The 105,334-nt window shown below is 43.8% G+C and overlaps 2 protein-coding genes across 3 annotated transcripts; one reads left to right on the top strand and one right to left on the bottom strand.

The window, feature by feature from the left end:
- Positions 1-4,156: 4,156 nt before the first annotated feature.
- On the bottom strand, positions 4,157-81,653 carry asmt2 (acetylserotonin O-methyltransferase 2). The gene is made up of 9 exons (XM_042325037.1): positions 81,333-81,653; positions 55,106-55,197; positions 54,732-54,906; positions 43,883-44,012; positions 43,574-43,642; positions 33,477-33,595; positions 30,857-30,994; positions 30,659-30,781; positions 4,157-4,786 (listed from the first exon to the last, which is right to left on the bottom strand). The coding sequence occupies exons 2-9, from the start codon at positions 55,184-55,186 to the stop codon at positions 4,575-4,577; spliced, it is 1,047 nt and encodes a 348-aa protein (XP_042180971.1). The 5' UTR covers positions 55,187-55,197; positions 81,333-81,653; the 3' UTR covers positions 4,157-4,574.
- A 930-nt stretch (positions 81,654-82,583) lies between these two features.
- LOC112241387 (protein Jade-1) lies at positions 82,584-93,618 on the top strand. 2 transcript variants are annotated; one of them, XM_024409496.1, is made up of 8 exons: positions 82,584-82,673; positions 83,544-83,629; positions 86,323-86,387; positions 86,509-86,666; positions 87,487-87,671; positions 91,184-91,395; positions 91,592-91,759; positions 92,962-93,618. In XM_024409496.1, the coding sequence occupies exons 2-8, from the start codon at positions 83,581-83,583 to the stop codon at positions 93,550-93,552; spliced, it is 1,428 nt and encodes a 475-aa protein (XP_024265264.1). In that variant the 5' UTR covers positions 82,584-82,673; positions 83,544-83,580; the 3' UTR covers positions 93,553-93,618. The 2 variants fall into 2 exon arrangements, with proteins under 2 accessions (XP_024265264.1, XP_042180972.1); XM_042325038.1 differs by lacking the exons at positions 82,584-82,673; positions 83,544-83,629 and adding an exon at positions 85,933-86,049.
- Positions 93,619-105,334: the final 11,716 nt, after the last annotated feature.

Below are 105,334 nucleotides of genomic sequence, written 5' to 3' on the forward strand. Positions count from 1 at the left end.
CTACATTGACCTATAGGCTATCTCTGAGTTATAGACCTACTGCTACATTGACCTATAGGCTATCTCTGAGTTATAGACCTACTGCTACATTGACATATAGGCTATCTCTGAGTTATAGACCTACTGCTACATTGACCTATAGGCTATCTCTGAGTTATAGACCTACTGCTGCATTGACCTATAGGCTATCTCTGAGTTATAGACCTACTGCTACATTGACCTATAGGCTATCTCTGAGTTACAGACCTACTGCTACATTGACCTACAGGCTATCTCTGAGTTATAGACCTACTGCTACATTGACCTATAGTTATCATCATATCATTGGTTAGGTTACCTGGAGAAGTGCTCGGGTGGTTCTTCTCAAGACCATCTCCAGGTATCGTCAACAAGCGGAATGCCACCGGACTCTGGCTCCTCGCTATCGGGTCGGGCAGAGGGTATTGTTGTCCACTCGGGACCCTCCGGGTAGAATCCCGTACACTCCCCCCGTTGCATTGGTCCTTTCCCCATTTCTAGAGTCCATAGTCCCACTGCTGTCCGTCTGTTGTTGCCCCGTACCCTCCATGTTTACCCCACTTTTCATGTGTCCAGGATTAAGCCCTTGTCTCACAGTCCTCTGTCTTCGGTTTCTAGGCCCATATTCTCTCTCTCTCCCAGTTTTGACCCTTGCCTGTTTTCTGGACTCTGTACCTGCCTGCTGACCAGTCTGCCTGCCCTGACCTCGAGCCTGCCTGCCACTCTGTACCTCCTGAACTCTGATCTGGTCTTGACCTTCTGCCTGTCCACCACTATTCTCTTGCCTACCCCTTTTGGAACTAATAAATATCAAACGCTCAAACCATCTGCCTCCCGTGTCTGCATCTGGGTCTGGCCCTGAGCCCTTATACAAGGAGTAAGCCCATTCCAGGACCTGAGGCCAGGCCGAATCAGGAACGAACATCTGGTTAGCCGAGCCCCCCCAATTCAGCGTCTAATGTAAAATCTGTGAAGTTCTATGGGATAATTTAACAGAGCTGTTACTATTATTGTAAAGTGTCTTAATTACACTTTGAAAATATTGACCAAAACCAAAAAATCAAAGTCTCAAAAAGAAAATAATATATAACTAGTATATATATAGTTATTTTCTAGAAACATAGCTACAGTCCACTTAGCTAGCTAGCTTGCTACTTTATCAAATCAGATAGATAGCGAGCAAGAACATTTGTTTTCCACTCACATCTAAAGCTGCCTGATACAGTTTGCTAGTAAAGTAGGATGGTTAAGTCAGAAGCCAGCTAGCAATGCCACGTTCATGCTTTGGAGTAAAGTACTTCAGTAGTACTTTAAAGTATTTTTACCTAAGAGAAAATCCCTGGTCATCTCTACTGCAGCTGATCTGGCAGACTCACTAAACACAAGTGTTTTGTTTGTAAATTGTGTAGAAGTCTATCTCTGGCAATCTGTATTTGCTTAATATAAGGAATTTGAAATTATTCATCAAATCAAATGTATTTATAAAGCCCTTCTTACATCAGCTGATATCTCAAAGTGCTGTACAGAAACCCAGCCTAAAACCCCAAACAGCAAGCAATGCAGGTGTAGAAGCATGGTGGCTAGGAAAAACTCCCTAGAAAGGCCAGAACCTAGGAAGATACCTAGAGAGGAACCAGGCTATGAGGGGTAGCCAGTCCTCTTCTGGCTGTGCCGGGTGGAGATTATAACAGAACATGGCCAAGATGTTCAAATGTTCATAAATGACCAGCATGGTCCAATAATAATAAGGCAGAACAGTTGAAACTGGAGCAGCAGCACGGCCAGGTGGACTGGGGACAGCAAGGAGTCATCATGTCAGGTAGTCCTGGGGCATGGTCCTAGGGCTCAGGTCCTCCGAGAGAGAGAAAGAAAGAGAGAAAGAGAGAATTAGAGAGAGCACACTTAAATTCACACAGGACACCGAATAGGACAGGAGAAGTACTCCAGATATAACAAACTGACCCTAGCCCCCCGACACATAAACTACTGCAGCATAAATACTGGAGGCTGAGACAGGAGGGGTCAGGAGACACTGTGGCCCCATCTGAGGACACCCCCTCAACCCACTCAGGTGACGCACCCCTCCCAGGGACGGTATGAGAGAGCCCCAGTAAGCCAGTGACTCAGCCCCTGTAATAGGGTTAGAGGCAGAGAATCCCAGTGGAAAGAGGGGAACTGGCCAGGCAGAGACAGCAAGGGTGGTTCGTTGCTCCAGAGCCTTTCCGTACACCTTCCCACTCCTGGGCCAGACTACACTCAATCATATGACCCACTGAAGAGATGAGTCTTCAGTAAAGACTTAAAGGTTGAGACCGAGTCTGCGTCTCTCACATGGGTAGGCAGACCATTCCATGAAAATGGAGCTCTATCGGAGAAAGCCCAGCCTCCAGCTGTTTGCTTAGAAATTCTAGGGACAATTAGGAGGCCTGCGTCTTGTGACCGTAGCGTACATGTAGGTATATACGGCAGGACCAAATCAGAGAGATAGGTAGGAGCAAGCCCATGTAATGCTTTGTAGGTTAGCAGTAAAACCTTGAAATCAGCCCTTGCTTTGACAGGAAGCCAGTGTAGAGAGGCTAGCACTGGAGTAATATGATCAAATTTTTGGGTTCTAGTCAGGATTCTAGCAGCCGTCTTTAGCACTAACTGAAGTGTATTTAGTGCTTTATCCGGGTAGCCGGAAAGTAGAGCATTGCAGTAGTCTAACCTAGAAGTGACAAAAGCATGGATACATTTTTCTGCATCATTTTTGGACAGAAAGTTTCTGATTTTTGCAATGTTACGTAGATGGAAAAAAGCTGTCCTTGAAATGGTCTTGATATGTTCTTCAAAAGAGAGATCAGAGTCCAGAGTAATGCCGAGGTCCTTATCAGTTTTATTTGAGACGACTGTACAACCATTAAGATTAATTGTCAGATTCAACAGAAGATCTCTTTGTTTCTTGCGACCTAGAACAAGCATCTCTGTTTTGTCCGAGTTTAAAAGTAGAAAGTTTGCAGCCATCCACTTCCTTATGTCTGAAACACATGCTTCTAGCGAGGGCAATTTTGGGGCTTCACCATGTTTCATTGAAATGTACAGCTGTGTGTCATCCGCATAGCAGTGAAAGTTAACATTATGTTTTCGAATGACATCCCCAAGAGGTAAAATATATAGTGAAAACAATAGTGGTCCTAAAACGGAACCTTGAGGAACACCGAAATTTACAGTTGATTTGTCAGAGGACAAACCATTCACAGAGACAAACTGATGTCTTTCCGACAGATAAGATCTAAACCAGGCCAGAACTTGTCCGTGTAGACCAATTTGGGTTTCCAATCTCTCCAAAAGAATGTGGTGATCGATGGTATCAAAAGCAGCACTAATGTCTAGGTCTGATGCCATTAAAAGGTAATTTACCACCTTCACAAGTGCAGTCGCAGTGCTATGATGGGGTCTAAAACCAGACTGAAGCATTTCGTATACATTGTTACAATACAATCCGCCGCATCCGTCTATAGCAGCCTTCCACATCTGCTGTAGCATCTATACAAATACATCTGCTGTGAAAGGAGGCCGAGCTGACTAGGTTAGGGTTATACGTCTATAGCAGCCTTCCACATCTGCTGTGGAAGGAGGCCGAGCTACAGCTGTGTTGGTCAGAGAATGAGACATCACGGAAATCGGTCTTCTCACGAATATGGCTGTAGCGCCCGAACGGTTTGGCCATCAAACTATTTTCATGAACACGAGACTCTCACTACGACCCCCACAAGTGTCACCGGTTTTAAAAAATCAATGGAAGTATGGAGGTAGTTTTGTGCCTACACAAAAAAAAGGGGTTAGATATGGGTCCCAAAAAATATATTTTTTAACTTGCAAAAACTCCTTCTCTTCTCCCTGAACATTGAACAGTAACCTACTTAAATAATTGTTCCTCAGGAATCGATGCACAGATGTGACACTAGATAGAGCAGGAGAGCTGTTAAGAGAGTAACAGCAGAGACTGGCCACAGGCCACACACTGGTTGAATCAACTCACAAAATGACGTTGAACCAACGTGGAATAGACATTCTGACATCTGTGTCTAGTGTGTGGATCAGACCTCTGGTACCAGTGTACTCACTGTATCCTGTAGAAACATAACTGTACGATGGGTTGTTGCTGAGGAAACTCCTTTAATAGGAAATTACTAACAGGTTACTAACAGGTCTAACATTACAGTTATGCCCACATTTTTCCTCGTCTTTGAAGTGAGAATAACATCACTATCACATCTCAGATAATATACAGACTATATGCACGGAAAAACAAAATATTTGCATTTGAGGGAGAAGACATGACCCTGAAAAAAAGAGTAAAAACAATAACACTGTGATGTCATCTTAGCTAGCCAATAACAGAGTCACCAGGAGACTATCGGGTCGGCTGCATCTGAAGGGTGAGGTTCATGCAGACAGACTGCTAACATGGAGGCTTCACACAAGATAGATACTTCCTAAGATATCCAGTCTGAACCATAGAGATTTCATTGTCTAAACCATAGATACTTCATGGTCTAAACAGCCTGACAGGTTCATTTGATGGCCAGGATGGCATCGTAGGATTTCCCTGTCCGACAGACCTGAACGTTGTGGAAACCAGCGAAGGAGAGCATGTTAGAGTACTGAGAGGGAGGATGCTCCTTCCCCTCTGTCTGGACCAACATGTTGAGGGAGAAGATCTGAGCCATGACCGGACCTCGACGGTTCTCAAACAGTAGAGCCTCCACTAACAGAACTCCACCACCTATAGAGAGAGAGAGAGAGAGAGACAGAGAGAGAGAGAGAGACAGAGAGAGAGACAGAGAGAGATGAGAAAGAGACAAAGAGACAGAGAGAGAGACAGAGAGAGACATAGAGAGACAGAGAGAGACAGACAGAGAGAGAGAGACAGAGAGAGACAGAGAGAGGTCAGGATCAGGATCAGATGAGCTCATGCATTTTTCAGCATTTTCTTTAAAAAAGATAGATTAGGAGTTAGATAAACTTGGATTTTTTGTCAGGAACACATACTGGATTCTACCCTCTACAACATAACCCCTACTTCAAATCAAAACTTAAAACCTACAACTTGATTTTGGACGGAATTATGGAATCACCTGGAAGGTTCACTACTACCAAGATTTATTACTCTATACAGCAAATTCTCTGGAAAACAACAGAAACCTGAAAACACCATCCAACCTGGAACTGAGTGAGTAATGTTTAGTCTGAAACTATATTTTATTTCCAAAAGCCAAGAAGAAAAATACACAACATTACTTTATAAGGACTGAATTCTAACATAATTCTGCCAAGCTTGATACAGCTTCAACTAGCACTGACGTGTCAAGTGAGAGGTGTCAAAGCCCATTAGCCCAACAATGGCAGGAGAGTCACACAGTCTACCCCAACCAAATGGATAGGCCTTAGAAGCTCCCTCCCGCTGTTCAGAGGTAATTAAAATGCAGTACCCTGTGCATGTAAAGAATGATAAGGCAAGAAAAGATGACAAAATGAAGCTCCTTATGGAAAATCAAGAGACACTTTTTGCTGACTATTACAAAAATGGGAACATCAGCAACCTTCCACACAAATGGCACAGTGCTATATTAGCACACTACCCCTTTGTTAAGAGAGGGGGGGTTAACGAGGGGTGGAACCTCAGAATACTTGATAACGAGGACTCTGAGTCAGGTAATATAAATATCTATAAGTCCGGAACAGTAATGGTACAGGGTAACACCAAACAGTTCCAGCTGGACTTTCACCTAATCAAAAAATTAGCCCAGCAGCAGAAGCTCTCCCTTGATAAAGATACCCCCACCCCGAGCGGGTCAGACCAGACCTCTTCATTATGTAACCCCACAGACGAGCAACCCCCAGCGGAGAGTCAACCTCCCAGCACAGATTACCACTCCCTCATTGAAATGAAGGACAAATTCACCCAGCTGGAGGTAAGACAGGTGGAGCTGGAACAGCAGGTGATTACACTTCCGTCAGCACAGACCCAGACAACAGTCCAGCACAACAACACCCCCTTAACCAGACCCGGAGAGCTGGAGGTGGACAGAGACATATCTGCACTCTGGACTGTGGTGAGACAACTTCAACAGGAGAAAGAGCAGAATCAGGAGAAGAACAGAGCATTAGAGGAGAGGATCAGACTGCTGGTGGAGGAGAGGTTGAGGGGGATGGAGGAGAGGGTGAGGGGAACGGAGGAGAGGTTGAGGGGGACGGCGTGTGACAGAGAACAACCCACTAGAGAGGTGGCCACCCCCACAGAGAAGCCAGCAGAACAGCCCACCTCAGCACCTGACAAAAGTCTCGACACCACAGCAGAACAGTCCACACCAGACCCTGACCATAGAGTCGACATCACAGCAGAACAGACAAATGAAGAACCACAAGCCCAGCGGCTCTCACCCCCTCTGAGCACCCCCCCTGTCAGCCACCCTGATAGCCCTTCTGACAACCCCCTCACACCCACTGAGGACAAACACAAGACACAGATTGTACTACTTATGGACTCAAATGGGAAATATATAGAAGAAAAAAACCTTTTTCCCAAACACAGTGTGTCTAAACTCTGGTGTCCAAACACCCAGCGCGCCCTCGACCTTCTGTCTGAGGACCAACTTGGCTCACCCAGCCACATAATAATACACACAGGCACAAACGACCTGAGAGCACAGCAGGAAAGGGTGGCCACAGCACTGAAGGGAGTGATTGAAAAGGCTTCTTCTACTTTCCCCAACGCACAAGTGATTAACTCCACCCTGCTACCATGAAAAGACTTCCACCCTGCCACAATACAGCAGGTAAACGCAAGTATTTCCCGTGACTGTGCCTCAAAACCAAATGTTTTCCTGGCACACCACTCCACCCTGGACTTGAACAGCCTCTATGACCAGGTCCACCTCTACAAGGCAGCAGTGCCCACCTTTGCCCGGACTCTAAAGGACATCGCTCTCAAACGTATCCCCAACACTTCACACAGGAGCAACAGATCAATAGACACCCCACCCAGACCAGCGAGACACCCTCCCAGACCTGCAGGACCCCCCCCTGGACCTACACATAGAGGACCCACGCCAAGAGGAATTACATCCAGACCACAGTACACCCAGACACATCCACACCACCACCCCAACCAATCAACACCCCCCACGTCTACCATGCCCACACGCCATTTAGGCCCCCTCAGATCAGACCTATGCCACTCCTGCCCACCCCATGCACCCCACCCCCGCAAAGAGGGCCTCAACATGGAAACCACACATACGCCCAGGTAGTGAGCGGGCAAACAGTCCCAACCCCCACTCTCACACTCGCCCAAGCCAATGGCATGTACCAGATGCTCAGCAGGCTCTGCTCACACTTACTGGCCTGAGGCCAAACCACGACCAACAACATTGGACACTCTATGGAACAAAAAGCATTCACTATATCATCCTGGAATATCCAAGGCCTGAGGTGAGTTGCCTTTGGCCTAAAGAGCAGAAACCCGGACTTCACCAAAGAAATCGGTAATACAGACATTGTCATCCTACAAGAAACCTGGTATAGAGGAGACGGACCCACTGGTTGCCCTCTCGGTTACAGAGAGCTGGTAGTCCCATCCACCAAACTACCAGGTGTGAAACAGGGAAGGGACTCAGTGGGTATGCTAATTTGGTATAGAGCAGACCTAACTCAGTCCATTAAATTATTCAAAACAGGAACATTCTACATTTGGCTAGAAATTCAAAAGGAAATTATCCTCTTTTCCCTGTATATATCAATGATGTTGCTCTTGCTGCGGGCGATTCCCTGATCCACCTCTACGCAGACGACACCATTCTATATACTTCCGGCCCGTCCTTGGACACTGTGCTATCTAACCTCCAAACGAGCTTCAATGCCATACAACACTCCTTCCGTGGCCTCCAACTGCTCTTAAACGCTAGTAAAACCAAATGCATGCTTTTCAACCGTTCGCTGCCTGCACCCGCACGCCTGACCAGCATCACCACCCTGGATGGTTCCGACCTTGAATATGTGGACATCTATAAGTACCTAGGTGTCTGGCTAGACTGTAAACTCTCCTTCCAGACTCATATCAAACATCTCTAATCGAAAATCAAATCAAGAATCGGCTTTCTATTCCGCAACAAAGCCTCCTTCACTCACGCCGCCAAGCTTACCCTAGTAAAACTGACTATCCTACCGATCCTCGACTTCGGCGATGTCATCTACAAAATTGCTTCCAACACTCTACTCAGCAAACTGGATGCAGTTTATCACAGTGCCATCCGTTTTGTCACTAAAGCACCTTATACCACCCACCACTGCGACTTGTATGCTCTAGTCGGCTGGCCCTCGCTACATATTCGTCGCCAGACCCACTGGCTCCAGGTCATCTACAAGTCCATGCTAGGTAAAGCTCCGCCTTATCTTAGTTCACTGGTCACGATGGCAACACCCATCCGTAGCACGCGCTCCAGCAGGTGTATCTCACTGATCATCCCTAAAGCCAACACCTCATTTGGTCGCCTTTCGTTCCAGTTCTCTGCTGCCTGTGACTGGAACGAATTGCAAAAATCGCTGAAGTTGGAGACTTTAATCTCCCTCACCAACTTCAAACATCTGCTATCTGAGCAGTTAACCGATCGCTGCAGCTGTACATAGTCTATCGGTAAATAGCCCACCCATTTTTACCTACCTCATCCCCATACTGTTTATATTTATGTACTTTTCTGCTCTTTTGCACACCAATATCTCTACCTGTACATGACCATCTGATCATTTATCACTCCAGTGTTATTAATCTGCAAAATTGTAATTATTCGCCTACCTCCTCATGCCTTTTGCACACTATGTTTATAGACTCCCCTTTTTTTTCTACTGTGTTATTGACTTGTTAATTGTTTACTCCATGTGTAACTCTGTGTTGTCTGTTCACACTGCTATGCTTTATCTTGGCCAGGTCGCAGTTGCAAATGAGAACTTGTTCACAACTAGCCTACCTGGTTAAATAAAGGTGAAATAAAAAATAAAAAATGAAAATATCCCCCCACTAGAATCCCCATATTTTAATGAAGACAGCTTCTCCATCCTGGAGGGGGAAATCAATCATTTCCAGGCCCAGGGACATGTACTAGTCTGTGGCGACCTAAATGCCAGAACTGGACAAGAACCTGACACCCTCAGCACACAGGGGGACAAACACCTGCCTGGAGGTGACAGCATTCCCTCCCACATATGCCCCCCTAGGCACAACTATGACAACATAACCAACAAAAACGGGTCACAACTCCTGCAGCTCTGTCGCACGCTGGGTATGTACATAGTCAACGGTAGGCTTCGAGGGGAATCCTATGGTAGGTACACCTATAGCTCATCTCTTGGCAGTAGTACTGTAGACTACTTTATCACTGACCTCAACCCAGAGTCTCTCAGAGCATTTACAGTCAGCCCACTGACACCCCTATCAGACCACAGCAAAATCACAGTCTACTTAAACAGAGCAATACTCAATCATGAGGCATCAGAGCCAAAGGAACTGAGTAACATTAAGAAATGCTATAGATGGAAGGAATGCAGTTTGGAAACCTACCAAAAAACAATTAGGCAACAACAAATTCAATCCCTTTTAGACAATTTCCTGGGTAAAACGTTCCACTTTAATAGTGAAGGTGTAAACTTGGCAGTAGAAAATCTTAACAGTATATATTACAGTATACAGTATATTTGACCTCTCAGCTTCCCTATCAAATCTAAAAATCTCAAATAGAAAACCGAAGAAAATTAACAATAATGACAAATGGTTTGATGAAGAATGCAAAAATCTAAGAAAGAAATTGAGAAACCTGTCCAACCAAAAACATAGAGACCCGGAAAACCTGAGTCTACGCCTTCACTATGGTGAATCACTAAAACAATACAGAAATACACTACGGAAAAAGAAGGAACAGCATGTCAGAAATCAGCTCAATGCAATTGAAGAATCCATAGACTCTAACCACTTCTGGGAAAATTGGAAAACACTAAACAAACAACAACACGAAGAATTATCTATCCAAAATGGAGATGTATGGGTAAACCACTTCTCCAATCTTTTTGGCTCTATAACAAAAAATAAAGAGCAAAAACATATACTTGATCAAATACAGATCTTAGAATCAACTATTAAAGACTACCAGAACCCACTGGATTCTCCAATTACATTGAATGAGTTACAGGATGAAATAAAAACCCTCCAACCCAAAAAGGCCTGTGGTGTTGATGGTATCCTCAATGAAATGCTCAAATATACAGACAACAAATTCCAATTGGCTATACTAAAACTCTTTAACATCATCCTTAGCTCTGACATCTTCCCCAATATTTGGAACCAAGGACTGATCACCCCAATCCACAAAAGTGGAGACAAATTTGACCCCAATAACTACCGTGGAATATCTGTCAACAGTAACCTTGGGAAAATCCTCTGCATTATCACACAAGCTTAGCCTTGCTATTGAGAAAGGCCGCCGTAGGCAGACATGGCTCTCAAGAGAAGACAGGCTGTGTGCTCACTGCCCACAAAATGAGGTGGAAACTGAGCTGCACTTCCTAACCTCCTGCCCAATGTATGACCATATTAGAGAGACATATTTCCCTCAGATTACACAGATCCACAAAGAATTCGAAAACAAATCCAATTTTGATAAACTCCCATATCTACTGGGTGAAATTCCACAGTGTGCCATCACAGCAGCAAGATTTGTGACCTGTTGCCACGAGAAAAGGGCAACCAGTGAAGAACAAACACCATTGTAAATACAACCCATATTTATGCTTATTTATTTTATCTTGTGTCCTTTAACCATTTGTACATTGTTAAAACACTGTATATATATAATATGACATTTGTAATGTCTTTATTGTTTTGAAACTTTTGTATGTGTAATGTTTACTGTTAATTTTTATTGTTTCTCACTTTATATATCTACTTTATATATTATCTACCTCACTTGCTTTGGCAATGTTAACACATGTTTCCCATGCCAATAAAGCCCTTGAATTGAATTGAATTGAATTGACAGAGAGACAGACAGACAGAGAGAGACAGAGACAGAGAGACAGAGACACAGAGAGAGAGAGAGAGAGAGAGACAGAGAAAAGAGAGAGAGAGACAGACAGAGACAGAGACAGAGAGAGAGAGAGAGACAGAGACAGAGACAGAGAAAGAGACAGAGAGAGAGAGACAGAGACAGAGACAGAGAGAGAGAGAGAGAGAGATAGTGAAGGTGTAAACTTGGCAGTAGAAAATCTTAACAGTATATTTGACCTCTCAGCTTCCCTATCAAATCTAAAAATCTCAAATAGAAAACCGAAGAAAATTAACAATAATGACAAATGGTTTGATGAATAATGCAAAAATCTAAAAAAGAAATGGAGAAACCTGTCCAACCAAAAACATAGAGACCCGGAAAACCTGAGTCTACGCCTTCACTATGGTGAATCACTAAAACAATACAGAAATACACTACGGAAAAAGAAGGAACAGCGTGTCAGAAATCAGCTCAATGTAATTCAAGAATCCATAGACTCTAACCACTTCTGGGAAAATTGGAAAACACTAAAAAAACAACAACACAAAGAATTATCTATCCAAAATGGAGATGTATGGGTAAACCACTTCTCCAATCTTTTTGGCTCTATAACAAAGAATAAAGAGCAAAAACATGTACATGATCAAATACAGATCTTAGAATCAACTATTAAAGACTACCAGAACCCACTGGATTCTCCAATTACATTGAATGAGTTACAGGACAAAATAAAAACCCTCCAACCCAAAAAGGCCTGTGGTGTTGATGGTATCCTCAATGAAATGATCAAATATTCAGACAACAAATTCCAATTGGCTATACTAAAACTCTTTAACATCATCCTTAGCTCTGGCATCTTCCCCAATATTTGGAACCAAGGACTGATCACCCCAATACACAAAAGTGGAGACAAATTTGACCCCAATAACTACCGTGGAATATGCGTCAACAGTAACCTTGGGAAAATCCTCTGCATTATCATTAACAGCAGACTCGTACATTTCCTCAATGAAAACAATGTACTGAGCAAATGTCAAATTGGCTTTTTTCCAAATTACTGTACAACAGACCATGTATTCACCCTGCGCACCCTAATTGACAACCAAACAAACCAAAACAAAGGCAAAGTCTTCTCATGCTTTGTTGATTTCAAAAAAGCCTTCGACTCAATTTGGCATGAGGGTCTGCTATACAAACTGATGGAAAGTGGTGTTGGGGGTAAAACATACGACATTATAAAATCCATGTACACAAACAACAAGTGTGCGGTTAAAATTGGCAAAAAACACACACATTTCTTCACACAGGGTCGTGGGGTGAGACAGGGATGCAGCTTAAGACCCACCCTCTTCAACATATATATCAACGAATTGGCGCGGGCACTAGAAAAGTCTGCAGCACCCGGCCTCACCCTACTAGAAACCGAAGTCAAATGTCTGCTGTTTGCTGATGATCTGGTGCTTCTGTCACCAACCAAGGAGGGCCTACAGCAGCACCTAGATCTTATGCACAGATTCCGTCAGACCTGGGCCCTGACAGTAAATCTCAGTAAGACCAAAATAATGGTGTTCCAAAAAAGGTCCAGTCACCAGGACCACAAATACAAATTCCATCTCGACACTGTTGCCCTAGAGGACACAAAACACTATACATACCTTGGCCTAAACATCAGTGCCACAGGTAACTTCCACAAAGCTGTGAACGATCTGAGAGACAAGGCAAGAAGGGCATTCTATGCCATCAAAAGGAACAGAAATTTCAACATACCAATTAGGATTTGGCTAAAAATACTTGAATCACTCATAGAGCCCATTGCCCTTTATGGTTGTGAGGTCTGGGGTCCGCTCACCAACCAAGACTTCACAAAATGGGACAAACACCAAATTGAGACTGCACGCAGAATTCTGCAAAAATATCCTCCGTGTACAACGTAGAACACCAAATAATGCATGCAGAGCAGAATTAGGCCGATACCCACTAATTATCAAAATCCAGAAAAGAGACGTTAAATTCTATAACCACCTAAAAGGAAGCAATTCCCAAACCTTCCATAACAAAGCCATCACCTACAGAGAGATGAACCTGGTGAAGAGTCACCTAAGCAAGCTGGTCCTGGGGCTCTGTTCACAAACACAAACACACCCTACAGAGCCCCAGGACAACAGCACAATTAGACCCAACCAAATCATGAGAAAACAAAAAGATAATTACTTGACACATTGGAAAGAATTAACAAAAAAACTGAGCAAACTAGAATGCTATTTGGCCCTACACAGAGAGTACACAGTGGCAGAATACCTGACCACTGTGACTGACCCAAAATTAAGGAAAGCTTTGACTATGTACAGACTCAGTGAGCATAGCCTTGCTATTGAGAAAGGCCGCCGTAGGCAGACATGGCTCTCAAGAGAAGACAGGCTATGTGCTCACTGCCCACAAAATGAGGTGGAAACTGAGCTGCACTTCCTAACCTCCTGCCCAATGTATGACTATATTAGAGAGACATATTTCCCTCAGATTACACAGATCCACAAAGAATTCGAAAACAAATCCAATTTTGAAAAACTCCCATATCTACTAGGTGAAATTCCACAGTGTGCCATCACAGCAGCAAGATTTTTGACCTGTTGCCACGAGAAAAGGGCAACCAGTGAAGAACAAACACCATTGTAAATACAACCCATATTTATGTTTTTTTATTTTTTCTTGTGTCCTTTAACCATTTGTACATTGTTAAAACACTGTATATATATAATATGACATTTGTAATGTCTTTATTGATTTGAAACTTCTGTATGTGTAATGTTTACTGTTAATTTTTATTGTTTATTTCACTTTATATATTCACTTTATATATTATCTACCTCACTTGCTTTGGCAATGTTAACACATGTTTCCCGTGCCAATAAAGCCCTTGAATTATATTGAAATTGAATTGAGAGAGAGAGAGACAGAGAGAGACAGAGAGAGAGAGACAGAGACAGAGAGAGAGAGAGAGAGAGAGATTGATTAACATTGCTACCGGTTGTGCATTTTTTGGTTTTGATTGTTGTGCGCCCTGTCAACAACTTGTGGTGCCTCCCCCCTCTCATGCACAATTGGGAGCATACTGATATCTGATGTGAATCTGATATCTGAGGTCTGATGTGAATCTCTGCTTTGTCCCCTTTAGTAAATTAAGTCATTTTTGTAGGAGGATCCTGTTCAGGATAGGGGGCAGTATTTCCCCTTTGGATGAATTGCATGCCCATAGTGAACTGCATCAAAATCTGTCCTAAATTGCTAATATATGCATATTATTATTATTATTGGATAGAAAACACTCTGAAGCTACTAAAACTGTTTGAATTATGTCTGTGAGTATAACAGAACTCACAGGGCAGGCAATCTTCCAAACTAGTTTTGGAATCCTGAAAGTTGGGGCAACTTTGACGTCATCGCCCCCTCCCTTCCCAACAAGTTATGGATCTGGAAACACTTCCTATGTCTTCCACTAGATGTCCTCATTCAGTAGAAAGTGCAATGGAGCATTTGCTGTGAACTTTGACCTAATGGGAAAGAATTTACAACAGTGTTGCAAAAGATTCATGTGCTTGAAAGCGCATATGCGTTTGGAGTGCTTCCTTTGTTCCAATCAGCCCGAGATGAACTAGGATTGTCCGGTTGGAATGCCATTCGTTTTGTACGTTTATAACATCCTGAAGATTGATTCTGCAACTAGTTTGACCAGTTTCGTTGACCTGTAATATGTCATTTGGAAGTTTTGATGCAAAATTATCCTGGACCAGAAGTCATTTTTGGGCATTTGAGCTGAAAGTGGTAGCAAATGCTACTACATGGACACTAAAATTGAACATTATGAAACAAAACGATTTATTGTTGAACTAGGACTCCTTCCACTACATTCTGATCGAAGACCATCAAAGGTAAGTGAATATTTATGTTGTAATTTTGTATTTCTGTTGACTCCAACATAGCGGAGAAATATTGTTACGTCTGAGCGCCGTCTCAGATTATTGCAATGTTAGGCTTTTTCCGTAACGTTAAAGAAAAATGTGACACAGCGGTTGCATTAAGAACCAGTGTATCTTTTTAATTATATGTAGAACATGTATCTTTAGTCAAAGTTTATGATGAGTATTTCTGTTATCTGGCGTAGCTTTCTATAATTTCTCCGGACATTTTGGAGAATTTTCTGAACATGGCGTCAATGTAAACCGAGATTTATGGATATAAAATGCATATTATCGAACAAAACATAAATGTACTGTGTAACATGTCATATGACTGTCATCTGATGAAGATTTTCAAGAGGTTAGTGAATGTTTTTTCTTTTAATCCTGCTTTTGTGATTTTATCTTTTGTTCTAGCTTTTTCTTTGTTTTGGTGGTGGTCTAAAATAAATACAGTGCCTTGCAAAAGTATTCGGCCCCCTTGAACTTTGCGACCTTTTGCCACATTTCAGGCTTCAAACATAAAGATATAAAACTGTATTTTTTGTGAAGAATCAACAACAAGTGGGACACAATCATGAAGTGGAACGACATTTATTGGACATTTCAAACATTTTTAACAAATCAAAAACTGAAAAATTGGGTGTGCAAAATTATTCAGCCCCCTTAAGTTAATACTTTGTAGCGTCACCTTTTGCTGCGATTACAGCTGTAAGTCGCTTGGGGTATGTCTCTATCAGTTTTGCACATCGAGAGACTGACATTTTTCCCATTCCTCCTTGCAAAACAGCTCGAGCTCAGTGAGGTTGGATGGAGAGCATTTGTGAACAGCAGTTTTCAGTTCTTTCCACAGATTCTCGATTGGATTCAGGTCTGGACTTTGACTTGGCCATTCTAACACCTGGATATGTTTATTTTTGAACCATTCCATTGTAGATTTTGCTTTATGTTTTGGATCATTGTCTTGTTGGAAGACAAATCTCTGTCCCAGTCTCAGGTCTTTTGCAGACTCCATCAGGTTTTCTTCCAGAATGGTCCTGTATTTGGCTCCATCCATCTTCCCATCAATTTTAACCATCTTCCCTGTCCCTGCTGAAGAAAAGCAGGCCCAAACCATGATGCTGCCACCACCATGTTTGACAGTGGGGATGGTGTGTTCATTGTGATGAGCTGTGTTGCTTTTACACCAAACATAACGTTTTGCATTGTTGCCAAAAAGTTAAATTTTGGTTTCATCTGACCAGAGCACCTTCTTCCACATGTTTGGTGTGTCTCCCAGGTGGCTTGTGGCAAACTTTAAACGACACTTTTTATGGATATCTTTAAGAAATGGCTTTCTTCTTGCCACTCTTCCATAAAGGCCAGATTTGTGCAATATACGACTGATTGTTGTCCTATGGACAGAGTCTCCCACCTGAGCTGTAGATCTCTGCAGTTCATCCAGAGTGATCATGGGCCTCTTGGCTGCATCTCTGATCAGTCTTCTCCTTGTATGAGCTGAAAGTTTAGAGGGGCGGCCAGGTCTTGGTAGATTTGCAGTGGTCTGATACTCCTTCCATTTCAATATTATCGCTTGCACAGTGCTCCTTGGGATGTTTAAAGCTTGGGAAATCTTTTTGTATCCAAATCCGGCTTTAAATTTCTTCACAACAGTATCTCGGACCTGCCTGGTGTGTTCCTTGTTCTTCATGATGCTCTCTGCGCTTTTAACGGACCTCTGAGACTATCACAGTGCAGGTGCATTTATACGGAGACTTGATTACACACAGGTGGATTGTATTTATCATCATTAGTCATTTAGGTCAACATTGGATCATTCAGAGATCCTCACTGAACTTCTGGAGAGAGTTTGCTGCACTGAAAGTAAAGGGGCTGAATAATTTTGCACGCCCAATTTTTCAGTTTTTGATTTGTTAAATTTTTTTGAAATATCCAATAAATGTCGTTCCACTTCATGATTGTGTCCCACTTGTTGTTGATTCTTCACAAAAAAATACAGTTTTATATCTTTGTTTGAAGCCTGAAATGTGGCAAAAGGTCGCAAAGTTCAAGGGGGCCGAATACTTTCGCAAGGCACTGTATATGCTGTGTTTTCGCCGTAAAACATTTTAAAAATCTGACACGCTGGGTAGATAAACAAGGTGTATATCTTTAATTTGAGGTATTGGACTTGTTAATGTGTGGAGGTTAAATATTTCTAAGAATATTTTTGCATTCCCTGCGCCGCCGTTTCAGCTGAACGGTGGGGGTGGAGTTCCCCTAGGGGAATCCCTCGCCTAAACTGGTTTTGCAGTTAATTATTGGATGTTTACTTCAGGTTCTTTGAATGCTCAAATTGACTTGTACAAAGAAAATCTACCCTTCCCCCATCACCTGGAGTGGCCTGGGAGGCTTTAAAGGTCTTCCTGAGGGGCCACATAACCCAGCATGCCTCACACAAAAAGAAGGAGAGCCAAACAAATGGAATTTAAGAAGCAGATACAAATCAAATCAAACTTTATCAAATCAAACTTTATTTGTCACATGCGCCGAATACAACATGTGTAGACCTTACTGTGAAATGCTGACTTACAAGTCCTTAACCAACAGTGCAGTTCAAGAAAGAGTTAAGAAAATATTTACCAAATAAACTAAAATGACAATAACGAGGGTATATACAGGGGTACCGCTACTGAGTCAATGTGTGGGGGTACAGGTTAGTGTAGGTAATTTGTACATGTAGGTAGGGGTGAAGTGACTATACATAGATAATAAACAGCATAGCAGTGTAAAAAACAAATGGGGTTGGGGGGATGTCAATGTAAATAGTCCGGTGGCCATTTGATTAATTGTTCAGCATTCTTATGGCTTGGGGGTAGAAGCTGTTAAGGAGCCTTTTGGCCTTACGGTCAGATGATGATCAGCTCCTTTGTCTTGAACACATTAAGGGAGAGGTTGTTGTCCTGGCATCACACTGCCAGGTTTCTGACCTCCTCCCTATAGGCTGTCTCAACGTTGTCAGTGATCAGGCCTACCACTGCTGTATCATCAGCAAACTTAATGATGGTGTTGGAGTCGTGTTTGGCCATGCAGTCGTGGGTGAACAGGGAGTAGAAGAGGGGACTAAGCACACACCCCTGAGGGGCCCCAGTATTGAAGATCAGCGTGGCAGATGTGTTGTTGCCTACCCTTTCCACCTTGGGGCGGCCTGTCAGGAAGTCCAGGATCCAGTTGCAGATGGAGGTGTTTTTTTTTCCAGGGTCCTTAGCTTAGTGATGAGCTTTGTGGGCACTATGGTGTTGAATACGGAGCTGTAGTCAATGAACAGCATTCTCACATAGGTGTTCCTTTTGTCCAGGTGGGAAAGGGCAGTGTGGAGTGTGATTGAGATTGCGTCATCTGTGAATATGTATGCAAATTGGGTACCCAGGTGGATGCTGTTGAAGTGAGCCATGACCAGCCTTTCAAAGCATTTCATGGCTACCGACGTGAGTGCTATGGGGCGGTAATAATTTGGAAGGTTACCTTCACTTTCTTGGACACAGGGACTATGGTGGTCTGCTTGAAACATGTAGGTATTACAGACTCAGTCAGGGAGAGTTTGAAAATGTCAGTGAAGACACTTGCCAGTTGGTCCGCGTATGCTTTGAGTACACGTCCTGGTAATCTGTCCTGCCTTGTGGCTTTGTGAATGTTGACCTGTTTAAAGGTTTGCTCACAATCTTCCGGAACAGCTGGTGCTCTCATGCATGCTTCAATGTTGCTTGCCTCGAAGCAAGCATAAAAGGCATTTAGCCTTTTATGGTAGGCTCACGTTACTGTGCAGCTTGCGGCTGTGATTTCCCTTAGTAGTCCGTAATAGTTTTCAAGCCCTGCCACATCCGACGAGCGTCAGAGCCGATGTAGTGGGATTCAATATTAATCCTGTACTGACGCGTTGCCTGTTTGATTGTTCATCTGAGGGCATAGCGGGATTTCTTATAACTGTCAGAATTAGTGTCCCACACCTTGAAAGCGGCAGCTCTAGCCTTTAGATGGAGGCGGATGTTGCCTGTAATCCATGGCTTCTGGTTGGGATATGTACGTACTGTCACTGCGGGGGACGACATCATCAATGCACTTATTGATGAAGCCAATGACTGAGGTGGAATACTCCTCAAAGCCATGTCTTACCAGGCATAGCTTCTCTGTCCTGCCGGTGCATGGAAAATCCCATCAGCTCTATATTGTCCGTGTCGTAATTCAGCCACGACTCTGTGAAACCTAAGATATTAGTTTTTAATGTCCCGTTGACAGGATAATCTTGGTCATTAACCTTAAATTAAGATTTTTGACCTGTTGCCACGAGAAAAGGGCAACCAGTGAAGAACAAACACCATTGTAAATACAACCCATATTTATGTTTTTTTATTTTTTCTTGTGTCCTTTAACCATTTGTACATTGTTAAAACACTGTATATATATAATATGACATTTGTAATGTCTTTATTGATTTGAAACTTCTGTATGTGTAATGTTTACTGTTAATTTTTATTGTTTATTTCACTTTATATATTCACTTTATATATTATCTACCTCACTTGCTTTGGCAATGTTAACACATGTTTCCCGTGCCAATAAAGCCCTTGAATTATATTGAAATTGAATTGAGAGAGAGAGAGACAGAGAGAGACAGAGAGAGAGAGACAGAGACAGAGAGAGAGAGAGAGAGAGATTGATTAACATTGCTACCGGTTGTGCATTTTTGGTTTTGATTGTTGTGCGCCCTGTCAACAACTTGTGGTGCCTCCCCCTCTCATGCACAATTGGGAGCATACTGATATCTGATGTGAATCTGATATCTGAGGTCTGATGTGAATCTCTGCTTTGTCCCCTTTAGTAAATTAAGTCATTTTTGTAGGAGGATCCTGTTCAGGATAGGGGGCAGTATTTCCCCTTTGGATGAATTGCATGCCCATAGTGAACTGCATCAAAATCTGTCCTAAATTGCTAATATATGCATATTATTATTATTATTGGATAGAAAACACTCTGAAGCTACTAAAACTGTTTGAATTATGTCTGTGAGTATAACAGAACTCACAGGGCAGGCAATCTTCCAAACTAGTTTTGGAATCCTGAAAGTTGGGGCAACTTTGACGTCATCGCCCCCTCCCTTCCCAACAAGTTATGGATCTGGAAACACTTCCTATGTCTTCCACTAGATGTCCTCATTCAGTAGAAAGTGCAATGGAGCATTTGCTGTGAACTTTGACCTAATGGGAAAGAATTTACAACAGTGTTGCAAAAGATTCATGTGCTTGAAAGCGCATATGCGTTTGGAGTGCTTCCTTTGTTCCAATCAGCCCGAGATGAACTAGGATTGTCCGGTTGGAATGCCATTCGTTTTGTACGTTTATAACATCCTGAAGATTGATTCTGCAACTAGTTTGACCAGTTTCGTTGACCTGTAATATGTCATTTGGAAGTTTTGATGCAAAATTATCCTGGACCAGAAGTCATTTTTTGGGCATTTGAGCTGAAAGTGGTAGCAAATGCTACTACATGGACACTAAAATTGAACATTATGAAACAAAACGATTTATTGTTGAACTAGGACTCCTTCCACTACATTCTGATCGAAGACCATCAAAGGTAAGGGAATATTTATGTTGTAATTTTGTATTTCTGTTGACTCCAACATAGCGGAGAAATATTGTTACGTCTGAGCGCCGTCTCAGATTATTGCAATGTTAGGCTTTTTCCGTAACGTTAAAGAAAAATGTGACACAGCGGTTGCATTAAGAACCAGTGTATCTTTTTAATTATATGTAGAACATGTATCTTTAGTCAAAGTTTATGATGAGTATTTCTGTTATCTGGCGTAGCTTTCTATAATTTCTCCGGACATTTTGGAGAATTTTCTGAACATGGCGTCAATGTAAACCGAGATTTATGGATATAAAATGCATATTATCGAACAAAACATAAATGTACTGTGTAACATGTCATATGACTGTCATCTGATGAAGATTTTCAAGAGGTTAGTGAATGTTTTTTCTTTTAATCCTGCTTTTGTGATTTTATCTTTTGTTCTAGCTTTTTCTTTGTTTTGGTGGTGGTCTAAAATAAATACAGTGCCTTGCAAAAGTATTCGGCCCCCTTGAACTTTGCGACCTTTTGCCACATTTCAGGCTTCAAACATAAAGATATAAAACTGTATTTTTTTGTGAAGAATCAACAACAAGTGGGACACAATCATGAAGTGGAACGACATTTATTGGACATTTCAAACTTTTTTAACAAATCAAAAACTGAAAAATTGGGTGTGCAAAATTATTCAGCCCCCTTAAGTTAATACTTTGTAGCGTCACCTTTTGCTGCGATTACAGCTGTAAGTCGCTTGGGGTATGTCTCTATCAGTTTTGCACATCGAGAGACTGACATTTTTTCCCATTCCTCCTTGCAAAACAGCTCGAGCTCAGTGAGGTTGGATGGAGAGCATTTGTGAACAGCAGTTTTCAGTTCTTTCCACAGATTCTCGATTGGATTCAGGTCTGGACTTTGACTTGGCCATTCTAACACCTGGATATGTTTATTTTTGAACCATTCCATTGTAGATTTTGCTTTATGTTTTGGATCATTGTCTTGTTGGAAGACAAATCTCTGTCCCAGTCTCAGGTCTTTTGCAGACTCCATCAGGTTTTCTTCCAGAATGGTCCTGTATTTGGCTCCATCCATCTTCCCATCAATTTTAACCATCTTCCCTGTCCCTGCTGAAGAAAAGCAGGCCCAAACCATGATGCTGCCACCACCATGTTTGACAGTGGGGATGGTGTGTTCATTGTGATGAGCTGTGTTGCTTTTACACCAAACATAACGTTTTGCATTGTTGCCAAAAAGTTAAATTTTGGTTTCATCTGACCAGAGCACCTTCTTCCACATGTTTGGTGTGTCTCCCAGGTGGCTTGTGGCAAACTTTAAACGACACTTTTTATGGATATCTTTAAGAAATGGCTTTCTTCTTGCCACTCTTCCATAAAGGCCAGATTTGTGCAATATACGACTGATTGTTGTCCTATGGACAGAGTCTCCCACCTGAGCTGTAGATCTCTGCAGTTCATCCAGAGTGATCATGGGCCTCTTGGCTGCATCTCTGATCAGTCTTCTCCTTGTATGAGCTGAAAGTTTAGAGGGGCGGCCAGGTCTTGGTAGATTTGCAGTGGTCTGATACTCCTTCCATTTCAATATTATCGCTTGCACAGTGCTCCTTGGGATGTTTAAAGCTTGGGAAATCTTTTTGTATCCAAATCCGGCTTTAAATTTCTTCACAACAGTATCTCGGACCTGCCTGGTGTGTTCCTTGTTCTTCATGATGCTCTCTGCGCTTTTAACGGACCTCTGAGACTATCACAGTGCAGGTGCATTTATACGGAGACTTGATTACACACAGGTGGATTGTATTTATCATCATTAGTCATTTAGGTCAACATTGGATCATTCAGAGATCCTCACTGAACTTCTGGAGAGAGTTTGCTGCACTGAAAGTAAAGGGGCTGAATAATTTTGCACGCCCAATTTTTCAGTTTTTGATTTGTTAAATTTTTTTGAAATATCCAATAAATGTCGTTCCACTTCATGATTGTGTCCCACTTGTTGTTGATTCTTCACAAAAAAATACAGTTTTATATCTTTGTTTGAAGCCTGAAATGTGGCAAAAGGTCGCAAAGTTCAAGGGGGCCGAATACTTTCGCAAGGCACTGTATATGCTGTGTTTTCGCCGTAAAACATTTTAAAAATCTGACACGCTGGGTAGATAAACAAGGTGTATATCTTTAATTTGAGGTATTGGACTTGTTAATGTGTGGAGGTTAAATATTTCTAAGAATATTTTTGCATTCCCTGCGCCACCGTTTCAGCTGAACGGTGGGGGTGGAGTTCCCCTAGGGGAATCCCTCGCCTAAACTGGTTTTGCAGTTAATTATTGGATGTTTACTTCAGGTTCTTTGAATGCTCAAATTGACTTGTACAAAGAAAATCTACCCTTCCCCCCATCACCTGGAGTGGCCTGGGAGGCTTTAAAGGTCTTCCTGAGGGGCCACATAACCCAGCATGCCTCACACAAAAAGAAGGAGAGCCAAACAAATGGAATTTAAGAAGCAGATACAAATCAAATCAAACTTTATCAAATCAAACTTTATTTGTCACATGCGCCGAATACAACATGTGTAGACCTTACTGTGAAATGCTGACTTACAAGTCCTTAACCAACAGTGCAGTTCAAGAAAGAGTTAAGAAAATATTTACCAAATAAACTAAAATGACAATAACGAGGGTATATACAGGGGTACCGCTACTGAGTCAATGTGTGGGGGTACAGGTTAGTGTAGGTAATTTGTACATGTAGGTAGGGGTGAAGTGACTATACATAGATAATAAACAGCATAGCAGTGTAAAAAACAAATGGGGTTGGGGGGATGTCAATGTAAATAGTCCGGTGGCCATTTGATTAATTGTTCAGCATTCTTATGGCTTGGGGGTAGAAGCTGTTAAGGAGCCTTTTGGCCTTACGGTCAGATGATGATCAGCTCCTTTGTCTTGAACACATTAAGGGAGAGGTTGTTGTCCTGGCATCACACTGCCAGGTTTCTGACCTCCTCCCTATAGGCTGTCTCAACGTTGTCAGTGATCAGGCCTACCACTGCTGTATCATCAGCAAACTTAATGATGGTGTTGGAGTCGTGTTTGGCCATGCAGTCGTGGGTGAACAGGGAGTAGAAGAGGGGACTAAGCACACACCCCTGAGGGGCCCCAGTATTGAAGATCAGCGTGGCAGATGTGTTGTTGCCTACCCTTTCCACCTTGGGGCGGCCTGTCAGGAAGTCCAGGATCCAGTTGCAGATGGAGGTGTTTTTTTTCCAGGGTCCTTAGCTTAGTGATGAGCTTTGTGGGCACTATGGTGTTGAATACGGAGCTGTAGTCAATGAACAGCATTCTCACATAGGTGTTCCTTTTGTCCAGGTGGGAAAGGGCAGTGTGGAGTGTGATTGAGATTGCGTCATCTGTGAATATGTATGCAAATTGGGTACCCAGGTGGATGCTGTTGAAGTGAGCCATGACCAGCCTTTCAAAGCATTTCATGGCTACCGACGTGAGTGCTATGGGGCGGTAATAATTTGGAAGGTTACCTTCACTTTCTTGGACACAGAGACTATGATGGTCTGCTTGAAACATGTAGGTATTACAAACGTGGCCAGTGAGAGGTTGAGAATGTCAGGGAAGACACTTGCCAGTTGGTCCGGGCATGCTTTGAGTACACGTCCTGGTAATCTGTCTGACCCCGTGGCTTTGTGAATGTTGACCTGTTTAAAGGTCTTGCTCACATCGGCTACTGAGAGCGTTATCACACAGTCGTCCAGAACAGCTGGTGCTCTCATGCATGCTTCAGTGTTGCTTGCCTCGAAGCGAGCATAAAAGGCATTTAGCTCATCTTGTAGGCTCACGTCACTGGGCAGCTCGCGTCTTGGTTTCCCTTTGTAGTCCGTAATAGTTTTGAAGCCCTGCCACATCCAACGAGTTTCAGAGCCGGTGTAGTATGATTAAATCTTAATCCTGTACTGACGCTTTGCTTTTTTGATGGTTCGTCTGAGGGCATAGCGGGATTTCTTATAAGCGTCCGGATTAGTGTCTCACTCCTTGAAAGCTGCAGCTCTAGCCTTTAGCTAGATGCGAATGTTGCCTGTAATCCATGGCTTCTAGTTGGGATATGTACGTACTGTCACTGCGGGGACGACATCATCAATGCACTTATTGATGAAGCCAATGACTGAGGTGGAACACTCCTCAAAGCCATGTCTTACCAGGCATAGCTTCTCTGTCCTGCCGGTGCATGGAAAATCCCATCAGCTCTATATTGTCCGTGTCGTAATTCAGCCACGACTCTGTGAAACCTAAGATATTAGTTTTTAATGTCCCGTTGACAGGATAATCTTGGTCATTAACCTCTCTGAACTACCGATACCGGATCCGGGAGTGTGACTACACCCTCAGGCTCATTACCATAACGCAACGTTAACGATTTCTAAAAATCGCAAATGAAATGAAATAAATATGCCTGCTCTCAAGCTTAGCCTTTTCTTAACAACACTGTCATCTCAGATTTTCAAAATATGCTTTTGAACCATAGAAAATCAATCATTTGTGTAAGAGTGTTGATGGCTAGCTTAGCATTTAGCGTAGCATTTAGCACATAACATTTTCACAAAAACCAGCAAAGGAATCAAATAAAATAATTTACCTTTGAAGAACTTCAGATGTTTCAATGAGGAGACTCTCAGTTACATAGCAGATGTCCAGTTTTTCCTGAAAGATTCTTTGTGTAGGACAAATCGCTCCGTTTTGTTACTACACATTTGGCTACCGAAACAAACCGAAAACTCAGTCACCAAAACGTCGAACTTTTTTCCGAATTAACTCCATAATATCGACCGAAACATGGCAAACGTTGTTTGAATCAATCCTCAAGGTGTTTTTTCACATATCTCTTCATTGATATGCCGTTCGTGGAAGCATGGTTTTTTCTCAGAATCCCATGGAAAAATAGCAGCACCTGAGTTTTGCGCACCAATTTCCACGCAGGACACCGTGCGGACACTTGGAAAATGTAGTCTCTTATGGTCAATCTTCCAATGATATGCCTGCAAATACGTCACAATGCTCCAGACCCCTTGGGGAAACGATAGAAAGGGTAGGCTCATTCCTGTCGCATTCACAGCCATATAAGGAGATGATGCAAATCGGAGCCTCAGAAATCCTGTTCATTTCCTGGTTGCAGAAACATCTTGGTTTCGCCTGTAGCATGAGTTCTGGGGCACTCACAGTGAAAATCTTTGCAGTTCTGGAAACGTCAGAGTGTCTTCTTTCCAAAGCTACCAATTCCATGCATAGTCGAGCATCTTTTTGTGACAAAATATTGCGCTTAAAACGGGAACGTCTTTTTATCCAAAAATGGAATAGCGCCCCCATAGGCTCAAGAGGTTAATCATCCATTTTATTTTCCAATGATTGGAACATTGGCCAATAGAACGGATGGCAGTGGGGTTTACTCACTTGCCAACTAATTCTCAGAAGGCAGCCCGACCTCTGCCCCCTTTTCGCCGTCTTTTCTTCACGCAAATGACAGGGATTTGGGCCTGTTCCCCAGAAAACAGTATATCCCTCGCGTCGGACTCGTCAAAGAAAAAATCTTCTTCCAGTTCGAGGTGAGTAATCTCTGTTCTGATGTCCAAAATATATTTTCGGTCATAAGATACGGTAGCAGCAACATTGTGAACAAAATAAGTAAAAAAATAAGTTACAAATAAGTTACAAACAATGCTTTCGCAAAACAAAATAGTTGGTTAGGAGAACGTAAAACATCAGCCCTCCCTTCCGGGGCCATTCAGAATTCGGGTTTAAACTGAATGCTGTACGTCTAGCATGAATCTGACAGTTGAAATACAAATTCAATACCCTCCTCACTCAAAAAGTGGAAATCTTTCTATTTAGGGCTAGGCAGAAATATTTTGAAGAGAGGGATAAAGAGGGGAAATTACTAGCAAATTTCAGCAAACAAAAGGAATCTCTAGGCACTATACCTGCTGACCAGAACAACAGACGGGATCAGGGGGGCTCACTGCTGACCAGAACAACACATGGGATCGGACAGGCTCACCGCTGACCAGAACAACACATGGGATCGGGCAGGCTCACTGCTGACCAGAACAACACATGGGATCGAGCAGGCTCACTGCTGACCAGAACAACAGATATTAATCAGGAGGGCTCACTGCTGACCAGAACAACAGATATTAGCTCTGTATAGGTCTGAGTCTAATGCAGAACCCAGGGAAATTGAATCCTTTTATAGCTAGTTATCAGATCAAATCAAATGTTATTTGTTACATACACATGTTTAGCAGATGTTATTGCATGTGTAGTGAAATGCTTGTGTTTCCATCTCTAACAGTGCAGTAATATCTAACAGTAATATTTAACAATTTCACAACAATACACACAAATCTAAAGAAAGGAATGGAATTAAGAATATATAAATATTTGGCGAGCTGGGGACAAAATGGCGCCATAGAGAGAACACCCTGTTTCAGCGAGCTCCCGTGGCATTCATACATCTCTTTCTACATACATTTTGTAGGTTGAAAAAGTGGTAGAATTTGCTAAATAAATTCTCCTACAATGAGTCTAGACGGCTACTTCTCAAAAATTTCCGACAACATGCCCAGCAGAACTACAAAGAATTCGACCAAAACCACCATCCCTGTAGATGTGCAGGAGGAGCTAGCTAACGTTAGCGAAGCTAACACCACTGCGGATCCAGGCACAATGGAACTGGTGATTCAAAGGAGGACGTATAACATTACTAAAGTCATTGATGTTAAGAAAGGAACGGTCTTGGAAGCAATAGCGGGCCATTCAGCTGAACTACAGAGGGTTGTCAAGCATGTTGATGAGGTGGAAGGAAGAATTGCTACTGTGGAAACTTCAACTACATCAACAGACACTAAGATAAAGGCACTTGAGAAACAGGTGCGCGAAATGGCAAAGCACAATGACGACTTGGATAATCGAGGACGCAGATGAAATATCCGTGTTGTGGGACTCCCGGAAAACACTGGAGGGACACGTTCTGTAAAAAAAATTGAGGAATGGATCCCTGGCTACCTACAAATGGACACTAAGGCTGGTCGTGTGAAGCTGGACAGAGCCCATCGCTCTCAAGCACCGATACCCGGTCCCAACCAGCGCCCACGGCCGGTGGTTATAAAGTTCCACAACTTCACCGACAAGCAGCGCGTCATGGATGCGGCTAGAAACATCGGCTCTGATGGTAGTCAACGTAAAGGTTCAAAGGTCTCATTCTTCAATGATTATTCAAAGCGTTTGATGAGGTGAGGAATAGACTCAAGAGAGTGAAGATACGCACTGCTGTACCCAGCCACATTGAAGGTTATGGTCAATGGATCACCTAAAAAAACTCTACACACCTGAAGAGGCTGCTGCGTTTATTGACTCTCTCAGGTAAATAACTTTAAGCTGCACCCCCGCAGCATTGGATAACTTTTTATTTGAATCTGATCATGAAGCAGTGGGGTGAGTTCTCACGTACTCCGGTTCAGTGATATTCGTATCTTTATTATTTTTCTTGCTAAAGTAACTGCCACTGTAGCTCAGACTGAGATGTGTGTGAATCCATATTGGTGCCCAGGCTTGGTTTTAGGTGGAAGAGCCTCAATCTTCTTCTATTGATTTTCATGTCCATATATATAAAGGATGAGGCTGTTGAATGGTAATGCGGACTTAAGAGTCTACATTGGAAAGTTGAAATCCCCTGCATGTTAGCTAGTGCGAAAACCCCCTTTTGGATCTTTGAACGTTTAATTTTTGGGTTTAGTATAGTTCGGGTTCAGGGTTCATATTGTTTGTTTATGCTCGGTGAGATTGAGGAGAGTTCAACACATGGGAAAAGGTACCACCCCATGTTTACAGTAGGATTCAGTCTGGATATTGATTGGTCAAAGTGCAATGGCAGATAACAGACTGAGTGTACGTACATGGAACATTAGAGGGAGCCATAACCCCATTAAAAGGAAGAACATACTGTCTTAAAAAAAAATATATATATATATATCTATTGATATCGCCCTGTTGCAAGAAACTCATTTGGATGATAAGGAGCACCTGAAATTACAACTACAACAAGGGGGGTCAAGTGTTTTTCTCATAATTTACATCCAGAAGTAGAGGTGTAGCAATCCTTGTGAAAAATAACTTACTACTTAAGGTGTTGAATTGTGTGAAAGATACATTTGGTCGTTTTGTTATAATTAATGGTAATTTACAAGGGCAGTGACCAATATAATTTGATTTGAATACACTGGTTACATTTCTGGAACTTTTCTGTGATAGGGTAGACTGCCCTGACATTCAGACTGTGCGGAAGATTATTCTGATCCATTATGGCAACACGTCTATCTAACATAGTCCTTCAGATGCACAACTTCTTGTCTGAGTCTCTAGAGGTCGAGGCTGTGGTTGAATGGCCTCGTCAGGTTCAAGGCAGTGTGTCAGGCTTTGCCTGGTCAGTGTCTGTCATTTATAGTCCATTGTCCTGACTGTGGTTGTATCCACAGTTTCACAAAAGAAACATGTCGCATGGCCCTCTTGCTATTCCTTTCCAGGACAACAGAGTTCCCCTCCCTGTCCATGATAAATATGTGTATGTGACCAATAAAATGTGATTTGATCAACATTGAGCTGTTGTATTTCAACAAATGCCTGTTCAGAAGGGTCTAATGTGTTGTTCTTTTTTTTCAAACAATAATGCTAGACCGCATACATCTTGTTCCTGGAGTAGACTACGAGGGGAGCTAGCTTGTGTTGTCGGGGCTGTCCAGCCCTCTTGATGGACAATATGCTGGATAAAGAAGTGGATGACTCCAAAGTGGAATAGAATACAACTTTATTGTCCATGGGTTAGAAGGGAAATGTATCTTCTCCTTTCTCAACCCAAGTTGGCACAGAGTCAGCAGCAGTGCAGTGTCCGTTGAGGGAGAGCCATTATGGGGGTTAAGGGCACAACACCAGGAGATTGTACAATGGTACTGTTGGCATTGTTTGCAGAAAACAGGATCCCACATCATAGCGAATGGAAAAATGTCTATCTTCACGGTCAATCTTCGTGTAAATAAACAAATATTTTGTAGACAATCATAGTAGCAATAATTGCTTCTAATACACCAGATGTACAGACGGCCAGGTCTTGGTAGATTTGCAGTGGTCTGATACTCCTTCCATTTCAATATTATCGCTTGCACAGTGCTCCTTGGGATGTTTAAAGCTTGGGAAATCTTTTTGTATCCAAATCCGGCTTTAAACTTCTTCACAACAGTATCTCGGACCTGCCTGGTGTGTTCCTTGTTCTTCATGATGCTCTCTGCGCTTTTAACGGACCTCTGAGAGGATCACAGTGCAGGTGCATTTATACGGAGACTTGATTACACACAGGTGGATTGTATTTATCATCATTAGTCATTTAGGTCAACATTGGATCATTCAGAGATCCTCACTGAACTTCTGGAGAGAGTTTGCTGCACTGAAAGTAAAGGGGCTGAATAATTTTGCACGCCCAATTTTTCAGTTTTTGATTTGTTAAAAAAGTTTGAAATATCCAATAAATGTCGTTCCACTTCATGATTGTGTCCCACTTGTTGTTGATTCTTCACAAAAAAATACAGTTTTATATCTTTATGTTTGAAGCCTGAAATGTGGCAAAAGGTCGCAAAGTTCAAGGGGGCCGAATACTTTCGCAAGGCACTGTATTTCTGCGCTGTCGGAACCAGAAGCACAAGCATTTTGCTACACTCGCATTAAAATCTGCTACCCATGTGTATGTGACCAATACAATTTGATATGAATTTTATTTTATTTGAACATGGAACTCACCTGGTTGACATTATGAAACACTCACCTGGTTGACAACATAAAACACTCACCTGGTTGACAACATAAAACACTCACCTGGTTGACAACATAAAACACTCACCTGGTTGACAACATAAAACACTCACCTGGTTGACAACATAAAACACTCACCTGGTTGACAACATGCATGGATCTTCTTCAGCAGCTGAACACATTTCTCTTCCTTCCAGTCATGGAGGATTCTGGCCAAGATGTACAGATCAGCTGGAGGGATGTCTCCACCAAAGAAGTCTCCTACAAAACAACATCATTCATTTATACAGACTGATCATCTGAGGTGTTGAGGTTAGGAGGGTTAACGATGCTCACCCTCCTGAAACACGATGGTATCGTCCTGTTCAGAGAAGTGCTGTCTGGCTGTCTGGATGACTGTAGGAAGGTCCAGCACAGTGACAGAGGAGGAGGGGTAGGCCTTGGACAGCTCCCTGGCCAGAGCCCCCGAACAACCTGCAACAGGCCAACAACACCACCACACAATATCACCACCACCACACAATATCACCACCACCACACAATATCACCACCACCACACAATATCACCACCACCACACAATACCACCACCACCACACAATATCACCACCACCACACAATATCACCACTACCACACAATACCACCACCACCACCACCACACAATATCACCACCACCACACAATATCACCACAACAACACAATAACACCACCACCACACAATACCACCACAACAACACAATATCACCACCACACAATCAATCAATTTACCTTCCACCAGGGGTCAGGGTTAGGGTTTGGGTCAGGTTCAGGGTTAGGGTCAGGGTTAGGGTCAGGTTCAGGGTCAGGGTTGGGGTTAGGGTCAGGGTCAGGTTCAGGGTTAGGGTCAGGTTCAGCGTTAGGGTCAGGGTTAGGGTCAGGTTCAGGGTTGGGGTCAGGTTCAGGGTTAGGGTTATGGTTGGGGTTAGGGTCAGGTTCAGGGTTAGGTTTAGGGTCAGGGTTAGGGTTAGGGTCAGGGTTAGGGTTAGGGTTAGGGTCAGGGACAGGTTCAGGGTTAGGGTCAGGGTCAAGGTCAGGTTTAGGGTCAGGGGTTAGGGTTAGGGTTAGGTTCAGGGTCAGGGTTAGGGTCAGGGTAAGGTTCAGGGTTAGGGTCAGGGTTAGGTTCAGGGTCAGGGTTAGGGTAAGGGTTAGGTGGGTTAGGGTTAGGGTCAGGTTCAGGGTTGGGGTCAGGTTCAGGGTTAGGGTTATGGTTGGGGTTAGGGTCAGGTTGAGGTTAAGGGTCAGGGTTAGGTTTAGGGTCAGGGTTAGGGTTAGGGTCAGGGTCAAGGTTGGGTCAGGGTTAGGGTTAGGGTCAGGGACAGGTTCAGGGTTAGGGTCAAGGTCAGGGTTAGGGTCAGGGTAAGGTTCAGGGTTAGGGTCAGGGTTAGGTGGGTTAGGGTCGAGTTAGGGTTATGGGGTTAGGGTTAGGGTCAGGGTTAGGGTCAGGGTTAGGTTCAGGGTTTAGGGTTAGTGTCAGGGTGAGGTTCAGGGTTAGCTTCAGGATCAGCTTCAGGGTTAGGGTTAGGGTCAGGGTTGGGGTTAGGGTTGGGGGTCGGTGTTGGGGTCAGGGTTAGGTTCAGGTTCAGGGTTCGGGTCAGGGTTAGGGTCAGGTTCAGGGTTGGGTTCAGGGTTAGGGTCAGGTTCAGGTTTAGGGTCAGGGTTAGGGTCAGGGTTAGGGTCAGGGTCAAGGTTGGGTCAGGGTTAGGGTCAGGGACAGGTTCAGTGTTAGGGTCAGGGTTAGGGTCAGGGTCAAGGTCAGGTTTAGGGTTAGGGTCAGGGTTAGGGGTTAGGGTCAGGGTTAGGGTTAGGTTCAGGGTCAGGGTTAGGGTCAGGGTAAGGTTCAGGGTTAGGGTCAGGGTTAGGTTCAGGGTCAGGGTTAGGTGGGTTAGGGTCAGGTTAGGGTTATGGGGTTAGGGTTAGGGTCAGGGTTAGGTTCAGGGTTAGCTTCAGGGTCAGCTTCAGGGTTAGGGTCAGAGTTAGGGTCAGGGTTGGGGTCGGTGTGGGGGTCAGGGTTAGGTTCAGGGTCAGGGTCAGGGTTAGGGTCAGGTTAGGGGTCAGGGTCAGGGGTAGGGTCAGGGTTATGGGGTTAGGGTTATGGGGTTAGGGTCATGGGGTTAGGGTCATGGGGTTAGGTGGGTTAGGGTCGGGTAAGGGTTATGGGGTTAGGGTTAGGTTCAGGGTTAGGGTCAGGGTGAGGTTCAGGGTTAGCTTCAGGGTCAGCTTCAGGGTTAGGGTCAGAGTTAGGGTCAGGGTTGGGGTCGGTGTTGGGGTCAGGGTCAGGTTAGGGGTCAGGTTCAGGGGTAGGGTCAGGGTTATGGGGTTAGGGTTATGGGGTTAGGGTCATGGGGTTAGGGTCATGGGGTTAGGGTCAGGGTTAGGGTCAGGGTTAGGGTTAGGTCGGTTAGGTTGAGGGTTAGGTGGGTTCGGGTCAGGGTTATGGGGTTAGGGTTAGGATTATGGGGTTAGGGTTAGGTTCAGGGTTATGGTCAGGGTTAGGTTCAGGGTTAGGGTCAGGTGGATTAGGGTCAGGGTTATGGGGTTAGGGTTATGGGGTTAGGGTTATGGGTTAGGGTTTGGGTTAGTGTTAGGGTGAGGGTTATGGGGTTAGGGTGAGGGTTATGGGGTTAGGGTTGGGGTCAGGGTTATGGGGTTAGGGTTTGGGTTAGTGTTAGTGTTATGGGGTTAGGGTTAGGGTCAGGGTTTGGGTTATGGGGTTAGGTTAGGGTTATGGGGTTAGGGTTAGGGTTATGGGGTCAGGGTTATGGGGTTAGGGTTTGTGTTAGGGTTATGGGGTTAGGGTCAGGGTTAGGGTTAGGGTCAGGGTTAGGTTCATGACTAGGGTCAGGGTTAGGGTCAGGGTTAGGTTCAGGTTCAGGTCTAGGTTCAGGGTCAGGGTCAGGATTTGGTTTAGGCTCACCTACCTCCAAGGTCCACCATGGCCTTAAAGCAGGAGAGGTTGAAGGCTGTGACGATGTCGTGTCCATCCAGGATCCATGTTGAGTTCATCAGACCCATAAACTTCAGCATCTCCTCCTCTGACCTGAAACAGTAGACAGCTGCCTTCACAAAACCCCACAAGGTACTGATGGACTGCAAGAATATCCTCTTTACCAGGGGTTTGAGCTGCTCCCCTCAGGGTGACATAACAGGGTACCGGGGGACAAAAGAAATAGGCCAAACAATCCTTTGTCCCAGTAGCAGTAAGGCTCCTGAATGTTTAAACTACCAGGAGGACCAGTGTTCTGACCTACAGCTAACATTGTAGTTAAACTACCAGGAGGACCAGTGTTCCTGGACTACAGCTAACATTGTAGTTAAACTACCAGGAGGACCAGTGTTCTGGACTACAGCTAACATTGTAGTTAAACTACCAGGAGGACCAGTGTTATGGACTACAGCTAACATTGTAGTTAAACTACCAGGAGGACCAGTGTCCTGGCCTTCAGCTAACATTGTAGTTAAACTACCAGGAGGACCAGTGTTCTGACCCACAGCTAACATTGTAGTTAAACTGCCAGGAGGACCAGAGTTCCTGGACTACAGCTAACATTGTAGTTAAACTACCAGGAGGACCAGTGGTCTGACCTACAGCTAACATTGTAGTTAAACTACCAGGAGGACCAGTGTTCTGGACTACAGCTAACATTGTAGTTAAACTACCAGGAGGACCAGTGTTCTGGCCTCCAGCTAACATTGTAGTTAAACTACCAGGAGGACCAGTGTTCTGACCCACAGCTAACATTGTAGTTAAACTACCAGGAGGACCAGTGTTCTGGCCTACAGCTAACATTGTAGTTAAACTACCAGGAGGACCAGTGGTCTGGCCTCCAGCTAACATTGTAGTTAAACTACCAGGAGGACCAGTGTTCTGGACTACAGCTAACATTGTAGTTAAACTACCAGGAGGACCAGTGTTCTGGCCTCCAGCTAACATTGTAGTTAAACTACCAGGAGGACCAGTGTTCTGGCCTACAGCTAACATTGTAGTTAAACTACCAGGAGGACCAGTGTTCTGGCCTACAGCTAACATTGTAGTTAAACTACCAGGAGGACAAGTTTTCCTGGACTACAGCTAACATTGTAGTTAAACTACCAGGAGGACCAGTGGTCTGACCTACAGCTAACATTGTAGTTAAACTACCAGGAGGACCAGTGTTCTGGACTACAGCTAACATTGTAGTTAAACTACCAGGAGGACCAGTGTTCTGCCCTACAGCTAACATTGTAGTTAAACCTGCAGGAGGACCAGTGTTCTGGCCTCCAGCTAACATTGTAGTTAAACTACCAGGAGGACCAGTGTTCTTTCCTCCAGCTAACATTGTAGTTAAACTACCAGGAGGACCAGTGTTCTGGACTACATCTAACATTGTAGTTAAACTACCAGGAGGACCAGTGTTCGGGACTACAGCTAACATTGTAGTTAAACTACCAGGAGGACCAGTGTTCTGGCCTCCATCTAACATTGATCTATAGATACACTGTCTCTGACTGAGGCCCAGTCTGGAACCATAATGATCCTCTACTATAGATCTATATATATGTGTCTCCTGACCCCTCCTGTCTCAGCCTCCAGTATTTATGCTGCAGTAGTTTATGTGTCGGGGGGCTAGGGTCAGTTTGTTATCTGGAGTACTTCTCCTGTCCTATTCGGTGTCCTGTGTGAATCTAAGTGTGCGTTCTCTAATTCTCTCCTTCTCTCTTTCTTTCTCTCTCTCGGAGGACCTGAGCCCTAGGACCATGCCCCAGGACTACCTGACATGATGACTCCTTGCTGTCCCCAGTCCATCTGACCGTGCTGCTGCTCCAGTTTCAACTGTTCTGCCTTATTATTATACGACCATGCTGGTCATTTATGAACATTTGAACATCTTGGCCATGTTCTGTTATAATCTCCACCTGGCACAGCCAGAAGAGGACTGGCCACCCCACATAGCCTGGTTCCTCTCTAGGTTTCTTCCTAGGTTTTGGCCTTTCTAGGGAGTTTTTCCTAGCCACCGTGCTTCTACGCCTGCATTGCTTGCTGTTTGGGGTTTTAGGCTGGGTTTCTATACAGCACTTTGAGATATCAGCTGATGTACGAAGGGCTATATAAATAAATTTGATTTGATATACACTGTCTCTGACTGAGGCCCTGTCTGGAACCATAATGATCCTCTAATATAGATCTATATATACACTGTCTCTGACTGAGGCCCTGTCCGGAACCATAATGATCCTCTACTATAGATCTATATATACACTGTCTCTGACTGAGGCCCAGTCTGGAACCATAATGATCCTCTACTATAGAGCTATATATACACTGTCTCTGACTGAGGCCCTGTCCGGAACCATAATGATCCTCTACTATAGATCTATATATACACTGTCTCTGACTGAGGCCCTGTCCGGAACCATAATGATCCTCTACTATAGATCTATATATACACTGTCTCTGACTGAGGCCCAGTCTGGAACCATAATGATCCTCTACTATAGAGCTATATATACACTGTCTCTGACTGAGGCCCTGTCTGGAACCATAATGATCCTCTACTATAGATCTATATATACACTGTCTCTGACTGAGGCCCTGTCTGGAACCATAATGATCCTCTACTATAGATCTATATATACACTGTCTCTGACTGAGGCCCTGTCCGGAACCATAATGATCCTCTACTATAGATCTATATATACACTGTCTCTGACTGAGGCCCAGTCTGGAACCATAATGATCCTCTACTATAGAGCTATATATACACTGTCTCTGACTGAGGCCCTGTCTGGAACCATAATGATCCTCTACTATAGATCTATATATACACTGTCTCTGACTGAGGCCCTATCTGGAACCATAATGATCCTCTCCTATAGATCTATATAGATACTGTCTATACTTGCATGGTTTTTACAATGCTACTATTCTCACTAGAACCTGTTGCAATATATAATACATGTTTCCGAATGTAATTATAATTAATGCAAACTATTCAATTATTTATTGAGGGGGAAAACTGAATTCATAATATTCTATTGTATTATGTGCTAATGTTTATGTCCAGTGAATAAATGTTGAATCTCCTTCTATCTGTAACAGAATGAACTGGCAGTGAGGGAGACTTTCAGAGCACAGAACCCTCAGATAAAAACACTAAACCCTTCAAGGTAAATTGTTAACCCCAAATCCCTCAAGGCAAATTGTTAACCCTAAGCCCAACCCCAAATCCCCCAAGGCAAATTGTTAACCCTAAGCCCAACCCCAAATCCCCCAAGGCAAATTGTTAACCCTAAACCCAACCCTAAACCCCTCAAGGCAAATTGTTAACCCTAAGCCCAACCCCAAATCCCTCAAGGCAAATTGTTAACCCTAAACCCAACCCTAAACCCCTCAAGGCAAATTGTTAACCCTAAACCAACCCTAAACCCCTCAAGGCAAATTGTTAACCCTAAGCCCAACCCCAAACCCCTCACGGCAAATTGTTAACCCTAACCCCAAACCCCTCAAGGCAAATTGTTAACCCTAACCCTAAGCCCAACCCTAAACCCCTCAAGGCAAATTGTTAACCCTTACCCCAACCCTAAACCCCCAAGGCAAATGTTCAAGCACAAAAAGGAGATGAATGTCTTGGCCTCCCATCCTAACACTAACACATTCTAACTCTAACCCAACCTAACCCTAATCCATACTAACGCTAACCCATCCTAACCTTAACCCTTCCCAACCCATACCAACCCTAACCCTAACCCAACCTAACTCTAACCCATACTAACTCTAACCCATACTAACTCTAACCCATCCAAACCCTAACCCATACTAACTCTAACCCATCCAAACCCTAACCCATACTAACTCTAACCCATCCAAACCCTCACCCATACTAACCCTAACCCATACTAACTCTAACCCAACATAACTCTAACCCATACTAACTCTAACCCATCCAAACCCTAACCATACTAACTCTAACCCAACCTAACTCTAACCCATACTAACTAACCTAACCTTAACCCATCCTAACCCATACTAACTCTAACCCATCCTAACCTTAACCCATCCCAGCCCATACTAACTCTAACCCATCCAAACCCTCACCCATACTAACCCTAACCCATACTAACTCTAAACCAACCTAACTCTAACCCATACTAACTCTAACCCATACTAACTCTAACCCATCCAAACCCTAACCATACTAACTCTAACCCAACCTAACTCTAACCCATACTAACTAACCCAACCTAACCTTAACCCATCCTAACCCATTCTAACTCTAACCCATCCTAACCTTAACCCATCCCAGCCCATACTAACTCTAACCCATACTAACTAACACAACCTAATCTTAACCCATCCTAACCCATACTAACTCTAACCCAACCTAACCTTAACCCATCCCAGCCCATACTAACCCTAACCCATCCCAGCCCATACTAACCCTAACCAATACTAACTCTTTAAAAAAATATATTTGTATTTTATTTCACCTTTATTTAACCAGGTAGGCTAGTTGAGAACAAGTTCTCATTTGCAACTGCGACCTGGCCAAGATAAAGCATAGCAGTGTGAACAGACAACACAGAGTTACACATGGAGTAAACAATTAACAAGTCAATAACACAGTAGAAAAAAAAGAGAGTCTATATACATTGTGTGCAAAAGGCATGAGGAGGTAGGCGAATGATTACAATTTTGCAGATTAACACTGGAGTGATAAATTATCAGATGGTCATGTACAGGTAGAGATATTGGTGTGCAAAAGAGCAGAAAAGTAAATAAATAAAAACAGTATGGGGATGCGGTAGATAAAAATGGGTGGGCTATTTACCGATAGACTATGTACAGCTGCAGCGATTGGTTAGCTGCTCAGATAGCAGATGTTTGAAGTTGGTGAGGGAGATAAAAGTCTCCAACTTCAGCGATTTTTGCAATTCGTTCCAGTCACAGGCAGCAGAGAACTGGAACGAAAGGCGGCCAAATGTGGAGTTGGCTTTAGGGATGATCAGTGAGATACACCTGCTGGAGCGCGTGCTACGGATGGGTTTTGCCATTGTGACCAGTGAACTGAGATAAGGCGGAGCTTTACCTAGCATGGACTTGTAGATGACCTGGAGCCAGTGGGTCTGGCGACGAATATGTAGCGAGGGCCAGCCAACTAGAGCATACAAGTCGCAGTGGTGGGTGGTATAAGGTGCTTTAGTGACAAAACGGATGGCACTGTGATAAACTGCATCCAGTTTGCCGAGTAGAGTGTTGGAAGCAATTTTGTAGATGACATCGCCGAAGTCGAGGATCGGTAGGATGGTCAGTTTTACTAGGGTAAGTTTGGCGGCGTGAGTGAAGGAGGCTTTGTTGCGGAATAGAAAGCCGACTCTTGATTTGATTTTCGATTAGAGATGTTTGATATGAGTCTGGAAGGAGAGTTTACAGTCTAGCCAGGCACCTAGGTACTTATAGATGTCCACATATTCAAGGTCGGAACCATCCAGGGTGGTGATGCTGGTCAGGCGTGCGGGTGCAGGCAGCGAACGGTTGAAAAGCATGCATTTGGTTTTACTAGCGTTTAAGAGCAGTTGGAGGCCACTGAAGGAGTGCTGTATGGCATTGAAGCTCGTTTGGAGGTTAGATAGCACAGTGTCCAAGGACGGGCCGGAAGTATATAGAATGGTGTCGTCTGCGTAGAGGTGGGTCAGGGAATCGCCCGCAGCAAGAGCAACATCATTGATATATACAGAGAAAAGAGTCGGCCCGAGGATTGAACCCTGTGGCACCCCCATGGAGACTGCCAGAGGACCGGACAGCATGCCCTCCGATTTGACACACTGAACTCTGTCTGCAAAGTAATTGGTGAACCAGGCAAGGCAGTCATCCGAAAACCGAGGCTACTGAGTCTGCCGATAACAATATGGTGATTGACAGAGTCGAAAGCCTTGGCAAGGTCGATGAAGACGGCTGCACAGTACTGTCTTTTATCGATGGCGGTTATGATATCGTTTAGTACCTTGAGCGTGGCTGAGGTGCACCCGTGACCGGCTCGGAAACCAGATTGCACAGCGGAGAAGGTACGTGGGATTTGAGATGGTCAGTGACCTGTTTGTTGACTTGGCTTTCGAAGACCTTAGATAGGCAGGGCAGGATGGATATAGGTCTGTAACAGTTTGGGTCCAGGGTGTCTCCCCCTTTGAAGAGGGGGATGACTGCGGCAGCTTTCCAATCCTTGGGGATCTCAGACGATATGAAAGAGAGGTTGAACAGGCTGGTAATAGGGGTTGCGACAATGGCGGCGGATAGTTTCAGAAATAGAGGGTCCAGATTGTCAAGCCCAGCTGATTTGTACGGGTCCAGGTTTTGCAGCTCTTTCAGAACATCTGCTATCTGGATTTGGGAAAAAGGAAGAACCTGGAGAGGCTTGGGCGAGTAGCTGCGGGGGGGCGGAGCTGTTGGCCGAGGTTGGAGTAGCCAGGCGGAAGGCATGGCCAGCTGTTGAGAAATGCTTGTTGAAGTTTTCGATAATCATGGATTTATCGGTGGTGACCGTGTTACCTAGCCTCAGTGCAGTGGGCAGCTGGGAGGAGGTGCTCTTGTTCTCCATGGACTTCACAGTGTCCCAGAACTTTTTGGAGTTGGAGCTACAGTATGCAAACTTCTGCCTGAAGAAGCTGGCCTTAGCTTTCCTGACTGACTGCGTGTATTGGTTCCTGACTTCCCTGAACAGTTGCATATCGCAGGGACTATTCGATGCTATTGCAGCCCGCCACAGGATATTTTTGTGCTGGTCGAGGGCAGTCAGGTCTGGAGTGAACCAAGGGCTATATCTGTTCTTATCTGCATTTTTTGAACGGAGCATGCTTATCTAAAATGGTGAGGAACCCAACCTAACCTTAACCCATCCCAACCCATACTAACTCTAACCCATACTAACTCTAACCCAACCTAACCCTAACCCATCCAAACCCTAACCCATCCAAACCCTAACCCATCCTAACCCATACTAACTGGGGCGGCAGGGTAGCCTAGTGGTTAGAGCGTTGGACTAGTAACCGGAAGGTTGCGAAAAAAAAATAAGAATAAGAAAATAAGAATGTGTTCTTAACTAACTTGCCTGGTTAAATAAAGGTAAAAAAAAAATAAAAAAATAAAAATAAAACTTTAACCCATCCTAACCGTAAACCATCCCAAACTAACTCTAACCCATCCTAACCCATACTAACTCTAACCCATATTAACTCTAACCCATCCCAACCCATCCAAACCCTAACCCATACTAACCCTAACCTATTCTAACCCTAACCCATCCTAACCCAACCTAACTCTAACCCATATTAACTCTAACCCATCCTAACCCTAACCCAACCTAAATCTAACCCATCCTAACCCATCCCAACCCATACAAACCCTAACCTAACCTAATGCTAACCCATCCTTTTCCCGAAGCGGATCCTCTGTTTGGTCCACCACCGAGGACAATGGATCGGATCCCAGCCGGCGACCCAAAACAACGGCGCCGCAGAAGGGGCAGATGGAGCGGTCTTCTGGTCAGGCTCCGTAGACGGGCACATCGTGCACCGCTCCTGAGTATACTACTCGCCAATGTCCAGTCTCTTCACAACAAGGTAGATTAAATTCTAGCAAGGGCTGCCTTCTAGAGAGACATCAGAGATTGTAACATTCTTTGTTTCACGGAAACATGGTTCACTCGGGATACGTCATCAGAGTCGGTACAGCCACCTGGTTTCTTCACACATCACGCCGACAGAAACAAACATCTCTCTGGTAAGAAGAAGGGCGGGGGTGCATGCCTTATGATTAATGAGACGTGGTGTGATCATAACAACATACAGGAAGTCCTTTTGTTCACCTGACCTAGAATTCCTTACAATGAAATGGCGACTGCATTATCTACCAAGAGAATTCTCTTCGACCATAATCACAGTTGTGTATATCCCCCCCAAGCAGACACATCGACGGCCCTGAAAGAACTTAATTTGACTCTATGTAAACTGGAAACCACATATCCTGAGGCTGCATTCATTGTACATAGTCTATTGGTAAATAGCCCACCCATTTTCACCTACCTCATCCCCATACTGTTTTTATTTATTTACTTTTCTGCTCTTTTGCACACCAATATCTCTACCTGTACATGACCATCTGATCATTTATCACTCCAGTGTTAATCTGCAAAATTGTAATTATTCGCCTACCTCCTCATGCCTTTTGCACACATTGTATATAGACTCCCCCCTTTGTTTTCTACTGTGTTATTGACTTGTTAATTGTTTATTCCATGTGTAACTCTGTGTTGTCTGCTCACACTGCTATGCTTTATATTGGCCAGGTCGCAGTTGCAAATGAGAACATGTTCTCAACTAGCCTACCTGGTTAAATAAAGGTGAAATAAAAAAATAAAATAAAAATTGTAGCTGGGGATTTTAACAAGGCTAATCTGAAAACAAGGCTCCCTAAATTTTATCAGCATATCGAATGCGCGACCCGGGCTGGCAAAATCCTGGATCATTGTTATTCTAAGTTCTGCGATGCATGTAAAGCCCTCCCCCGCCCTCCTTTCGGGAAATCTGACCACGACTCCATTTTGTTGCTCCCAGCCTATAGACAGAAACTAAAACAGGAAGTGCCCGTGCTCTGGTCTGTTCAACAATGGTCCTACCAATCGGATTCCACGCTTCAAGATTGTGTCAAACACGTGGACTGGGATATGTTCCGCATAGCGTCAAACAATAACATTGATGAATACGCTGATTCGGTGAGCGAGTTTATTAGCAAGTGCATCGGTGATGTTGTACCCACAGCGTCTATTAAAACATTCCGCAACCAGAAACTGTGGATTGATGGCAGCATTCGCGCAAAACTGAAAGCGTGAACCACTGCTTTTAGTCAGGGCAAGGTGACCGGAAACATGACCGAATACAAACAGTGTAGCTATTCCCTCCGCAAGGCAATCAAACAAGCTAAGGTTCAATATAGAGACAAAGTAGAGTCACAATTCAACGGCTCAGACACGAGAGGTATCTACAGGGTCTACAGTCAATCACGGACTACAAAAGGAAAACCAGCCACGTCGCGGACCACTATGTCTTGCTCCCAGACAAACTGAACAACTTCTTTGCTCGCTTTGAGGACAATACAGTGCCACTGACACGGCCCGCTAACAAAACCTGCGGGCTCTCCTTCACTGCAGCCAACGTGAGTAAAACATTTAAACGTGTTAATCTTTGCAGGGCTGCCGGCCCAGACTGCATCCCCAGCCGCATCCTCAGAGCATGACCATCTGGCTGGTGTGTTTACGGACATATTCAATCAATCCTTATCCCAGTCTGCTGTTCCCACATGCTTCAAGAAGGCCACCATTGTTTCTGTTCCCAAGAAAGCGAAGGTAACTGAGCTAAATGACTATCGCCCTAAAGCACTCACTTCTGTCATCATGAAGTGCTTTGAGAGACTAGTCAAGGACCATACCACCTCCACCCTACCTGACACCCTAGACTCACTCCAATTTGCTTACCGCCCCAATAGGTCCACAGATGACGCAATAAAATCACACTGCCCTAACCCATCTGGACAAGAGGAATACCTATGTACGAATGCTGTTCATCGACTACAGCTCAGCATTTAACACCATAGTACCCTCCAAACTCGTCATCAAGCACGAGACCCTGGGTCTCGACCCCGCCTTGTGTAACTGGGTCCTGGACTTCCTGACAGGCTGTCCCCAGGTGGTGAGGTTAGAAAACAACATCTCCACCCCGCTGATCCTCAACACTGGGGCCCCACAAGGGTGCGTTCTCAGCCCTCTCCTGTACTCCCTGTTCACCCGCGTGGCCATGCACGCCTCCAGCACAAGCATTTCGCTACACTCGCATTAACATCTGCTAACCATGTGTATGTGACAAATAAAATGTCATTTGATTTGATAACCCTAACCCATACTAACTCTAACCCAACCTAACCCATACTAGGATATATTTGAAGTTATATAATTCCTCTACTTCCTTGATAAAGATGATACAGTCCACCTACCTGTAGATGGTTTGGAAGATGTCTTCAGGTGAGATGCCAAATGTTTTTTCATTTTGGTTCTTCCCCTCTCTGTAAAACATCAAACACAATGACCGTCAGCTGAGAAGCATATGAAAACATAACCCTGCTTAACTGATGCAATGTAACGGTTTATGTGAGGTAGATGAACATGAAATTCTTCTCTTATGACATAACCCAGATAAACTGTTGTAATGTAATGGTTTATGTGAGGTAGATGAACATGACATTAGTATTCAGTTGGGAGTACATCTTCATTCAGCATCTGGTGTTGTATTGTTGTTTAGCCACCTGACAGCATGCACCATGTTGTTCCACAGAGGGTAGATGGTCTGTGATTGGTAGATGATCATGTCATGAAGAGACTTGGCGCTGCCCTTGGCCAGGTAGAGGTTGGCCACATCAGTACCGCTGTAACAGGCTAGAACCAAGAGAAAAGTAAAAACATTACTGCTATAACATACTGAACCAAGAGAACATTACTGCTGTAACACTCTAGAACCAAGAGAACATTACTGCTGTAACATGCTAGAACTAAAAGAACACTACTGCTGTAACACTCTAGAACCAAGAGAACATTACTGATGTAATGATCTAGAACCAAGAGAACATTACTGCTGTAACACTTTAGAACCAAGAGAACATTACTGCTGTAATATGCTAGAACTAAAAGAACAGTACTGCTGTAATAATCTAGAACCAAGACAACCGTACTGCTGTAACACCCTAGAACCAAGAGAACACTACTGCTTTTATACACTAGAATAGTGCTGCTGTAACATGTAAGAACCATGAGAACAGTACTGTGGTAACATGCTAGAACCATGAGAACAGTGCTGTGGTAACATGCTAGAACCATGAGAACAGTACTGCTGTAACATGTTAGAACCAAAATAACTGTACTGCTGTAACACAATAACCAAAATAACAGTACATTACTGCAGTAACACTCTAGAACCAAGACAAAAGTACTGAACCGAAAGAACCAAGGGAACAGGAACAAAAAATAACCAAAAGTAAAGTAACTGTTTATTTTTTAGAACCAAGAGAAAAGTACTACTGTAACACGATGGAAACCATGAGAACAGTACTGCTGTAACACGCTAGAAACAAGAGAACAGAAACAAGCAAGAACTAAGAGAACAGAACTGCTGTAATAATCTAGAACAAATAGAACAGTACTGCTGTAACACTTGAACAAAGACGAAAATACTTCAGAGTACAAAGAGTACAGTAGTGCTGTAAAACTAGAACCATGAGAACTGTACTGCTGTAACAGTCTAGAACCAGGACATCTGTACTGCTATAACAGTCTAGAACCAGGACAACTGTCACGCCCTGGTCTAAGTATTTTGTGTTTTTCTTCATGTATTGGGTCAGGCCAGGGTGTGGCATGGGGTTTTTTGTATTGTGGTGTGTTTTGTCTTGGGTTCTGGTGTGTATGTATTGGGATTGTAGCTAGTGGGGTTATCTAGCAAAGTCTATGGCTGTCTGGAGTGGTTCTCAATCAGAGGCAGGTGTTTATCGTTGTCTCTGATTGGGAACCATATTTAGGCAGCCATATTCTTTGAGTTTGTCGTGGGTGATTGTCCTTAGTGTTTTTGTTCCTGTCGCTGTGTTAGTTGACACAAGTATAGGCTGTTTCGGTTTTCGTTACGTTTATTGTTTTGTAGTGTTTTGTGTGTATTCGTGTTACGTTTGTTTGATTAAACATGGATCGCAATCTACACGCTGCATTTTGGTCCGACTCTCCTTCACCACAAGAGAACCGTTACAACAACTGTACTGCTGTAACAGTCTAGAACCAGGAGAACTGTACTGCTGTAACAGTCTAGAACCAGGACAACTGTACTGCTGTAACACTAGAACCAAGAGGACTGTACATTACTGCTGTAATGTTAAACCAAGAGAACTGTACTGCTGTAACACTAGAACCAAGAGAACATTGCTGCTGTAACATGCAAGAACCAAGAGAACTGTACTGCTGTAACACTAGAACCAAGAGAACTGTACTGCTGTAACACTAGAACCAAGAGAACATTACTGCTGTAACACGCAATAACCAAGAGAACTGTACTGCTGTAACACTAGAACCAAGAGAACTGTACATTACTGCTGTAACGTTAAACCAAGAGAACAGTACTGCTGTAACACTCTAGTACCAAGAAAACAGTTCTGCTGTAACACAATAACCAAAATTACAGTACATTACTGCTGAAACAAGATAAAAACAAGAAAACAGTTCTGCTGTAACACAATAACCAAAACAACAGTACATTACTGCTGAAACAAGATAAAACCAAGAGAACAGTACTGTTTTAACATTCTAAAACAAAGTGAAAAGTACTGTTGTAACACTAGAACCAGGATAACAGTACAATACTGCTGTAGCACTAGAACCAAGAGAACATAACTTCTGGAACACTAAAACCAAGAGAACAGTACTGTTTTAACATTCTAAAACAAAGTGAAAAGTACTGTTGTAACACTAGAACCAGGATAACAGTACAATACTGCTGTAGCACTAGAACCAAGAGAACAGAACTTCTGGAACACTAGAACCAAGAGAACATAACTGCTGTAACACAATAACCAAAATAACTGTCACGTTCTGACCTTTATTTCTTTTGTTTTGTATTTATTTAGTATGGTCAGGGCATGAGTTGGGTGGATGAGTTGGATTTCTATGTTTCGTCCTAGTATGGTTCTCAATCAGTGGCAGGTGTCATTAGTTGTCTCTGATTGAGAATCATACTTAGGTAGCCTGGGTTGCACTGTTTGTTTGTGGGTGATTGTCTATGTTAGTGGCTTGTGTCAGCACAGGTGTCATTTGTAGCTTCACGGTTGTATTTGTATTTTTGTTACTCTTTGTATAGTGTTCAGTGTTCTCTTTATTAAAATTCACTATGAACACATACCACGCCGCATATTGGTCCTCTGATCCTTCTCGCCTCTCCTCTTCGGAAGAAGAGGAGGAAATCCGTGACAATAACAGTACAATACTGCTGTAACAAGATAAAACCAAGAGAACAGTACTGTTTTAACATTCTAAAACAAAGTGAACAGTACTGGTTTAACACTAGAACAAATGGATCAGTACTGCTGTAACACTAGAACAAAGAGAACAGAACTGCTGTAAAAGTAGAACCAAAAGAACAGCAGTGCTGTAACACTAGACCAAAGACAACAGCAGATTACTGCTGTAATATTCTAGAACCAGGTGAACAGTACTGCTGTAACACAAGAACCAAGATAACATTACTGCTGTAACACTCTAGAACCAATAGAACATTACTGCTGTAATGACCTAGAACCAAGAGAACATTACTGCAGTAACATGCTGGAACTAAAAGAGCAGTACTGCTGTAACACTCTAGAACCAGGTGAACAGACTTCGGCGGACGACGTGACAGTACCCCCCTTGACGCGCGGCTCCAGCAGTGAGTCGACACCGACCTCGGGGATGACCCAGAGGATGAGGCGCAGGGCGATCCGGATGGAGTCGGTGGAAATCCCGCAGCAACGAAGGGTCCAGAACGTCCTCCACCGGCACCCAGCATCTCTCCTCCAGACCCGCACCTCAGCTTCCTGGAGTGGACCAGCCATCACCGGCCTGAGGAGAGACACATGGAACGAGGGACTAATACGATAATCTGTGGGAAGTGGTAACCTGTGCATACCTCGTTCAGTCCCCTCAGGACTTTAAATGGCCCCACAAACTGCGGACCCAGCTTCCGGCAGGGCAGGTTTCGGGGCAGGTTACGGGTCGAGAGACAGATTCGGTCCACCGGTGCAAACACCGGGGCCTCTCTGCGGTGGCGGTCGGCGCTCGCTTTTTGCTGACTCACTGCCCATTGTAGGTGCACATGGGCGGCATCCCAGGTTTCCTCTGAGCGCTTAAACCATTTGTCCACTGCAGGAGCTTCGATCTGACTCTGATGCCACGGTGCCAGAACCGGTTGATACTCCAGTACGCACTGGAAAGGAGAGAGGTTAGTGGAGGAGTGGCAGAGTGAGTTTTGGGCCATCTTTGCCCAGGGGACGAACGCCGCCCACTCCCCCGGCTGGTCCTGGAAATATGACCACAGAAACCTACCCACATCCTGGTGGTGAGGCTGACCGAGACCCCCAGACGTTCCATGAACACTCTCCATACCTTGGACGTGAACTGGGGACCCCGATCAGAAACGATGTCCTCAGGTACCCCGTAGTGCCGGAAGACGTGTGTGAACAGGGCCTCCGCAGTCTGTAGGGCCGTAGGGAGACCGGGCAAAGGGAGGAGACGGCAGGACTTAGAATACCGATGCACAAGGACCAGGATCGTGGTGTTGCCCTGTGAGGGAGGAAGATCTGTCAGGAAATCCACCGACAGTTGCGACCACGGTCGTTGTGGAACGAGTAGGGGTTGTAATTTCTCTATGGGCAGGTGCCTGGGAGCCTTGCACTGAGCGCACACCGAGCAGGAAGAAACATAAACCCTCACGTCCTTGGCCAAGGTGGGCCACCAGTACTTCCCACTAAGGCAACGCACTGTCCGGGACGACCAGAGGAGGGTGAAGTATGGGCCCAATATATCAAATGGTCGCGGAGAGCAGACGGAACGTACAGGCGCCCAATTGGACACTGGGGGGGAGTGGGCTCTGTGCATAACGCCCTCTCGATGTCCGCGTCCAGCTCCCACACCACCGGTGCCACCAGGCAAGAGGCTGAAAGTATGGGAGTTTGATCCATGGACCGCTCCTCTATGTCATACATCCGGGACACTGCATCTGCCTTAGCGTTCTGGGAACCTGGTCTGTAGGATAGAGTGAAAACCAAACGGGTAAAGAACATAGCCCACCTTGCCTGGCGAGGCTTCAGTCTCCTCGCTGCCCGGATGTACTCCAGATTGCGGTGGTCAGTCCAGATGAGAAAAGGGTGTTTAGCCCCCTCAAGCCAATGTCTCTGCGCCTTCAGAGCCTTGACAACAGCCAACAGTTCCGGTCCCCCACATCATAGTTTCGCTCCACCGGGCTGAGCTTCTTCGAAAACGAAGCACAGGGGCGGAGCTTTGGTGGCATGCCCGAGCGCTGAGAGAGCACGGCTCCTATCCCAGCCTCGGACGCGTCTACTTCCACTATGAACGCCAAAGAGGGATCCAAATGACCTGCCCGCCTAAGCTGACAACTGCAGCCACACCGGTCCCCCTTCAGCAATGAGGTAATGGGAGCTGTTACCTTACCAAAACCCCGGATAAATCTCCGGTAGTAGTTGGAAAACCCTAGAAACCGCTGCACTTCATTTACCGTGGTGGAAGTCAGCCAATTACGCACGGCTGAAATCCGGTCACTCTCCATCTCCACCCCTGATGTGGAAATGTGGTACCCTAGGAAGGAGACGGACTGTTGGAAGAACAGACATTTATCTGCCTTGACGTACAGGTCATGCTCCAACAGTTGACCAAGCACCCTGCGCACCAGGGACACATGCTCGGCAAGTGTAGCAGAGTATATCGGAATGTCGTCGATATACACCACTACACCCTGCCCGTGCAGGTCCCGGAAAATCTCGTCAACAAAGACCTGGAAGACTGATGGAGCATTCACTAACCCGTACGGCATGACGAGGTACTCATAGTGCCCTGAGGTGGTACTAAATGCCGTCTTCCACTCGTCCCCCTCTCGGATACACACCAGGTTGTAAGCGCTCCTGAGATCCAATTTTGTGAAGAAGTGGGCCCCGTGCATTGACTCGATCGCACTGGCGATGAGAGGCAGCGGGTAGCTGTACCTCACAGTGATCTGATTGATACCTCGATAGTCAATACACGGGCGCAGACCCCCATCCTTCTTCTTCACAAAAAATAAACTCGAGGAGGCAGGTGAAGTGGAAGGCCGAATGTATCCCTGCCCCAGGGATTCGGAGACATATGTTTCCATAGCCACCGTATCCTCCTGTTACTGAGGATACACGTGACTCCTGGGAAGTGCTGCATCTCCCAGGAGATTTATCGCACAATCCCCCCGTCGATGAGGTGGTAATTCAGTCGCCCTCTTCTTACAGAAGGCGAGAGCCAAATCGGCATATTCTGAGGGGATGCGCATGGTGGACTTTCCACTGTCGTCGCACCAATGGAAACCCACACACACCTCCCTGAGCACTCTCGTGACCACCCCTTGAGAGCCCTCTGTTGCCTCAAAATAGTGGGGTTGTGACAGGCCAACCAGGGTAAGCCCAGCACCACAGGAAACGCAGGAGAATCAATAAGGAAGAGACTGATTCTCTCCTTATGACCCTCCTGTGTAACCATGTCTGGTGGAGCGCTGGCTTCCCTAATCAGCCCTGACCCTAATGGTTGACTATCTAGGGCGTGCACAAGGAAGGGCATATCCACAGGAACAAGGGGGATCCCTAAACTATGGGCAAATGAACGGTCAATAAAATTCCAAGCTGCGCCTGAATCTACTAGCGCCTTATGCTGGGAATGCGGGGAAAACTCGGGAAATGAAATGAAAACATACATGTGAGAAAAAGGGAGCTCTGGGTGAGCCTGGTGCTGACTCACCTGGGGTGACACGACAGTGCCCTGCCTGCTGCCTCGACTCCCTGAAGAACCCCCCCGGCACCAACCAGCAGTGTGCCCTCTGCGGCCACAGATGGTGCAGGGAATGGCCCCTCCTCCGGTCGCCCTAAGGGCAGCACCTCCCAGCTCCATGGGCGTCGGAGCGGAGGTGCTGAGGGATGGAACTGACAGCCCTGATCCGGACGTCCGCAGGCAGTCAGCAGGTTGTCCAGCTGGATGAACAGGTCCACCAACTGGTCCAATGTGAGGGTGGAGTCTCGACAGGCTAACTCCCGACGGACGTCCTCGTGCAGACTGCACCGGTAGTGATCGATCAGGGCCCTGTCGTTCCATTCCGCGGTGGCGACCAGGGTCCGGATGTCCAAGGTGAAATCCTGCGCGCTCCTTGTCCCCTGCCTCAGGTGGAACAGACGTTCACCTGCCGCTCGACCCTCAGGCGGGTGGTCGAACACTGCCCGAAAGCGGCAGGTGAACTCTGCGTAATGGCCCAACGCCGCGGCTCCCTCACTCCATACGGCGTTGGCCCAATCCAAGGCTTTCCCTGAGATGCAGGAGACGCTGAGGGCGGACACGCTCTCACGCCCCGAAGGAGCCGGGTGGACGGTCCCCAGTTAGAGCTCCAGCTGGAGTAGTGTCTGGTGTCCGGCAGCCGTCCCATCATACTCCCTCGGGAGCGCAAGTCGTATCCCACCGGAACCTGGTGAAGGAGGGGTAGACAGTGGGACCTGCTGTAGTGGGGCTGGTGGAGGCGCTGGAAAACCTTCTGCTCTCTCCAAACGATCCATCGTCTGCAGCACGCGATCCATGGCAGTGCCCAGATGTTGCAACATGGTCGCGTGGTGCTGAACGCGCTCCTCCACTGGAACAGGGAGGACGTCTCCTGCTGACTCCATTCTTCGGGTGAGTGATTCTGTAACGGTCCTATGTGTAGCTGGTGAAGAGTCAGGCGCAGGACAGCAGATACGTGTAATCAAAGTTCTTTACTCAAAAAGACAAATATACAAAGTAAATCACAAGCCCACAAAGTCGGACCGAGTTACAACAATCACTCACAAACACAACATGGGGAACAGAGGGTTACATAATAAACAAGTCATTTGTTGAGTGAAGCCAGGTGTGTAAGACAAAGACAGAACAAATGGAATATGAAAAATGGACTAGAAAGCGGCGACTAGAAAGCCGGCAACGTCTACCGCCGAAAGCCACCCGAACAAGGAGATGGACCGACTTCGGCGGAAGTTGTGACATCACGCCAAGGCAGCAGATACTCTTCCTGGGATTTATTATGGATCCCCATTAGTTCCTGCCAAGGCAGACGCTACTCTTCCTGGGGTTTATTATGGACCTCCATTAGTTCCTGCCAAGGCAGCAGCTACTCTTCCTGCGGTTTATTATGGATCCCCATTAGTTCATGCCAAGGCAGCAGCTACTCTTCCTGGGGTTTATTATGGATCCCCATTAGTTCCTGCCAAGGCAGCAGCTACTCTTCATGGGGTTTATTATGGATCCCCATTTGTTCCTGCCAAGGCAGCAGCTACTCATCATGGGGTTTATTATGGATCCCCATTAGTTCCTGCCAAGGCAGCAGCTACACTTCATGGGGTTTATTATGGATCCCCATTTGTTCCTGCCAAGGCAGCAGCTACTCGTCATGGGGTTCATTATGGATCCCCATTAGTTCATGCCAATGCAGCAGCTACTCTTCCTGGGGTTTATTATGGATCCCCATTAGTTCCTGCCAAGGCAGCAGCTACTCTTCCTGGGGTTTAATTATGGATCCCCATTAGTTCCTGACAAGGCAGCGGCTACTCTTCAAAATTAAGGCAGTTCTAAACAATTAAAAACATGACATTACATTCACAACAGATTTCACAACAAATTAAGTGTGTGCCCTCAGGTCACTACTCTACAACCACATATTTACAATACAAAAAATCCATGTGTACATGTGTGTAATGATGCAGAAAAACTAATCCATGCTTTTGTCACTTCTAGATCAGACTACTGCAATGCTCTACTCTCCGGCTACCCGGATAAAGTACTAAATACACTTCAGTTAGTGCTAAACACGTCTGCTAGAATCTTGACTAGAACCCCAAAATGTGATCATATTACTCCAGTGCTAGCCTCTCTACACTGACTTCCTGTTAAGGCTAGGGCTGATTTACAGCTAACCTACAAAGCATTACATGGGCTCGCTGCTACCTATCTCTCCAATTTAGTTTTGCGCCCCCTCGGGTTTGTGCGGTGGAGATCTTCGTGGGCTATACTCAGCTTGTCTCAGGTTAGTAAGTTGGACTGTTGATATCCCTCTAGTGGTGCGGTGACTATACTCAGCCTTGTCTCAGGGTAGTAGGTTGGACTGTTGATATCCCTCTAGTGGTGTGGGGGCTATACTCAGCCTTGTCTCAGGGTAGTAAGTTGGTGGTCTGTTGATATCCCTCTAGTGGTGTGGGGGTTGTGCTTTGGCAAAGTGGGTGGGGTTATATCCTATATCTTCCTCTCACCCTCCCAGAGGACCTGAGCCCTAGGACCATGCCTCATGACAACTTGGCCTAATAACTCCTAGCTGTCCCCAGTCCACCTGGTCGTGCTGCTGCTCCAGTTTCAACTGTTCTGCCTGCGGCTATGGAACTCTGACCTGTTCACCGGATGTGCTACCTTGTCCCGGAACTGCTGTTTTCGACTCTCTCGCTCTCTCTCTCAACCGCACCTGCGGTCTCAACCTCTGAATTCTCGGCTATGAAAAGCCAACTGACATTTACTCCGAGGTACTGACCTGTTGCACCGTCTACAACCCTGCAGGTAATCAATGAACGTTTGAACATCTTGAAGAAAATCTGCCGTTAACTTCTTTGGGGTAGGGGGCAGTATTGGGTAGCTTGGATGAAAAACGTGCCCAAATTAAGCCTCCTGCTACTCAGCTGTAAAAGCTATAATATGCATATAATTAGTAAATTTGGATACACTCTGCAGTTTCTAAAACTGTTTGAATGATGTCTGTGAGTATAACAGAACTCATATGGAAGGCAAAATCCTGAGAAAAAATCCAACCAGGAAGTGAGAAATCTGAGGTTTGTAGTTTTCCAACTCAGCCCATTGAAGATTGAAGATACAGGGTGACATTAGTTATGTTTCACTTCCCAAGGCTTCCACTAGATGTCAACAGTATTTAGAACCTATTTTGAGGATTCTACTCGAAAGGAGGGGCTCATAAGAGCTCTTTGAGTGAGCGTCTGGCAGAGTGCCACAGCCTCGGTCTGGCAGAGTGCCACAGCCTCGGTCTGGCGCACTCACGTGGAAGGTAGCTATGTTCCACTTCATTTGTACAGACAAAGGAATTGTCCGGTTGGAACATGAATTAAGTTTTATGTTAAAAACATCCTAAAGATTGATTCCATACTTAGTTTGGCATGTTTATACGGGCTGTAACGGAACCTTTTGAACTTTTCGTCCGGTGTTCGGCGTGACATGAACGCGCTTTTGGATTTGTTTACCAAACGCCCTAACAAAATAAGATATTTGGACATAACTGATGGACATTATTGAACAATTCAAACATTTATGGTGGAACTGGGATTCCTGGGAGTGAATTCTGATGAAGATCATCAAAGATAAGTGAATATTTAAAATGCTATTTCTGAGTAATGTTGACTACCCAATATGGCGGGTATCTTTTTGGCTGCTTTGTTGTCTAAAGGCTGTACTCAGATTATTGCATGGTTTGCTTTCTCCAAAGTTTAAAAAAAAATCTGACACAGCGGTTGCATTAAGGAGAAGTTTATCTAAAGTTCCATGTTTATTATGAGTATTTCTGTAAATTGATGTGGCTCTCTGCAATATCACCGCATGTTTTAGAACTACTGAACGTAACGCGCCAATGTAAACTCAGATTTCTATCAAACAAAACATACATGTATTGTGTAACATGAAGTCCTATGAGTGTCATCTGATGAAGATCATCAAAGGTTAGTGATTCATTTTATCTCTTTTTCTGCTTTATATGACTCCTCTCTTTGGCTGGAAAAAATGGCTGTGTGTTTCTGTGGCTTGGTGGTGACCTAACATAATCGTTTGTGGTGCTTTCGCTGTAAATCCTTTTTGAAATAAGACAGTGTGGCTGGATTAATGAGAATTTTATCTTTAAAATGGTGTAAAATACTTGTATGCTTGAGGAATTTTAATTATGAGTTTTTTGTTGTTTTGAATTTGGCGCCCTGCACTGTCACTAGCTGTTGCGGTAGCGGAACCCCAGTCCTAGACAGGTTAATGGCCATGTACTCTTATAATCTCCACCCAGCAGAGCTACAAGAGGGCTGGCCACCACTCAGAGCCTGGCTCCTCTCTAGGTTTATTCCTAGGTTCCTGCCTTTCTAGGGAGTTTTTCCTAGCCACAGTGCTTCTACACCTGCATTGCTTGCTGTTTGGGGTTTTAGGCTGGGTTTCTGTACAGCACTTTGTGACATCTGCTGATGTAAAAAGGGCTTTATAAAATACATTTGATTGATTGATTAAACGTGATTGCATAGTGTGAATGTTATGTATGCGTGTCTGTGTTAGTGGTGTAAGCGGTTTCACCTGTCCCGTCTATCTGCTCCACCTCCAGGATGTCGACTCCCACCAGTACGTCCAGAAGGCGTTCAATCCCGTCCACGCTGGCGCCCAGCTCCTGGGCCACGAGCTCCGCAGACAGAGGCTTCTGGGACAACAGCAGGAGGTCAAACACTCCCAACTCACAGGCCGAGAAGATAACCTGATTGGAGGGGCAACAGTCAGGGTAAGCGGTCAGAGGACTCTTGCAGTCTGACAGCATCTTTTGGTGTTTACATAATGTCATTTTGTCAGATCTAAACTACATATCTGTACATTACGTTGTAAATATTTCCAGTGGTTTTGTACCATAGGTCAGGGGATGTCAATCTACATGATAAAGAAATATTATAAAGTCCAACCTTTGAGACTCTGAATCCATTGAAATACTCCAGCAGTTTAAAGGGGTAGTCCAGTTCGCTCTGGGACAGACGTTCTGCCATGATATTGAGTCCTGATGGGGGAGGAGAGTGGAATGGAGTGGGACATGAGAGAGAAAGGCATCACAGTGGGGGACAGGAGAGAGAAGGGCATCACAGTGGGGGACATGAGAGAGAAAGGCATCACAGTGGGAGATAGGAGAGAGAAGGGCATCACAGTGTGGGAGAGGAGAGAGAAAGGCATCACAGTGGGGGACAGGAGAGAGAAAGGCATCACAGTGGGGGACAGGAGAGAGAAAGGCATCACAGTGGGGGACAGGAGAGAGAAGGGTATCACAGTGGGGGACAGGAGAGAGAAAGGCATCACAGTGGGGGACAGGAGAGAGAAAGGCATCACAGTGGGGGACAGGAGAGAGAAAGGCATCACAGTGGGGGACAGGAGAGAGAAAGGCATTACAGTGGAGGACAGGAGAGAGAAAGGCATTACAGTGGGGGACAGGAGAGAGAAAGGCATCACAGTAGGAGAGAGAAAGGCATCACAGTGGGGGACAGGAGAGAGAAAGGCATCACAAGTACAGATCCCCCCACCCAGTCGAATCGGGGACCAGAACCAGTGACCTCTCGGCCACCGGTTCAAGCTCACAACCGTCAGCCCACCAACCATCCAAGACTTTACTTCTTGTCAAAAGAGTTTGAAACTGTTTACAGTGCATTTGGAAAGTATTCAAACCCCTTGACTTTATCCATATTTTGTTACGTTACAGCCTTATTCTAAAATGTATTAAATTGTTTTTCTCCCTCATCAATCTACACACAATATCCAATAATGACAAAGAAAAAACGTATAAACATTTAAAAAATATTAAATATCACATTTACTTAAGTATTCAGACCCTTTACTCAGTACTCTGTTGAAGCACCTTTGGCAGCGATTACAGCCTTGAGTCTTCTTGGGTATGATGCTATAAGCTTGGCACACCTGTATTTGGGGAGTTTCTCCCATTCTTCTCTGCAGATCCTCTCAAGCTCTTTCAGGTTTGATGGGGAGCGTTGCTGCTCAGCTATTTTCAGGTCACTCCTGAGATGTTCAATCGGGTTCAAGTCCGGGTTTTCAATCTTGGTTTCATCAGACAAGAGAGTCTTGATTCTCATGGTCAGAGTGCTTTAGGTGTCTTTGGCAAACTCCAAGCGGGCTGTCATGTGCATTTTACTGAGGAGTGGCTTCCGTCTGGCCACTGTACTATAAAGGCCTGATTGGTGGAGTGCTGCAGAGATGGTTGTCCTTCTAGAAGATTTTTCCATCTCCACAGAGGAACTCTGGAACTCTGTCAGAGTGACCATCAGGTTCTTGGTCCCCTCCCTGACCAAGGCCCTTCTCCCCCGATTGCTCAGTTTGGCCGGGCAGCCAGCTCTAGGAAGAGTCTTGGTGGTTCCAAACTTCTCCATTTAAGAATGATGGAGGCCACTGTGTTATTGTGGACTTTCAATGTTGCAGAAGATTTTTGGTACCCTTCCCCAGATCTGTGCCTCAACGCAATCCTGTCTCAGAGCTCTACGGGCAATTCCTTCAACGTCTTGGCTTGGTTTTTTCTCTGACATGCACTTTCAACTGTGGGACCTTATATAGACAGGTGCGTGCCTTTTGTTGGATCCTGTGTTTTACATTATAGCCATTACCATATATATGATTGAATATTATCTGCTGTTGGCTTGTGTGGATGTATGTATGTGTTATGCAACATAGCTGACTTGAAACATTGTTAAAAGTTTCAAGGCCATGGGCCTTTCTCATGATGGAAAAATACAGAAGACAGGGCACATTCAGAGCGTGGGGTTGCAGAACAAGCGGTCTTTTGTTAGATAACAGGAGCCAGGTGCGAGATAACGGTATGGAGCATGAGCGCAAGGATGTTCTTCACAGCAACAGTTACATCTATCAACAGAAGCACCAAGAGGAGGGGACCCGCCAACAGATGGGTTGGAACTGTCTATCACAGTATAAAGAATACTGTTTACATACATCTTGTCAGTTCTCTGTTCTGCCCTGCGTGGTATTACAGAGAGCCCGTATATACGAAAGTTGCATTTGCCATTTATTACTTAGCTAATAAAAAATACATAGTATACAATCGGTGACTCATTGTTATATTTATCCTGATACCAGATTCGACTTTTCGCAACTCTAACACTTTCCAAATCATGTCCAATCAATGTAATTTATCACAGGTGGACTCCAATCAAGTTGTAGAAACATCTCAAGGATGACCAATGGAAACAGGAACCTGAGCTCAATTTTAAGTCTCATAGCAAACGGTCTGAATACTTACGTAAATAAGTTATTTCAGTAAAAAAAGAATAGACACTTGCAAACTTTTCTAAAAACCTGTTTTCGCTTTGTCATTATGGGGTATTGGATGAAAAAAAATAAAGGCTGTAACGTAACAAAATGTGGAAAAATTCAAGGGGTCTGAAAACTTTCTGAGTATACTGTACAACTAATCTCGTTCTCAGACACTTCCGCACAAACGCGTGGAAGGTCTGGTGGACCCAACACATCAAACTTGGCCTTCATTAGTTTGGGTTAGGTTTAAAATCACATTTTAAAAAGAGAAATTATGGAAATGGGCATGGTTAAGAAATAATTATGACTTTTTGGAGAAGCTGTGTTAAGTAGTGACGATGACAAATACTTTACTCAGTAAGGTCCTGATACATCATTTCCTGTCACAAACTCAGATACCTCATGCACCTCGGCCTGTTTCTTCGGCTTGCTGTTTCCGAAGATTTACTTTTTTTATTTTATAAGTGTTTGTGTCAACACCTGCTACCAACTAGCCAGTTAGCTAGTGTCATGACTTTGCCCTCATAAAACCCCCCCCACCAGTTTATGACCCCCATAAATACCTTTCCCCCTTCCCTCTCCACTCTACAAAAATGTACTTTTGAAAATCCGTTCAGAGACTTTGCAATACAGTAACATCAAAAGGTTGGGAATGGAAGAATATTTCTGTAATCCAACCAGTTGAAAGTATCCGTTGGTATAGGATGTCAGATCAGTTGTTGTCTGGGACATTATTACTGATGACAGGACAATATGAATTGTATCTTGGAAAGTCTACAGACTCTAGTTATCAGATTCACATGAAATTTTTGCGCAATTTAAATGTTTGAATGTAAAACTATTTGCGAAAAGATGAAATGTCATTTTAGCTTCTAAATGAGAGAATTGTTTTCATTAGTAAACTATGCTCAGTCAGTGGCCACACCCAAGTAAACAGACATTGGTTGAGAACTATGAAACACGCCCTTCTCTCCCCCAATACAAAAGCCCATTGACGGAAATCAACCTCAGTTCCCGACGACGTGAGGACTGGTGTCCATGCTTTTAAAAGGGCAAATTTCAACGTGGAGGTGACGATCACCATGCTGGAAAGATGAATTTCAACTAGACCAGCCAGAGTACAGCACGAGCTGAGTATGGCAACCTGGTATGAACTTTGAATTCGTATTCACTAAAGAAGTGATACATCCTAGACGTCGAGTTATCAGCTGCAGCTTTAAACGTACGTAGCCTAGGAAAGGACAGGCAATCTCCTAAGAAGAAGGTAATTCAACGTATCCCCTCTACAACACTACGACCAGAAAAATTCTATAAAGGACAAGGGCGATCTCTGCTGGGCAAACCAGTCTTCCATCCTCGACCCATCAAAGCGCACCTCAGTGTAAATATACAGTTGAAGTCAGAAGTTAACATAGACTTAAAGGCTGACTACACCGGTCGCGTCGCGTGCGCGTCGCAAAATAAAATTTGAAACCTATATTATTCAATTATTGCGCCAACGAGCGTCTGCGTTGCCAAGGGCTAAAATAGAAGTCAGTTCTATTTGTGACGCAGATCGAGCAGCGAGTCCTGCCTCTCCCATCGCCTCATTGATTTATAGAAGCAGGGGTGACACGTGGGTGACTGAAAGACGAATGAGGTCGGTGGCGGTAATGCACCTCATTTATGAAAGTTGCCAATTGCAACATAAAATCCAGAGAAGAAAAAGCCTGGAAGGAGGAGAGATGACTAGAAACGATTCGGTTGACCGTTTTATGTGTGGATTAATTGTCGGAGTATAGGACCTTGTGCATTTCAGGTAAAATAACAACTCAATGTTTATATCCCAGGACAAATTAGCTAGCAACAGTAAGCTAGCTAAATAGGACAAATTAGCTTGCAAGTGCAAGCTAGCAGGCTAAATTGCCATAAATGTTTAATGCTTTTCGACCTGTCCCCAAATTAATTTAATTGGTTTAGAGTTTCCTTTGATATTTTAACCTGCGTGTCGTGATCATATTTGGTGTGGGGGGACGAAATATATTTATGCATGATGGCGCACGATGGCGCACGCGCGCAGCCGGTTTGGGTTCCGTGTTAGGTTGGAGTCATTAAAACTAGTTTTTCAACCACTTCACAAATTTCTTGTTAACAAACTATAGTTTTGGCAAGTCGGTTAGGACATCTACTCTAAGTACTTTTTCCAACAATTGTTTACAGACAGATTATTTCACTTATTATTCACTGTATCACAATTCCAGTGGGTAAGAAGTTTACATACACTAAGTTGACTGTGCCTTTAAACAGCTTGGAAAATTCCAGAAAATTATGTCATGGCTTTAGAAGCTTCTGATAGGCTAATTGACATAATTTGAGTCAATTGAAAGTGTACCTGTGGATGTATTTCAAGGCCTACCTTCAAACTCAGTGGCTCTTCGCTTGACATCATGGGAAAATAAAAAAAAATCAGCCAAGACCTCAGAAAAAGAATTGTAGACCTCCACAAGTCTGGTTCATCCTTGTGAGCAATTTCCAAATGCATGATGGTACCACGTTCATCTGTACAAACAATAGTACAACAAGTATAAACACCATGGGACCATGCAGCTGTCATACCGCTCAGGAAGAAGACACGTTCTGTCTCCTAGAGATGAATGTACTTTGGTGCGGAATAACAGCAAAGGACCTTGTGAAGATGCTGGAGTAAAAAGGCACAAAAGTATCTATATCCACAGTACAACGAGTCCTACATCGACATAACTTGAAAGGCAGCTCAGCAAGGAAGAAGCCACTGCTCCAAAACCGCCATAAAAAGCCAGACTACGGTTTGCAACTGCACATGGGGACAAAGATCATACTTTTTGGAGAAATGTCCTGATGAAACAAAAATAGAACTGTTTGGCCATAATGACCATAGTTATGTTGGAAGGAAAACGGGGGAAGCTAGCAAGCTGAAGAACAACATCCCAACCGTGAAGCACGGGGGGGGCAGCAGCATCATGTTGTGGGGGTGCTTTGCTGCAGGAGTGACTGGTGCACTTCACAAAATAGATGGCATCATGAGGATGGAAATTATGTGGATATATTGAAGCAACATCTCAAGCCATCAGTCAGGAAGTTAAAGCTTGGTCGCAAATGGGTCTTCCGAATGTACACTGACCCCAAGCATACTTCCAAAGTTGTGGCAAATTGGCTTAAGGACAACAAAGTCAAGGTATTGGAGTGGCCATCACAAAGCCCTGACCTCAATCCTATAGAAAATTTGTGGGCAGAACTGAAAAAGTGTGTGCGAGCAAGGAGGCCTACAAACTTGACCCTTACACCAGCTCTGTCAGGAGGAACAGGCCAAAATTAATTCAACTTATTGTGGGAACCTTGTGGAAGGCTACCCAAAAGTTTGACCCAAGTTAAACAATTTAAAGGCAATGCTACCAAATACTAATTAAGTGTATGTAAACTTCTGACCAACTGGGAATGTGATGAAAGAAATAAAAGCTAAAATAAATCACTCTACTGTTTTTCTGACATTTAACATTCTTAAAATAAAGTGGTGATCCTGACTGACCTAAGACAGGGAAATTTTACTAAGATTAAATGTCAGAAATTGTGAAAAACTGAGTTTAAATGTATTTGTCTAAGGTGTTTGTAAACTTCCAACTGTATATCTTGCATTTTCCTTTGCCGAATGGGCGGGAATTAGAATGCATAAGATTCTGTATTTACGGTAGCATAGCTTCTCAGGGTTCGATAGAGACCCAATCCCCTTCGTCCCTCAGTCTTCCCACTCTTTCATTCAAACCTAACCCCCTTTCTTTGTGTAACCAGCCGTCATATCGGTTTAGTCCGCTAGGGACTATTTATTTTATGACATGATTAGTAATCAATGTGTGATCTATCCTGTGTGATTGTTTAGGTATTTAGTAAATAAATAATTAAGCCAATTTTTGTATTGCTGATTCAACTTGTTAGCCAGGGTTTATGAAGATAACCAAGTACTTATGACAATCAGAATGAGACTGAATAAGGAGACAATTAATAATTGACTGCTTTTGAGAGTTTATTCGGAAGACAGTTTATTCGGAAGACAGCAGCTCTATAAACACTCTTCCGTGGTGCTCCAGGTTATTAACGAGTTAATTGTTGCATGGTTTAATTCAAATCATGTAATCAATCAAAAGTTAGGAAATTGATTTGAAAAAATAGCATGTTGTATAATTTAATCAGTCAGAGACACAACAGTAGGTTGCAATGGAGCCCGCTTCACCTGAAATAGCTAAAGAACGTTTCCAGCGCTGTAGAGGCTGCGTTTATTATTGTCCGGGACAATATTGACAGTCCGGAGTTCCAATGCGGCAATTGTTTGCTAGCGGAGGATTATAAGGAATGAGGTGGCTATGCTTAGCAAGCAAATCTCAATTCTGCACGGATTTATGGGGAAAACGCAGATTGTAACTTTCTTGTTCTCAACTCCTGTGGCTGGACGCCGCCCGCGAATGGATGTTATTCCGCCTTGTCATCTGTCCCTAGCTGAATGGCGTGTGCTACCTGGAACTTGCCAGCCAAGGAAGTTGTCACCATCTGCTTCTCATCTTCCATCCTGTAGTAAAGTAGACAGAGAACATCAAGAAGATTGTTCCAAACAGCTCTGGTCCCATGTCACAAGCTGTGGAAACCGAAGGAAGCAGCATACTGCTAAGTGGACGGGAGTGACTGCGAGAGGTTCAGAGCAGATTGACATAAGGAATAGCTTCGCTGCACAGGTGCCTGATCTACCTGCGCCTTCATCGCTGGGATTTCCTGTGTCTGCGATGGCAGTGCTGACTGCAACTACGCCGACTCCAACAGTGGCTTCGTCGTCGAATTCAGCTCCTTTCCCTCTCTCTGGATCTTACAGGGCACTGCCTGCTATGGGATGTCTGGACATATTGCCGGGAGCAGCGGGTATACGCTATCCTGCTTCTCGTGGACGTGTGAACGGTTCAACAAATTGTGTGAGGGGCAGGAATGGGTGGATTTCTCCATTCCCTTGTGCCATCCAGGAGCACGAGTACAGAACATCAACAAGCTGCTTCCTAACATTATAAACCTGCATCAGGACATCAATAAGATTCTCCTAAACATTATAAACCTGCATCAGGGCATCAATAAGCTGCTCCTAAACATTATAAACCTGCATCAGGACATCAATAAGCTGCTCCCAGACATTATAAACCTGCATCAGGACTAGAGGTCGACCGATTAATCGGAATGGCCGATTAATTAAGTTTTCATAACAATCGGAAATCATTTTTTGATATATTTTTTCAAATATATATATATTTTTTATACCTTTTTATTTTACTAGGCAAGTCATTTAAGAACACATTCTTATTTTCAATGACGGCCTTGGAACGGTGGGTTAACTGCCTCGTTCAGCGGCAGAATGACAGATTTTCACCTTGTCAGCTCGGGGATCCAATCTTGCAACCTTACAGTTAACTAGTCCAACGCAATAACGACCTGCCTCTCTCTCGGTGCACTCCACAAGGAGACTGCCTGATACGCGAATGCAGTAAGCCAAGGTAAGTTGCTAGCTAGCATTAAACTTGTCTTATAAAAAACAATCAATCATAATCACTAGTTAACTACACATGGTTGATATTACTAGATATTATCTAGCGTGTCCTGCGTTGCATATAATCTGACTGAGCATACAAGTATCTAAGTATCTGACTGAGCGGTGGTAGGCAGAAGCAGGCGCGTAAACATTCATTCAAACAGCACTTTTGTGCGTTTTGCCAGCAGCTCTTCGTTTTGCGTCAAGCATTGCACTGTTTATGACTTCAAGCCTATCAACTCCCGAGATGAGGCTGGTGTAACCAAAGTGAAATGGCTGGCTAGTTAGCGCTCGCTAACTGGAGGGACGGAAGCTATACTGTTACACTGGCAATACTAAAGTGCCTATAAGAACATCCAATAGTCAAAGGTTAATGAAATACAAATGATATAGAGGGAAATAGTCCTATAATTCCTATAATAACTACAACCTTCCTTCAACCTTACAACTTCTTACCTGGGAATATTGAAGACTCATGTTAAAAGGAACCACCAGCTTTCATATGTTCTCATGTTCTGAGCAAGGAACTGAAACGTTAGCTTTCTTATATAGCACATATTGCACTTTTACATTCTTCTCCAACACTTTGTTTTTGCATTATTTAAACCAAATTGAACATTTTTCATTATTTACTTGAGGCTAAATTGATTTTATTGATGTATTATATTAAGTGTTCATTCAGTATTGTTGTAATTGTCATTATTACAAATAAAATAAAAATCTTTTTGGTCCTCCAATAATCGGTATCGGCGTTGAAAAATCATAATCGGTCGACCTCTAATCAGGACATCAATAATCTGCTCCCAAACATTATTAACCAACATCAGGACATCAATAGCCTGCTCCCTAATATTATAACCCTGCATCAGGACATCAATAACCTGCTCCCAAACATTATAACCCTGCATCAGGACATCAATAACCTGCTCCCTAACATTATAACCCTGCATCAGGACATCAATAACCTGCTCCCTAACATTATAAAACTGCAGTCTCTTACGACGTTCGTTTATCTCCCTTGGAAATTGGTCATTGAGACCGAATTTGGTCCCTTTTAAGCTCCCTTCCCCTGCTTTTGATCAGCTCCTGTTGTTGATTGGTCGGGGACCCTTGGTCTTGTCGCTCCGAGCTCCAAGTCTGTGTACTCGGTGGAAAGCCACCTTCTTTACAGTCTCTATAGGAAGTTTCATGGATTGCATGAATTCTCTGATCACACCCTCTGGATTATTGGATGTGTTCTCAGGAATCCCAGAAAAAAAATAGATTTTCACGCATGCTACAACTTTGTATGTCTAGTAGCGACTCCTTCATCACCCTGTTTTCCCTGAGTAGACAATCCATGTTGGAATCGTGGATTTTTAACTTGGCTGTGAGATTGGCTGAAGATGAATTTTAAAGAACTGATTGGGTCTCTGCTTGACACCAACAAACGCCCCATAATATCTGTCCTCTGCCCTCCCTAAATGGTGGCATTGAACGGTTCAGCAGACTTCCATAACTGACTACCAGACTATTACAGCTCTGTGGGTGGAACATTTATTGAAAATGTTGATACCTTCTGGAGACAAAGCTTGTTTTATAAGGAGAATGGGTTCCATCAAAAATCATATGAGTTACTAGATCCTTTCACAGCATTTATAAGGCTGCATTGAGACAACTTGAGACAACGTATCAATGACCCAAGCCCAGATCAGTTAATCCCTACCAGTCTAACCACTAGGCTACCCTGCCGCCCCACCATTGTGTCGCTGAGTTGTCATAATGCTTCAGCAAATGCACATTATCCCAGAGGCGTTGGAAGACACAATGTAAATAACCTTTTTTTATTTTACCTTTATTTAACCAGGTAGGCTAGTTGAGAACAAGTTCTCATTTACAACTGCGACCTGGTCAAGATAAAGCAAAGCAGTGTGACACAGACAACAACACAGAGTCACACATGGAGTAAACAATAAATAAGCCAATAACACATTAAACAAATCAATGACACAGTAGAAAAAGTAGAACAAAAGTAGAAAAACCGTAGAAAAAAAAGTATATATACAGTGTGTGCAAAAGGCATGAGGAGGTAGGCAATAAATAGGCCATAGGAGAAAATAGTTACAATTTAGCAGATTAACACTGGAGTGATAGATGAGCAGATGATGATGTGCAAGTAGAGATACTGGTGTGCAAAAGAGCAGAAAAGTAAATAAAACAGTATGGGGATGAGGTAGATTGGGTGGGCTATTTACAGATGGACTATGTACAGCTGCAGCGATCGGTTAGCTGCTCAGATAGTTTGTTTAAAGTTGGTGACGGAAATAAGTCTCCAACTTCAGCAATTTTTGCAATTCGTTCAAGTCACTGGCAGCAGAGAACTGGAAGGAAAGGCGGCCAAATGAGGTGTTGGCTTTGGGGATGATCAGTGAGATATACCTGCTGGAACGTGTGCTACGGGTGGGTGTTGTTATCGTGACCAGTGAACTGAGATAAGGCGGAGCTTTACCTAGCATAGACTTATAGATGACCTGGAGCCAGTAGGTCTGGCGACGAATATGTAGCGAGGGCCAGTCGACTAGAGCATACAGGTCGCAGTGGTGGGTGGTATAAGGTGCTTTAGTAACAAAACGGATGGCACTGTGATAAACTGCATTCAGTTTGCTGAGTAGAGTATTAGAAGCTATTTTGTAGATGACATCGCCGAAGTCGAGGATCGGTAGGATAGTCAGTTTTACTAGGGTAAGTTTGGCGGTGTGAGTGAAGGAGGCTTTGTTGCGAAATAGAAAGCCGATTCTAGATTTGATTTTTGATTGGCGATGTTTCATATGAGTCTGGAAGGAGAGTTTACAGTCTAGCCAGACACCTAGGTATTTATAGTTGTCCACATATTCTAGGTCGGAACCGTCCAGGGTGGTGATGTTGGTGCTGCCCGCACCCGCCCGCCCCACTAACGGTTGAAAAGCATGCATTTGGTTTTACTAGCGTTTAAGAGCAGTTAGAGGCCACGGAAGGAGTGTTGTATGGCATTGAAGCTCGTTTGGAGGTTAGTTAGCACAGTGTTCAAGGAAGGGCTAGAAGTATACAGAATGGTGTCGTCTGCGTAGAGGTGGATCAGGGAATCGCCCGCAGCAAGAGTGACATCATTGATATATACAGAGAAAATAGTCGGCCCGAGAATTGAACCCTGTGGTACCCCTATAGAGACTGCCAGAGGTCCAGACAACATGCCTTCCGATTTGACACACTGAACTCTGTCTGCAAAGTAGTTGGTGAACCAGGTGAGGCAGTCATTATAAAAACCAAGGCTATTGAGTCTGCCGATAAGAATATGGTGATTGACAGAGTCGAAAGCCTTGGCCAGGTCGACGAAGATGGCTGTACAGTACTATCTTTCATCGATGGCGGTTATGATATCATTTAGTACCTTGAGTGTGGCTGAGGTGCACCCGTGACCAGCCGTGACCGGCTGGAGTCAAGAAGGGCAGCAAGGAAGCCACTTCTCTCCAGGAAAAACATCAGGGACAGACTGATATTCTGCAAAAGGTACAGGGATTGGACTGCTGAGGATTGGGGTGAAGTCATTTTCTCTGATGAATCCCCTTTTCGATTGTTTGGGGCATATGGAAAAAAGCTTGTCCGGAGAAGACCAGGTGAGCGCTACCATCAGTCCTGTGTCATGCCAACAGTAAAGCATCCTGAAACCATTCATGTGTGGGGTTGCTTCTCAGCTAAAGGAGTGGGCTCACTCACAATTTTGCCTAAGAACACAGCCATGAATAAAGAATGGTACCAACACATCCTTCGAAAGCAACTTTTCCCAACCATCCAGGAACAGTTTGGTGACGAACAATGCCTTTTCCAGCATGATGGAGCACCTTGCCATAAGGCAAAGTGATAACTAATTGGCTCAGGGAACAAAACATCGATATTTTGGGTCCATGGCCAGGAAACTCCCCAGACCTTAATCCCATTGAGAATTTGTGGTCAATCCTCAAGAGGAGGGTGGACAAACAAAACCCCACAAATTCTGACAAAGTCCAAGCATTGATTATGCAAGAATGGGCTGCCATCAGTCAGGATGTGGCCCAGAAGTTAATTGACAGCATGCCAGAGCGGATTGCAGAGGTCTTGAAAAAGAAGGGTCAACACTGCAAATATTGACTCTTTGCATCAACTTCATGTAATTGTCAATAAAAGCCTTTGACACTTATGAAATGCTTGTAATTATACTTCAGTATTCCATAGTAACATCTGACAAAAATATCTAAAGACACTGAAGCAGCAAACTTTGTGGAAATCAATATATGTGTCATTCTCAAAACTTTTGGCCACGACTGTATTCACCGCATTAACAAATAAAATGTGATTTGTGTGGCCATAATGAACCCCAAAAATACCCATGCCCTTTGCAGCCAGTGGCTGTTGTGCCCTTCTCCCTGAGTGCTGCTCCATCACGTGATCAGGTCTTTCTCACAGGCTACAAGTGAAGACAAACATCTCAGGGACAAAACTGCGCACCACCTTATCCAATTCCGAGGTGCATATTGAAGATATCGGAAGTACTATCCACATTTACTTTTCGTCAGCCAACAAGATGCGTAAATCGAACAGCAAAAGCACTAGCTATGTCAATCTACTATCTCCCATAGTACAAAAGTCAACCTATTCTAATTTGTGCAAGAAATATATTTTCCAAACAGAGTCTGAGACAGTTGTAGGATGCGATAGATCCCAGACTAATACAACCACTAGCATCCAAATAACTTTTTTACGCAATGTGGCTGATGCAACAGATCAAAACGTTTAACTTAAAATGTTGATAAACTTTTAGGCTATTTCTTCACATTAAAAGCTCAGCAATGCTATAGGTTATAAGTGCTCCCTTTGCAGAAAAAGACATTATCAAAAGTAACCGCAAATGCGAATATGCATGTAACGCTTTTATGCTGGAAAAGGCATTGTTCGTCACCAAACTGTTCCTGGATGGTTGGGAAAAGTTGCTTTCGAAGGATGTGTTGGTACCATTCTTTAAAAAGGTGCATTTTTTGTGTGAAAATTATCTTCACCAAAACTTGAAACTCACACTGCTTATGTATGTAGTTAGGCTCTACACCCCTTGTAAAGCAGATTAATGTGCTTAATTTTAATTAGTTATTTGGCCAATTTAGTTAAAAAACGTATAACATATAGGCCTATGGAGTAGGCCACATGAGGTGTGCGACTATGTTTCGAAAAAGTTGTTAAAAAAAGGCATTGTTTCTTATGCCGAGCATCATTCACAAGAGATAATATATGGTCGTTCTATGATTTGATTTGATTTGATTTGATTTATATATAATTCACAAGTGATAGGCAAATATTGTCACCCATCAAACTGATCTTGATTTAATGTTGTCTTTACATATATTATTTAGTATATGTGACATTTTGTATTGATTTAGAATAGACCATTTTCATGCACCTGTATCGAAATAGGCAGCGGGGGAAAATACATGCCATCTTTGCACTTAAATAGCGAATGGAGGATGTTTTTCCCCGTGGTTTATTTTCATGCCAGCCAGGTAGGCTATACTCCTGTTGTAAATATAAGCAATGTGCTTAATATTAGGAAAGTTAAGAAATAAATATTGTAGGCCAGCCTATAGAAAGCTGATGGGAGCCTCGTCGTTTTAATAGAGACCATCACTCGCTTTTCTCGAGCAATTGCATAGCCTATAGAACTGTTGGCAAGATGAGCTCATGGGCTCTCATGAAGTGTTGACTAGATTTTCAAAACATTTGCATTGATGTCAGAGTGATTAGAGAGACAATAGCATGTTGAGTACCAGGCAGTTAGCAAATTTGGTAGGACACTAATGACCATCAGCAGCATCAGAGCTTGGAGAAGCCTAATTACGGTGACTAAACGGTCATGTGAATTTGACTGCTTCATGACTCGTGACCGCCGGTGTGTCTGTAATATGGTCACTTTCTAAAGTCACTGTACACAGATGGTGATACAATTCATCATTTACCTGGTTTAGATATGCTGTTTTATTATGAGGCCAAAGTTCCATGTAGGAAAATGTTTGATGTCGCACAAATATAAGCTGTGCAAAAATAAAAATAAATGTGACATTAAGCAGACACTTTTATCCAAAGCGACAGTATGCATGCATTCATTTTAAGTTTGTGGCCCCGGGAATCGAACCCACAATCATGACGTTTTGAGCGCCATGATTTTTCCATTGACTATCATGGATATTTTTTATTTTGCTATTTTAATAGGCTATAGACTACATTTCTAACAGTTGAATAGGCTATATACTAGAGGTCGACCGATTTTGATTTTTCAACCCTGATACCGATTATTGGAGAACCAAAAAAAGCCAATACCGATTACTCTGCCATTCTTTAAAAAAATATATTATTTGTAATAATGACAATTACAACAATACTGAATGAACACTTATTTTAACTTAATATAATACATCAATAAAATCAATTTAGTCTCTAATAAATAATGAAACATGTTCAATTTAGTTTAAATAATGCAAAAACAAAGTGTTGGAGGAGAAAGAAAAAGTGCAATATGTGCCATGTAAGAAAGATAACGTTTCAGTTCCTTGCTCAGAACATGAGAACATATGAAAGCTGGTGGTTCCTTTTAACATGAGTCTTCAATATTCCCAGGTAAGAAGTTTTAGGTTGTAGTTATTATAGGAATTATAGGACAATTTCACTCTGTAACATTTGTATTTCATATACCTTTGGCTATTGGATGTTCTTATAGGCATTATAGTATTGCCAGCCTAATCTTGGGAGTTGATAGGCTTGAAGTCATAAACGTCGCTGTGCTGCAAGCATTGTGAAGAGCTGCTGGCAAATGCAGGAAAGTGCTGTTTGAATTAACACTTTTCCTGGATAGGGAAGAGCGAGAGAGAGAAGTAGCCAAATGCCTGAACAGCTGATCAAATCAAAGCAGATCAAGTTTGTTGTCATTGTGACAACCGCAAATAATACTTCAATGTAACCTACCTACCTATGTAATGGAAAACAACCTAGAAAGTCCTACTTAAATGGAGCAATTCAACAACAAATGTCTAAACATCTTTTGCAGCATGTCAACATTGCCTACTTGCTCAAGTGGTTTGCAAGTGATTTCAATTGTTTTTCTCAGTTGTCAATTAGTTTGGATCTTCTTTTCACTGTGATCATCTCTGTGTCTGTCCTGTGCAACCATTTGCAATGTATCAGTTAACAATGTTATCATCACCAACACTGGCCAAGGTGATCATCTCTCCTCAACTGACCCTGACACTTGGCCTATGTTGTAGCCCTATTTTACATTCAGCAAGAGCAAGCCTGCTCGGGGGCACTCAGGATGGTGACATGAGAGAGTGTAACATTTCTAGCTGAGGAACAATTTTAGGGTTTTCTCACAGTTTATAGTTTTAGACTGAATTCGCTTTTTATATAAAAATTGATATCTAACCATACAATGTAGCTATTTTGAATAATTTTGTAATTAATCAAACCATTGAAATAGATTTTTGACGATTTCCAATGAACAAGCTTGCTATCAAAAAGTTTTAGCGTGTGTAGTTAAGTTAGCCTGCTAACATCTTCATAGCTCGTAGCATGTAATCAGGACATGACCAAACTGTTGCTGAGATAATGGATGTTGAAACTCACTCATACCCGATTCATACCCGAATACCCCAACCAAGGAGCAACTTCCAAAGAAGCTGAGAAGTGAACCATCAATGAGCCAGCTACAGGACAACATCATCCGCATCCTCACGGCTAAAATCAAAGAGAGCGCAGATGACATCATGAATTTGGTGTAAAAGAACACTGTCAGTATCGTTAACCTGAAGAAATCAATTGATTTCAGTGCTGAGGAAGTAAAAACTCTGAAGCAGCAGAACGCAACATTGAACATTAAGGTTGCAAAGCAGGAGAAGAAACTCACTGAAATGGAGTCAAAGGTAAACGAGAATGACCAGTATAGTCAGAGATGGAGTCTCGAATTTATGGAATAGCAGAAAAAGCTGACGAGAACAAAGCAAGAGTGAAAGATATTTGCAGGGCAATAGTCCTGGAGGAGGAGCGAAATGTTGTTGTAGGTTCTCTGGATGTAGTGCACCGCCTAGATATGCTGAGAGATGGGGACAACAACTAGCCACCACGACCATCTCCAGGACAGCGAGGGATATGACATGGAAAAGTGCAAAGAAAACTGACTATTTAAAGAAGAACAACCTGAGGTTCAAGGAGGATCTGACAGCATTTAACAAAGAAGCTCGGAATCGTCTGTGGCGATGATTGAGAGCGCAAGGAAAAAGGGAAAAGTGCATACTTTGATGGGAGCCAAGGCTTTTGTTAATGGAAGGGAAATTCACGCTGACGCCTAGTTTGTTGACTGCTGGATTTATCAAGTGAGTTGTGCAGGCAGTAGTGAGTTTTATTTGCATCTGATAAAACTTTATATTTCTTGAAGAATGAGCATTGTTTATGTGAGCCAAACTTGTTTTTTTATGGCAGGGAAATAAACACTGGCACTTAATGTTAGCTTAATGGCTATTTGTTTATACCAATCTATGGTACAATGTTATTTGCAATTGTATAAAAATATATGTATAATTTAGGTCAACCACTTGGGTGGTGCAAAGGACTGTGTTTATTTGCAACTAATAAGAACTTTTCTTTTTGTGAGACCCTGATTCATGTGAAAGTATACAAGTTTAATATTCTTCAAATAGCCACTGTGATAGTAAATGTCCATTTCTGTTTTTTCTATTAATGCCAGGCGAATCCGTAATGTTTGGGACATCCCAAAGATTTGATATTGGCCGTGGCATTAGGCAGGGTTGCCCAATTAGTCCATTTGTATTTTTATTGGTTACTCAAATTATGGCCCTTCATATCAAGAAAGGGAATTTAAGGGGGATCACGTGACCCTTGGACGAGATGGCCGCATGAACTAAGAGCTCCGCACAAGTAGTTTCCAATTCCTAATCTTACCTCCACTCCAAGTTCAAACTCATTTAGCTTTAGTAAGAAAAAGTCATGGCGGCTACAAAAGGCGATACTACAGGTGGCATTTTTACCCGGACTCGAGTATTAGCGACGGAAAAAGCCTCCAAGAAGAAGCTAGCTTCAGAAAAAACTAGCGCCATTAGCCAGGAGCAAGAGAACCCGCTCCCCCACGAGGCACAACAAGTGCCAACCTTGCACTCTGTCGAAGACATCCTTTCTGAATTGAGATCCCAACGTACAGAACTAAACACTAAATTAGATGCCATTAACTCTCAGCTCAGTGCGATAGAGGGCAAGGTGACAATCCTGGAAAACGCTTTGCCTGACATCAACAACAAGATAACCATAAACGCGGGGCGCCTGGACGAGGCAGAGGGGCGAATCCTATCCATGGAAAACTTATTGACAGATGCCATGGAAACAATAGCATATGCTAAAAAGAAAATCGAGCATCTGGAAGAGAAAACAGAGGACCTGGAAAAGGAAGGAATAATTGTGTTCTATTCAATCTGGGCGAAAAAGAAGAGGGAAACATGCCACTGATCCGCTACCTGCAAGACAAACTTCCCGAGTGGCTCCACATGTCCACCGACAGGCCCATAGAACTCGAGAGAGCTCACCGAGCACTGAGGCCCCCACCAGCAGCCAGACAACCACCGCGCCCAATCACCATACGTTTCCTGAGATTCACCGACAAGGAACGAGTCCTACTGGCGGCGAAAAACAACACCATCACAGTGGGAAACGCCAAACTCGCTTTACACCAGGACCTGTCAGCTGGAATACGCCGAAAGCGCCGAGAATTTGACGAAGTGAAGAAATACTCCATTGACCGAGGCATCTTCAGGGGATTCAAATACCCAAATGAGCTCAGGATTCTTCACCAAGGAGCCTTGCGACACTTCAAAACTCCCGAAGAGGCAAAACGTTTTTTGAAAGACAATCCTGGCCAATGAGAAACAGACCAATGCCTAAATGCGATTAATGCCATTACTAAAGGAGGTAAGACGACATATAGCCGATATCCGGAGACCCACCCCCTAAAGGTCATTATAGCCGTCCAATTTATATTTATTTTCCTTTAAATGAGAGGGATGGGCTGTATAGCCTAACCTAGGCCTACTAATGTTTCAGCCTACTTTTATTTCCCTGTTTTTTGTTGTTGTTGTTGCTATTATTACTTGGGGTTCCCTATGTCCCTTGGGGGAGGTATATGTAGGCTTGGCTATAGATTTTATTTTTCTCCCCTCTTTTACTGTGGTCTGGACGAGGGCAACTGTGTTATTTACTCAATGCGGGGTGGAGAGGATGAGGCATTTCTTTGGTGGGGAGAGGGAGACGTTGTGCGTTGCTAACTGTTCCCGGTTTTTGTTTTATTCGGAACACAGAATTGAGACTGAGCGGGGGGGGGTAATAGATCCAACGGGATGTGTCGAGTTGTTTGGGAACTCGGCTGGGGTGTTCAGAGATTATTATTTTATGTACACCATTTATTTTCCTTTTATGTGAACACAGCTGTAATTACTATCCACTTTTACCCAGAGATGACTTGCACTAAAGTTCGATTACTGCTCGATGACGATGACTAGTACCTTACATCTATTGACATGGAACTGCCATGGTCTAGGGCATGCAATAAAATGAAAAAAGATACTATGTGCTCTAAAAAAGGAAAAAGCAGACATCGCGCTATTACAAGAGACACACCTCTGTAATGCTGAACATGCCAAACTCCGCAGAGCTGACAGGTGTATTTCTCATCTTTCAAATCAAACAGTAGAGGCACAGCCATACTTATCCATAAAAATGTTCCATTCATAATTGACAAAAACATATCTGATCCGGAGGGGAGATTTATTTTGATAACTGGGTCACTATATGGTCAACCAATTACTATACTAAACATATACGCCCCTAACACAGATACTCCTGCCTTCATGTCAAAAATTATAATCCTGTTCAATGAGCATTGTGTCTCCTTTGGCGTGGTGGCCGGAGATTTTAATTGTACCCTTAACCCAACCCTAGACAAATCATCTCAAGGCCCCACCACAAATCCTAGATCTGCAAAGATGTTGAACTCTCTTACTAAAGAGATGGGACTGATAGATATCTGGAGAGAGACTAATAGCTCATCTATGGACTATACATACTACTCTAATGTCCATAACACCTACTCCCGTATAGATTACATTTTTATCCCAAAGAGTTTCATAAATTCAGCCACTTGTACAATCGGACCCATAGCACACAGGCTAGATCTTGAGAGGGAGCTGGAATGCTGTGAAAAAAATACATAAACAATCCCTAGACAGCACTTCCTGGAGTCATCTTAAAGCAGCCAAAGCCAAACTGAATTTGGACTACACTCGGGAGATAAAAAAAAAGAGTTTTCTTTACTAAACAGAAATACCATGAGTATAGCAATAGGCCCAGTAGATTGCTTGCTTACCAATTAAAAAAGGAGCAGTCAAGAGCGTACAATCATGGCTATCCGAACAGCAGAGGACGAGGTCACATATGACCCAAAAAAGATCAATTTAACTTTTCATGATTTTTACTGCAAACTATATACCTCTGAGAGAAAACACGCGGAGGCAGAACTCCACTCTTTCCTAGAGGGAATCTCGCTACCTAAACTATCAGAGACCGACCAAGAAGATCTCAACTCCCCCTTCACTCCTGAGGAGATCCTGGAGGCAATTACCTCCATGCCACCTAATAAGTCCCCAGGCCCAGATGGATTCCCCAGAGAGTTCTACAAAGCTTTTTGGCCCCAGCTCCACCCTATCTTCATGCCAATGCTGGAGGATTTTTGCAAAACGGAGTTCTCCCAGACTCAATGCACACCGCTCGCATTACAGTGTTGCTAAAAAAGGACAAGGACCCCCTATCCTGCTCGTCCTTCTGGCCCATAAGCTTGTTGGATTTCAACTATAAAATACTTACCAAATTGCTTGCCAAAAGACTAAACACTCTTCTTCCCAAAATAATAAAAGCGGACCAAACTGGATTTATTAGAGACAGATACTCTTCTGATAACATTCGCCGTCTTTTTGATATTATTGATCAAGTAAACGCACAGAAGACCCCTGTCCTGTTGACTTCACTGGATGCTGAGAAGGCGTTTGACAGGATGGAGTGGAGCTTTCTGTTTTCAGTCTTAGAAAAGTTCAATATGGGCCCAAATTTTATTAAATGGATCAAATCACTATACTCTCATCCAAATGCCATGGTGACTACTAATGGACTGAACTCTGACAGATTCCCTCTGGAACGGGGCACAAGACAAGGGTGCTCGCTGTCCCCGCTGCTCTACTTGTTGGGGGCGGAGCCTCTGGCAGAGCTGATAAGGAGCAATCCAAGTATTATGGGTGTTTCTGCAGGCGGCCTGCAGCACAAGATTTCGCTTTACGCGGATGATGTCTTGCTCTACATATCCAACCCTGAGAAATTATCTTCCACTCCTGGACCGAATCAAGAACGATCTCCAAACCTGGATCTCCCTCCCAATTAGCTTAGTAGTAAGAATTAATGTAATCCGTATGAACGTCCTCCCTAGACTGAACTACTTATTTCAGATGCTCCCATGCTATCTCCCAGTTTCCTTCTTCAAAACAACTAACCAAAGCATCACCAAATTTATATGGGGCAATAAAAAACCTAGGATCAAGTTTTCCACTCTATCGAAACCTGAATCTAAGGCTGGTCTTGCCCTTCCCTCCCTTCAATTGTACTACTGGTCTGCCCAAATCCGCAACATGCTAACATGGATCACAAACAGACAAGAGTCAACGTGGATTCAGATAGAAGCCCAATCCTGTGGTTCATTGCCCTTAAGCTCAATTATATTCATTAACAACTTTAGTGAAGTGGGCAACATAGCCAAAACCTTTGTGATTTACAGCACCCTACTAGCGTGGAGGGACTGTAAGAAATACCTGGGCATTTCCTCCCAAATATGTTCTCACTCGCCTATAGTAGGCAACCCAGACTTGCCAAAAGCCCTGAGGGATGCCAACTTTAATCTTTGGCATACTCTAGGAATCAGGACCTTTTCAGACCTATTTCATCAGAAAACCACTACACTGAAATCCTTTCAAGAGCTCTGCAGTGAATTCGATGTGCCAAGATCCCATTTTTTTCAAATATCTTCAAATTAGACATGTAATGTCCTCATTTACCTCCAAGAGGATGTTTAGAACTCAGTTGAATGAAGTTGAAACCCTTCTTGTCACAGCACAATCCATTAAAGGCAAAATATCTTACATCTATAGACTCCTTTCTGAGAAAGGAAGCTCCTCCTTTACTCCTTTGAAAATAATCTGGGAAAAGGACCTTGGTCTGACTATCAGTGATGAGTTATGGGCGGAGGTTTGCGACAGGGTATACTGCTCCTCTACCAGTGTAAAAATGAAAGAATCTAATTTAAAAAATTTGTACAAATTTTATTATACTCCTTTGAGACTCCATAGAATGAAAACAGATATGTCTCCTAACTGTAAAAGATGTACCTCTGAAAGTGGAACCTATATGCATGTATTTTGGAGCTGTAGAGAGATTGCCAGATTCTGGCAAAGTTCAAGGGGGACGAATACTTTCGCAAGGCACTGTACATGTTGTGTAAGGTACTGTAAAACCTAAAAACAAATTATTGGCCCGTCGTCTCAGCGAATGCTTGAAATAGCTGATAAGAACCTTGATAGTGCTGCTGCAATTGTTACAGTGCCTTGCGAAAGTATTCGGCCCCCTTGAACTTTGCGACCTTTTGCCACATTTCAGGCTTCAAACATAAAGATATAAAACTATTTTTTTGTGAAGAATCAACAACAAGTGGGACACAATCATGAAGTGGAACGACATTTATTGGATATTTCAAACTTTTTTAACAAATCAAAAACTGAAAAATTGGGCATGCAAAATTATTCAGCCCCTTTACTTTCAGTGCAGCAAACTCTCTCCAGAAGTTCAGTGAGGATCTCTGAATGATCCAATGTTGACCTAAATGACTAATGATGATAAATACAATCCACCTGTGTGTAATCAAGTCTCCGTATAAATGCACCTGCTCTGTGATAGTCTCAGAGGTCCGTTAAAAGCGCAGAGAGCATTATGAAGAACAAGGAACACACCAGGCAGGTCCGAGATACTGTTGTGAAGAAGTTTAAAGCCGGATTTGGATACAAAAAGATGTCCCAAGCTTTAAACATCCCAAGGAGCACTGTGCAAGCGATAATATTGAAATGGAAGGAGTATCAGACCACTGCAAATCTACCAAGACCTGGCCGTCCCTCTAAACTTTCAGCTCATACAAGGAGAAGACTGATCAGAGTATTATTATTTTTTGACTTTCTTTTTTTAAAGCCTGTCACATCTGTGAATGTGGAATGTGTTTTGTTGGTTGATTGAAAAACAAGAAAACTTAATAAAACTTTAAATTGAAAAAAGAAAGGGAATTTAAGATGTTTCAGCACTTGGCAATGAATTTAAACTATGTCGACTGGCTGATGATACCACCATATTTTTAGGAGACAGGAATGAGGTTTCTAAAGCAGTTTCCTGTATTGAAGACTTTTCCTTAGTTTCGGGTTGGAAAATTAATATCAATAAGTCAGTCTTATTTCCACTCAAGGATTGTGTTTTACAGGAAGTATATGGTATACCAATTAAAGATAAGGTTAATTATCTTGGAATTGTTATATGCAAGGATGAAAAACAAAGGAGTGAATTGAACTTTATTGAGAAAACAAAGAAGAAATTGAACCTCTGGTTGATGAGAGGTATTTCGTTACACGTTACACGGGTTTTATTATCCAAAGCTGAAGGGTTATCCAGATCTGTTTTATGTCTCGTTATCATTTGACTTTCCCCCTAAAATTGTAAGGGACTTTGATAAGATTCAATATCATTTTATTTGGAGGAACAAGCCTCACTATCTACGAAAAGATATTCTCACTAATACCCAAGAACAAGGAGGTCTTGAGGTTCTAGATTTCAATACTCTAAATAATGATTCTGAAGTATGTTAAGAACCAGAACAGTATTTGGAATGTCTTCCCTAAGTATTTATTTGACTCTGTTGGTGGTTTAGAATTTTTGCTTCGATGTAATTTTGATATTAATAAAATCCCAGTAAAGTTGGCCAATTTCCATAAGCAGGCAATTTTAGCTTGGATGTTAGCGCATAAGCACAATTTCCCCTCACAGATACTTTTTATGGAACAACAAAGATATACGATTTAGAAATAAGTCTCTTTTTTTCGTAACTGATTTGAGAACTGGTTTTGGTTGGTCAGTTACTGAATAAGGATGGATATCTACTCTCATATGGGGAATTTCTTGATAAGTTTAAAATTCCAATAACCCCAAAAGAATTTGCAATTGTTTTTGATGCGATTCCAAGAGGGGTTGTATCTCTTTTAAATTCCTCTGTGGTTGATGTAAGTAACATAGATTTACATGAAAACATATTAATTGGCAAAATTAACATCAAAGATAAATGTAGCAGTAAACAGATTAGGAATATTGTTTGTGATACTACAATTCCCTCAGCAAGATTATTTTGGTCAAATATCTATGGTGATATACAATGGGGGAAAGCATGGAAAATTGCTAACAAATATTGTATCAGTAACAAAGTAAAGGAAGTTTCATTAAAATGTTACATAGAATTTATCCTGTGAAACATTTTTTGGAAAGATTCAAGCTGAATATTGAATATATCTGTGATTTATGTGGAATGGAGAAGGACATCATTTTGCATTTGTTTATTACCAGTATTTAGAGTAGAATGTTCTGGATTGACATACAGAATTTTGTTACGAAAAAAAATAGGACCGGTTGTACTATTTAATGGTTTTGATATGATTTATTTCAGAAATTCTGACATAATTAAAGATGTAGTATATTTATTTCACCTGCTAATAATACTAGGTAAATTTCATATTCACAAATGCAAATGGTCTAATTCAAAACATAACTTTTTTCACTTTATAAATGAGTTTAAACAATATGGCATCACTTTAACTAAAATGAAAAACAAAAAGGCAATTAAAAGTTGTTGTATTATTAATGAATATGATTTGTTTGTTTAGGATTCCTGGCAATGTAAATAGTTTGTTTGTATGTTTGTTTGCATGTGACTATTCCTATTTTTTGGTTGATATTTGTTCAAATTAAATAAAAAATATATATAAAAAAAGAGCAAGCCTGCTTCTCTCCTATAGCATTTACTGGGATTTCACCAGAAGAGAATAGCGGAGATGCATTGCCCAGCCTATTACGCACAGGAACAGCTGGAAGAGGGAGGCTGTAGAAATGTTTAGCCGAAATAAAAAGATAAATAAAATACTATTAGACAGTACATTAGCTAAATATTAGGGCTATACATATGTATCTGTTAAAATACAGGAAAAAAAGTTTTCAGGTTATGAAATGGCTGATATGTGTTCCTCCAGGCTGCGACTGTCATAACTGTTTAATTAAAAATAAATGTGCCAACTCTGGTCTTGGCACGTGCGCTCTACCCAACAGCTCGCAGACACAATGCGGGTAAACTGTGCGGGTCGGCCAGTCTACATGATGAGATTATTATGGATAAAAGATAGAATATATTTATTTGTCAAACGGCAGTCAAGCATCGATCATCATGTCACCATAATAAGACCCTCAATATTTATTGGAAAGGAGCATCAAGATCACCGTGCACTTTCACCACCCTGTGAAGTTCATCATAACGTATTTCATCTGTAGCCCAATAAACTGCATGCTTTCCGGAGTCGATACGGCGGTTATTATGTCAATATTTGCGTATAAAGACGTTTCCACTGTCATTTCCACAACACATTTAACCGACACAAAAAAATCCCACCATGTCGAACGAACAAATTATGTCGGCATTTATCAAATTACACCGAAACTTCCTGTTTCCATCACAGCTGTCACGATTAAAACTGTGGATGGACACGTGGTTACTAGCACAGATGTTTTTATTAGGAACGTTTATTTAATAAGGGGATCCCAATTGAGACCAGGGTCCCATTTTCAATGGTACCCTGAGACCGTAAAGTAAGATATATATATATTTTTTTTACAGAAACAATTTACAATAACAGGTAATACAAATCAAATCAAATTTATTTATATAGCCCTTCGTACATCAGCTGATATCTCAAAGTGCTGTACAGAAACCCAGCCTAAAACCCCAAACAGCAAGCAATGCAGGTGTAGAAGCACGGTGGCTAGGAAAAACTCCCTAGAAAGGCCAAAACCTAGGAAGAAACCTAGAGAGGAACCAGGCTATGTGGGGTGGCCAGTCCTCTTCTGGCTGTGCCGGGTGGAGATTATAACAGAACAATACAACATCACTAACATCACAGCCATCATAAACAAGTTATTACATCAAGTTACATCAAGTTATTACATCAACCAAAATAATTGCACATCATCTGAGTTTTAAAATGCCCTCATTAGGGTCCTTCTCTATCTACTATCCTAATGGACTGATTTTTTGCTCGCAAATGACCTCACAAATTTGCAGGTGAAATTATTTGCAGGTGAAATTATTACTTTTTTGTATTTTGTATTCTTCCATCACCTGCCGAATAAAAACCTAATATGGCCATACTTCTGAAAGAGTTAATCGGGACAGATATGCTGAAGTAGACTCGGCCGAGTACCATTAGCTGGAACCCAGAGTAATATGATTCTGCCGGACTCGGGAAGAACTCAGCCTGTATGAAGGTCCCCGAGTCTCAAGCGGAATAGACCCGAGCCCGCCATGTTGACTGGGAAGTAACCTGTTTATGTAACCATACCAAACACAACATATCATACTAATTTGAATGTCCCGGATTTTCATTAATTCTGTTACATCTAGCCTATGAGACCTGGCTGGTTGTGGTGTAGGGTTAGGGTTAGAGCCATAGTTTGAGGCCCATGGAGGTAGCTATATGCAGAGCTGTGCAATACAAAGGAACTCCGTTGCATAACCCATTATTTTCCCTGCAAAATGTGTGTGCTTAACAAGAGGATAAGTGGTTAGTAGGCTACATTCAGGCCACTAGCTGTCTGTTTGACTCTCTCGCTCCAGAAAGCATCGCCACCATGAGATATGCTATAATATTGACCAGGGAGACAGACTGGCACTTGATGACATAATACAGTGGTAAAAACAATGTTCCGAAACGTGCAGCAGCTGCCTACTGTTTTATAGTCCCACCTGTCTTATATACAATATGCGGTGTGAGTCTACAACATTATCGTCTTGATGACATTAAAACCTGACTTACCCAATAGTTCGATGCTGTCACCTATTGACGACCGTCTGATGTTCACTTCAGGTCGGATAGACAGATTCCTTTAGAATGGTTTAGTGTTGGATGTATGGAAGGTTTCGGAGCAACTGGGATAAAGATCCAAAATTATCCGTGTAGTAGACCCGCTAGTTCACTGCGGTTCTCTTCTACAAGTCACTGCAAAGATTCAGATATAACCGTAAAAGAAAAAGTCGCCTCGCGATTTATATATCGATGTTTAAAATACATCAACACAACATGAACAGTGTAATTCTACGCTACGCCTATCCCGCTCGGGCGCTACTGAGCATGTCCGTCTAATCCAATGACCATGGCTCGGTCAAAGATAGTATAACTAACCCAAGATAGTTAAAGTGTCGTTTTACAGTGGGAGTAATTTAAGACTAATTACAGACAATAGTCTACAAGTAGTAGCCTAATTACAGACAGTAGCCTTCAAGTAGGAGCCTAAGTACAGACAGTAGCCTTCAAGTAGAAACCTAATTACAGACAGTAGTCTACAAGCAGCAAAATAGAAATCAATTGATAGAACATTAAATGTATTTCAATATAATTGAAATAGGCCTATAGCGTACTGTTTATATTGTAATGCATAGGCCTATAGCCTACTGTTTATATTGTAATGTATAGGCCTATAGCCCACTGTTTATATTGTAATGCATAGGCCTATAGCCCTACTGTTTATATTGTAATGCATAGGCCTATAGCCTACTGTTTATATTTTAATGCATAAGCCTATATCCTACTGTTTATATTTTTGTGAAAGTTGGGTACTTGGGAGCAGAGGAATCTATCTGGACTGTTAACTGACTTGTCATATGCTGAGGCAGTGAAGAAAGTAGAGGAAGATGGGCTAGGATGGAGGGGTGGTGAGGGGAGTGGTGTGACTAGTAGATCTGTACAGGGGAGGGGCCAACAAGTTATGGTTATCAACTGTACTGCAGGGATGGAATGTAAGTGGCAGAAATTTGAGGCTGTGGTGGCAGCTGCAGAGAGGTATTTGGGTGTTACAGTGGTTGTGTCCCTTCTTGTTAAATCAAATCAAATTGTATTATGTTAAGGCTGTTGGCCTGAGGTAGGACTAATTACATTGAAATAGTGGTGAAGGGTTTTAGTGAGTGTAGGGTTAGATGGTAGGGTATTTGTTGATTTTCAAGCAAAGGGAGTTATACTCCAATCTAGTAGGTGGCGGTAATGTAACATGTATTGGATGTCAACCGCCGTTAAACCTAATCAAAGAAGATTACCAGCTAGGGTACAGGGTTAGTTATTGGTATCATTGGTTACGGTTTGCGAGCTAAAATGGCACGTCAGGTAGGCTAACCTTTTACTGACAAACAAACTATCCTATTCAGTTGTTCGTGTAACGTTAGCTAGTTAAGCACATGTGTTTGTTTACACGTCATACACACATGGTTGTGTTTGGTCAACATTTTTTTATTTAACTAGGCAAGTCAGTTATGTACAATTAAAGGCCTGGGAACAGTGGGTTAACTGCCTGTCAGCTCGGGGATTCGATCTAGCAACCTTTCGGTAACTGGGCCAACGCTCTAACCACTAGGCTACCTGCCGCCCCGGTGAGTTAGTAGATTCGCTACTAGCATTTTGTTCTGATATGAATGTGTTACTGCCTAACTAGTTGTTGGGGCGTGTTCAGCAGGGCACAACGTTGTGGAACGTTCAGACATACACAGCCGTGGGGTCATTGTGACGTAAACAATGATTTTTAGTACCATTTTGTTGTTGTTGCTTGATGTCTCAGATGGGAATAAACCCTGTCAGTCGTAGACGGGTGTTTCGCTTGTTCCTAGCTAGCTAGGAGCCTTGACACTGGTGCATGAATAACGTTAGTGATTAGCACTTTTGTGCGATGGTGGGTGAGGTGACCATCTTATAATTGAGCAGTACTAGATACATAGGGCGGCGCACAATTGGCCCAGCATCGTCCGGAATTAACCGACTTGCCTAGTTAAAGGTTACATTTAAAAAAATCTTACAATTTGCCACCACATTATCTATCATACTAATCGTCAGTCCAACAACTCTGGTTGAGATGATAGATGAGAAGTCATTGATCATCAGTCAGGCAGATGGCAGCAGTGTTTGGTCTAGTGAAAGTTGGGTACTTGGCAGCAGAGGAATCTGTCTGGACTGTGCAGTTGGTTATGAATCTCCTCTTTTCAGATTACACAATTAGACCTTAACCTCGCCAAGACTGATCATGAAGAGAAGTCGACATCCAAGCAGCAGCGAAGACTCTGACAATGGAAGTAAGCACCCTCTTCAACTAGAGTAACCCTACCCCTTTCATAGATATGGACTGCTTTAGGTCTATGATGATAGGGTTAGTTAGGGTTAGAGTAACCCTACCCCATTCATAGATGTGGACTGCTTTAGGTCTATGATGATAGGGTTAGAGTAACCCTACCCCATTCATAGATGTGGACTGCTTTAGGTCTCTGATGATAGGGTTAGAGTAACCCTACCCCATTCATAGATGTGGACTGCTTTAGGTCTCTGATGATAGGGTTAGAGTAACCCTACCCCATTCATAGATGTGGACTGCTTTAGGTCTATGATGATAGGGTTAGAGTAACCCTACCCCATTCATAGATGTGGACTGCTTTAGGTCTATGATGATAGGGTTAGTTAGGGTTAGAGTAACCCTACCCCATTCATAGATGTGGACTGCTTTAGGTCTATGATGATAGGGTTAGAGTAACCCTACCCCATTCATAGATGTGGACTGCTTTAGGTCTATGATGATAGGGTTAGTTAGGGTTAGAGTAACCCTACTCCATTCATAGATGTGGACTGCTTTAGGTCTATGATGATAGGGTTAGTTAGGGTTAGAGTAACCCTACCCCATTCATAGATGTGGACTGCTTTAGGTCTATGATGATAGGGTTAGAGTAACCCTACCCCATTCATAGATGTGGACTGCTTTAGGTCTCTGATGATAGGGTTAGAGTAACCCTACCCCATTCATAGATGTGGACTGCTTTAGGTCTATGATGATAGGGTTAGTTAGGGTTAGAGTAACCCTACCCCATTCATAGATGTGGACTGCTTTAGGTCTATGATGATAGGGTTAGTTAGGGTTAGAGTAACCCTACCCCATTCATAGATGTGGACTGCTTTAGGTCTATGATGATAGGGTTAGAGTAACCCTACCCCATTCATAGATGTGGACTGCTTTAGGTCTCTGATGATAGGGTTAGAGTAACCCTACCCCATTCATAGATGTGGACTGCTTTAGGTCTATGATGATAGGGTTAGTTAGGGTTAGAGTAACCCTACCCCATTCATAGATGTGGACTGCTTTAGGTCTATGATGATAGGGTTAGTTAGGGTTAGAGTAACCCTACCCCATTCATAGATGTGGACTGCTTTAGGTCTATGATGATAGGGTTAGTTAGGGTTAGAGTAACCCTACCCCATTCATAGATGTGGACTGCTTTAGGTCTATGATGATAGGGTTAGTTAGGGTTAGAGTAACCCTACCCCATTCATAGATGTGGACTGCTTTAGGTCTCTGATGATAGGGTTAGAGTAACCCTACCCCATTCATAGATGTGGACTGCTTTAGGTCTATGATGATAGGGTTAGTTAGGGTTAGAGTAACCCTACCCCATTCATAGATGTGGACTGCTTTAGGTCTATGATGATAGGGTTAGTTAGGGTTAGAGTAACCCTACCCCATTCATAGATGTGGACTGCTTTAGGTCTATGATGATAGGGTTAGAGTAACCCTACCCCATTCATAGATATGGACTGCTTTAGGTCTCTGATGATAGGGTTAGAGTAACCCTACCCCATTCATAGATGTGGACTGCTTTAGGTCTATGATGATAGGGTTAGAGTAACCCTACTCCATTCATAGATGTGGACTGCTTTAGGTCTATGATGATAGGGTTAGTTAGGGTTAGAGTAACCCTACTCCATTCATAGATATGGACTGCTTTATGTCTATGATGATAGGGATAGTTTGGTTATTAAGAGCCCGAGACAATCTTAACATCACACGCATCGCTTGCATATCAGCGATAAATAATATATTTTCTAAAAGGTTAAATTACTACACACCTTGCTTGTTTTACGAAGACATAGGCCTCCACCTGTGCTAATTAGCTATCTAGCGTGCCCCGAACACCTGTGTGTCAGCTAATTGGGCAGGAGGTGTAGTTTTTCAACCGGAGGCACACGCAGCTTATGGATATGTACATTATCTGCTTCAGTAAGTCTATCTTTTTTATTTGGAAGATTATTCCTGGCTGATATGAAAGATAAGAGGCATATCAGCATATGTTTTGAAAGTAATGATTATTGACTTCCTAAATGTTAAATGTTAACACAGCGACACCAAATGTATGGAGAAGGGTTTTGGAGCGCTAAACTAACCTCAACCCAAAACCACTCTTCACACGGACTATATTTCTATGAAAAATATTGTTGCACCAGTGATTTCTCCAAGATCATGTCTAGAGCTGTCCAATTACCTCTAATTCAGACTTGAAAACAAGTCATTTCATTGGCCTGTTGATTCTCTGCTGTACTTGGTGTTCAGGAAGGCTCAGGAGATTGACCAGAGAGACACGGACAGAGAGCAGAGAGGCAGAGGGTCTCCAGACCAGGCAGAGAGAGAGTAGTGCCAGACAGCGCTACTGGACATTTAAAGATGTCTTGGCAGGTCAGGCAGGAAAGAAGGAAGAAACTGAACACCAGCCGTTGTTCCATACATTTCACAGGACTAGATAAAGGACTATCTATTCTAGTGTCTTACAGGACCATAGATAGGCCTATACGCTAGTGGCCTAGAAAGACTGCAGGTTACAGTCAGATACCCATCAAGTTGCAGAAGTTGGATCGAAATGATTCGGCCTAAATGTCGGTTTAAGATAAGCTCCAAGGAGAATTGAGATGGCTGAAGTCCGATTTTATTAATTCCTCTGTCTTCTCAAAGGTAACTCCACTTCTTGGTCGCAACATTCTAAACTCAGGAGAACCAATGGGATGAAGCCCGCAGAGGTATGTCACCCCACTAACCTAACCCCTTTTGTTGGCCTATTGCTGTGTGCTGCTGAAGGAAGTATACATGTCCCAGGTATTTAGTGTATAATCTGTCTGTCTTTGTCCCTGTGTTGTGCAGGTGTTCAGGACAGACTTCATCACGGCCATGAAGCTCCATGACAAGTACCAACTGAACCCTGAGGATTACTTCATCCTGGCCGATCCCTGGAGACAGGAGTGGGAGAAGGGAGTCCAGGTCCCTGTCAGCCCTCACATCATTCCCCAGACTGTAGCCCGGTAGGACATGTAGCCTAAACACCATCCCTCAGCCTGTAGCCCAGTAGGACATGTAGCCTAAACACCATCCCTCAGCCTGTAGCCCGGTAGGACATGTAGCCTAAACACCATCCCTCAGCCTGTAGCCCAGTAGGACATGTAGCCTAAACACCATCCCTCAGCCTGTAGCCCAGTAGGACATGTAGCCTAAACACCATCCCTCAGCCTGTAACCCAGTAGGACATGTAGCCTAAACACCATCCCTCAGCCTGTAGCCCGGTAGGATATGTAACCTAAACACCATCCCTCAGCCTGTAGCCCAGTAGGACATGTAGCCTAAACACCATCCCTCAGCCAGTAGCCCAGTAGGACATGTAGCCTAAACACCATCCCTCAGCCTGTAGCCCAGTAGGACATGTAGCCTAAACACCATCCCTCAGCCTGTAGCCCGGTGGGACATATAGCCTAAACACCATATCCCAGCTTGTAGCCTGGTAGGACATGTGACATGTAGCCTGGTAGGACATGTAGCCTACATGTGTCTGTCTCTCTGTGTATGTGCAGTATAAATCAGAAGGTTTGAATCATGAGCAACCTGTCTACACAGTCTGAAGTACAATACCAACATAGCTACTGTAGTAGGTCAAAGCTGTGAGCTGTAAAACCTTGGTGGAGTAGGCATTGTGGGGCTCGTGAATTTCAGACCAACGCCTACTTGTTGTTTCTAATATCCAATAGGGCTGTGATGATAAATCTGAGTTTTGTTTCCTTGCCACAATACCAACGAGTATCAGGAAACTGGTATCGTCCCGGGCCTAATATCTAACTCTCTGCTCCTTAGGGTGGTCGCTGAAAAGGGGACGGAGGTGATGTTCTTGAAGCCCAAGAAGTGGATCTGTTCTGGGGGTTCAGAGGCACTGGGGTACGTGGACATCCAGACCCTGGCTGAGGGGACGTGTCGTTACGACCTCAACGACACTGACGTGGCCTGGCTGGAGCTCATCAACCACCAGTTCACTCTGATGGGTCAGTAGCTTTACCCCCTCAACTAAGGTTGTACAGCTTACTATGTAGTGTTGACTATGTCGTGGTTCGGCGCTGCGTAGTGTTGACTGTGTCGCGGTTCAGCGCTACGTAGTGTTGACTGTGTCGCGGTTCAGCGCTATGTAGTGCTGACTGTCGCGGTTCAGCGCTACGTAGTGCTGACTGTCGCGGTTCAGCGCTACGTAGTGCTGACTGTCGCGGTTCAGCGCTACGTAGTGTTGACTGTGTCGTGGTTCAGAGCTACGTAGTGTTGACTGTGTCGTGGTTCAGCGCTGTGTAGTGTTGACTGTGTCGTGGTTCAGAGCTACGTAGTGTTGACTGTCTGTTCTCCAGGCATGGGGCTGTTGGACAAGACAACCATGGAGAGAGGGTTGGGGTTAGACTGTACTATAATACTGTGTTTAAAGGGATAGTAATTTCCTCTACTTACCTACAGTCAGATTAACTCATGGAGAACATTTTTATGAGTCCTTGTGCAGTTTTAAGGTTGTTTCTGGAGTCATTGCCAACTAGCGTTAGTGCAATGACTGGAAGTCTACAGGAACAACTAGCATGACGCACTATCCCTTTAATGTTATCTGTTCCCCAGGCATGGCTGTGTTGGATGAGACGACTATGGAGGGTTAGGGGTTAGTCTAGACCAGTGGTTCTCTACTGGAGGGTTAGGGGTTAGTATAGACCAGTGGTTCTCTACTGGGGGGTTAGGGGTTAGTCTAGACCAGTGGTTCTCTACTGGGGGGTCAGGGTTAGTCTAGACCAGTGGTTCTCTACTGGGGGTTAGGGTTTAGTCTAGACCAGTGGTTCTCTACTGGGGGGTTAGGGTTTAGTCTAGACCAGTGGTTCTCTACTGGAGGGTTAGGGGTTAGTCTAGACCAGTGGTTCTCTACTGGAGGGTTAGGGGTTAGTCTAGACCAGTGGTTCTCTACTGGGGGTCAGGGTTAGTCTAGACCAGTGGTTCTCTACTGGGGGTTTAGGGGTTAGTCTAGAACGGTGGTTCTCTACTGGGGGTTAGGGTTTAGTCTAGACCGGTGGTTCTCTACTGGAGGGTTAGGGGTTAGTCTAGACCGGTGGTTCTCTACTGGGGGTCAGGGTTAGTCTAGACCGGTGGTTCTCTACTGGGGGTCAGGGTTAGTCTAGACCGGTGGTTCTCTACTGGGGGTTTAGGGGTTAGTCTAGAACGGTGGTTCTCTACTGGGGGTTAGGGTTTAGTCTAGACCGGTGGTTCTCTACTGGAGGGTTAGGGGTTAGTCTAGACCGGTGGTTCTCTACTGGAGGGTTAGGGGTTAGTCTAGACCGGTGGTTCTCTACTGGAGGGTTAGGGGTTAGTCTAGACCGGTGGTTCTCTACTGGAGGGTTAGGGGTTAGTCTAGACCGGTGGTTCTCTACTGGAGGGTTAGGGGTTAGTCTAGACCGGTGGTTCTCTACTGGAGGGTTAGGGGTTAGTCTAGACCGGTGGTTCTCTACTGGAGGGTTAGGGGTTAGTCTAGACCGGTGGTTCTCTACTGGGGGTTAGGGGTTAGTCTAGACCAGTGGTTCTCTACTGGGGGTCAGGGTTAGTCTAGACCGGTGGTTCTCTACTGGGGGTCAGGGTTAGTCTAGACCGGTGGTTCTCTACTGGGGGTCAGGGTTAGTCTAGACCAGTGGTTCTCTACTGGGGGGTTAGGGTTTAGGGGTTAGTCTAGACCAGTGGTCCTCTACTGGAGGGTTAGTCTAGACCAGTGGTTCTCTACTGGAGGGTTAGTCCAGACCAGTGTTAATCTGCAAAATTGTAATTATTCGCCTACCTCCTCATGCCTTTTGCACACATTGTATATAGACCCCCCCCTTTGTTTTCTACTGTGTTATTGACTTATTAATTGTTTATTCCATGTGTAACTCTGTGTTGTCTGCTCACACTGCTATGCTTTATCTTGGCCAGGTCGCAATTGCAAATGAGAACTTTTTCTCAACTGGCCTACCTGGTTAAATAAAGGTGAAATAAAATAAAAATAAAATAAAAAGACCGGTGGTTCTCTAAACCCTAACCCCCCAGTAGTCTAGACCAGTGGTTCTCTACTGGAGGGTTTAGTCTAGACCGGTGGTTCTCTACTGGGGGGTTAGGGGTTAGTCTAGACCAGTGGTTCTCTACTGGAGGGTTAGTCTAGACCAGTGGTTCTCTACTGGAGGGTTAGTCTAGACCAGTGGTTCTCTACTGGGGGTTAGGGGTTAGTCTAGACCAGTGGTTCTCTACTGGAGGGTTAGTCTAGACCAGTGGTTCTCTACTGGAGGGTTAGTCTAGACCAGTGGTTCTCTACTGGAGGGTTTAGTCTAGACCGGTGGTTCTCTACTGGGGGTTAGGGGTTAGTCTAGACCAGTGGTTCTCTACTGGGGGTTAGGGGTTAGTCTAGACCAGTGGTTCTCTACTGGGGGTTAGGGGTTAGTCTAGACCAGTGGTTCTCTACCGGAGGGTTAGTCTAGACCAGTGGTTCTCTACCGGAGGGTTACTCTAGACCAGTGGTTCTCTACCGGAGGGTTACTCTAGACCAGTGGTTCTCTACCGGAGGGTTAGTCTAGACCAGTGGTTCTCTACCGGAGGGTTAGTCTAGACCAGTGGTTCTCTACCGGAGGGTTAGTCTAGACCAGTGGTTCTCTACCGGAGGGTTAGTCTAGACCAGTGGTTCTCTACCGGAGGGTTAGTCTAGACCAGTGGTTCTCTACCGGAGGGTTAGTCTAGACCAGTGGTTCTCTACCGGAGGGTTAGTCTAGACCAGTGGTTCTCTACCGGAGGGTTAGTCTAGACCAGTGGTTCTCTACCGGAGGGTTAGTCTAGACCAGTGGTTCTCTACCGGAGGGTTAGTCTAGACCAGTGGTTCTCTACTGGAGGGTTAGTCTAGACCAGTGGTTCTCTACTGGAGGGTTAGTCTAGACCAGTGGTTCTCTACTGGAGGGTTAGTCTAGACCAGTGGTTCTCTACTGGGGGTTAGGGGTTAGTATAGACCAGTGGTTCTCTACTGGGGGTCAGGGTTAGTCTAGACCAGTGGTTCTCTACTGGGGGTTAGGGGTTAGTCTAGACCGGTGGTTCTCTACTGGGGGTCAGGGTTAGTCTAGACAGGTGGTTCTCTACTGGGGGGTCAGGGTTAGTCTAGACCAGTGGTTCTCTACTGGTTTTGTCTCTAGAGCGATCCAATATTCACATCGCAAAAAAGAATCCCAAATACAATCTGTGAAAATATGTATAATACTATATTGGTAATGCAGCAGTTCTATGTCTAAGAACATCCCCACCTCTTATTGTGTTTTGTTGCCCATATTCTTCATTTTCTAAACTCACTGGTTAGAGACCACAAAAAGAGTTAACATTTATTTACACATGTAAGTTCATTATAATTTCTACACCCTTTCTACCTGGTTTACTAAGTTCAGACTGGAGGATGTTTTACACTCAGATACCCGCGACCCTCCATTTGACCCACGCTGGTCTAGACTGCACTATAATACTGTTTACTGTTCTTCAGGCATGGCTGTGCTGGATGAGACCACCATGGAGAGAGCGATGGAGGAGTTCGAGCGGCGTTGCTATGACAGAATGAGACATCCCATTGCAACGGAGGAGGGGTTTGGCATGGAGTACGAAGAAGACGTCGTGTGTGACGTGTGTCGGTCACCTGACGGCGAGGACAACAATGAGATGGTGTTCTGTGACAAGTGCAACATCTGTGTTCACCAGGTACGGCTTTAGTTTTATTCAGACTGTTTTTAATACCGCTTGTAATTCTGCTCTTCAATGGCCTGTCTGGGTCTGTATGCTCCAGGGGTGTTATGGGATTCTGAAGGTACCAAAAGGGAGCAGGCTGTGTTCGACCTGTGCTCTGTGGATCCCCGAGGTGACGACCCCTAACCCTGTCTGGGTCTGTATGTTCCAGGTGTGTTATGGGATTCTGAAGGTACCAAAGGGGAGCTGGCTGTGTCAGACCTGTGCTCTCGGCATCTCGCCCAAATGCCAAGTCTGCCCCAAGAAGGGCGGGGCCATGAAGCCCACCCGCAGCGGAACCAAGTGGGTCCACGTCAGCTGTGCTCTGTGGATCCCCGAGGTGACGACCCCTTAACCTTGACCCTAACCCTTAATCCTGCTTATTTTAAGTTAATTTACTTCTAGGTGAGCATTGGGAACCCAGAGAAGATGGAGCCCATCACCAACATGTCCCACATCCCCAGTAACAGATGGGCACTGACCTGCTGTCTCTGTAAAAACCAAACTAGATCCTGTACACAGGTACACACTGATCTGCTGTCTCTGTAAAGACCAGACTGGATCCTGTATACAGATACACACTGACCTGCTGTCTCTGTAAAGACCAGACTGGATCCTGTACACAGGTACACACTGATCTGCTGTCTCTGTAAAGACCAGACTGGATCCTGTACACAGGTACACACTGACCTGCTGTCTCTGTAAAGACCAGACTGGATCCTGTACACAGGTACACACTGATCTGCTGTCTCTGTAAAGACCAGACTGGATCCTGTACACACTGACCTGCTGTCTCTGTAAAGACCAGACTGGATCCTGTATACAGATACACACTGACCTGCTGTCTCTGTAAAGACCAGACTGGATCCTGTATACAGATACACACTGACCTGCTGTCTCTGTAAAGACCAGAGTGGATCCTGTACACACTGACCTGCTGTCTCTGTAAAGACCAGACTGGCCCCTGTATACAGATACACACTGACCTGCTGTCTCTGTAAAGACCAGACTGGATCTTGTACACACTGACCTGCTGTCTCTGTAAAGACCAGACTGGATCCTGTACACAGGTACACACTGACCTGCTGTCTCTGTAAAGACCAGACTGGATCCTGTACACAGGTACACACTGACCTGCTGTCTCTGTAAAGACCAGACTGGATCCTGTATACAGATACACACTGACCTGCTGTCTCTGTAAAGACCAGACTGGATCCTGTATACAGGTACACACTGACCTGCTGTCTCTGTAAAGACCAGACTGGCCCCTGTATACAGGTACACACTGACCTGCTGTCTCTGTAAAGACCAGACTGGCCCCTGTATACAGGTACACACTGACCTGCTGTCTCTGTAAAGACCAGACTGGATCCTGTATACAGATACACACTGACCTGCTGTCTCTGTAAAGACCAGACTGGATCTATGAAGCTAGCATGGAGAAGGCTTTAACAACTGTTAGTGTGGATTTCTGCCACGTTAGCAGTCCTTTCTCTGTCAGTTACCTGTCAGTTACCTTAGCATTCCTCTCTGTTCCCTCAGTGTTCAGCTGAAAGCTGTCGGACAGCGTTCCATGTGAGCTGTGCCTTAGACAGCAGTCTGGAGATGAACACCATCATCAAAGAGCAGGATGAGGTCAAGTTCAAGTCCTTCTGCCCCAAACACTCTGGTCTGGTGGGAGGAGAGGACGGCAAGGAGGAGGGGAGGAGGGGAGGGAGACTGAGAGGAGATGAAGTTCTTAACCCCCCTGTCCCTCATCCAGTCCCCAACCCAGTGGAGGCCCTGAGCCTCCGTCACATCAGACTACAGCAGCTGGAGGAGTCGTCACACCAGTTAGTTGATGTAAAGGAGGTGTCCCAGGCCCTGCAGCTGAACCAGGAGACAGTCCACTTCATGTATCAGTACTGGAAGCTGAAATGCCAAGCCAATCACAGCCAGCCATTGCTGACCCCCCAGATGGAGGAGGAGAGTCTGGCAAGGAGAGAGCATGATGTCGTCCTCCACCATCTGTTTCCCCGGGGGATGGGTCAGGGTGCTGCGCCTACGCCTCCCAGGCCGGCCACACCCAGACAGCTGGCTATTGGCCGATTGTCTCCAGCTGCAGAGGGGAGGAGCCACCAAAGAGGTGGATGACTAACTCCTAACCCAATACCAGCAGGTGTATCTCGAACCATTGAAATAAATCCGGAGTGCAGCGTTGGCTGTTGCCTGTGTGCTTGTCTAATGCCTGTGAGAAACATCACAAGAATATGAGACCAGTGTGCTATGACCCAGACAGACAGAACTACTGTACTCCTCAGAACCAGACAGAACTACTGTACTCCTCAGAACCAGACAGACAGAACTACTGTACTCCTCGGAACCAGACAGACAGAACTACTGTACTCCTCGGAACTAGACAGACAGAACTACTGTACTCCTCAGACTCTAACCCACAGTCAAATTGACCCTGACTCTAACCCAGCACACTGTCCAACTGACCCTGACTCTAAACCACCATACAGTCAAATTGACCCTGACTCTAACCCTCAGTACAGTCAAATTTAACCTGACTCTAATCCACAATACTGTTTTACTGACCCCGACTCTAACCCACCATACAGTCTAACTGACCCTGACTCTAACCCAGCACACTAACTGACCCTGACTCTAACCCAGCACACTAACTGACCCTGACTCGAACCCAACACACTCACTGACCCTGACTCTAACCCACCTTACTGTCTAACTGAAAATAAATATAGATTAGACGGCTATAATGACATTTAGCAGGGCGGGTGGGTCTTTGGATGTCGGCTATATGTTGTCTTACCTCCTTTAGTAATAGCATTAAGGCGCTAGCTTTTTCTGAAGCTAGTTGCTTCTTGGAGGCTTTTTCCGCCGCTAATGCTCGAGTCCGGATAACAATGTCACCTGTAATGCCGCCTTTTGTAGCCTGCCATGACTTTTTGACTAAAGCTAAAGGAGTTTAAACTTGAAGTGGAGGTAAGATGAGTTGGAAACTACTTGTGCGGAGCTCTTAGTTCATGCGGCCATCTCGTTCAAGGGTCACGTGCACCCCATAACAGCCTATTTCTGTCATTTATTGGGTATTGTAGGCACTTGCTGCAATATAGCCTGTTCAAAACTTTTGTCAAGGTTTAAACCTGTTTGCAATTGTTTTATTTAATTCTGTTGAGACATTTTCTTTAGCCAAATTATGTTTAAACTAATGCTGTGTTTGCCACAATTTAATAGCCTGCTCATATACAGTGCTTTCTAAAATTGATTACATTTCCCGCCAATCTACACACAATGCCCCATAATGACAAAGCAAAAACAGATTTACAAATATAAAATATCACATTTACATAAGCATTCAGACCCTTTACTCAGTACTTTGTTGAACCACATTTGGCAGCGATTACAGCCTCGAGTCTTCTTGGCTATGACGCTACAATTGGCACACCTGTATTTGGGGAGTTTCTCCAATTCTTCTCTGCAGATCAAATCAAATCAAATCAAATTTATTTATATAGCCCTTCGTACATCAGCTGATATCTCAAAGAGCTGTACAGAAACCCAGCCTAAAACCCCAAACAGCAAGCAATGCAGGTGTAGAAGCATGGTGGCTAGGAAAAACTCCCTAGAAAGGCCAAAACCTAGGAACAAACCTAGAGAGGAACCAGGCTATGTGGGGTGGCCAGTCCTCTTCTGGCTGTGCCGGGTGGAGATTATAACAGAACATGGCCAAGATGTTCAAATGTTCATAAATTACCAGCATGGTCAAATAATAATAAGGCAGAACAGTTGAAACTGGAGCAGCAGCACGGTCAGGTGGACTGGGGTCAGCAAGGAGTCATCATGTCAGGTAGTCCTGGGGCATGGTCCTAGGGCTCAGGTCCTCCGAGAGAGAGAAAGAAAGAGGAGGAGAGAATTAGAGAACGCACACTTAGATTCACACAGGAAACTGAATAGGACAGGAGTAGTCCAGATATAACAAACTGACCCTAGCCCCCCGACACAAACTACTGCAGCATAAATACTGGAGGCTGAGACAGGAGGGGTCAGGAGACACTTGCCCCATCCGAGGACACCCCCGGACAGGGCCAAACAGGAAGGATATAACCCCACCCACTTTGCCAAAGCACAGCCCCCACACCACTAGAGGGATATCTTCAACCACCAACTTACCATCCTGAGACAAGGCTGAGTATAGCCCACAAAGATCTCCGCCATGGCACAACCCAAGGGGGGCGCCAACCCAGACAGGATGACCACATCAGTGAATCAACCCACTCAGGTGACGCACCCCTTCCAGGGACGGCATGAGAGAGCCCCAGTAAGCCAGTAAGCCCCTGTAATAGGGTTAGAGGCAGAGAATCCCAGTGGAAAGAGGGGAACCGGCCAGGCAGAGACAGCAAGGGCGGTTCGTTGCTCCAGAGCCTTTCCGTTCACCTTCCCACTCCTGGGCCAGACTACACTCAATCATATGACCCACTGAAGAGATGAGTCTTCAGTAAAGACTTAACCTCTTGAAACTCTAGGAGCAGTATTTCATTTTTGGATGAAAAACGTTCCCGTTTTAAACAAGATATTTTGTCACAAAGATGCTTGACTATGCATATAATTGACAGCTTTGGAAAGAAAACACTGACATTTCCAAAACTGCAAAGATATTATCTGTGAGTGCCACAGAACTGATGCTACAGGCGAAACCAAGATGAAACTTTTCCATTTTCCATTCCATATGGCTGTGAATGCGCAAGGAATGAGCCTACACTTTCTGTCGTTTCCCCAAGGTGTTTGCAGCATTGTGATGTATTTGTAGGCATATCATTGGAAGATTGACCATAAGAGACTACATTTACCAGGTGTCCGCCTGGTGTCCTGCGTCGAAATTGGTGCGCAATCTCCAGCTGCAAGTATTCTTCCACGAACGATATATCATCAAAGAGCGTAGCCTAGTGGTTAGAGCGTTGGACTAGTAACCGGAAGGTTGTGAGTTCAAACCCCCGAGCTGACCAGGTACAAATCTGTTGTTCTGCCCCTGAACAGGCAGTTAACCCACTGTTCCCAGGCCGTCATTGAAAATAAGAATGTGTTCTTGACTGACTTGCCTGGTTAAATAAAGGTAAAAAAATAAATAAAAAAAATGTGAAAAACACCTTGGATTGATTCTAAACAACGTTTGCCATGTTTCAGTCGATATTATGGAGTTAATTTGGAAAAAAGCTTGGCGTTTTGATGACTGAATTTTAGTTTTTTTTTGGTAGCCAAAAGTGAACAAAACAGAGCGATTTCTCCTACACAAAGAATCTTTTTGGAAAAACTGAACATTTGCTATCTGAGAGTCTCCTCATTGAAAACATCTGAAGTTCTTCAAAAGGTAAATGATTTTATTTGAATGCTTTTCTTGTTTTTGTGAAAATGTTGGGTTAGGGTTAGAATGGGCTGAATGCTAGGTTTAATGGTATGCTAGCTATCAATACTATGGTTCAAAAGCATATTTTGAAAATCTGAGATGACAGTGTTGTTAACAAAAGGCTAAGCTTGAGAGCTAATATATTTATTTCATTTGCGATTTTCATGAATAGTTAACGTTGCGTTATGCTAATGAGCTTGAGGCTATAAATAGGATCCCGGATCCGGGATTGCTCGTCGCAACAGGTTAAAGGTTGAGACAGAGTCTGCGTCTCTCACATGGGTAGGCAGACAATTCCATAAAAATGGAGCTCTATAGGAGAAAGCCCTGTCTCCAGCTGTTTGCTTAGAAATTCTAGGGACAATTAGGAGGCCTGCGTCTTGTGACCGTAGCGTACGTGTAGGTATATACGGCAGGACCAAATCAGAGAGATAGGTAGGAGCAAGCCCATGTAATGCTTTGTAGGTTAGCAGTAAAACCTTGAAATCAGCCCTTGCTTTGACAGGAAGCCAGTGTAGGGAGGGTTGCACTGGAGTAATATGATCAAATTTTTGGGTTCTAATCAGGATTCTAGCAGCTGTATTTAGCACCAACTGAAGTTTATTTAGTGCTTTATCCAGGTAGCCAGAAAGTAGAGCATTGCAGTAGTCTAACCTAGAAGTGACAAAAGCATGGATTAATTTTTATGCATCATTTTTGGACAGAAAGTTTCTGATTTTTGCAATGTTACGTAGATGGAAAAAAGCTGTCCTTGAAATGGTCTTTATGTTCTTCAAAAGAGAGATCAGGGTCCAGAGTAACGCTTCAGTTTTATTTGAGACGACTGTACAAACATTAAGATTAATTGTCAGATTCAACAGAAGAACTTTGTTTCTTGGGACCTAGAACAAGCATCTCTGTTTTGTCCGAGTTTAAAAGTAGAACGTTTAAAAGTAGAACGTTTGCAGCCATCCACTTCCTTATGTCTGAAACACATGCTTCAAGCAAGGGCAATTTTGGGGCTTCACCATGTTTCATTGAAATGTACAGCTGTGTGTCATCCGCATAGCAGTGAAAGTTAACATTATGTTTTCGAATAACATCCCCAAGAGGTAAAATATATAGTGAAAACAATAGTGGTCCTAAAACGGAACCTTGAGGAACACCGAAATGTACAGTTGATTTGTCAGAGGACAAACCATTCACAGAGACAAACTGATATCTTTCCGACAGATAAGATCTAAACCAGGCCAGAACTTGTCCGTGTAGACCAATTTGGGTTTCCAATCTCTCCAAAAGAATGTGGTGATCGATGGTATCAAAAGCAGCACTAAGGTCTAGGAGCACGAGGACAGATGCAGAGCCTCGGTCCGATGCCATTAAAATGTCATTTACCACCTTCACAAGTGCCGTCTCAGTGCTATGATGGGGTCTAAAACCAGACTGAAGCATTTCGTATACATTGTTTATCTTCAGGAAGGCAGTGAGTTGCTGCGCAACAGCCTTTTCTAAAAATGTTAAGAGGAATGGAAGATTCGATATAGGCCGATAGTTTTTTATATTTTCTGGGTCAAGGTTTGGCTTTTTCAAGAGAGGCTTTATTACTGCCACTTTTAGTGAGTTTGGTACACATCCGGTGGATAGAGAGCTGTTTATTATGTTCAACATAGGAGGGCCAAGCACAGGAAGCAGCTCTTTCAGTAGTTTAGTTGGAATAGGGTCCAGTATGCAGCTTGAAGGTTTAAAGGCCATGATTATTTTAATCATTGTGTCAAGAGATATAGTACTAAAACACTTGAGTGTCTCCCTTGATCCTAGGTCCTGGCAGAGTTGTGCAGACTCAGGACAACTGAGCTTTGAAGAAATACGCAGATTTAAAGAGGAGTCCGTAATTTGCTTTCTAATAATCATAATCTTTTCCTCAAAGAAGTTCATGAATTTATCACTGCTAAAGTGAAAGTCATCCTCTCTTGGGGAATGCTGCTTTTTAGTTAGCTTTGCGACAGTATCAAAAAGGAATTTCGGATTGTTCTTATTTTCCTCAATTAAGTTAGAAAAATAGGATGATCGAGCAGCAAAGGGCTCTTCGGTACTGCACGGTACTGTCTTTCCAAGCTAGTCGGAAGACTTCCAGTTTGGTGTGGCGCCATTTCCGTTCCAATTTTCTGGAAGCTTGCTTCAGAGCTCGGTTGGTATTTTCTGTGTACCAGGGAGCTACTTTCTTATGATAAATGTTTTTAGTTTTTAGGGGTGCAACTGCATCTAGGGTATTGCGCAAGGTTAAATTGAGTTCCTCAGTTAGGTGGTTAACTGATTTTTGTCCTCTGGCGTCCTTTGGTAGACAGAGGGAATCTGGAAGGACATCAAGGAATCTTTGTGTTGTCTGTGAATTTATAGCACGACTTTTGATGTTCCTTGGTTGGGGTCTGAGCAGATTATTTGTTGCAAATGTGATAAAATGGTGGTCCGATAGTCCAGGATTATGAGGAAAAACATTTAGATCCACAACATTTATTCCATGGGACAAAACTAGGTCCAGCGTATGACTGTGACAGTGAGTGGGTCCAGAGACATGTTGGACAAAACCCACTGAGTCGATGATGGCTCCAAAAGCCTTTTGGAGTGGGTCTGTGGACTTTTCCATGTGAATATTAAAGTCACCAAAGATTAGAATATTATGTGCTATGACTACAAGGTCCGATAGGAATTCAGGGAACTCAGTGAGGAACGCTGTATATGGCCCAGGAGGCCTGTAAACAGTAGCTATAAAAAGTGATTGAGTAGGCTGCATAGATTTCATGACTAGAAGCTCAAAAGACGAAGACTAATCTTTTTTTTTTGTAAATTGAAATATGCTATCGTAAATGTTAGTAACACCTCCGCCTTTGCGGGATGCACGGGGGATATGGTCACAAGTGTAGCCAGGAGGTGAGGCCTCATTTAACACAGTAAATTCATCAGGCTTAAGCCATGTTTCAGTCAGGCCAATCACATCAAGATTATGATCAGTGATTAGTTCATTGACTATAATTGCCTTTGAAGTAAGGGATCTAACATTAAGTAGCCCTATTTTGAGATGTGAGGTTTCATGATCTCTTTCAATAATGACAGGAATGGAGGTTGTCTTTATCCTAGTGAGATTGCTAAGGCGAACACCGCCATGAATAGTTTTGCCCAACCTAGGTCGAGGCACAGACACGGTCTCAATGGTGATAGCTGAGCTGACTACACTGACTGTGCTAGTGGCAGACTCCACTTTGCTGGCAGGCTGGCTAACAGCCTGCTGCCTGGCCTGCACCCTATTTCATTGTGGAGCTAGAGGAGTTAGAGCCCTGTCTATGTTGGTAGATAAGATGAGAGCACCCCTCCAGCTAGGATGGAGTCCGTCACTCCTCAGCAGGTCAGGCTTGGTCCTGTTTGTGGGTGAGTCCCAGAAAGAGGGCCAATTATCTACAAATTCTATCTTTTGGGAGGGGCAGAAAAGTTTTCAACCAGCGATTGAGTTGTGAGACTGCTGTAGAGCTCATCACTTCCCCTAACTGGGAGGGGGCCAGAGACAATTACTCGATGCCGACACATCTTTCTAGCCGATTTACACGCAGAAGCTATGTTGCGCTTGGTGATCTGACTGTTTCATCCTAACATCGTTGGTGCCGATGTGGATAACAATACCTCTATACTCTCTACACTCGCCAGTTTTAGCTTTAGCCAGCACCATCTTCAGATTAGCCTTAACGTCGGTAGCCCTGCCCCCTGGTAAACAGTGTATGATCGCTGGATGATTCATTTTAAGTCTAATACTGCGGGTAATGGAGTCGCCAATGACTAGAGTTTTCAATTTGTCAGAGCTACTATCTGTACTACTATCTGTACTTACTGGTGGCACAGACGCTGTTTCATCCTTTCCTACACTGAAATTACCCTTGCCTAACGATTGCGTCTGAAGCTGGGCTTGCAGCACAGCTATCCTCGCCGTAAGGCGAGTACAGCGACTGCAAGTAGAAGGCATCATGTTAATGTTACTACTTAGCTTCGGCTGTTGGAGGTCCTGACGAATCGTGTCCAGATAAAGCGTCCGGAGTGAAAAAGTTGAGGAAAAAATATATATAAACGGTAATTAAAAAGTAAAAACTGTAAAGTTGTCAGGTAGCAAAATAGGTTGGCAACAAAACGCACAGCAACTTGAAAACAAGTCTGCAAGTTGTCAAGCTCTGTCAGGTTGGATGGGGAGAGTCGCGGCACAGCTATTTTCAGGTTTCTCCAGAGATTCGATCAGGTTCAAGTCTGGGCTCTGGCTGGGCCACTCAAGGACATTCAAAGCCCTTCCTGCGTTGTCTTGGCTGTGTGCTTAGGGTCGTTGTCCTGTTTGAAGGTGAACCTCGCACCAGTCTGAGCATTCTAGAGCACGTTTTCATCAAGGATCTCTCTGTACTTTGTTCCTTTTATCTTTCCCTCGATCCTGACTAGTCTCCCAGTCCCTGCCGCTGATAAACATCCCCACAGCATGATGCTGCCACCACCATGCTTCCCCGTAGGGATGGTGCCAGGTTTCCTCCAGACGTGACGCTTGGCATTCAGGCCAAATAATTAAATCTTGGTTTCATCAGACCAGTGAATCTTGTTTCTCATGGTTTGAGAGTCCTTTAGGTGCCTTTTGGCAAACTCCAAGCGCCTTATGCTGAGGAGTGGCTTCCGTCTGGCCACTCTAGCACGAAGGCTTGATTGGTGGGGTACTGTAGAGATGGTTTATCTTCTGGAAGGTTCTCCCATCTCTGCAGAGGAAATTTGTAGCTCTGTCAGAGTGACCATAAGGTTCTGGGTCACCTCCCTGACCAAGGCCCTTCTTCCCCATTGCTCAGTTTGGCCAGGCGGCCAGCTCTAGGAAGAGTCTTGGTGGTTCTAAACTTCTTCCATTTAAGAATGATGGAGGCCACTGTGTTCTTGGGGACCTTCAATGCTGTAGAAATGTTTTGGTACCCTTCCCCAGATCTGTGCCTCGACACAATCCTGTCTCTGAGCTCTACGGACATTTCCTTCGATATCATTTTTTGCTCTGACATGTACTGCTGTCAACTGTGGGACCTTTATATAGACAGGTGTGTGCCTTTCCGAATCATGTCCAATCAATTGAATTCACCACAGGTGGACTCCAATCAAGTTGTAGAAACATCAAGGATGATCAATCGAAACAGGATGCACCTGAGCTCAATTTCAAATTTCTAAAAACCTGTTTTCACTTTGTCAATATGGGGTATTGTGTGTAGATTGAGTATTTTTTAAAACCCTTTTTAGAATAATGCTGTAATGTGGAAAAAGTCAAGGGGTCTGAATTCCCTATAAACAATGGCTTGACTTGTGATATTACCCGTCCAAAGTTACTCCTATAATATAATGCTTATCTTTCTATAACATATTCTGATAGACTTACATAAGGTTAATTTGTAAATGTTATAACTGTATAGCAGATGCAGTAAACATCTGCCATAAAGAAATGCATGTGGGTGTCGTAGCATGTTGCCAGTATCTCTCTCTCTGGGGACAGGCTATATCTACACTGAACAAAAATATAAATGCAAGTCCCATGTTTCATGAACTGAAATAAAAGATCCCAGAAGTGTTCCACATGCTAAAAAAGCATATTTCCTACAATTGTTTACATCCCTGTTAGTGAGCATTTTATCCTAGGCTGCCGCACGACAGAAAAGTTACAATTTTAGGCTAGCATGTTGTGCGACATACGTATTAGCCTCCCCTTTTTGTTGTTGCTTCATTGTTTCCTTCCCTTTCAACAGTTAGCCTAAATTAATGTTTAGTTGTCCTGATCTTAATCACTGTAATGACATGCTTCAATAATAAAAGGACTACAACAAGATGCAGATGGTTTTCTTTTTGCGTCACCAAGATTGAATGGTTACGGGTCTGAACAAACTGATATAGCCTACCCTCCTCCTCCTTTCAAACTCCCCAGCACATGGCCATTTCTATTGGCTGCTGTACTTAACAAGAGCTTACATCCTTCTTCCAATAGTCTATTAGTATAAGAAATGATCAAACTAAATTCTTCCAGCAAGCTATTCTAGTCTAGTTTTTCCTGAGACTCCAAGAGCGTTTAAGGAGTGAGGCCAATGGAGAGCATGGCTCATATTGTGAGAGACAGAGGCTATAAATTAGAAGCTTATGCATAGCCCATCATTCATTAGTGATTTCCTCTTTCAGGTAATTCTCTCAATTTAAATACATTCATTAGGCCTTAATCTAAGGATTTCACATGACTTTACATTTTAATACGGATTGAATCCAGCCCAAAACCTAGTCCTGGACTAATATTCTCAACAGAGATTCTCCTTCATCTGTGTCAGGTAAACCAGCCCTAGAGATTCTCCTCCATCTGTGTCAGGGAAACCAGCCCTAGAGATTCTCCTCCATCTGTGTCAGGGAAACCAGCCCTAGAGATTCTCCTCCATCTGTGTCAGGTAAACCAGCCCTAGAGATTCTCCTCCATCTGTGTCAGGGAAACCAGCCCTAGAGATTCTCCTCCATCTGTGTCAGGTAAACCAGCCCTAGAGATTCTCCTCCATCTGTGTCAGGGAAACCAGCCCTAGAGATTCTCCTCCATCTGTGTCAGGTAAACCAGCCCTAGAGATTCTCCTCCATCTGTGTCAGGTAAACCAGCCCTAGAGATTCTCCTCCATCTGTGTCAGGGAAACCAGCCCTAGAGATTCTCCTCCATCTGTGTCAGGGAAACCAGCCCTAGAGATTCTCCTCCATCTGTGTCAGGGAAACCAGCCCTAGAGATTCTCCTCCATCTGTGTCAGGGAAACCAGCCCTAAAGATTCTCCTCCATCTGTGTCAGGGAAACCAGCCCTAGAGATTCTCCTCCATCTGTGTCAGGGAAACCAGCCCTAGAGATTCTCCTCCATCTGTGTCAGGGAAACCGGCCCTAGAGATTCTCCATCTGTGTCAGGGAAACCAGCCCTACAAGTCCTTAGAACCTGAAGTCACAGAACGGAGGCTAAAATGCATTTGATGGTTTTTAACACTTATTGCATGATTCATACGTTTTGAAGTCTGGCACAAAAAGATAATCATCAGCACTGCATCAAACATACAATCTTATTAGTTGTATGATATTTACAATGAATGCGTCACTTTTCCCTCATATTAGTCTCTGGGTACTATGACAACAGCAGTTCCAATACTCCTAATAGCACAATGCAGCTCAACAGTAAATGACAGTGCTCAATAACAACGGGTTTAACGACATCCATCAACCACTGCCAGGGTAGAGAGGTTTAGTTACGGTGAACTCTACCGGGGTAGAGCCACCTTTTGCCTTGATGACAGCATTGCTGTCTCTTGGCATGCTCTCAACCAGCTTCATGAGGTAGTCACCTGGAATGCATTTATTTTGATTTGTTTAACTTTTTTTGGGTTACTACATGATACCATACGTGTTATTTCAGTTTTGATGTCTTCACTACTTTTTTGGTCATGCATACTTCTACACCTGCATTGCTTGCTGTTTGGGGTTTTAGGCTGGGTTTCTGTACAGCACTTTGAGATATCAGCTGATGTACGAAGGGCTATATAAATAAATTTGATTTGATTTGATTTTGGTCATGTTGGGGCGGCAGGGTAGCCTAGTGGTTAGAGCATTGGACTAGTAACCGAAAGGTTGCAAGTTTGAATCCCAAGGTGACATCTGTCGTTCTGCCCCTGAACAGGCAGTTAACCCACTGTTCCTAGGCCATCATTGAAAATAAGAATTTGTTCTTAACTGACTTGCCTAGTTAAATAAAGGTAAAAATAAATAAATGTAGTGTAACTCACTGTGCTTTAAACCACATGGACGCCTCATCTCACAAAAATAAAATACATGCTCAAGCCAAGAACTCCTGAGCTCACCTAAAAGACTCAAGTAGAAAACCTGAAATAACATCAATAAGGTTTCAGAGTAAAAGTCCACAATAAGGTTTCAGCTCTGTGCTTTAATAACACTATCTGACCAGGTATACTAGCATCACTCAAATGAAGAAAACAATTAAAACAATATCATGTACTTAAAATTAAATGTATCCTATGGCTATTATAGGAAACAAACCTAATTCAAGGCCTATCCATAGATATTACTTATCAGATATAAAACCACCTGGAACTAACAATATTCCAGTATTACTAGAACGTTGCTCTTTCATATACACACATAAATAATAGAAACCTCTACTGTTTAAAGTCATCTATGAGAGGAGAGCAGTGGCGCTTCAAGAGATGAGACAAATGCTGTAGCCGGCTGTAGCTGGGACGTGTACTGTACTCTGCTGGCTGTAGCTGGGACGTGTACTGTACTCTGCTGACTGTAGCTGGGACGTGTACTGTACTCTGCTGACTGTAGCTGGGACGTGTACTGTACTCTGCTGACTGTAGCTGGGACGTGTACTGTACTCTGCTGACTGTAGCTGGGACGTGTACTGTACTCTGCTGACTGTAGCTGGGACGTGTACTGTACTCTGCTGACTGTAGCTGGGACGTGTA

Source organism: Oncorhynchus tshawytscha, linkage group LG08 (assembly GCF_018296145.1).
Source record: "Oncorhynchus tshawytscha isolate Ot180627B linkage group LG08, Otsh_v2.0, whole genome shotgun sequence".
NCBI classification, from domain to species: domain Eukaryota; kingdom Metazoa; phylum Chordata; class Actinopteri; order Salmoniformes; family Salmonidae; genus Oncorhynchus; species Oncorhynchus tshawytscha.

What these genes read in the sequence shown, in the direction of transcription:
- LOC112241387 (XM_024409496.1), top strand. Translation starts at nt 83,581, where the DNA reads ATGAAGAGAAGTCGACATCCAAGCAGCAGCGAAGACTCTGACAATGGA. An exon ending in ATTCCCCAGACTGTAGCCCG is followed by an intron (nt 86,667 to 87,486) that starts GTAGGACATGTA and finishes TCTGCTCCTTAG; the next exon opens with GGTGGTCGCTGAAAAGGGGA. An exon ending in GTGCTCTGTGGATCCCCGAG is followed by an intron (nt 91,760 to 92,961) that starts GTGACGACCCCT and finishes CTGTTCCCTCAG; the next exon opens with TGTTCAGCTGAAAGCTGTCG.
- asmt2 (XM_042325037.1), bottom strand. Translation starts at nt 55,186, where the DNA reads ATGGCAGAACGTCTGTCCCAGAGCGAACTGGACTACCCCTTTAAACTG. An exon ending in GGAGCAGATAGACGGGACAG is followed by an intron (nt 44,013 to 54,731) that starts GTGAAACCGCTT and finishes TCTTGGTTCTAG; the next exon opens with CCTGTTACAGCGGTACTGAT. An exon ending in CCATGCATGTTGTCAACCAG is followed by an intron (nt 4,787 to 30,658) that starts GTGAGTGTTTTA and finishes CTCTCTCTATAG; the next exon opens with GTGGTGGAGTTCTGTTAGTG.